This window comes from Netta rufina, assembly GCF_964035555.1.
Source record: "Netta rufina genome assembly, chromosome: 3".
In the NCBI taxonomy this organism is placed as follows: Eukaryota; Metazoa; Chordata; class Aves; order Anseriformes; family Anatidae; genus Netta; species Netta rufina.
Genome location: NC_140125.1, coordinates 81,390,414 through 81,534,592, shown reverse-complemented (window position 1 = coordinate 81,534,592; position 144,179 = coordinate 81,390,414). Strand labels below are relative to the sequence as shown.

General features: G+C 40.3%; 4 protein-coding genes across 4 annotated transcripts in view; 3 read left to right on the top strand and 1 right to left on the bottom strand.

Moving 5' to 3' along the window:
* The window catches only part of THEMIS (thymocyte selection associated), a gene marked incomplete at both ends in the record, with an annotated part of 84,994 nt that extends 63,521 nt beyond the window's left edge, over positions 1–21,473 (top strand). The window contains 2 exons of the mRNA XM_084283926.1: positions 12,441–12,594; positions 21,328–21,473. Coding sequence (XP_084140052.1) covers positions 12,441–12,594; positions 21,328–21,473 — 300 coding nt within the window. The remainder of the gene's footprint in view (positions 1–12,440; positions 12,595–21,327) is intronic.
* Positions 21,474–35,356: 13,883 nt separating this feature from the next.
* Positions 35,357–50,319, bottom strand: LOC311208032 (protein LEG1 homolog; the record flags this gene model as incomplete). The annotated part of the gene is made up of 6 exons (XM_084284449.1): positions 35,357–35,544; positions 38,828–39,066; positions 39,572–39,705; positions 40,823–41,007; positions 45,617–45,700; positions 49,992–50,319. 6 exons carry the CDS (start codon positions 50,317–50,319, stop codon positions 35,357–35,359), a joined length of 1,158 nt encoding a protein of 385 aa, XP_084140575.1.
* Positions 50,320–76,101: 25,782 nt separating this feature from the next.
* Positions 76,102–105,192, top strand: MTCL3 (MTCL family member 3; the record flags this gene model as incomplete). The annotated part of the gene is made up of 6 exons (XM_084284358.1): positions 76,102–77,025; positions 77,295–77,519; positions 80,951–81,109; positions 101,846–101,917; positions 102,545–103,720; positions 105,082–105,192. The coding sequence occupies 6 exons, from the start codon at positions 76,102–76,104 to the stop codon at positions 105,190–105,192; spliced, it is 2,667 nt and encodes an 888-aa protein (XP_084140484.1).
* Positions 105,193–117,974: 12,782 nt separating this feature from the next.
* Positions 117,975–125,848, top strand: KIAA0408 (the record flags this gene model as incomplete). The annotated part of the gene is made up of 5 exons (XM_084283797.1): positions 117,975–118,166; positions 120,478–120,819; positions 121,162–121,241; positions 122,375–123,734; positions 125,675–125,848. The coding sequence occupies exons 1-5, from the start codon at positions 118,032–118,034 to the stop codon at positions 125,846–125,848; spliced, it is 2,091 nt and encodes a 696-aa protein (XP_084139923.1). The 5' UTR covers positions 117,975–118,031.
* Positions 125,849–144,179: the final 18,331 nt, after the last annotated feature.

Genomic DNA, 144,179 nt, shown 5'->3' with positions numbered 1-144,179 from the left:
GAAAGATGTTGAGAAAGCCTTTTAAAAGGCCTGGTTTAGCACATCGAGGCTATATGCAAAATTCAATATTTCAAGAAGTTGGACATATACTGAATACAAATGAACGTGAACTTGGGAGAAACAACATCCACTTTCAAGGCTGTGTAATCACTAGTGTCATCTGCAGAATGGCGGAACTAACAACTCAGGCATTATTGGGGTATAATTAGTTTTTAAGACAAATGCACACTTTACATGGCTGAAGTTTCATGCTCTCCTTTTGAGCTAGTGCACTCAATGAACAAATGTGAGAAAAAGCTATTCAGTGAGATTAATGAAATCCTGATTCTCCTATTTTTAACCCAAGCATTATTATAGCTGAAGTGTCATTCTATAATGAAGGAATTGTCCCGTATCAGAATGAGAAAAGCAGTGAAAGGAGTTCTATTTGTCAAACATGCTGTACGACTGTGAAAAAAAAAAAATGTCTTAAAGTTCTAAAAATAACCTAAATATTTAAATACCTTACAAGATTTTATCATAGACCTTTCTATGTCCATAAACCAGATATGGACTCCTGTAAAAGCAGGATTCCCTTAATTATGCTTTCAATGCATATTTACTTAATGGACTGCCAATCTACCATAGCTGTGGTAAGAACAATGCCTTTTGTAGGTAGACTATAAAGAAGACAGCTGCTCAAGACAGATGTCTGGGAGCATGACTACACATGGAAAACAGTCTGTGGCAATGAGTTGGCTGAAATCTGTTTGATTTGAACACAGTTTTGTCAGCTTTGTGATCAGTGTTGGGAGAGCTCACGAGGAGACAAGGTGGATCCTGATAATGGCATGAACTGAGAATGTAAGCAATAGATTTCCCCAGGGACTGAGAATGAAAGAAAGATCTTTCGGTCCTTCCTGTAAGCTTTAAGATTGACTTTCCCCAAGGGCTGAGTGAGGACATTTCCAAGATCATCAAATACAGACTTTACATTCACCTGGACGTGATTCACCCAGGCCTTTTGTCTCAACTGTAAATACTTGCCTGTCTTGTATGATACATCCATAAAATCAGAGCAATGAAGATGAATTGCTTTTATCTTCAAGTCTGTCTAAAATCCTTGGTTGTGTGTGGGAGATGACCTGTATCATCTGAATGGTATGGGGTACACTTTCATCCCACCACTGTACATACTGTTTTGAGTCAGACAGTCTTGAAAGATCAAGTGATGCAGACTGAAAACTGGCTACATCTCAAAATCTTGGAGAGTTTGTTCTCTGTGCCACTACTGGGGGAGGGCATGTGGCATGTCTAACCAGACTCTACACTGTTTCCTTGACAGGCATAGTGTTTACTCATCATACAATACAAATATGTAGCATTCACAATGGGAAAGAGGGAGGAGGAGGAGAAGATGAACAGTTCAGAAGTCACTCTTCTGCTCCCTTAAACATTCAAGTCCAAATAAAGGGTAATATGTACATTTGGTTTCCACAAGAGCATTCGCTAAAATAACATACCATTTATTTCACAAAGTGAAATAACTTTGAGGAGTTTTGTTGAAAAACAAACTAAAAAACAAAAACAACAACAAAAAGAACTCTTAGCTTATTTAACTAACTTTCTACTCTCCCATATAGAGTTTCTCCATTGTTTTATGTGTTTTGCAGCTGTGGAAAAGTTCTAGATTTAAACTGTGTTTAATCCTTTCTCACCTGATTTAGTTCCAGTTTCAGTGTGAAAGACAGTTTAATTTTAAGAGGCAATACTTGGAAAATTTTAGTTCACCTGATCTGTAGCTGTAACTTAAGCCATAGCTCTGCAATACAGGCACAGGGTACATTTTTATTTCCATCTTTTTAATAGTATCCTAAATAAACAGAATACATTGAAAATGAGTAACTACTATCTCCAGAGTGGTTCCTTTAGGAGCATCAAAAGAGACTGTCAAGGACACAGTTACAATCACAAGGGAAGAAAATGCGTAATTGCCACATAACCATGAAGAAGAAAAGGGAAGTAAAACACAGTTGTGATGTGGTGGAAGTCAGTGATATGGCAAGTCCATCTATGTATTATGAACAGTTATGAACTAACCTGTTACATATGAACATGAACATGTGTTACAGGCTTTCCATGATATGTCATACAGTGACTGAATATGACACATTTTCTGCCATTAGACCTCTTAGTGTACAAGCAAAGTACTGCCGTCACTTTTTTCCATGACCCTTACTAGGACAGCTTTCCAGTTATTTTTCTGCAAGCCAATATTTAACATCGATGCAAGAAATAACAGGCTGGTGTTTGTCCAGATCCTCTCTGCTGACCTCTGGCTTTTTGGATGGGCTTAAAAGGCCTCAGAGGTGTAGCTCTGAAGATCACTGGAGTACCAGGTCTGTCCTATAACCCCATCCCTCTGGAGAGAACACAGAAACGGAACAGATGTAACAAAAACATTTGAAAACTGTTATGAGCACAAGAGAATATGTAATTCTTATCTCACAGCTTGGTACTGAGGCAGCTCATTGTTTGAACCCACAGCCTGGCTCTGAAGCCAGCTGGTGACCAAGGCCTGCTCTTTCCCATGGAGATAAGCTGAGAAGAGCTCTTGGACCAGCCAGCTCCAGTGCCCAGGAAGGAGGATGGTCTGTGGAGGGATGTGTGAAGCAGAAATGGGCATTTTGTGTTACTCAAAGTTTTATTTTGATACCAGAGACAACATACTCTTGAAGGTTTACTCTCCCCTTACATTCATTCCCCAGAGTGAAATGAGGAAATTCAAAATCCAAACTGGTAACAGCTCACTTTTTGCAGGAGTCTGAAATGTCTCCTTTTAATATATTTTATAAATACTCACAATTAGAAATGTCAGGATTCAAACTTTACTTTCTCATGAGAAGGAATCCAACTGCTCCTTAGTATGTTTTTCAATATTAACAATAAACCAAAACCCCAGTGACTTATCCAAATTTGGTAACCACTAGTGTGCAGTTTAACACAGCTGTGAGTGAATTCCATTTTGGAGCTCTGAAATTACATCAGATGACAAAGAGTAAATGAGGAAGTAAAAATGGGGCAGAATAGTTTCTTTCTGCCAAAACATTTTAGCTTCTAGTGGACAAGCTGAAACATTTATGTACTTATATCTCTATGTACATTTATATGTATGTAAGTATGTGAGAGGGTAAATTCTTGAAGGGATTTGAATGTTACAGAAATACCTGTTAGAATAGGAATGCATTTTACTAATAAAATAACCCATTTCTCCTGCACTCCTGCTGTTATATTCCCCACTGTGGCCTGGAAACCAGATGATTTTGAAAAACAAGAAGCCTGATTCTGAACTCACATATGAGTAAGTAAATCCAGGATAATGCTTCTGAGCTGCACGGAGTGACTCCAGATTTACACACAGACTCTGAGATCAGAATCTGCTCTGAAGTATTTAATTCCTACCAGTGCGATGCCCTGCTGCTTCACTGAGGCTGCTGTCTGCCACACACAGCATTTTCTGTCATTCAGTAAGAGGAAGCACAGTGTGAGCTCTGCAGCTGGACCTGCAGACTAATGCTAGGGAGGGCAGCACAGCAGCAAGAACTTGAAAACAATTTATTTTAAAACTCTTGCTCCCTCTCCCCAACTGTCTCGGCAGGGCCACAATTAGAGGAAATGGGGCAGGATGCATTCAGACCAAGGGGAGCCACAACAAGGCTGGAAGTGGATCAGGAGTTCAAGGGGAGACTAGACAAAAACTTAGAAGAGAGACCGTTTGAGGGTTACTAATAGACAAACCACATCAAACTCAGGAAATTCCCTGAGCTGAATATAGTTAGAGGCCGAGAGTGCGTTTGGAGGGAACAGATAGTCTGGCTCTGTCCTTGCTCTTCCGTTGTGTCTGTTTATGACAATGGTGAAGAAAAGATACTGAGATGTATTTTGACCTGGACTAGTGTGGTTATTATTATTACTATTTTATTTTTATTTTTTTATTTTTTTGGGGGGCAAAGAAGATCAGAGGATTGAGGGAGAGGCAGCCAGGAGAATGGTGCAGTGAGGGGTGTTTCATTTGAGATTCTCTGAGAGGAGTTACAGGATTTTTTTTTCTTCTTCTCATTTGGTTTCAGTTCAAATTTTCCCACATTAAATTGAACTTCTGTTCGCGTTGACTTCAGCACTCAGATTTCGTTCTGTTGAGTAGATTCCATCTGCAGTTTGGCAAACCTGCAGATAATTAGCTCTCCCTTGTAATTAAATTTCCAGTTAATGTCCCATTAAGATAAATGAGAAGAATTCGCATCTTCTGCTTAAGTGGTGATTTCACAACATACAACATTTCATAGTCTTTGAACAAACAAGCACTTCCATTTGCTGAGGTGAGATGTATTTGTGATACAGTAGCAGATCTTAATAATTTACACCTTCAGAAGATTTTTTTTTCCTCCCAAGAAGTTTACTGCTCAGTGGATGAGTTGGCCAGGGGAAGAGCAGAGCCTGCCTTGGGGCTAAGGCACCTGAACAAAAACAGGGTCCTGTTCTTGCTTCAGCTCACAGATGCCTTCTCATGCAGTGAGTGTCATGGAAACCGGAATTTTCACAGGTGGCTGCTAACTGCATTTCTTTGTCCAACCTCAGACAACCGAGGCCTCTTTTCTGTATCTGAGCACTCACTATTGTGGCTAAGATGAACAGGCAAGGTGGGCAGGCAGTGCCACCTGCACCAAAAGCATGGCAAGGAGGTGGGATGGGTGGAAAGGAGGCAGCTGGGTGGACATCACTAGTTCCAACTCAGTTTTTGAGGCTTTTGTGGACAAGAGCATGTTTCACTTTGCCAGCATATAAAATGTGGAAAATAATACTTGATTGCTAATGATGCTAAAGACTAATTGCTTGGAAAAAAAAGGCAGGCCTTGATGAGCAGGTGTATCTGCAAAAGCAAATGTAATGCAGACATCATATACATTACATAAAGATGAGAAAAGTCTGTTCTCTGCAGTGAGGCTCTGGGGAACAACTCCTTACCCCTTTATGTGTTTCATGAGAAGGGGATAATGAAGAGAGTTCTGTATTTTGCGTTTAAACTATTGCTAAAAAAAGATCTTAAAATACCCTTTATGATTTGCATTACTAATATCTGACAATGTAAGCCTGGTGATTTTGTGCTGACTAAATAAGACTGTTTCAACTCAGGCCAGTCAAGGATGCCCTGTATTATTATTATTATTATTATTATTATTATTATTATTATTATTATTATTATTATTGTTATTATTATTATTATTATTATTATTATTATTATTATTATTATTATTATTATTATTATTATTATTATTATTTTACACATGGAACCATGGAACAGCAGAAAAATGCCTGGGAATGAGACTGACAGTTCTAGTTGCCCACAGGCATAAAGGACCCTTTGGTAGCAAAGCTTCATTTCAAAATCTCTTGAGATATACTCTGTGCCAGTCTTGGACAGACTCTGGAAAAGAAAAAGATCTTAATCAGCAATAAATGGTTAAATAAGTATTGAGAACATTGAATGTGTGCGTGAAAGTCATTAGATTAAGAACAGAAATCTTGGGGTTCTGAAATTCTGGAGCAAGCAAAGAATTATAGTAGAATGTAATAGAGGTACACACTTGCAAGTTTTTTATTGATAACATAATACAATTTATTTTAGCTCAATTTTCTACCTGAAGTGTGGGAACTATCCATGAAGAGTAGCAGTATTTAATTACTTTCTCAAAGCCATCATGAGATTTCCTTGTAAAGCTTGTGCCGTGCACATACAACAGCCCTAATTTAAAAGTTATCCTGTTGTCTGGAACGCTTGTTTTTCCCCATTTTCTGCTCCCCCTAAATGATCAAACCTCAGTCTGTTTAGTTATCAGGTTTTAGCATTTCAATGCATAACACTACACAATAAATTATCAAATTAGATGAATATTTTCTTTCTGCCCAGCCCCAGATACAACTGCGAGATTTGTTTTGCTTTTGGTTTCAGATGGGGGTAAGCGGGTGGACCAGAAGGAGAAATCTTTCTCAGGCGAGAGGGGGTGTGCTAAGTTTTTACCTATTGTTTTACCGATGAAATGTAAACCCTTGCAAAGTTTGACGTGCCCAGGCTGGCATAAGGCAGGGAATACAGCCATCTAGCGGCTGCCGAGGCTCCTGTCCACCGCAAGCACCCTCCTCGCCTACCAGAAGAGAAGAGTTTGTTCTCGTCTTACAGAAATGTCTTTTCCTTCACTGTTTATTCTTTGTTAGTATGCCATCGCAACAGTCATGCAAGCTCAGCATGTTCTAGGTGCCATTGATTTCTGGAAGACCATTCAGTCTGATATGTTGGTTTTACTTATTTAGAAACGGATATAGCTAAAACATGACTTTCTGCTCTGTTTTGTTTTTGAAATCCAGACATTCTTATTCATGCTTTGAGCAAGGATAAACTAATTCTTTCCCTACTTTCATGAAAGTACTGCATTTCAAATACACATTTTGAACCCTAAGATTTTGCCTACAGCGGCATCTGCCTATGGTCTATCATGGCTTTATTATGTAACATCCTCATTGTAACCCTTGGGAAAACCTGGACTATTGACAATGAACATCAAATTAATTGCAATATTGTAAGCACATACAGAAAGTACCTGGTGAGGCAGAAACTAGTTAAGGCTCTGAACCCTGATCAAAACCCAGTAATTTAACCAGAGGTTCCATGTGCCTTTTAGGCAGAAAAGAGCTCACAAACTAATGTAATTTTGTTCCTACCTTTGAAATGATATAACCTTGACCCCTTCTTTGGCAAAAATAGTTCATCTGTAGTTTATAGTACCTTACGAGTTCTGGAGGCAAATAATAATTCTCCAAAGTGTTCCTGTCCTGTATGTTAATGAGGCTAAATGAGGATCCTCTTTATTGCCCATGGCCTTTCTCAAGCGTCTTCTAACTAGCTCTTCTCCTTTTCCACACTCCATTGGACTGTGGAAAATGAAGGTTTGATATCATGTATTGGAATCAGTGCAATGGGGAAGGCTGTTAAAATTCTTCACTACAAAATCATAGACCCTTGTCAGTACCCTTAACCACAGGTACACTGTGCCCTTGCAAAAATTACTTTGATCTGCAGGATAAGTTGTCTCACCAATAGATCATGTAAGAAGGCTACCTTGGGATACAAATGAGTAATAATCTAAAGGTAATTATTTCCTTTCAAGTGGAATAAATCAGTCCTCACTGTCTGACATAATAATGCAAATTTCTTAAGAGGTGTCAGCAGTTTCCATTTGTGTATTTCTATTATTTGATTTTGTGTTTCCCATCTGTTACATGGAAGTGCTCATTCCTTCTTCTATTTATATAGTTGGTGAAATTTTATTTATTTTGACTAATATTTGACTAATATGAAAATCTGGACTGAAAAATTTTAAAGAAATGTAGTTACTCCAGTTTATGGTCTTGTAAATTGAGAGAGAATTTTGGTCTCTGCCTCAGGATTGTCTATGGCTCTGATTATGATAGCATTTATCCTGGTTCTATATCAGTACAGTATGGGAATCAAAACCTGGGATTCTTCTCTGATTCACTGCAGTTCTTAATTGTTTCTACCGAAAATCATGCAGATATAAAAAAAGTTTATCTCTGTTGATTACCTCTATTGCTGTAGGTAGGTTTTCATTCTGTAGGTTGCTCTGAAACTCATGAAGTTTTCTCTATATAGCAGCAAGTTTTCTCTATATCAGCAACTACGACTACCCTGTTATACTTGTACTGATGTGTCTCTCTGTGCCTCCTTCTCATAATTTCTTTAAAATACTCTCCAAAATATTAAAAACTAAAGTATTTTTTGCCATGGTTTGGGCTTCCCCATGAATATTCTGCTGTCTGACTCTCTTGTAGAACGTTTGCTTGTAGGTTGTTCTGATAAATTGTCCTTTTGTCTGGAAAGAGTGCAATGTATTTTGACTGCAAAACCATTTATCACACTTTCTTTCTATATATGCAGGTTTTTTGCTTTGTTTTGTTTTACTGTTGGAAAGGTACGTGCAGCAATTAAGCATTTTACAAGTAAATATAACAGTGGAGGATATGCCAAAGCAAAGATATATGTCTAGAGCTTTGGCTTGAGTTTCTAAAGGCAGCAAGAGTGCCACTCCAAACTGTCTTTAAAGATTGCAGTAAAAGGTTTATGATCTGTATCTGCTAGCATGGGTGACTCACAATAAATGTACTCCAAAGGTGTAGTGCCATGTCCAGCACTGATTGCTCCAACAAATGAGTACTCCTCTTCACTAGAGTCATTTGTAATCATATAACAGCTTGACTTTCTGTCTGGAAAGGCATAGTTTTGTCAGACTGGTTTATGCCACTACATCTCTCACAGCATTTTCAGAGACTATGACAGCTGTTGGTTTCATATTTACTCCCACATTTTTCTGCACTTTAAACAAATGTTGCTTCTCCTTCTTTACTCTGAACGTTCTAGATACTGTTGAGGCTTTTTTTTTTTTTTTTTTCCCTTAAAAAAAAAAAAGCAACCAAAACAATAATGTGTATTATGAACACATGTATGATTTCCTTTCCTTATAAAGAGATTTAACAGCTTTTTCACCTTGTGTACTTTAAGAGCTTCACTTTCTTCTATTCTGTCTCAGTGGTTATAGTAGCTTTCCTGGATCTCTCCTAAAGAGTATTTTTCCTTGACTTACTGAGCAGTTGTGACCAAATAGTGCTGCCAGCAGTATATGCAGTATACTGAACTGCCTTCAGTAGTTTTTCAGGCTGCTATCTTGAAAAGAAGCAGAAATTTCAGGATCCATTGCATCATGGATTACAGTTTGGCTCCTTTAAGAGGAAAAATGCTATAGACTAGAGCTCCTCAGCCTGAGCAAGAGTGGACTCTGGAGAGAGGTTAAATATGTCTGTAAAAACCTGAATGTGGTGAGAAGGTAAACAGAGAGTGAATACAATGGCTGCATGAAATTATTTGGTAGGACTGTTTTTTAAAAAGGACAATTTACAAAATGCAGAAATGCAGAAGTAAACTTTCAAACTCATTGCCACATGATGTTGATATCAGAAACGTAAATGAGTTCAAAAACAATTACACATAGTAATGAAAGAAATATTTGCAGGGAGGCAACTATTTATAGCCTGATTTTCTGAAGACAGAGAATATACCTTGTAACTGTGAGAAGGAGATGCTAACATATGCTTAAATTTCAGGGGAAATTGACATTTTTGAAAGCTTTTTTTTTTTTTTTTTTTTTTTTGGTCAGGTGCTGTAGATGGGCAAAACATTGCTATTTCTTTGATGCTGTTCATAAGAACAAGAATGATGTCAGATGTCACTGCTTTTGGAGCAGGCAAGGGGAGGGAAACTTATATAATATGAGCTCATGCACATGCACACAAGCAGTAGTGTGTTAAGCTCTTCAGGTAATCAAGGGAAATTCATTCAAACTGTTTGCTCTGAAACTCAGTTTGCTACTTCAGTGTTTTCAGTTTATGTGTCTTGGTTAAACTCTGGACTCATTTACAGCTTCTGCAGAATGCTGCAACTTCTGTTCTTACTAGGATGATTCATCCCCAGATCTTTAGTTCTCACATGAGCCTCACACTTTGTTGTATCCTGTTTGAATTAACACCTCTTATTTCCTGAGAAGGACTGTGCAGTCTTACGCTACCTTACCTTTATGACTCCGTCTTCTGAGACAGTGTTCTTGGACAGTGAGTGAACCTAGAGATGTAATGGGCAATGCTTAGCTATTGAGGTAATTTGTTTTTAGTTCACACACTTGTAGTTGTTGAGATTTGGGATATCCTCTTGTGTAGCCTGTTAAAAGAAGTGACTGAAAAAATAAAGTTTTTAACTGATTCAGTGTTTCTTCTGGCAGTAACAGTACTGAAAACCAAGGCTGGTATCCTGATTTCTTTAAATCAGCAGAGCAATGACTCCAAGTAGATGAAAACCCTGTACTGTTAAGCCTGCCTAGTGTTTATTTGGAAGATGACTGTAAGACTTAGTAAGACTTTGCTCTGCCTTTTTTTTTTTTTTTTTTTAATTTGTTTGTGTGTGTGTGTGTGTGCGCGCGTGTAGTTTTAAAAAGCATCTTATCTCTATTTGTCTCTGGTATAACTGTTATCTATAGCTCCATTAAGAATGTTGAAGGGATATCAGATTTCAGCATATAATGAAGTGACAGTCCAGTTTCTGTTATCCTGTTTGTTCTTAAATGTTTGAGTTCTGCATATTTAAATTTATTTGCAGTGTGCCCCAGGTAACCATTGTATCACAGTGTGTGGTTTTGCTGATGACTGATAAGATTAGCACAACCTTCAGTTACATTCTTCCTAATGAGGGAATCTTTCCATTTTGATAGCATGGCTTGTTTTTAAGTTAGTTAAGGTAACACAAAACAAATAATCTGAACATACTCATTCCTGATATTGATTGCTAGGATTAATATAGTAAATAGGGAGTTGACTGGGGAAAAAAAAAAAAAAAAAAAAAAAAGAGAGAGAGAAATCGTGTTGAAAGCATTATTTTTTTTATTTCTAGTGCTTAAATTAAGGTCCCCCAGTTACCTGAAAACTGTCTTTTGAGTGAAAGCATTCTGTGTGGCCAGTATCCTCAATAACTTGAACACAGGAACAATCTGCCAATGAATAAAAATATCTCCCTGCCTCTTCCAAGACCTTTCATTTGTGACAAACAGATATGAATGATACAGAGGACAGTACAAATTCAGTGACACATTTGAAAAATTGTTATTTAAGCATGTATTTTCCTCAAGCAAAAGGTGGACATTTCTCATTAAGTACTTGTAAAATGTATTCATATTGCCAGGGTAGGCTGGCAACACATACGTGTGTTTAGGTGCAGATGGTCAGGAAAAGAACCAGAAATAAAACAAAGGCCACACTTTGCTGGTGGAAGAAAGACAAAGGTCCTGTAACTCCAGTGAAGCTGTTCTACAATACGCTGGAGTATCATCCTAGTTTGAACAGCATTTTTTCCATTGGGTTATTTTTCTTTTAAGAACTTCTTCTGACATTTCTGTCCTCTTTGCAAAATATTCCTCAGCTGTGTTTCTTTTTGTTCAAATCCCTGATGTTTCCATGAATTACATCACTACTTTAAGCTTTGCTTGGTATCAGAGGTTCTTCTGCAATCACGAAGAGTGCTAGCCAGCATTGTACAGCCTGTGCTGCACAAACTTGCATTGAATACTGCAACTCAGTCAGCCCCTGCAGATTGAGGTTTCAGTGTTTATTTCAGAAAATGGAGATAACTACCTTGGGTTCTTCTAACTGAAAAATGATGGTCTTCCAATTATGTCATGTCATGACTCACCTACCGAAGAAAATTGTCCATACATTTTTCAGATTTCATCCTGAGCTCTTCCACTTAATATGCTATCTCAAATTTTCTATTTCAATTACCAGAGACTTTCCTGTTGCTAGCTCATATCTTTTCAGAAGGGGCAGATTGTCATAAAAACTGAGTTCATGTTGTGCTTTCACAAACTGTGGGTTGATTCTGAAAAGATCAGACACTATTGCTGGGTCACTACTGTCAGTTTTACCAATGCAACCTTCTGTCTCTGAATAGAAATGATTTTATCATTGCTGAGGAAAATCTACATATGTTTTTGAATGAAAAATCTATGCTTATTATTTAAAACAAATGCAAACTTTCTAGTATAATGATTATAATTGGACTGTAAGAATGCTGCAGCTACGGTATAGCTTCAATGAAGATACACTTTTTGACACTTTTAATTGACACTTATTTGCACAGGTATTTTTTTTTTCCAGACTTAAAGAATTTATAACTAATAACTCACAATTAAAAAAACAGAATTATGAAAATATACGTATCAGGCATGAAATTCAAGGAGTAAAGTATTACTGCCACATAACTTACTTTCCACAATGTTATAATACTACAGTTAATTATGTCTTAATCATCTATTTCTATCATCTAACTATACTCACCATGCTATGAATGCCACTGTATAAATGTAATTGAAATGTCAGAGTTCATATGAACCTGTGATGCAATATATATCAGAACCCATCAAATGAAAGATCAATACAATAAAAGTAGTTAATCAGAAAGAAACCTGTGTCAACCAAAAGGCATAAGTAAATATACCTCCCTGTGTTTACATGAGTCCATACACACAAATAAAGAAAAGGCAGTCTTGAGATACGTTCTAAAGGTAATTTCTTCACCAAGAGTGTCTTCTAATCATGATATTTTGTGAAGTATTTGTCGTAAAGACAAGCTATATGGGAAATGTTATTAATGAATTGCTTTGACAATTTGTGGTTAAATTTCACAAAAGCAGCCCAAAGAATGTTGCTTTTATGAGTCACATCTCTGAAAGTATCCAGTTTGGAGCAACAATTTACATGTGAAGTCAATGTGTTCTTCTATGTAATTTCAGAATTTCTGTGTAGACACCACCAAGAAATCATGTGCAAATCAAGCTGCTGATGTTTCAGAATTACAAGTTAGTTGTCAAAATGATTTGGTGCATCATGACAATGTGAAGGACATGACTGGGAAACCTACATTAGTAGAAGCCGCTGTGATTAAAGGTCAGTTAAGATTTATGGTTTAAGTTATTAATACAACAAATCTTAACCCTAACCCCAATAAATAATTTGCACGCAGAATTATTTTGTGTGATTTCACTTGGAATCTGTGGATTTGTCAAAACCAATAAAAAGCAAACATTTCTGTTCTTCCTCCATAAATGCTATAAGGCAAATTTATCCAAGCTTTCAACAGCAGCATAGTGTTAAACTCTGTTTGACACTGTAACATGAATATTCAGTAGTTTATAGGAACAGAGTTGTGTGGAAAGATGCACTTTCCTTTTCCTTTGGGAAACTTTATATAATTTATGACAAAAAATGCTGATTCTATCAGGTATTAAGGATGAGGAAGCAGTTTACACTAAGTATATGAAGATGTCTTCAACTCATACTTTTGTATTTTGAAGAAAAAATAATGTTGAGAAAATTACTTGACCATTAATTGCTTTAAAATTTGCCATTTGCTTGGATTTCCCAAGACTATTTAATAACTGGTTAGGTTTTCTACTTATCTTTCAACTTTTTCCTTTTTTCAGAACATATTGAAGTTGAGAAGCTAGATGATATGAGGACAAGTACAAAATAGTTTGAAGTTAATACAAAAAAATCAGTTGATTTCACTGGTCTGTCAGTCATGGGTTATAACTGAAATATGAACACCTCACATTAATTACAACAGTGGAACATTTGGAAGATTAAGACACAAATACTCATTCCCACAGTATTTGTTAAATGATAATTGATATCATTGTAAGAATAATTCCCACAAAATTTCTCTTTATTGTCTTCTCATTCAGTGTGTGAGACTCCTAAAAAGGTCAACCTATCTAAACCTACGCAAATGCAACATAACTTTTATATTGAAAGATTACTGTAGCACGTTGAATATTCACTGATTTGTACTGCTGTGGAAGCTGATTATTTGGGGACCGTTTTTCTGAAGGTATTTAGGTATCTGGCTGTTTTGAAAGACAGTCACATATTTGTTATTCTGTGGCTTTGAAGAATCTCCCTGTAAGATCCATTTTGTTACTGTTTAATGATCTGATTAGATTTTATAGTGGTAAATAGTGAAGTTTTCACATTGGCAGTTGAAGAGAATGACATGCTCTGTTTAAGCTCTAGAACAAGGTTATTACCAGGATGGGTTAATGAGGTACTCTCTGATGTCAATGAAACTACCTGCACATCACTTCTGTCCATGCAGGGATCAGTTGGATCACTTGGATGGGTTGGTCTTGTGGGGTGAGTCAGACACAAGAAGTGGGGAGGGGCACATCTGAAGAAAACATGACAAAGGCGTCCTTACTGAAGTAAGCCAGACTTAAAGATTATGATGAGGACATCATAATGTGGGTCTCAGTGCTCATGAAGGTGCTTTACCTTGGTGGGTTTAGACTCCTAACAGACTGGAAAAGCCACAAAGGCTGAAGTCACATAATGCTTTTATAGTCAAGATTTTTCAGAGATTTTTCTGAACTCAGCAGCTCAGTTCCTGTAGCGAGGAGCAGTGTCATGCTGTTGTTTCCTGTGCCTCTTACAGGAACTATGCAGATGTTTCTAAACTGAGATACCCTGGCTGAGAAAAGAAGTTTGGAGTTACCATTGCTAAGGCTTTTGTCCAACAACAGCATTTGGAGGTGGCCATTTTCTTCCATTCTTTATGTTGGGACTAGCTTATGTTTCTGTATATTGCCATAAAACTGTCAGGTGTTGTGATCACTTCGTCTGCTGCCCAACTGGTTTGTCTTTCTGTACAGTGAGCAGATCTAAGTCAGGAGGGAGATGGCCCCAGACCAGATACCATCTGAGATCTCAATTCAAAATATTTAGAGATACATTTTTCTTTGAGGCTTGCGTATTGACTTTAAGATGTGCATGGTTAATGAGGTCCAGTTGCTCTCCTCATCCTCAGCAAGGAGGCTTCCCAGCCCATTTCCAAACAACTCTTGTTTAACTGCCTTAGAGTACCTCCCTTTTCAAACTACCTAAATTTGAGTATAGTGTGAGTTAAATGTTGGAGATAGGCAGATTTAATAACCTAGACCAAAGAATTGTGATGGATTGTACACTGACATACCCAGATCAAAGCTAAAGGTTTTTCTGAAAGCTGTGTGTTAGTATAGCCCTAATTACTGGGCTTAATTCAAAGATAACTGCAAAATTATACAGGAGATTGGATTAGATGATAAAGCAGTTCTTCCTGGCCAGTCAAGGGATCCCCAGGAGTCCACTGTTGCGTGCAGCAAGCTTGTCTGTTCCAGAGAGTATTCTCTGCTCTGCTAATTCACAGGATAATGGATTAGAAAATATGTCAAGACTAATAACACAGACACACTCCTGTGGATTTTGAGTGGGAGGAAATGCACCATTCACTGACTAATTTTTAAACTTCTACTAGTGAATGTTAAGCCACCCTCCAAAGCACCAACCTGCTTCAAATTCCTAATAAGGATAATGAATCTGTGCTTTCAAAAAAAAAAAATAAAAACATTTACAGGCACAATTACTACTTCTTACCATAGGCCAGATCTGAAAAGAAAAGGCAACGTTTTTCTTTCAGTTTTAAGGCCTCTACGGTGTTTTCTTGCAGAGTTCTTGTTAGTGAAGATAGGATTTGTTATCTTTGTTTCTAAGAAATAGAACTTTTTTTTTTTTTTTTCTCCTGTGTTGCAGTTAAACTTGAATTGGCCACTAAAGATATTATCTTATTTTCTTAGATTTGACTGAGTTTGAATTCATTAGAAATAGCAGCAGTTCTCCAGGATCATAACTCTCATCTGAAATCTGCTATATCAGTTTGTTTTGCTTTAACCTTGAAATTTATTCTAAGTGGCATCTTGAAAACATCACCTAATCTTCTTGTATATGCCTTAGCTTTCTGGAGTTGTTACATTCTGCAATAAAAAAAAAATATTTATGTTGATTTTGTTTATTGATGCCAAGATATTTTAGGGAAGCTATTTATGCTTTTCAGACTTTAGGCACTTGATTTCGGAAGGGGGCTTCTGATTGCAGTTCAGAGTACACATAAAATGTATACTAGCTTTGACGTGAAGATGGTTTAAGAAACTTCTGCCCCTGTGCTGTAGCTTGCTGTTCTATCATTTTATCATTTAGGACAATACATTTGGTTATGTGGCTATACTTTAAACCAAATAATACAATGAATTGAACTTAATATTTTCAAAAGCTTTAAGCAAAACATAGAATTCTGAATTATTTTGAAAACAAAACAAAATAATTAAAAACAAAAACAAAAACAAAACAAAACAAAACAAAAACTCTCACATTGTCTCAGGAAATCTACACTAGTGTTCTGAATTGATGTATAAGGATAAGCAATATGAATTAGGAATTCTATACTGTGTACATGTGTACAAGTATGACAATTCCCTCCAGCTTCTATACTTTAATTCTATATTTGATTAGGGCAAAACTGTTATTACATCCTTTGGCTCCACTATCTTTAGAAAAATAATTGTACTCTTTTCCCTGTTTTTTGAGCCATTATCAAAAAAACATATTCATTGCTGATGCATCTTCTGAGATAAGCCAAAAAAAAAGAAAAAGTAAGAAAACGACGTAAAATAAAGAGATTGCATCATTTAATAGGATGGTGAGTACACTTTGGTAGATTATGTATAAAGATTTTCAATCTGTTTTGTTCTTCACTAAAATCTAACATACAGCAGGGACAGAAAGTGCTCTGCATCCTTTTGTATTTCCCTCATTTATTAGATCTGACTGATTTTAATTGCAGTAATATGCAGAGGCTCCAGAAGCACGTAGAAGCAGTTACAAGGAGCTGTTGCAAGATTACATGCCAGGTGACCGGGGGGGGGGACTTTGCATGAGTCACTTCTCCCACTTTCTGCCTGTGCCATCCAGTTTTGTGGCATTTCTCCAGCTGCACCAGCCCTGGGAGGAAGCAGCTGTGCAGAGCAGCAGCTGAGAGCAGGTGGGGTGCATGGTGGGGCACTGAGACCTTCTCTGTACCCTCCTGCGCTGAGGTATGATGACACCCAAAACATGCTATTCATTAAAACCTGTGGCAAACATTTCTCATCGGTGAGAGTTCACAGAATCACAGAATTGAAGGGGTTGGAAGGGACCTCGAAAGATCGTCGGGTCCAACCCCCCTGCCAAAGTAGTTTCCTTAGAGCAGGCTGCCCAGGTAGTCATCCAGACAGGTCTTAAATATCTCCAGAGAAGGAGACTCCACAATCTCCCTGGGCAGCCTGTCCCATTGCTCTGTCACCCTCACCATGAAGAAATCTTTTGCAGGTTGGTGTGGAACTTCCTGTGCTCTATCTTGTGACCATTGCCCCTTGTCCTGTCCCTGCAAACCACTGAAAAGAGGTTGGCCAAATCTCTCTGTCTCCCACAACTCAGGTATTTATTGGTAAGATCCCCTCTCAGTCTTTTCTCCAGGCTGAACAGACCCAGGTCTCTCAGCTTTTCCTCATAAGGAAGATGTTCCAGGCCCTGTATCATCTTTGTGGCCCTCTGCTGGACTATTTCCAAAAGATCCCTGTCTTTTTTGTACCAGGGAGCCCAGAACTGGACACAGTACTCCAGGTGAGGCCTGACCAGGGCAGAGTAGAGGGGGAGCTTGACCTGCTGGCCACACTACTTTTAATGCACGCCAGGATCCCATTGGCCCTCTTGGCCACAAGAGCACACTGCTGGCTCATGGTCAACCTATTGTCCACGAGGACCCCCAGGTCCTTCTCCTCAGAGCTCCTCTCCAGCAGGTCATCCCCCAGCCTGTACTGATACATGTGGCTGTTCCTTCCCAGGTGTAGGAATCTACACTTGCTCTTATTAAACCTCATTTGGTTTCTTCCAATTCATCTCTCTAGCCTGTCCAGGTCTTATCTATTTATTTATTGATATATTGAGTTATTGATATACTGAGGGTTTATTTTACAAGAAAGAAGCAGTAATGGAATAGTGGACATCAGTGACTGTAAAGATTCAATAAATTCAGCATGGTAGACTAGAGAAGCAGTGGCAAAGAAGAATACTTGGAAATAAAGGACAGTGAAAGAAGTCAATATTTGTATCTTTCTGGAAGTTTTTTTTTTATTAAGAAACAAACTTTAAGATTTATCTTTTCCAAACAATGGCCTATTAAGTTCCAGACACAGATAAATATTAAATAATAAATATTAAATATAAATTAAATTTTAACCTTACAGTGCATATGAAATATTTTGATTCTTAACAGTTTTTAAAGACATGCTAAATCACCAAATGAAAGAATGACTGATGGATACCAGCCCAGGAAACAGTTCATTACTTTTATTGGCTCTGATTCTGCTATCACTCAATAGCTTTCAGTAGCACTCCCTAAGGAGTTAGCTCTCATTAACATCGAGGACCATCGGAACCAGGCCCACAGCAAATAAAGAACTACTGTTCATAAAAACTCTTTGGCTTATGCATATGCTCTTCACTTCTGTGTTTTTTCACTTAAGTGATGCTCAGAAATAAGGACATAGCTCCACCTTGTTTAATTCACAGTATTATTGTGTATAATTATTCAGAACTATTGTTTTCAGGTTAGAAATTCTGTGATTCTGTGTGATTCTGTGATAAGCATTACATGTTATTAATGTGGCTGAATGTTAATTTATGCAGCATAAATCATGGGCTGAGATATTTACCACAGCTATAAAACTGTGTTATGGTCATAGCAAGGCATATTTAGTTGTGCGGCCTTGTATGAACTTGTGTTTTTAGCACTGATTGCATTCTAGCAGTGGGGCTGATAGGTTAAGTTACTTCTGTTGCTTGCATTTTGGAAAAGGCCAGAATGGAGAGTTATAACAACTATTTGTGATCTTGAAGTCTGTGAAAGAATTGTAAGTATATTCAGATGAAAAAAAAAAAAAAAAAGAGAGAGAGAGAAAAAGAGAAAAAAGAAAAATCAACAAGAAAAAAAAAAACAAACACAAAACAAAACAAAACAACTACCCACTTGAGGATATGAGTGAGATAAATGGAAATTATTTGTCTACAGAGTACTCCCTTTCCACTATAAAGCCAAACATAATTATACAAATTGTTCCAGGAAGAGCAGAGTTAATGAAATTTGGTTTAATAAGGGTTCAGGTCTGCTGTCCCCCACTGCTCCTTTCCCTCATTCCCTGATAATAACCAAAACTCTCCTTATGGCACTCCTATCAAATGAAAAAGAGCAGGTCTGGAGCTATGTCTGTGTTGAGTGGCCAACCAATACGAACATGCTGATTTATCCTGCTGTCTGCTGCCAAGTGGAGTGTGTAACAGATGTGTTCTGCATGCCTTTCTTTCAATAGAGGAACTAATTCAACTCTCTTTGTTATAACCACGTTGTGACTTCTGCCCCCTTTTCAAATTTGACTGAAATTGGCAAAAAAAAAAAATACAAAATTTAAAAGTACTGAAAAGATTGATGGGTGGATAGACAGCATGATGACATAAACCTTGTTTTCTTAGCAGGCTAAGATGGCGTATCTGATTCAGTAATTCAGTGTTGAGGCTAATGGATTTTTTTCAAGCAGGGAAGCAAATTGCATTGATTTCACTGTTCAGAATCCCGTTGGGATCATTCAGCTTGTCCCATTCATTGCTTAATGCTTTATTGAAGTGTAAATATATACATTTCAGAAGGCATCCTACACTGATTTGGACTGGGGACAGCTGTGATTTAGTCTGGCCTGATGACATTAATTTCCTTTCTCCTTGAGATGTCTTGCTTAGAAGCATATCATTTTGATTGTGTATGTTTGGGAAAGAAGAAAGTCTAGCTATGCCATCCATGTGCAACCTGTACTTTATATCCGTATTAGCAAGTCTAAGTGCACAAACAATATTTCCCTTGCTGAATCACAAGGATTAGCTTATTCCTTCGGTGCCTGTTTTATTCATTAGTTTACTTTTACTGATATCAAACACAGCCAACCTGCAAATGAACGGCAAACCTGGAAATGTTTATTTATAAGAGAGTGGCCACATGTTTGAGTGAGATCTTCATTAAATTTGCATCACACGGTGGTGGTTGTTGGTTTTGTTTTTTTCTTCTCCCCCTTTTGATATCAAGATCTGGTAGCAGGGGTACTTGTGAGTAAACTGGTCCATGGTAAATTGTATACTTGATGAACTTAATGGTTATTTCTAGCCTTCAAATTTCTAAAAGGGAGTGGATCACAACTTCAGAAAAAGGAGTCATCACTCCTGCCCAGTTTTTCAGGGAGAGACACCTCGGCAATGGAGAGTTTTCGGACAAACACAAGTGGGAGCTGGAGATTGCTGAGAGAATGAATATCCAGGTATTTTCTTGGTGAAGGGGAGCACCATAGTCCCAAGAACAAGCTTGGGAGAATTCTTGTTTGAGAAACTCAGTGCCATACAGAAGGATATATTTGATAAACATGGCCTTGCTGAGACGTCAGATAGACTGTGAGGGCTTGACACATTTGCAGGTTGTTTCAGGTTATGTTGTAGCAAATTAACCAGACAGGAACAGCTGTTCCAGAAGCAGCCTTTCACACTGTTTTGCCACTTCACATGAAACTTCTTCCTTTTGAAAGAGTGTCCTCCCAGTTCCATTAAATGTGGACAAACCCAAAGTGCGGTCTGTTCTTGTCCTGCCCATCTCTTGTCTTGACCATGTTCTTATCCATGTTCTTGTCTTGACCCATCTCTTCCCCACCACAGCAAATGCCAAGAGACATGATGGGTCCAGAGAGGGGACATGGGGCACTCAATGACTGATCCTTGTAAGGTCTTTCTCTGTGTGATGAACAGTTCCATGTGTCCCGTGCCATTACCTTAAGTTTCAAGGGTGCAATAAGAGCACAAGGGCAAGGCAGGAGACCATGGGGACTTTTGGCAGCAGACTGTCAATCAATGTGAATGATAGCATCAAGCTGCTGTGATGCCACGAATCAGAGCAGAGCACACTCAGGAGCTGGAGCTGCAAACAGGCCTTCTGTGAGGGTCTCTGCCCTAGTGGGAAAAGACCACCACTTTTTGAAAGGTTTGTCCTCAGTTTTGCTGTAGGCACAAAGTGCTCAGTGGACACAAAGAAATGCACTTCAAATCTTTTCACTTCAACCTCACACCACTTCCAAGCCTGCATCTCTCTTTGTTTTATTGCCTTCTGAATAAGAAGAAATTAGGGATTTTAGTTCTAGAAAATCCCAAAATAACATCACAGTTTCCTAGCTACAGATTCTTCTCTTCAGGCAAAGAAACACATGAGCACAGAAGCAAGTCTGCAATAGGGTTGGTAGGTGCTGCATGAGATAGGTGGACTACTCATCTCTTTATATGATAAGACAGCTTTATATGTCTGCTTTTACACTCAGTGACTGGACTTTATAACCATTTTATTAAACCTTAGATTTGTCTGTGGACAGATAGCTATCAGAGAGTGGACAACAGATTATCTGTTTTGTCCACAGATTTTTCAAGCACAAGTATTTTGCAAAATCTGAAAGAGGAATTCTTAGAAGAGTGAAGACAATTTTCTAAAATGCTCATCTGGGTTTCATTCTTGATCTGGTACAAATGTTGTTTGGGAATCTGAGCAAGTCTCTTTAGATCTCTGTGAAAATGCGAAAAGTGAACACTGCTTCCTTTGTTTTTGACTTTTGTGGTTGAGTGTGTGAATTGTACATTTTTCTGGGCAAGGGCAGTATCTTCCATTTCCTTACAGTTATTTATTTGTTGATTACTCAGGTCTAACAAATAACCCACTTGGAAAGTGGGAGAGTGAAAAGGAACAGGAAGAAGAGCACAACTATGAGTATGTGGATGAAAACATAATTGAAAACATAAGAAAAGTATTTCAAGACACCACCACTAGAAATAAGGACATACTCTGAAGATAGAAGGTGAGTGAGCCTTATGATCATATATGGATGCAAACAAATGCATTCAGAGTGATTTTCAGACTTACCAGTAACCATCATACTTCACAATGAGGAAACGTTTTCCATGGGAGCCACCACTATTACCACGTATATTCTGTAAACAGTGTGCACCTCGGAGGTAGACACAACTATTGGTGACCCACTGTTGCTCTTAGCAATGTTGTCTTTTGTCAAAGTTAGACCTGTGGTTGTTCTGGTGATATAAGTGCATAGGCATGATCAGGTTTGCAGGTGGAGAAAAAATCTTAATTAGATCAACGTTTATAGTTGGAAAAAAAAAAAAAAAAAGCTTGTCATTTTTTCTGATTTGTGCCAGTTTGGTGCAGCAAATACTGATACAAATACAATCTTTCTCCTCTGTTAGAACTGGACACCCTGTAGTCCACAATTAAGGTATGTCTCTTGAAAAACTTCCAGGAAATTATTTCTGTTTCCACTAAGTTCTTGTTTTTCTGCTCTGTCAGTTTGCAGAAGACTTAAAGTGATGATGAAGAGGACTTTGTCTTCTAAAAAACTTCCAGAATCATTTCCAGCCAAACACAATTCCCCCAAAAAGTTTGAAATTTGTGTTAATGATTTAGAAAAACATTTTATTATCTTTTGTTTTTGTTTTATTTCAAAATATATTTCATTTTTATTTTAAAATGGCCTGCAACATTTCTACTGCATTTGAGTTGTGCAGTATACTGAATCTGAAATAAGATTTTATTTTATTTTATTTTGTTTTGTTTTGTTTTGTTTTGTTTTATTTTATGGGAAGTTCAAAACCCCCAGAACATGACAGAAAACATATATAATCAAGTGGAATTGTCTTGAAATATGACTCAAAAGCAAATAGAAGCCCTCAATTTCTCCATCCAGTATTCCCCAAAGAAGGTTTCTTACATTTTCTCTCAGTTATCCCACTGGTTCCTCACCCTCCCCCACAAAAATTGCCCTCTAAACTCAGCACAAATAGTGGCTTTTAATGAGGACTTGAGGCAGTGGAGTTTCTCCCGGGCTCTGCATGCATCAGTAGGAAGGAGGGTGAGCAGGAGATGTCTGCCCCCTCCTCCAGCACTGGCAGTGGTACATTGCAGCTAATTGTGATTTACCCAGTAACTTCCATGCCTTCCAGGGCAATTACCTTATCTGTGTGGCCAATTCTTCTCCTGCTCACTGCCAAAGAAGTTGAAAAGTTACAGGAAAGACTGAAAAATGAAACAAAGTAGGGTGCTTCACATACTTCCTCAGTCCACATACCACTGAGCATGTGAGCTTTGTCTGTAATGCAGAGAAAGAGAGAATGAAAGTTTTTGTCTAAAATAGTCCTATTGACTATAGAATGTCAGGACTTCTGCATGAAAGCAGAAGTACAGTTTCAAGAAGCAACGCCAGCCTATAAAATCAGCCTGTAATTATTCTACTTACTCTTGTTAAATCAGCTCCTTTAAGTCTTTATCCATCTGCCCTTTAAACTCACTATCAAGAGAGATGAGGCTTCACTTTATTAGTTGCTTTATTTGAGGGCTCTAGCAAAACATGAAAGAAAGGACCTTTGCTGCCTACGGGGGAGATCACTATCCGTCTTAGATTATGAAGCAGTCCCTTAAATTGTCGTCCTCAGTGGATGACAGAACTACCTACCTTCTGAAATCATTAGCTAGCCAAGAAGCACATAGCATCTCCAGCCTGCTGGTCTCTCACTGACCATCAGAAATCTTCCATTATGGCTTCCTCACCTGCACTTGTGAGCATTTTAAGAAATATGGATTTAACATAGGCATGTGAAATTTAGTGTGGGCAAAAGACTATAAAACTTCTAGCCAGGTAAAATGATTGATGATTAAAAATCAGCTTTTGAGCTGTGTGCTACACAGCTCTATGTAGGGTGCAATTAAAAAGATTTCTATGGGACTCACAGACAAATAATACAAAAAACTTAGTTGTGTCTTGCATCTCTGCCAAATGCCTAATATTTGAGCATGTTAGTTCTACTTCAAGAACTGAGCAGTAAGCCATTTCCCACCCATGGTCCCATTCTCTATCAGGACATTTATGCTACTTATTAATATCTTCTTTTAATGTATTTGGATATACGAGGTAACAAAATGAAATCTAGTGATCCAAATTACTACAGTATATAGTTATTAGGAAAAACAAACAAACAAACAAACAAAAAAGTGTTTTAATGAAATTCAAAAGCAATCTTCAACAGTTGGTAGTTCTGTGAGAAAATCAGTATTTTTTATTTGTAGTGTTTCATCAGTGCCAGAAAAAAGTTCTTCCACAGTCAGGGCCAAAGAATGCCAGAGTGGTACTAGTTAGAGCTAGTCCTCACCCTAAGCAAGCAGGAGAAAGAAAGAACAGGGATTTGCCTTGGGTCATTTCTATGTTAATTTTGATAGAATAAATGTGCCCAGAGGGTCAATGATGTTAACATGACCTCATCACTCCAGAGCAATATGCAATTAAGCAAGAGACTTGAGTACAGATGCCTTAGCTTGCTATAGCAACAGCCACCATTAACATATTTTGCCCTCTCATTAAAGATACAAGAGAAAGTAGGAAAACCCCGAAAAGAATTTTAAAAGTGTGGCTTTATTTTTAAGGACATGACAAGTTTTTTCCTTTTACTGCCATGGGTTTTTTGTTTGTTTGGTTGGTTTGGTTTTAATAAGGAAACTCCTCGGTTTGGCAGTCTTTTAGAAGGCATTAAAAATGTTAATAGCTGTTTTTGTTGGGTGTGAGAAAAAGAGAGAGAGAAGGTTCATTGAACTGAGCTGGAATAGCGCTGATGCTGCTATAATGTCTTATCCCATGTTCTTGGAAACAAAATCAGATGGAGGCATGGAGTAATGTAAAAGAATAGCAAAAAAAAGTGAAGGGAGCTTCTGCCTCCAGTGCTGATAGCTGCATGTAGTCTCGTGGCTGGGAAAGGACAGAAACAAAGTCCAGCCACCTGGAGAGCTGAAAATGTACACTGGCATCGGGCTATTTCGGGATGTTGCTTTCTGGACTTGAACATCACACGAGTGCTGCAAAAGGAATAGTCTCAGTTGACTAAACCTGAGTGCATTTTAAATGGGAGACAAAGAGTAGAAAAGAGAGAAATGCAGCAGGGAATGAAAAATCTACACAGCTGTGTTTTCCTTCTGCCACAAGCTGAACATTTAGGTGGCTTTGTTTGAACAAAGCTTCTTTATTATTATTTTAAATTTGGACTTACTTTATTTTTAAGCAGTTGTATGAAACAGATTGAGGTAGAGCTTTTTTCTGCATTGATTATGATAAGATGAAGGTTCCTGTATGGCAGAAGGTTAGAGTCAGTGCTAGAAATGAAAACCAACCTTTCTGACCCACTGCATCTTCATTAATCCTTTGGTACTGATTTTCTCTGACATGTATTTGGACTTTTCAAACCAGTGTTCTGCCAAGATAGCTGTTTCTTTCCTAGCATCCCTTGCTCTTAGCTGAGTGGCTGAGGCAAACTTTGCAGCACTGGGGACATTGAAATTTTAGGATGACAAATCCATAACTGGAGTAGTATGTTCTCAACACTTTTGAAAGTACTCCTACTCCTAAGTGATTTTCAATGCAGATTTAGGAGCATCACCTACTTTGACAGTTTTTGTTGTTTGGTAATTTCTCTCTGCTTGGTGTTTTCAGTTTTTCTTAATGTGTGAACCAAAGATTATTTTCCATGGCACAATCAATGCTGATTGCAGAAGGAAGAAGGAGCTGACAGTAAACAAACAGGGTGCTGCTCTGAGAGCTGCAATTCAAAGACAGCAGGACTTCAAGAAGCCCATCTCAAAGCAGTTGTAGGTTTAAAGACCCTAAGGGCAGGGGAGACCTAGCCACCTACCATGATTATCTAGATGTTTATCTAACACACACTGACCTTGCTATTCTTCCAGAGGACAGATTAAAATGTGCATTTTTGTGGTGTGGGAGAGCTGGGAATGGAGCCCACTGATGAAGCCTTAGCCCATTGGCATATTGCTGTTAAATGTTAACAATGGGTGTTAAACATTAACAGCGAAGTGGTGAGGCCCTTGCACAGGTTGCCCAGAGAAGCTGTGGATGCTCCATCCTTGGAGGTGTTCAGGGCCAGGCTGGATGGGGCTTTGGGCAACCTGGTCTGCTGGAAGGTGCCCCTGCCCATGGCAGGGGGTTGCAATTAGATGGTGTTTTAATGTCCATTCCAACCCTAACCTTTCTGTGATTCTGTGATTATACATGTATGATTCTGTGATGAAGTTATTAATTAACTTCCCTCCAGAGCTGTGGCTATGTTACCCCAGCCCAGAGCACAGCCTCTGGAGCCCTCACCAAGATGGTGGTGTCTCTACTCCAATGTCTCTTAAACCAGCAACACCACATGGGCTTCATGGGTGTAGTCATGTTGGAGACACACTGAAAAAAATCTTTGCTGGAGTCACAGCTTGTATTGACTAAATGAGCTATTTTACCCATATAGGTCAAATATTTCTCTAAATTGCATAAACTATGCTAGTAAAAGAAAAATTTACTGGTTTGAGTTTTGCACACTTAGGCTAAGTTGCTGGCATAGTTGTGTTAGAGTCATATATTAACTTTATTTTTGCTGCAGTCTTGGGATTACTGGTATAATTGCACTGACAAACCATTTTATGGCACAGATGAGCCCTAACTCACAGCCACTAATTTGACTCAAGAGCTCATTCACCTGCACTCCCTGTGTAATTTTTAAACCCAAATGTAAAGGTTTCCTGTTTCACCCTGTCATTTTGTTTTGTTTTTCAGAGACATCTGAAGCAAAATAATTCTGAAATTATCTGGAGACAAATAGGAAGCTGCATCCTTCACATAATAAAATCAACCGTGACTGTATGAAAAAGCTGCTCATGAAAGCGTCCTTGTCTCATGAAGAGCATATGAGGCTATAATTTAACTATAATAATCCCCTGAGAAACTAAACTGCTTACTCATCCTAAATAAGAAGTCAAACCAGATAATGTCTCATGACCCTTTGAAGGGACAAAGTTCTTCTTGTACATATTTATTCATGAATTTGGGTAATGATGCCAAGTCCAATCCTTCATTCTTATTGCACCTGAAATACCAGTTGATTTTCTGAACTACTGTAGGGCATATGCAAAAGGAAAATCCCTTACTGAAACAGCTGCACAGTTGTTTCGTTGTTTCCTTTTTAGGTAGAAAAGGGAATTAAGGGTTGTCTAAGGTGAATTTAAATTTCTTTAGGTGGTCACATATGCTGCATGTTAAGGCTCAAAACTACAAATGGCAAGATTTTTCCACTCTTTCAGATGATGAGCGATCCTTTATTGCACAAGTAGTAATGTTACACAAGTAATTCACCCTGGAAAGCAACGCCAGTCCTCCCAGGGGGGAAGTGTTACTCAGTAGGACTGGTACTCCCTAAACTAGGCAATACCACCGTCTCCATGGCTCCTTGCACAGCCATAGTTCTCTAAAATCACACTAGATCTGTAGATTTTGCTATTATGTTCAGCAATTTGCTGAAAACCTGGCCAGGAAGGAAGAACAGAAGCTGACACTGAAGGAGTAGTGCCCATGCCAGTGCTTGTAACCAAGAAAAAGGAAGACTCTGCCCTCTGAGAGGTCAGGGAAAAGCAATGCTGAAGAGCTTCTCCTGCTCCTTCTGGTACCTTGCATTCCCACAGAAGCACCTGGAAGCACCTGGAAGAAGAGACTTTGCTTTCAGGATAGCATTTTCTTTCAGCTTATACTTCTGAAAATGAAAAACAAGAGCCAAATGCTTACATGGTATCTGTAAAAAACCTCCTGAGCCCATAAGGAGGGAGCTTCCTGTGAGCCCCTTCCCTTCCCTGCGAATGCTGAGCAGCAGCAGTGAGGGCTTCTGCTTACATGGATGAGTATCTCCATGCACTTGGCAGAGAGCACATAACCAGTGCTGGTATTAGAGCTGTCATATTCCTGTCTGAGATCCCTGTGTGCAATCACCCCAAAGCTGCATGGGTACAGCATTAACATTTTTGTGTGGCATTGGACCTAATCCTCATGTTCTGGCAGAGAACAGGAGTGTAGTTGCCTGCAGACTGAATCTGATGCCCACCACCTATGGCATATAAAATAAGAACAGGGCAGCACATGCATAGTGAGTGCTGTGTATCTGTGTTAGATCTGGGGCAAACATATACACCTCTGGCAATGCTTTAACTCTCAAGGGAAAAAGTTACTGAGAACTGATGTGTAAATACACAGTTGATGTGCCAAGAGTTTCCAGACTCACAGCAGCTTGATCAGAGTGGCATATCCAGAAATGCCAGACAGCTGCACAGAATAGTCAAACTTCCCAGACAGTTTTAGGGTGGAGATTGGGAACATGTTTAGAAAGCCTAGACATACCATATTTTTCATCCCACTGATAAGTTAAAAAGCAAATGCTCACAAAAAAAAAAAAAAGCCTTAATATGCTTTAAAGAAGTCTTTTCAAGCAGACAGTACAGTATCTTCAGAATTTCCTATTAAAATTCTACTGAATGATTAATTTTCACTAATGCAAATTAATTTAGGATTTCTCAATATTGTCTTACATTAATTTATTCAAGATAAATGCTTGTGCTCATTAAAATCTGTTGCAATTTAAGTATTAATATCTCAGAGTGCTTTGATTCTATGCATATGTAGCATACAGCATTTTGAATATCACTTGCTATTACGGGGGCTTGCAGTTTTGTACAGATCTTGTAACTGGCTGACATATCAGTTGTGGGTTTTTGAAATACTTTTGAAGAATTTTGCACAAAAATCCATATTTCTTATTGTAGCAGCTCAAAACAACCATTTTTTATTTTTAATACCAGCAAACATAGTCTGGTATGTGAATAAAAAGCATTTATTGTGTACTTTACTGTGTGTTTTTTTTTTTTTTCTTTCTTTCTTTTTTCTCTTCTGAATGTGATGTCTCCTGCTGGATTTCTGAAAGACGTAATATATTACCATCACAATTTTCTTGCCCTGAAATATCAGAAGCCTGAGTTTTGTAGCTAGAAATGAAGAGAGAAAAGCCAACAGCCCCCTGGGCTGTACTAGGCACTGTGTCACCAGCAAGTCGAAGAAGGTGAACCTTCCCCTCTGTTGAGCACTGGTGAGACACCTGGAGTCCACTTCTGAGCTTCCCAGCACAAGAGAGACATGGGCACACAAGAGGGAGTCCAGCAAAGGATCATGAGGGTGATCAGGGGTTTGGATCACCTGACATACAAGAAAAGGCCGAGAGAGCCTAGGGAAAACAAAGAAACAAACAAAAAAAAACTCTCATTAGTTTTCCTAGGTGTTTGGATGAGTATGAATAAGGGGAGATGCAGCTACTTTACTGACGAACCGAAGATCTTTCAGACATTCTGTAACAGCATTTGGGACTTAGTTTGTGAAAACAAACCAACAACAAACCAAACCAAACCACAAACCAACAAAAAGAACCCCACAACTAAGACATATCAGCCCTTTTTTTGCAGCTTCTTTCTTTTAAAATGCTTCCAAAGAAATGATTTCTTTTCTTTGCATAGATTCTGTCACATAAGGAGTCTCATCCTGCCACCCCTGTCATATGCAACAATCCTGTCTTGCACATTCAACCTCGCTGAGCTCAATGAGTATTGTTCATGTGAGTTAAGGCGGTGGATTTCATGAACCTTGTAAATATGTTAGTAGCAGAGATGTCTCCAGTATCTCTTCCTCAGGCACATCAGTCAACTTCGTATCTTATCGCAGGAAAGAGAACAGGCCTGGCTGTTCCGTTCCCATAACACGGAGGGGCAGTGGCACTTGCATGAAGTTAGTGGTGTGGAAGAGAGGCTGTGCTGCTGTGCTGCGGGTAGAGGACACACTGTCTTGCTGGGCAAAATGCAGGGGAGGGAGGAGGCATGAGGCAAGACTGTCGTAGAAGGCTTGTGTTCAATGTTTAAGACTTGATAAGTGTTGAGATTCCCTTATGCTGTACAGATGACCACAGTGATTTCATGTTGTTTGCTATTACGTGTTTGACAAAGCTGTAATGTCACCGTGATCCATGAGGGACCTGGTTATCACTCCCAGATATTGCTGCTCAGGAAGACTGCGCTGAAGAGGGGAAAGCCATTTTCAGCTGAACACAGACCGTGTTCGCTATACCTGAAGAGAATACAAGTATATTTAAATAATAAGATATTTGCTTTGCAAAAGATTGGCATAAGCTTCTGCACAGACCTGTTAGCTTAAGGGCTTATCTCTTTTAATGCTAAGGAGTATTTCCACTGTGCTCTCACTGAAGGCCTACTCAGGAACAGCTGCTTCTGCAGCACTCCATGTGTTCATAAGCCCTTAGTGAGATGGTATTTTCTGTTTGGATGATCAACATGCACACTTTTTATGTATCCAGCCTTTGTGTCTGTTAAGATAAGAAGAATCTTCCCTCAGCATTCTTCTTCAAATGCCAAAAACCCTTTTGTTTAAATACAATGTGTCAAACAAATGCTTATCTACGACACTCTTCCCAATAAGCCGCTATATATTGTTGCTATCTCTTCACTTAACATATCTGGTACTTTTCCTACCTCTCCTAAGTCTACTCAAGTGTTTTCCTAACATTTTTCACCTTGGTGCCCCTGTACTGTGCTAATTTACAGCTTCTTGATGCCATATTAAAACTAGTAGTTCCAGAAGAGAAAAGAGTTTTCTCTCTTCTGCTTCACCTATTAGTGGCAGGTGGTTGCTTTCCTTGGGTTTCTGTATGCCCTAGGACACCCTTTGCAGATCAAGCTGAGGAAGCAGGAGGGGCTGATGCTCATGCTGGCTGGCAGCTGCTGGAGGCTGCGCAAGAGGGAGGATTGCTCATGATTTCCCTTTCTTTATCACTCTGCTCCAAATCCACTGTTACCACACCAGATAGGCCTTAGGTCTGTTACTACCTGGGGACCTAATGTTGCACAAAACGAGAGGTAGAAGCAGAATTTCTTTCTGAAATGAAGCTTTTCTCCAGTTGCCAAGACTGGCTTATATGGCCATTATCTGTCCAGCCGTACCTGATGTAGTCTTTTCCTGCAAACATTCACACAAATAGCTCCTGCAATTCTTCCACAGTCACAAATGGTTTGCAGATGGAAGGGGGAGACATCAAAGTTTTGCTTTCCTTGCAGTTTCAACCTGAAGACTTTGGCTAGGGATGAATTACAGAAAGAAAAAAAAAAAAAAAAGTTTTATTTTTTCTAGGTGAACATATTACAGAAATTCAGTCATTTTAAGTAGGTATAAATACCTTATGACCTTATGACTAATTTTGACATGGTTCTACCTTCTCTCCTTGCCCTCTGCACCCCATTTTGAGTGGCTGCCTGTGCTTCCCAGCTGGAGCATCCCTTTGTTGGTGCAGTGGGACAGCTCTGCAGCCCTTAGACTCTCCCAGGCATCCTCACCAGCCCGGCCCTCACACACAGAGTCATTCTCCAAACACCTCATGGCCCATCTCCTCTGTAGTACGGAAGAGAAGATTCATGAGTCCAGGTTCAGATCTACAAGCATATTCACACTGTGAAATCATATTGAAAACATCCTGTTGGGTGTGAGGAGCCAAAATGCCTTTGTGGATATGGACTGTAAGCACTGCAGACTTAAATAGAACAAAGCCCAGCAAGTGCTCTGATGGCCAGCATTACTGCAAAAATGAAATGGCAATGGGAGAGGTGGTATCAAGCCAGGATTTTTCTTTGTAAATTAAACTGAAGTAGATTTCAGAACTTTTACAGGTACCTGCTCTTTTCACTTCATATATGAAAGCTCAACATGAGATCAAAAAAAGGCAACATGTCATTCCTGGAGCCAGTGAGGCTAAGGTGAGAGAAATGTTGTAAAAATAGTGCATTGCCTTCAATTTCACCCCCTTTGGCAGCAGGAACTGAAGGTTCACAGCTGGCAATACCTTTGCAATGAGAGGAGTCAACACATCCTTGTCTGAAAAAGTAACTGAACAGTTTGCTTTGGGGAAATGCAGGTCTTTATGTTGTGCACCAGCAGTTAGAGTATTTATACTAGGTTCAGTTCTGTTTTCTGTCTGGCTGGGTCCAAATCGACCTCCTCTGCTTCCCAGCAGAGCCCAGTAGCCACCAGTTTAAAGGCTGCTCTGAGCAAGAACATTTTTGCTCTTACCACTCCACACCTAGCAAACAAAGAGGAGAGAGATTTCTCCCACTAGCAAAAAGCACTTAATTATGCATTAGCAAGCACAGGCTGGAAAGGAAGAGAGCCCAAATCATTCTGCACAGATTAGGGACCACAGGGAAAGGCAAAATCAAGAATCCAGTTCCTGCTTGAGACAAAAAATGTTTTTCTACATTTTTGGTTATGACTTCTTTGCACGTGAGCCCTGTAAGCTCTATGTCCTAATGACTAAGAAAGCTGAAGTGCCTGCTGGTGCCTGCTCACAGCTCTGTGAAGACAGAAGTACCTATCCTAAATAAAGAGAAGAGCCTTTCCCTTCATGAAATAAAAAAGGAGATCGTTGAAGAGGTCATCTCTTATATATGTCCATTATGTGATGACTCGGGACACTATTTCTTAAAGCACAGGTCTGTTATGTGGCTGGATTAATTGCACCAGCTATATTCCCAATTGCAACCACCTAGGTAAGGACAATAGCCTCATCTCTGACCTTTCCTCAGACATGCGGTCAGCCCTGTAAGAAAGGCAGTGGAAATGTCACGTACCTGGGAAATACAGAACTGATATGCCTAATGTGAGCCTGCATAGTGCAAGTGAGCAAAGCAGACTCCAGAGGAAAGTTTCCCACCAGCCCCGTGCAGCTGTGGGAGGGCAGGAGGGTTCAGCACCATTGACCAGGCTTTGAGAATGACAAGGCTCTTTCCTGGTGGATTTTTTTCCCTAAGTTCTTTCTTTAGCAGATATCCATTTCTAGCCTTTCCCTCCCTGCATCCCAAACGTTTTTTGTTTCAGTCCCCCGAGGCTCGTTATTTGCAAGTGTGTAAAGGAGCTGAACTTCCTGGCTTTCTGGAGCTGCAGCCAGATGTGTTTGCAGTTTTTTCTATTAGCACCTCTCTGAAACAGGGACTGGCCCTGCTTAATACCAAGCAGCCCTCAGCAAAGAGATTACATATGTGAAAAGCATGAGAATAGGGCTGAAAATGCCAGGTTAATGCTGAGCAAGAACACCTAAACTTTGCTAGTCTGCCTTGCTGGGCAAACCCTTGTTTGTTTTTGTTTTTTCTTTTTTTCTTGTTATTATTATTATTTTGGCAAACCCTGTCAGCCTTTGCCAGCCATAAGGAGTGAGCAGACTCTTCCAGTCCTCTCCTGTCCTCTTCCAGAGACATCTCACCACATCTGTACTGCCTTCTCTTGTTTTTCTCTCTCCCTACTTTCTGACACCTGTATGTTTTCTTACTAGGGTGCATCTGTTCTGTTTCAAGCTATCTGGATCTGCTCTCCTTGTAGAAACCCACTAACCTGTGCTTTGTCTAAACTTTTATGTGTGCTTCAATCTCTGAAACCCAATTGCTGCCCAGTTCCTAAGGACTTTATCTGACTGGTAGGCACAAAGTGTTTGAAATACATAAATGCCTGATGTTTCATTAAGTTGGTTCTTTTTCAAAACACTAAAATATTTCCCAGTGTTGTCATGAATTTAGGCAGTAAAATATTAGCTCTTTAAATACGTGTTTTACCAATATCCCCTCAAGTGCAGCAGTTAGCAAGTTTGCAAGTTTGTGAGTTTCTTTTCTCTATTTGTATTAATGGCTATTTTTGTTTTCTTAACAGTCACCTGAGGTTAAATCTAAGTTAACCACAGAAAAGATTGAAAATTGTTTTCAAACTTTTCTGGAGCACAATTAACCTAATATTTTAACAGCTGGCAGCTGCAGTAATTACTTTAAGATTATACCTAAAGTCTGTTGAAATCTAATTACTCTGATCTATGAACCAGGTAATTAAGGTAAAAACTCCTGCATTTTCTTAGACCTCATTAATTTATTTCCTTTGAAAATTGTTAGCTAATGATGGTACATTAAGAGTTTATCCATAAAATGACAATGAATAATTGAAACCTTTATCCTGGGACATTAAAGGACAGAACAGTGTTTAACCACTCAATGTCTTGATGATTATTTCTTAATTTACAGTGCAAATATCATGCAAGTTTGGGGAGAAAGAACTGATCAAACTGGGAAAGTGGCCTAGAAAGACACAAATATTTTCTTTCTCATTGACCCAGTATCCAGCAAATAATCCAGGACTGCCACTGTGGTGCAGAGACTCCCAGGAAATACCACAACCTGCTGTTTCTCAGGTGTTCTGGAGCTGCAGCGCAGGTGCAAAGAGACACTCGGGCTTGCGCCTGGAGGGAGCAGGGCGGGTGCCCATTTGATATGGAAATGCTGCGGTTTTAGTGTTGCTTCCAGGCCGCCTGGCACAGCTCCTGCAGCATGGGGACACGCTGCAGCAGGAGCCCTGGGGGCTGCTTCCTCATCCCAGAGATGCTTGCAAGCTCTGAGATGTCGTGTGCTGTGGCTCCACCTGCAGCATCCTCCTCTCTCCCCAGCGTACAGCTTGCGTCTCAGGTAAAGGATGAGCTTTTCTCTTTCCTGAGATCCGTGGAAAACTTCTGATTGCTGTGCCTGTGTCAGGAAGCTAAAGAGAGGGTGCTACGTGCATTTCTCACCCCAAGTCAGGGTGTATTGAGAGGCCAATGTTACTAACCAAGATGCTAGGTACTACCAAAAGAGTAAGGGCAGACCTAAATGGTGGCAAAGCAAAGCTGCTTTCCGTTATTTTGACATGATTCTAAGGCTTGTGTTATTTTGAACTATAATGTAGTTCAAGCTGTAACCTGAAAGGATGCAGCTGGCAGTGGCTGTGCCACCATCCTGTGCCCTCCGTCATTGAAAGGGATCTCCAACTATGCCTGTTCTTCTGATGAAGTTTCCTCAACCTCTCATACTAAGTTTTTATAATTAATTTTTCATATTCTGTTATCACCCAGAAGACTGGGAAAGCATCTGGGTCTGAGTGTGCTAGACATCAGGACAATGCATACTGCAAACTCAGTCCTTTTTTCTCAATAATCACATCTAATGCAGGAAAAGCAACCTGTGGCTACAGAAAGACTACATAATTACATAAATTGGTAGATAGATCAATGTTTTCTCGTGGTAAGTGTAACAAATCTAATAACAGAAATCTTTATTAGTCATGTAAGAACTTCTGCAGAATAAGCTATTGAATTCAGGACTTCTCAGGACTGGCTCCTGAGTACCAGGTAAGGCACTTATTTGTTACATAACATCATAGCAAGGAAATCCACTTGCATGTGTTTCAAGTGTTTAATCTGAAAAGCCTGATAGGTTCAAAGTTATTTGCAGCTGGTCTGTAAAATAACTTTGGTGAGAAACTGTCAAGGCATTGATCATAACTTCGAAGAAAAGTTTTGGGTGATCATCTGTTAGACCACAAAGGGCCTGAGTAATTACATATCTGGTGAGATCCCTGTATATAGGGAAAAATAATACTGCTAATAATAATAAAAAATAAAAATAATAATAAAAAAAAACAACAGTCAAACAGAATATAATTTGCCTTTATTTATTTTTTCTCCAATAATGATACATTATTTACGAAGTCAAAAAAGTAATAAAGTCAGATATTCTGTGAGGCATTTTATTTATAAGGAAACAAGTTAAGCAAATGAGCTAATTAGGAAAATTAAGGATAAAAATATTGATTCAATATGAGAGAGATCTGCACATGGCTACTCAGGAAATCCTGCTTTAAGAATACCAAGACCAGTTTACCAGACACATAGCTGCTAAAAGATTAAATCAATCAATGTTGGAACTGCTTTTTCTCAGGAAACTGTGTGTTGTCAAATCAACTCTTTTCAAATCATTATATATTCCCACTGCGTCATAATTCTGGCCAGAAGCCAAGTCTTCAATCAGTTTTCGGCCTATTTGTCTTCCTGCTTCAGTAGACATAGCCTTTTTCCAGAGCTTCAACAGCAGTCCTCCTTGGAAAGAAACACAACATGACATTGTCAAATTAACATGGAGCACACGCAGCTCACGGCACACAAGGGATAAAGTGCCTGTCTGGCAACAAACACCTACCACTCTCCTGTGGATAGTGAAATGTAGACAAAGCTGGAACATGCCAATGGGGTAATAATTGCCTACAGCTATGTAGGGAGACACAGGCCATTCATTCAGCTCAGGTTCCTTTGTATTGATAGACAACTTGGCTTGTTCCCTTGTCACCAGTGTTGCAAGTCAAAATGATTGAAGATGCATGTTAGGGTCTTGTTCTGCAATTGCACATAGCTTCATAGCTTATGAAACAATGGCCTGGTGGTTACAACCATGCTCATCACTGTTTTCACTCTAAATCTACCAAGATTTTGCCCTTCTGCCCAGCCAAGCCTCAAGCTAAAGAAGCAAATGACCCCAACATTTTCATTCAGGCAACAACTAGTTGTTCTCCATGAAGTGTGCCTGACCCATCCAGCATTAGCACCAGTATCTTTACGATGGAAACGGGCCAGAGGGGAAATCTAAGAGAAGGGGAAAAAAAAAAAAAAAAAAGTCTACAAGAAAACCATGAGGAGTTTAATTATTCTCCTTATTCACCTGCAAAACATGAAGAATTGGATTCCCACCATATTTTATCAGGGAAGTGGTGAGGTAAGAAGAGAAGGAAACAACCTGTCTGTCCTCCTGACTGTCCTGGCAGCCATGGAGATCCTGCCATACTCCAGGTAGTCTTGTGAGGAGAGCAGGAGAGGTCTCAGCTAACATGGCTGCTGACCATGCCTTCAGATATCCGTGAGGGGCAGAGCACGAACAGTAAAGCTTCTTCTGACTGTTAGCGGATAAACTTAACAGGCAGCTGTTCTGGGTTTACATGGCAAGGTCAGGGGTGGGGTTGGGTGGGGTGGGGGGGGGGGGGGGTGGAGCAGAAGGGTTGTCCTCTGAGAGCAGAGCCCAGCAGCTACCCCATGTTAGCTCAGAGCCAGCTCCAGACAGTTTGAAAAGGGACCTGCTGCTGGCCAGGCAGTGACACTTGTTGCATGTCAAGTAGAGCAGAAAGTGGAAACCTGCTGTGTAACAGCAGCTGGGAGAGAGAAGTTGGAAAATGTGAGAGAGTCAGCCCTGCAGACACCAAATGAGGAAGGAGGGCAGGAGGAGCTCCAGGCACCACATCAGCAGTTCCCCTGCTGCCCGTGGGGGACCCGTGCTAGAGCAGTTTGCTCCAGCAGAGAGTGACTGTGAAGGAGCAGAGGAGACGAAGTGTCAGGGACTGACCGCAGCCCCCATTACCTTGTGCTGTTTGGGAGGAAGTAACAGAAGAGGGAGGTGGATGGAGGGGGAAGTATTTTTAGTTTGCTTTTGGTTTCTCACTGCTCTAGTCTGTTATCAGTAGTCAATAAATTCCATTAATCTTCCTACTCTGAGTCTGTTTTACCTGTGACAATAATTGCTGAGTGATCTGCTTGTTCTTATCTCAACCTATGAGCTTTTTTTCATCATATTTTCTCCTCCTATCCTTTTGAGGAGGTGGAATGAGAGAGCAGCATGGTGGTGCTGAGCTGCCAATTCATATGAAATCACCATAGCAGCATCGCACTGTTTCCATATGGCTCCCTGCTAAACTGGGAGAGGCAGCTAAAGGGAAATAAAGGGTAACCAGACTGAATCAAGAAATCAAAACTCACTGTGTGCTGGACAGGGTCCTATCCTATGAATTACAGAAACCTTCTCTCTTGTGCTGAAGTTTGCAGCACCACAAGAGTACTCCACTTCTCACAGAACATATTTAAAAGTTTGAAGAATCTGTCTCTACGAAAACAACAGTATGTCACTTTTTGTCATCTGGGTGCTGTAGCAACAAGGTCTAGCTTTTCAGATCCCCTCTGAGACTGTGGATCCAGACCCACGTATAGTTAAATATAGTTTAGAGCTCCACTTCTGAGCTGCAAAGCTATCACCAGGTTGAGATAGCTTGCATTTAACTCTCAGATGAATCCAAAGCCCATTCCTTCAAGACAGTCAGGGAAATCTCCAGCCTGCAAAGCCAGTAACTCCAGATACTTTCCAGTTTATAGCTGCACCCACATGAAATATCTTAATCCCTCTCTTTCCTTCTCCCTACTGCCTTCAGCATCCATGCTTTTTATCCTCTCTCCCTCCAGTGCTGCCCTCATCTGCTCCACTGCCCTGGTTCTCTGCTCCCTGCTTCCTGCCCTGTTGGTCCTGCTTTTGCTTTCTGTGCTTTCCTCCCCTCCCACTGTGGGGACACGACCTAGAGGTAGGTAAAGAAACCCTGAACTATAACATAAGATACGAGGCACAGGACAGAGCTGTAAAGTTCCTTATTCAAACTACGAGGCAACCCTCACATTAAATGCAAGGCAAAACTCTGGGATGCTCTTTTGTAAGACTGAATAGCTTCATCAAACAGCCTTTCCCAGCTGAAAATACAGAGAGAGAGAAAATTTTCACTGAAGTGTATAGACAAAAGATCTCAAAAAAGTGCTATGGCTCTGGATACTAGCTTTACATTGTATTTTTATATGCTGTTTTCCTTTAAAGATTCAAAATAGCTTTCCTTCATAAAGGCCAAAAACCAAAACCAACCAACCAAACAACAAAACAAAACGAAACCATCCAGCCCAGCCGTCTCTACGAATGAATTGAAACCTCGGAAGAGTGTAATTCTATGTCTCACCGCTGGATGGTGATGCAGAATTTATTTTAGATGAAGCGATTGTCTAAGAATAACTGTTTCACTGGGGGAGGTATCTTCTGTTAGACAAAAGATTGAGAAGGAAAGCAAAATAAAACAAACAACAACAACAAAACAACAGAACACTTGCTGACACAAAACGTTGTTTGTGATATTTTCTCCATTTTTTGTAATGACTTCAACTGATCTAGTAAGTTCATTTACATTTTTAACGATTCCAAATTTAAATGATGAAATGCAAGCTAGTGTTTGTTTGTAAACTTTATGTGCAAATTAGAGAGAAAAAAAAGTAAGGTCATTTGCTCCAATATATGATGCCTTTGTCTCATGTGAAATCCTTACCACATACCATCAGTGCTATTCCATTGATGCATTTATTCTCTGGTGCATTGTTTACTTGTGGCTGTATTTTTAGCTGTACTGTTTTATCTCCAGGAAGTGATTATATTATATAGAAAATCACTGCATTCATGTGGAGGAAGCTATTGAAACAAAGAACAAGACAAAGTGCATATGGACTACAGACACCATGTGAGAGGTGGGGCTCTTACCTGTTAATTTATTTGCTTTGTGGAGTGCTCTCATTGAGAGCAGGACTCTGTTTTGCTGTGGACTGAAGCCACTGATGGATGGCAAGACATCCCCTTCAACAAGCATCCTCTGAGGCAAGAAAAGCTGGAAGTTGTTTGTGGTTTGTAAATCTGTACAGAAATGTGTGGCTGCAATGAAATCTACAGCATTAGCCCAGTCTTCACCAAAATTTGCTTCTGGATCAGGGAGATATCTTAAGCTGAAATAAATCAAAATAAAAATGTAACAGATAATTGAAATCCACCATAGAACACAGTAGTTTATCATTTATCCCAAACGTGTTTTGTTCATTATAAAATCCTGAGTGGTCTTGGTGTCACAGTGACTTAAAGTCTCTTTCAGAACTTTACACCTAATTTCTCTTGGCATCATTGCCTCTGGCCAGGTTAGACACTGCTTCTGGCTCAGGTCCTGGCTCCCAGAGAGGAATCACCATCTTTTTGTTAGCCCATAGCCTGCCTGCCCTTTGCAGCTTGAGGCACAGGGGCTTCATGTCTCAGTGGATATCCCACACTCCTACAGAGTGGATGAGCAGAGCCTAAAGGGCATCATCTCTCACCCATTATCTTGCGCACCAAGGGCATGGAAGGGTAGAGCCTAAAGAGTGGAAGCCCAAAACCTCATACAGTCTTTGTTCAGACATTATCCTTACAAACAGTCATGGGGGTGGGAAGGTCCCCTGGCCAGCTCTCTGATTCCCATACCTGTCCTGGAACTTGGGCAGTGCGTAGGCAATGGAGGCAACGTGTGCCTTCCACATGTAATGGAGAGCGTCATCCAGTATGAAAGAGGAGAACGTTTCAGGGCCCACAGCTTTTTGCTCTGTAAACCGCAGATACTACAACAGCAGGGAGGGGAAAAGGCAGAGAAATGAGAAGGTGATTCAAACCCAATAAATTTTTCAGATTTATGTACAGATCACACAAAAGAGTAAGTTCACAACATAAGGAAAACTGTTTTTGAGTAGTTAGCATGTGTTGCTTTTACTTTGTAAGTAATTGTAATATCTGACCTAGGAAGAAAAGGATGATTAATATAGATTTATAAAGTGAATTAATGTTCCCACTGAAGTTAAAGGGATTTGCTGTTCTTCAACTTCAATAGAGTGTTTTTCCCACATAATATAGGCATTCTGTCAGAATTCAGTGGACTTGTGTATCTGAGTCTATCTGACTTGTGTATCTGAAGCTTCCATGCTATTGGATTCCTTTAAAAACTGTTTGTACTCTTTCAGCTGCAACTGCTGCAGGTTTTCAAAAAAATAAGAATATGAGTATTAATGGTTATCATTATGGCTATTTGAGAAGTAGATTGTTTATAATGACCTCATAAACATACTGTTTACAATAAAGAATCTGAAGAAAACAAATCCAGTCTTGCTCTGAAAACCTCTCCCTCTGCTCACAGCTGTCAAGAGGAACTTACAGTTCTAAGTTTCTGATTGTTATCTACTACTTGACTACTAACAAAGACATTGAATAAAGAAGTCTATCTTTAAAAGTAGTTATTAAATCTATGAAATAAGAAATACTGATATCTTTGGGATTAGAGAGCAACTGAATAAGGAGGAAAAAGAGTACGTACTTGCATAAATAAATACACTACTCAGTGAAGTTTCAGAACTTCAGGTTTAGTTGTTCAGAAGAATAAATGAGCCTTACAAAACCAACACGAGGCCATTTCTCAAGGGTAATGTTCTATCTTGAATGCTAATGTTAGCAATTTAACATGCTAATATTAAGACTACAAGTATAACTGTTAATGAAACAGTCTCTGAGGACAGACACCAAAATAATTGTGTCACTCTATGTCATGCTTTTCCACTTCTTACTTTTTTATCAAGCTGTTATTGAAAGCAAATCAAGCTCCCTAAATCTTAATAATAATACTTCTAAAGTAATATTCTGATATCATCTCTTACAAAACATGAAAAGTAAAAAAGTAAAATTGTTTACTTCAAAATAGGCCTTCCACTTATCCATGAGTTCAGGAATGCGAGAACGGCAGTCAGCAACACTATAGCAGAAATCACCTCTTCGTTCCTCTGGTGGCAGTAATTCTATCTCATATGGTACCTCTCGAAAGAGGCCAGCTTCCACTGCCCCCAGAAAGGGTATGACGGCCAAGTAGTAATTCATACCTGTAATGATAATTAAAAATGCAGAGGCACTACCCACTAGCAATGAAAAGTTCCCACACAGAGAAATGGAATCTCTCCAGCACCAAATGTGGTCATTTCAAATTGCCATTGCTATGTTCAGCAGTGAGATAGAAGTTTGTGCTGAAATGCACTAGTGATAATATCTGTATTGATTCTGATATGATTTGCAATATTGATTTATATATTGCCCATTTATAGTCTTGCATGAGCTGACAGTGTGCTATACTTTGCAGAAATTGAAAAACTAAAGGTAAAATTAGATCTTTATAGGTTACCATGGATAGAACATTAAAAGCCTTTGAAATGCTAGTTGCAAACTGAGCAGAGAAAATGATGATCAGGGTGAAAGATGAAGAGATCCTCCAACATGGCATCACAAGTATTGCTTTCATAAAAAAAACTCTGTATACATCCTAAGAATATAAGAAAGGAAAAGGCAAGTCCTAGCAAAATTTTCCTGGAAACTGATTTTATTTTTAAAAGAGACATTTCATTCATTGAAAACTTATTGGAAATGACCTCAGTTGATTTGGTATGATTTATTTTAGGATGATGGCTTCCTGTGGTCTGATCTATAAGTTAGAGCAGTCAGTTCCAGTATGTAGAAAACCCAGATTCAGTTCCTGCCTGTGCTGGACCACATCTCCTGCGAGAGTGCCCATACGGATATTTGATGATCTTCATTTAGGAAGAAATTTTTAAATTCTTGCCTTAATTGCATCCTTCTCTGTAGAAATAAATTTTAATGACTTTCAGTGAAGAACAGGCTAAAGCCTGGATATCTTCCCTCCTGGGTGGGTAGCTCTGAGCCATTGAGCTGAGAAGTCATTTGCTCATGCTTAAGTAGCAGTGTGACAAGGACGGTCTCACACACCTTGGGGCATATTAAATACAGATTTCTGGTTTAAGCTCATTCCTGGCTTGGTATGACTATGCATGCCAGACAGGGTCACCCTGAAGGCCAACCAAAAACACGTACATCCTCAGAGCAATAAGAGGCATTTCTGTGCAGTCTAAAACACTTTTTGTGTGTTGCTGCTGCAATATGGTAAATCAAGACTGAGTTTATACATTTTCTGGAGGCAACAAAAGTGGTATCATGCAGAATTGCAGTGTTTAGAAGTAAGTTAAGAGCAGGAATGCGATTTTTGTTCCAGGAAGGTCCTCCACTTGTACAGGGCTATGCCATGACCCTTCATACTTGTCACTGTGTGGGACACCTTCCACCAGAGTACCTAGTCTGCCTCAGAGATGAGAAATTGAATTTAGCAGTTGGATTGAGTATCACAGTGAGCTTTGATTTTACTCTAAATTTATGTTTTACATTTACTCTGTGCTCATACTTTTGATCACATGAAGATACGTACATTTAATTGCTGGTTCACGAACAGAAGCTTCATTCAAAGAGCCTCTACAATAAAGCACTGGCATGGAGGGAAGGGGCAGAGCTTGCCTGCAGGTCTTGTGGAAAGGGGGACTTGTGGCAGGACAGCAGGAAAGCAGAGGGAGCAATGGACAGAAGTGATGGAGAGAAAATGTGTGAGATGAAAAGGAGGGGACAGCCTTCCCTTTCTAATGAAGGGAAAGAATATTCAAACTAGAAGCCTTTTATTTAAAAAAAAAAAAAAAAGTTTTACATAATTTTATTACATTTATTTATAATTACTGATTATAAGCTATAGGTCAGGCTTTTTCTTTTTTTCCTTCTGTCCTACCTGCCAGTTCAATTTCTGGAAAAAAAAAAAAAAAAAAAAAAAAAAAGTAGGTAGTCTTTCCAAAAGTCAGAGTTCCAGTCTCAGAAAAACAAAAACAACAGCAAAAATCAACAAACGAACAACAACAACAACAAAAAAAAAAAAAAAAAAAAAAAAACAGATCTTAAAATTATTGTCTTTGACTCAGATCAGATAAAAAGGAAATTTTATTATTTAAAATTATTAAAGAATGTGTTAATTCAGCTTTTCCATAATGGAAATAAAACCATCATTCTATTTAGACCATTTGGAATATATTAGATTGGGTGCAGGCAAGTTATTTAAATATTTCTGTTTTATCAAATGAGAAAATGTAATTGTTATTTATGTTGTTTTTTTGTTTTTTTTATGGGCTCATAAAAGTCCATACTCTGTGAAAATCTGTGTATGCATTTTTTGAGAACTCTATTTCCACATAGCACACTGGCTGTAAATAGAGCAGAGGGGAATAAACTACACATGTGGCCCCTTCTTGCAGATAATCAGTGATAGAACAAGAGAGAATGGACTCAAGTTGTACCAGGGGAGATTTAGGTTGGAAATTAGGAGAATTTTTTTCTCAGAAAGAGTAGTCAGGCATTAAAATGGGTTGCCCAGGGAGGTGGTGGAGTCACCGTCCCTGAGGGTGTTTTAAGGAAAGGTTGAATGTGATACTTAGGGACATGGTTTAGTGGGTGACATTGGTAATAGGAGGATGGTTTGACCACATGATCTCGAAGGTCTTTTCCAACATTAATGATTCTATGTGTACTTACAATCATAGAATGTTTTGCATTGGAAAAGACCTTAAACATGATCTAGCTCCAACCCCACTGGCAGGGGGCAGGAACAATTCCCACCAGACCAGGTTGCTCAGAGTCTCATCCAATCTGGCCTTGAACGTTTCCAGGGATGGGACATTCACAGCTTCTCTGGGCAACCTGTTCCAGTGCCTCACCAGCCTCTGAGTAAAGAATATCTACCTAATATCTAAGCTAAATCTTCCCTCTTTTACTTTAAAACCTTTACTCCTTGTCCTATCACCATGCTCAGTGACAAAGAATCCCTCCCCAGCTTTCCTGTAGGCCCCATTTAGGCACAGGAAGGCCACCATAAGGTCTTCCTGGAACCTTTTCTTCTCCAAGACAAACAACCCCAACTCCCTCAGCCTGTTTTCATCGAAGAGGTGCTCCAGCCCCTTGATCATCTTCACGGCCCTCCTCTGAACTTGCCCTAATAAGTCCATGTCCTTCTTGTGCTGGGGGCCCCAGGGCTGAATGCAGTGCTCCAGGCAGGGTCTCACGAGAGCAGAGTAGAGGGGGAGAATCACCTCCCTTGGCCTGCTGGCCATGCTTCAGTTGACGCAGCCCAGGGTATGGTTGGCTTTCTGGGCTGTAAGCACACATTACTGGCTCATATTGAGCTTCTCATCCACCAACACACCCAGATCCTTTTCCTCAGGGCTGCTCTCAATACTTGCACTTGAGACAAAGAACATTGTAGTATTAGAGTCTTTTCTATTGATGCTTAAAGTGTTACTCATTGGGCTGTCCTACAGAACAATAAATGGTTACCTTTGACTTACATGACACATTCCAGATCACATCCTTTTCTGTTCTGCAAAGTTCTTAGCTAGACATGAATACAACTATTCTTTCATTTCTGTTTAAATAACTGGTTACAGTTCGCTGTGCCACACACCATAATTTCTCCCATGATACTTTCAGAGGATGCAGTATACCTACCTTTACATCCCACATAAGAGTAAGGTGCTCTGCCACATCTACCAATAGAGGTGCCAATACCACTGATTTAGTGAGCACTTTGGCTGAGTTAGCTCACAGCTATTCCTTCAGTAACATTTGTTGCTTTGTTTTTTATTGGCATTGCCTTACACAAAGGTGTTTCCAAATATAATTTGATCTCACTATCACTGCTTCCTACTATTTCTAATATTTTCTTATGTGCAATGGAAAGACCCATTTTTAGTTACACCTATGGTAGACATTTTTACAAATCAAATTCTTGTGTGTCTCATGCTAAGAAAAAACCCACAGACTATCAAAAACAATTAGTTGATCTCCTCAGTTCAACCTATGAATTGACAGGGGCAACCTATGAATTAACAGAATTATCAGAACAACCCTGGGATTTTGGATGTTTGTTTTTTTTTTTTTTTTTTTTTTTAAATCTAGATGTACATTTTCAGACATGTTGAGGAAAACATTGAGAGTGTCAGTGACATTGATGTTGGAAAGTCAGATCTTTACATTTTCTCTCTCTGTCTTCAATTTGTTTCTACTTACTGGAATAACAAAATAATAATAATAATAATACGATTTAAGCCTACTAGAAGTCCAAAGCCAATATTAAAGTGAATAGAAATTATCCTGCAGCTTATGTATGCCAAATCAAAGTGATAACTGGTTTTGCTGGGTATTTCAGGGTCCACTGGAAAAAATGTTGTCACTGTGATGAAGGTAGCAAAGTTATTTGGACATTGTGGACAAAACATCTCCCTTTCTTTTATTCTCTATAGCCTACCAAACCACAAAGATTCCTGGTTGGCATTCTCACACTAAGTTTTAGTTTGAAGAATTAGCATTTAAACTGAAGAAATCTGCTCAGGAGTGATTGAAAAAGGTAATTTCTACAAGTGCCTACAAATACAGATACCCATCATGGTGTTTCCCACATTTTCACTCATATTTTGCTGCAAGTTTTCATTGAAGAACTGTGTAGCACTGCAATCACTTTGTAGTAGAGAAGTCCAAGAGGAAGAAAGACTCTGAATTGCCTTCTAGGACACTAATCATATTTTGAGTAACAGTGTAATAGCATACATGTATACTTACAGGACCACCAGCTTCTTACAGATATGCACAGGTCTCCATCTTCATAGCCACAGGAAGTCACACTGGAAGGATCTGCTAGTCTGCCTGAATAAAATGAAAGAATGCACCAAATATTTCTCATCCTTTTTTACATGAGAAATCCCACTGAGAGGGAAAAAAAAAAACCTGTACCAGTAAAGCGTGCAAAATTTTGCTCAGAGAGGCAGAACAATTACTGTTGTTCTGCTTTATAAAATACTGTTGGTACAGTATTTGAATTTCTCAGTCAATATTTCACAGAATGCCTAGTAATTTGACTATGTTTTACGTTTCACATTGTAAAATTCCCTGTAAATGTATTCTGAGAGTTTATGGAACTGTCTGAAACTAGGACATGATTTTTTATAGAGATATAAATATGAATGTGCATACAGACATAAATACACGCATAGCTGATGCATCATTTTCAGTAGCTGCAAGGCTGCTAGTGCAGGAGAGCTGTTTAATGAGGAGAATAGCACAAATTAAAAGTGCTAGTAATTGTGTCACCTAATTGGGTTGTGTGGTACAGAATTCCTTCCAGTTTAATGATGCATACAAACATTGCCTTCCTGTTAAGCTAAGCATGCAAACATTGTTGTATCTGATTAGCAGAGTTTTCAAGCATCTGTGCCATAACAAACATGCAAGACATTTCACAGTTTTCTGTGACAGCACGTAAGGTGTATTTTACTTTGAGCACATGACATAGAGGAATTCCTTAAAACACTTGGATATGTCCTTCATGTGCTGAGTAGTCAGGTAGGGAGTCAGGAAAATTGCTTTAAGTACATGACGTGAACTTGTCATGGTCAGCCTCAATGACTTGAGCAATTCCAGAAATTCTCAACCCCTATCCTGCAAAGCACTTACTTTCTGACAAGTCAGCTGAATACAGACATTGTCACTTCTGTCAGATCAGAAGTGAAGTTCATCGTATTCTTTAAAAGACAAAACAAATTTTCTTTTAGGTACCTGATGTGTTTTGCTCAAAGAGAAAATGGAATCATGAACCATCTGTATTAAGATTATCCTAATTATCCTCTCCATCTGACTGGACAGAGGGTGTGTGTTGGGGCATACTAGCAACTGAAGCCCATGCCTTTCAGTAGCAGAACATCAAGAGCAAGCAGGAACTTGCAATGGAGAAGAATACAATTCAATGTGATTATTTTTTTTAATTATTTTTTTTTTTTTAAGAGTTACAGAAAGACTTGATCTTTTGTTTCTTTATTTCTTTTGGGAGAGGCCATATTTCCACACAGGCAATCACTAGGCATCAGTAGTTCACTAGTGTGCAAAGAAGTTGAATGGAGAAAGACAAAGGTAAAGGAAAAAAATGTTTCAGAAGAATTATACATGAAATTTACCAAAGATCATTAATTAACCTGGGCATTTTGGGACAATAGAGTCCTGGAAAGTATTGGTGATAATTATGGGATATGTCTGAATTGCTTGCATCTTGAAGCACTAACTATACTTCCAGGTCTACACTCCAGGTTTGTCCTCTCCGTTCCCCCTTATTTCTTGTGTTTAACATGATTATTTCAGTCTTCATGTATATCCAAGCTATCCCAATCTTTCTTTGTATATTGACAGTACCTCCCAGCTGTACATCATTAGCAAGTTTGTGCATGATTTCTCATTAGCAGGATTTCCTTGCTATTTTTTTGTAACAAGATTGTTAACAGAAAAAAAATAAAGGAGAAGTTGTTCTCAAGAACGATAACTGAAGAACTCTGAGCGTATCCTTCACTTTGCTGTAAACGTCCCTTAGCAACACTTATCATTAAACTCTCCTTTAGGTGTTCCATTGTCAGATTTACAATTTCCTTTTTCTGTTTTATTTTGGAGAGTGTTACTAACAACTTTCATTCAATGTTTTGATTCTATAGAGGAAGGAAATGCATTTCTAGACTTGGGTGAAACATCAATTATATCATAAAAGAAAATACCCTGTTAGTCTAGAAGAATCCATTTTAGATTAGCATAAACTAATCTATCCATTTTTATATTTAGCTCCATGTCTTTTTAAAATTATTTTCATTATGTCTTTCCAATGTCTTACCTACTGTTAAGGTAAGAATAAGAATATTTGTGCTGTTTTTCCTTCTTCTTCAGTACAGGTAGTACTTTTCTCGCTCTTCAGACATTTTAGAACCTGAAACTTTCTTAAAATCCTTGCTCCTGGATTTGTACTTCAGTATGACAATTCCTTCAAGTGGGAGTACCCAATTTCCTCAGTTTGTGTAGGCAGGACTCTTTCAGTTTGTCTCCATCTCCAAAGTAATGATTTCTGTCTCCATAGTCTCATTCTTATCAGCTATTTTGGCTTGCCCATCAAGACATCCTGCCTTGCAAACACTGTCTCCCATAAACTTGGGCAAATTAACGATTTCATTTTATGCCCATGTATGGTCATTACAAATATTAGTACCACTCTTACTAAAGTAATAGCTTCACTTGTTCTTTAAGAATTATATAGAACCATATCCATTAAAAAATATTTTCTCAGCCATATAACCTTCATGACCAGGCAGAATAGTTAATGCAACATATTTCAGTGGCTCTTGCAGAAATCTGTTCTCCCACACCATGAATTTATTTCCTCCTTTTAATTGCCCAAGCTTGTTATGTTGATATACAAATCCTTCAGTCTTTCTTCACTAATCTCACCCAGCTGCCTATCTGGATTAGGCTTAAATATTTGGTAACTTTACTACTATTCACACCAAAATTTAAACCTTTAATTTCCCCTTATCTGTCTATACTTCTTACATTTCTTTCCATAAACCACTTTCTAGTTGTGTAATATTTCTCCTACTATTTTTTCCCTCCATTTGTTCATGTAATTTCAAAAATTTATCTCCTTGTCTATGGACTAATTATATGACAGTAAGTCTTTACCTGTCTGTGTAACCAGGTGCAAATCTTTCTCTCTCCCACCCTGTCCCTCATCTCTATTTGGGAACTGTCACTGCAACCAGGCACAGCTTCACTTTGCAGATGAGGCCACACTACATAACCAGATTGTTTCCAGCAGTTCCCCACTCAAGTGTAGATTCTGCATCCAGGCACCTTTGTCTCTGCCACTCATTGGATCAACTCTCCTGCTGCATCAGCCATCCTCTTCAACTTCTCTTTCTTTTCCTGCTTAAAATCCAACCAAATTCTCCTTGCTGCTCTCTGTTTTCCAGCTAGTTTCCTGCTCAGATTTTGTTTGCTCTACCTCTTTTTCCTCATTTTGACTTAGTAGTTAATTTTCCATTAAGTGCAATTAAATGCTGGCAGCCTTTCTTCACCACCAGCTACAATGCCTCTGTTTTCTTTCAGGTGAACATACACCTTCAGTAAAACCAGGACCTCAAGAAACTATAGAGCACAACCCATAAAACAAAAAAAAAAGATCAGGCATTTGCTTACACATGGCAAGAAAGAATTTACCACCAGGCACCAGTTTCTACAAACAACACTGCCTATTATTCCCTTCTTCCCACCTTTCCTAGTTGCTAGAACAAAGCAAGGCAACATCGGCTTTGTGTGGAAGGTTTCAGTGCATGCTGCTTGCCTGTGAAGCAACGTGGAAGAACAAGTTCACTAACAAAGCCTTTGATAAGATATTGCAGCTTAAGCCTCAAAGGACCTTTTACACATGTTTCTGTCTCTGCTTTCCCAGCATGGCCAACTAGAGAACAAGTATGATTGCCCAAAAAAACAACCTGCTTAAATAAATAAATAAATAAATTACTTTTTGGAAAAAAAAAATTATAATAAAAAAAATATTTATTTTAAAATGTATCAAGGCTGCTTCTAATCTGATCAAATAAGGCACAGAGGGAGAAAAATCTTGGTGGGAGAGGCAGGCTTTCAACAGTATGTATTAGAAATTAAACTCAAACCACCAGCAAAAGATCATAACATTAGCAGCCAAAGAAAGCCTATCAGTTAACAATTTATGAAGAGTACTGCAGAGCACGGACCCGAATATCTACCTGCAACAAGCTGGAAAGACTGGGAATATGTTTTCAAAGATTTTTGGATACCTGAAGTACTGCCCTCTTCATTTGAGATGCTAGTGTTTCTAAACCACAGTCCCTCTGGATTCTGATCAGTTCTATGTTTAATAATATCCTTTCTTATTAGAAAATCCAATAGATATTATAATAATAGATATTAAGGGTTGCTTTCATTGAGAATTTCTCCTTCAAACCACCAGCTTAGCACTGTATGTAAAAAATTACAATATGATGCTACAGGAGGCTTGCAAGGTAGAAACCTTGGGAAAAAACGACCCCCTCCCCAAAGTGGGTCTGGTAAACAGTTAGCTGTTCTAGCTACTTAAGGACACAGTTCATACCTGTACGGAATTGCCACCCATGCTGCAATGGTAGTCCCCAGAGAATATTGCCAAAATTTTGGGATCCAAAGTTGGTAAAATATTTGGCTGAAGAATTTAGCAAGCTCTTATACACTCCCAGTCGTTCCCGATAGTTCCAAGGATCAATGACAATTTTGTTGCCCTTAACTGGGTAATTCAGCAGGTTTTCAGGGACAATGTCCCACAGCGGGGGATAGACCTGTTCTCCAGTGGCATCTTTGTCATTCTGTGCTGCTGCAGCAGTTGCTGGATTCAGGGTAACAGTTGCTATGAGAAGAAGAGCACATATGCCACCATAGGTCTGCATTGTGGAGGTTTGTGACCCAGGTGTTTGTGGCTGCAGGGCTTTTATCATGAAAGGTGAGGGCTGGGCAAAAAGGATGACTCAGACTGCAGAGGTCTCCTGTCTCCCTTCCTTCTTTCCTGTGACCCTGACCTGGCATTTCCAGGTGAGCAAGCTGTGAGTAATGCTTCTGCCTCTGTCCTCTTGGTGAGGTGTGGGGTGCAAGAGCAGACATTTAAGGGGGATCAGCCTGACAAGAAATGTATGCCCACAGTTTATACCCACCCTTCTGAAAGACAGCCATGCTGCAGTACTGCTTTGCCCAGTAGTATTATGAAACTTTCTGTCCCTGTTATTTTTGCTAATTGCCATCTTCCCCTTTCTCTGCCTAGTTCCTCCAGGTAAAGCTCAGGCAGCAGTATCAAAGAGCTCACCCCTAAATCAGACATAGGGTTGAGTGACTCCAAATGAGGTGCTTTGAGGAGGGTCTGGGTGCCTACCAAGGAGCAGCAGTGGCATAAGCCAGGTGCTGCCTTTGATATCTTTATATTTTGGTCTTGGGACAACTTTCCATGGCCGATGTGAAATGCTGTAAGTTCCTAGCTGATGTCTAGCAACTGGCTACCTGTATTTTAGTGTCAGTTTGTTTTGTGTGAAAATGATCACCATAAAGACCTGAAGTCTCCTGTTAAATCTCCATGGTCTTGCAGACTCCAAACGCAATACAAAGGCCACCCCTCCACTGATAAAATTGGTATTTGAATTAGTTACACTTCAACATAAATGAAATTGTCAAGCTACCTTCACCTCATCTACTTCTAGGATTGTATAATATTCAGCTGCTTTTTCTCAGATAAGGAACTGTTGCAAAACAGTAGTCAGCAAACAAATGTATTTCTTATCTCTGTAGCCATACTTTCACATGAGAAAAATCGCAAATGCTTACTTTCTTTGAAGCAGTTCTGTGATTTGGTCAGTCACTGTGTGCTTAAAGTACCCTAAACATACAACATGGATGAGAGCAAGATGAAGTTGTCTGCAAATTTGAACAGTAGACTTGAAAGAAATGTATAAGTTCAGTTCAAACATTTTCCATCTTTTCTATGTATTATGGAGACTTCCTAGAAAACAGCGTAATTTTTTTCAATGGTCAATTTTTATTTGTGGCTCTACTAATGAGAAAAAAACAACAACAACAAACAATGAAAAATGACGTGTTCAACCAAACAGAGATCAGCATAAACTTGAGAACACTTTGCCTAATCATGGTCCCTTATAGAGATTTTAAATAACCAACTTTTCCTTTCATTAAATTCAAATGAATTGAATTTTTCTCAGCTAATTGTGAACATTTCAGGATTAATCTAACTATGCAGACTTCTTTGATGGCCAAAGCAGAGAATCAAGCATGTTCCAGAACATTACTCTTTTAAAATACATCACCAAGAGATGTATTATTCTTGGCTGACTGTAGAAGGAGTTGAAATTTAGGCTTAGCTTCACACATAAACAAATATATTAAATGAAATCAATATTGTTGTTACTTAATTTTCTGTAATAATTTCAGAAATGTTTTCAAATTTAGTTGTTTTTCTTAAAAAAAGGCAGTCTATAAAATAATCTTGAAGGTAAATGCCAAGAACTGCACTATCTCTCTCTCTCTCTATATATATGTATGGCTTTGACTGAGGTAATGAGCAGTGAATCTCACCTGAAAAGCAAGGATGCTGAAAGGCATTATCTGAAGTGCAAGATATATAAAGGAAACCTATGATTCTATGAAATAAAGGGGGTAAAGGCTATAATCATGCTAGGATAGAAATTTTGATTGGGAATATGAAAGACTGGTTAATGGTGGGGATTATTTTTACCATCACTACAAAAGTGCCTGATTTGGGAGTCTAAATTCTCTACGCCTTTATACAATCAAAGTAGAGAATTTGAGTTCTCCTAGTGAGAACTACACAAGTGATTTCAGTTTCATTGCTTACGGTAAAGAGATGTGAAAAAATGCCTTCAGTTTTCACAGAAATTCCATATATATATATCCCGATGGCAGATTTGCATGTAGCAAATTGACTTGTTCCATATTTGTATGAACATTTACTGTGGCACAAAGCCTGTCCTCCACTCTGTTATCTAGAAAGGCAGTCCCTGTTAACAGTATTCAGGGCAGAAATGCAAATATGAATTAATCTGGATGCAGACTTTAAGTTCTCAAAAGATTTAATATAGTAATGAAGAATTATATAAATAATAAATAATTAAGGTAAATCAATGACATAAATGACTGCCTTATGCCAATTTTAGAGCTAACGTATAAAGATTTGTGTTATAGACTACATGATATAAGTTGTAAAATACAAATTTGTCTAGTAACTTCTGCTGAATTCCTTCATCTTTTAAAGTCTGAACCTTTTGTCTTTTGCTAACAGGACTTCAACAATCCAATTGACCCTTAATGAGTTCAATTTAAAGAAAAAAAACCCTGCAAAATATTACAATTAATTTTATAGATCTTGCACTATTTTCCCACTTATTATCATGGGCAAATAAGTTGCAATAGTTTTTGTAATACTTTAAGGGCAACAGCTTGCCTTTGAGAAGTCTCCACACTGGCATTTCAAGCTTGGAATCCAGTCATGTTTGTTTACTGCCTTGAGCAGAGGAGAGGATTCACGTGGTGTCAACAGGACCTGAGTGGTGCCAGTGGCAGGTCTTGAGTCATAACCATTACTTTGGGTATGTCAGCATTTCAAATGAGTGGAATGTTAAGGAAGACTATTGGTAATGTCAGCATCACTGTTTTATTCACCATTGTTTTAATAACCACTCCACTAGTTACTCAGTATGGCTGTGCCCTTACAGATACTGCAATAGGAGAAAGACCTGGAAAGTCTTGTGGATAGTGGTATGCTGAACTGATGTGTAGTTGTTAGCAGGTTTTCAAGAGAAAACAACATACTTTTCAGCTGGGATGCAGAGTTTTATTCAAGATAACTGCAGAACTGCTGATAAGCATCAATACTAAAATAGATTAGTTGTGGTGATGTATTTACTGCACTATTTCTGTGTCAATGGAGAAAACCAAGCTGTTGAAAAGAAGCTTATAAAACAAGATACCATCATTTATGGTGGTATTTATCTTATCCTAATCTTAGTCACATAACAGCTAAGCATCATGTCTAAGTTGTATACGTTCCTTGTATAGTCAATGCAGAGAGACAAACACTTCCAGTAGGTAATGTATCCCATTTTGTTAAAGGTTCCTGAGATGTAACAAGAATCTCTTTCTGGATATGTCAACCTCTTTACATTCATTGCAGATAAAGTTTAAACAGTTACGTCTTTTTTTTTTTTTTAATTATTTTATTTTATTTTTACAAACAGTTAAAGTTAAGCAAATTGTCTCTTACTCTTAAAGAGTATGCTATTTGGACTATAACAGTACTTGGTGTGTGTATGTGTGTTTGTGTGTGTGTGTCAAACAGAAAAAAAACATGTATATGAAGGCTGTAAAATATCAAAATATCTTCAGTGAGTGCAAAGTAGAGCAGTCAGCAGGATTTTGTCCAGCAGTCTTTCTTCTGGGTATCTTCCAATGAAGTGGACTATAAGAAGAAATAATGGCCCATGTTTGGTCCCAATCCTTACTCCTGATGAGACACTGGGGAAGGAACTTGCAAGCCAGTAAAGAAGAGGCATCATTACCTTCATTCAAATGAACTCAGAACTGATGCAGAGCTTTGCAGGTGAGAAAATCTTTAGGTGAGCTGGGGATGTCACCATTCTTTAGTCACAGAAGACAGCACTGAAAGGTAGGATTAACTCACTCTCATTTAGGGCAAATATCCTAAGGGGAAGATGAATGAGTTTTATTCTAAATGGAATATCGGTAGGGAAAAGGCTTGCAGTCACCTGGCACACTTTGCCGTGGCACTTACACTAGCACCAGTGGTTATGAGTGCTTCCAAGGAAAAGAAGACCACACTTTAGTTGAAGTTATTCTTCATATATTTTATTGGGTAAACCTGTAGCAGTGAATATATTTAGACTGTTTACCAGTCTCACCAATCTCTGTTGCTATAGTCTGCAGTTACAGCTTTGAACAGATATTCTATTTCCTTTTGTCACACGCTTTTAATATTTGGCAAGGAGGATCTCTCTAGCTTCAGTGTCCTCCAGCAAAACCCCATGACAGGGCTAAAAAAAAGGGGGGATATTTAAATTGCTACTTCACTTCTCTTGGGTGTGGCTGCCAGGAAAGATTATCAGCCAAAGCCCATGGCCACATGGGTGGACTCCACCACTAATGCAGCAATACAAGTTGTGCTAAGAGTACCAGGAATCCCAGGGGAAGTTGCATCGTATGTGTGGTGGAGCAAACAGTAGGTGCTGTGCCTTCATATCATGGCTCCTCCATAAATCCTCCTTTGGAAAACATCATTCTTATGTTATCTATTTCTCCTGTTCTACCATCTGCAAAAGTCTTTTCATCTTACCTGCTGATCCTAGTTCAACAGAAGAATTAACCTGTACTGCAGATCCTGACAATTCAGGCTTTAAGTTGCTCTGATAATCTCTGCTGATGAAGTATTGGCATAATAAAATAATCACTTTTTTTTTTTTTTTTTTTTAAAGGAGCTATCTACTGAATTGATCACACAGTAACACACAAATACACAAATTAAAATTAAGTGAAAATAAACTTATAATGAATAATGCTCCCAATCTAAGCCAAACACTTCAATTCTAAAAAAAAATATATATACCAGATTCATAGCTATGGTGGGATATATGCCATACGTAGTTCGTCTTTTCCTGATGAAACTGTCATTTTTCCATGAGGCTGGCTAGGTAAACAGCTGGCTGGGTAAGTGTTTGCAAAAAATAGTGTAAATGAAATGTTTCCAGAGTTCTAATTGCTAATTTTAAAAGAAAGTGTAGTTCCAGCAAAGTAAAAATAATGATATGGGATCAAGCCTACATGCAAGGCCTGCTTGCAGGACCAATGTTAATATACATACATACATACATACATATATATATACACATATAACAACAAACAAACAGGAAAAGAGGAAAATTTGAATTAAGCTTCCTACTAACTTCAGGGTGAGTTTAAAGGCAATATAGTATATATCTACATTGTCCAGAGAGAGTTACTCAAATGCAGAGCTAAATCTGCTTATAAACTCAAGGAAATCTTTTGGCTGTTTGCTTGTATATCACTAGGGAAAAAGCAAACTGCAGAAAAAGTATCAGAATTACGTTCTGAATTGGCTTTATTTCAATCTTTCATTAATTATGCATCCATTTATAAGACAAATTAACTGAATCCTCACTTATATTTTTAGTATGGCATTTTAATTAGATGAAAATGAGAATAAGTGGGAATAACTAATTAGAAAAAATCAGCATAATGGCAAAGATTCATTAAAAGAAAAGCACAAACATCCAAAGCAGTAAATCTTTAGCTAAATGTTAGCACCCAGACTATCTGATGTGAAGTATGCAAAATGACAGAATCAATTAGAAACTTGGACCAAAGCCGGTTTTTATCTTTTTGCCAGTTGGAAGGAGTAAACAATTAATTCAGAAATTTAAATCAGGAGATATTTTCACCTCTTGAAACTCAGAGACTGCAGAGAAAATTTACAGAGGACTGTGATTCATCTTCTTCCAGCTGCAGCCATTTTCCTTAGGAAAAGAAAAAATGGAGGGGGAGGGGAGAAGCTTTCTTGCAAGAAAGGAAAGTAGAGCTAGCAAAAACATTTCTCAAAGAAATAATTTAGGTTTTACTGTGTAAGCAGGAAAAATAAATTTTGGTACAAGACAATTCTAAAGAAATGCAGTAAAATAACAGACATGATGTATAAATCATCCTTACTTTATTGCCTAATTCTACTTGTCTCATGTGAAAGAATAACGCTTTTGTTGTTTCTAATTGATATTCTGTGTTGGTATAGAACACAGTAATTTGGCTCTGCTGTTTCATTTGCAATGACAGAGGAAATAAGGCTGATTTTCAAGAAAAATAGATTTTAGACTTGTTCAGTGTCGTGGTTCCGCTCGAGTGGGCAGCCGAGCTCCACCACAGCCGCTCTCTCACTCCCCCTCCTCAAAGAGGAATGGGGAGAAAATATGTGAAAAGGGCTCAAGGATTAAGATAAGGACGAGAAAATCACGCAATAATTATTGTAACGGGCAAAACACACTCGGCATAAGGAGATAGTAAGATTTATTGCCTACAACTAACAAGCGAGAGAAGTGAGAAAACGAAGAAAAAAAAACCAAAAGCACCTTCCCCCCCCATCCACCCTCTTCCACCTCCTCCCCCCGAGCGGCGCAGGGGAACGGGGAATGGGGGTTATGGTCAGTCTACAGCACTTCTTCTCTGCCGCTCCTTCTCGGTCACTCTCGTCCCCTGTGCTGTGGGGTCCCACCCACGGGATGCAGTCCTTGATGAACTGATCCGGCGTGGGCTTCCCACAGGCAGCAGCTCTTCCAGAACTGCTCCAGATATGGGTCCGTACCACGGGGTCCATCCCTCAGGAGAAAACTGCTCCAACCTGGCTCCCCTACGGGCAGCAGCTCCTGCCAGATCACCTGCTCCTGCGTGGGCTCCTCTCCACGGGCTACAGGTCCGGCCCAGAATCTGCTCCGGCAGGGGTCTTCCACAGGCGGCAGCCTCCATCGGTGCAGGGCCACCTGCTCCACCGTGGTCTCCTCCACGGGCTGCAGCGTGGAACCCTGCTCCACCGTGGTACTCCATGGGCTGCAGGGGGACATCCTGCTTCACCATGGTCCTCACCACAGGCCGCAGGGGACTTCTGCTCCGGCGCCTGGAGCACCTCTCCCCCTCCTTCTACACTGACCTTGGCGCAAGGCTGTTCCTCGCTCCTCTCACTCTCCCGGCTGCTGTGTGGCGCAGCGTTTTTTCCCTGTCTTAAATATGCTCTCACAGAGGCGAAAAACAACATCGCTTATTGGCTCGGATCTGGAAAACAATGGGGCCCTTCCCAAACATGGGGCAGCTTCTAGATCTTTCTCACAGAAACCACCCCTATGGCTCCCTGCTACCAAAACCTTGCCACGTAAACCCACTACATTCCACCCCTCGCCTCTGTTAAAAGCATATTTAAGACTACTCACAACATACTCTTACTTTACAATTATCACAACAACCTTCACAAACTTCACTTACATCAAAAAGAAAAAGAATTCACCACACCAAAATAAACATAACATCATCACAGCACCGACAAGGTGGACATTTTACACACACACACCACCCCTCTTCCCTTCACCACACTAACATATCACAGTTACTGCTTTCTTAAATTCTTCACAACTTGTACATTCCTAACAATCATCCTGCACATATTTTTGCCCGTTACTTCTACTAACTATCATCCTTATCTCAAATTCCTCGAGCCCCACGTTGGGCGCCAAAAAAGACTGTCGTGGTTCCGCTCGAGTGGGCAGCCGAGCTCCACCACAGCCGCTCTCTCACTCCCCCTCCTCAAAGAGGAATGGGGAGAAAATATGTGAAAAGGGCTCAAGGATTAAGATAAGGACGAGAAAATCACGCAATAATTATTGTAACGGGCAAAACACACTCGGCATAAGGAGATAGTAAGATTTATTGCCTACAACTAACAAGCGAGAGAAGTGAGAAAACGAAGAAAAAAAAACCAAAAGCACCTTCCCCCCCCATCCACCCTCTTCCACCTCCTCCCCCCGAGCGGCGCAGGGGAACGGGGAATGGGGGTTATGGTCAGTCTACAGCACTTCTTCTCTGCCGCTCCTTCTCGGTCACTCTCGTCCCCTGTGCTGTGGGGTCCCACCCACGGGATGCAGTCCTTGATGAACTGATCCGGCGTGGGCTTCCCACAGGCAGCAGCTCTTCCAGAACTGCTCCAGATATGGGTCCGTACCACGGGGTCCATCCCTCAGGAGAAAACTGCTCCAACCTGGCTCCCCTACGGGCAGCAGCTCCTGCCAGATCACCTGCTCCTGCGTGGGCTCCTCTCCACGGGCTACAGGTCCGGCCCAGAATCTGCTCCGGCAGGGGTCTTCCACAGGCGGCAGCCTCCATCGGTGCAGGGCCACCTGCTCCACCGTGGTCTCCTCCACGGGCTGCAGCGTGGAACCCTGCTCCACCGTGGTACTCCATGGGCTGCAGGGGGACATCCTGCTTCACCATGGTCCTCACCACAGGCCGCAGGGGACTTCTGCTCCGGCGCCTGGAGCACCTCTCCCCCTCCTTCTACACTGACCTTGGCGCAAGGCTGTTCCTCGCTCCTCTCACTCTCCCGGCTGCTGTGTGGCGCAGCGTTTTTTCCCTGTCTTAAATATGCTCTCACAGAGGCGAAAAACAACATCGCTTATTGGCTCGGATCTGGAAAACAATGGGGCCCTTCCCAAACATGGGGCAGCTTCTAGATCTTTCTCACAGAAACCACCCCTATGGCTCCCTGCTACCAAAACCTTGCCACGTAAACCCACTACATTCAGAGAAGCATGAATAACTCACTAGAAACAAATTTGAAATCTGTTTAAATTAAGATGTGTATTTAATATATACTTCCTACATCAAATCAGTAATTTCTGAAACATTCTCATGTTATTATAATACCTAGAAAAGATGTGTAAGGAGCAAACATATACATGGAAAGATGTTAAAAGTGAGAAATTATAGGGTATGGAAAGATATTTGTACAACAGTACTAGTATTATCCTGAGATGAGACGAAATGATAGTATATGGAGTGATGTCACATCACCTAGTTGAAAGATGAGAGAACACACAATTTTAGAACCAGATGTTTCTCTGGAAAATATTATAATTATTTCTTTTCTCCATTCTTTTCATGCTTTTTTTTTTTTCACTTAAGTTCACTTTCATTTCTTTTTAGATCACTTCCCAAACTCCAATACCTGGATGCTCCCAAGAACTCTGCTTCTGAGATTCTTCATATGCCATGATTTCATATACACTGATAACAATTCCATAAAGCAGGTGTCTAGTGCTTAAAGATTCCTGTGAAATACAGGTAATATACTCATGTCTATGCTAGGTACCTGATACACATACCGCCCTGTGAGAACTAATGCCATGATATTTACTGTAGCTGGCTAGTATCTGCTTATATTACACGGGAAACATAAATGTAAGTGCCACAGAAGTCCCCATGCTTGGAACAATAATGAAAATGAATAAAAACACTGCGGAACACACACGGGCAACTGTCGTAGGACCTGACTTTCTAATCCACTGGCCCATATTTTGCCCAAGACCCCAAAATTGGGCCTTGGATTTTCTAAGCAACACAAGAGGAACAGATGTTGTGTTTTAAATTGATTTGAAAAGAATTAATTTTAGTCCCCAGAAAGTGCTATCAAACTAGAACCTCTGCGGACTTGCTCACTTCACAGGGAAAAGTGCCGAGCTTCCAAAATATCCTTGGCATCCCCTTAGAGCCATTTCCTGAAAGAAATGTGACACATGAACTTATTCAACTGGAGTCTCATTTAATTGTCATGTTTAGTTGTCATAATCTCTGTTAAAATAAAAGATTTGTCTCTCCTTCAGCCTCGCATACAGCTCTCTGTCCTCCTGCCACTGTGACTTGTGGTCCCAGCTGAGTTTGTTCTCTCCCTGCCTGCACCGTGGCCTTTGTGAGGAGCTACCTGGAGCTTACCCACAGTGAGTACCAGGCTGAGGGACACCATCTGGCAGCATCATACAGGAAGCCATGAGCCAAATTCCTCATGCCATCCAGGTAGTGAAGGGAGCTGCTGATCTCCTCAGCGACAGAGGCTGTGGCTCCTGGGGAATGACAATACCAGGCAGAGATGGCAAGGAGTGTCATTGACATAGTCATCAGGCCCAACGTGACCTCAATAGCCTAACTATCCTGCACCCTGGTGTATGTCTCACATTGTACCAAGATTTAAATGACAGACCAGGGCACTGGTTTTTGCCTTGGTATTTACCTCACTACAGGCTAACATGGATGGACATACTAACATAGCACACAGTCAAATGCAAACAATCATGAAACCTTGAAATCTTTATCATTTGAGAAGGAGGCAGAAGACAGTTGCAGAGCAGTGAATATAAAAAGTCTGCAACTCTTTCCTGGATTTATGTGGCTTTTTCTTCTAATTAATCTAATTGCAAAATCTCAGCCCTGGAGCCAGAAAACTTGCATTCCTCTCCTGGTTCTGTACCTTTAAACAAATAATTCAGTAATATTTTATTTTATGTTGTCAAAGCCAAGTGAGTACATTAGAATGAATATAGGCCCTGATCATGGGCTTTTACCATCCTTACACTAAAACCCCACACCAAAATTCTTTGGCTTAAGCTCATTTGCCAAACAAACAAACAAAAAATACCCGCTTGCAACAAGGTGTTTGATATCCTTGTTCTACAACTGTGAATGGTAACAATGTGAGCATGACACAGCTTCCAGCCTAATACTATATTTTTTTCTTACAATCCACAGGCTGACAGCTGCAAATAATGAATTTAACTTACATTTTCCTTTGTAGTTAGTACTGGTGCCAGATATTTTGAGTGAATGATAGTGGAATTGCAAGCTCCTGTACATTTACACATGTCCACTAGATGATGCTATATAACTTTTCCATCTCCATTATTTTCACAAGTAACTGAAAAAAAAAAAAAAAAGAAAAAAAAAGAAGACTGAAATAGAACTTGGTTTTAATACACGGGTAAACATCCACATAAGCAAAATCTTAGCATTTGAGTAAAAAATATCCTCATTCCACTCCCAGTTAGCGTTTGTTAACAGATGGATGCAATGAGAGGGTGCATCTGATTTTAGGGATCCTTGTGCCAGATCAGAAATATTGTAGCAATGTGATACATAACGATTTTTAACAAACATTTGACAGCAAAAGTTCTTTCAAAAATGTTAAAAAATTAAGTTTTCTCAGCATTTTTTTCCCCCCTCTGGATCAGGTATCAGCTCCTGCAGTCAGGAAAAAAAAATCCTTAAATTGGCATAAACATCGCGTGCTTCAACTAAGTCAGCTTGCTTTAGTCCAGATGCAACTTGTACTGCCAGGGGTAATATGATGGTGTACACTATCGGTATTAATAAATATTCTATTATTGCCAGAAAGGGACTAATGACCAAATTCACACTGCAACTTTTCTGTACTCTTGTCCTAAAGTGTGTCCCAAAGGCTCTATGCAGCCGCTGGTCTACAGCATGATTTGCACTTCCAGTTGAGCGCAACAGTGTATATAAAATATACAAATTTAATTATAAATATAAATATATTATATTATATATATTATATACATTGTATATAATATATATTATATACATTATATATAATATACATATAATATATATATTTATAACATATTATATATAAAATATATATTTTTATGTAATATATATAGAGAAATGTAAATATACATTTCTTTATAAATCAAGATAGGAGGATTTTGGCTACAGAAGAGGACAGAGAAACGTTGCAGGGTAGAAGGTATGTGTGGTGTCTTTGACACATTCCACATCTTTGAATCACCATTTAATCACTATCCAGCTACTGAATCTGAGTCTCAGGATGGTTATAGATAGAGATACAGACAAGTTCCTCTCCACCTGAGTCTTTCAGCATTTTCAGAAATGCTGAAAGGAACAATCCCCAGTTTTGCTGTCTGGGAACTGGACTAGCAGCTGTCCCTGCCTCAGGGAGGTATTGATCTATGCAATTTCCAGAAATCCCTGCTCAGGGGACATTGCCTGCACACTAATGTGTTCATCAGGCAGTCATAAAAATTACTCTGCCGTCATAGATGGGCTCATTTCACATCACTGGTGAAGGTCTCCATTATCTGAAAGTCCTGAATCAGACTAACTGAAAGGTTAATTGATGAGGGCACATGGACTTGAGCTATGATTTAGACTTGCTGGAAAAATATTTTGATTATTCTCCAATGCTTTGGTAGTTATTACAAGACATAGCTTTAAAAGGTTCTTCACCAAGATTTGCAAAATGCTTCCAAAAGACTTGGTGTCTGACCACATTATTTATTTATTTATTTATTTATTTATTTATTTGTTTGCTTGTGTGAGCACTACAGAAAAACAGTCTCATTTGCCTTCTAGACTTTTACCAGCCACTGCTCAAAAAAACTCCTTCCACTACATGGATGTACAACAAATTCATCATTTTCAGGAATGTGACTGAGCCAAACTTTATAAAGAACTTACTGAGTATTAGAGGTCTTGGGTGACCTTATTAGAGGTGACTTGCTCCATCATGTGTAAATATTTTTAGCCAATCTGCTCGTTTGCTTAAGGTTGAAAAACACTAATGCACTTGGATTACAGTTCCTTTGCTTGCATAACTTACCCAGTGAGTGCTCTCAAATGGCACCAAAAAACATGTCAAGGATAGCAGCATCCTTACACCCTGCTTGTCATGTGCTGTTTCCAGGATGACCTGCTCTATCTTCCTTCTCCTGCTCCTTTCAGACCACTCCTCAAAGGAGACAGGAGTGAGTCTGCTCTTGCCCAGATCCCTCTGCCTCTGTTCAGTGTTACTCCTTTGTGACAAAGATGACAATCTCCGTAATACCTCCTTTTTCCCTTGCTGTTTTTACCCCAGCAAGGAACAGAGGGAGGTTGAAGAAGAATTCAACTTCTAAATCCCCCGGCAAGAACTGAAGAAAACACACTTGGAGCAGGCAAGAGCTGTGCAGGGCTTTGCCAGCCCTTCTGCAAGGCTTGCATTTCTTTTCCTGTGCTCAGGCAGGCTCATCACCATGGCTCCAACCTTGCTGTGTAAGGTTTGTTCACCAAGGTGTTGGAGAGCTGGGTGACAATGGTTAGCTCTTGATTGGCAGAGCAAGGATGGATGGAGCAAATAACACAAGAGCCCTCCACTTCTAAACAACAATGGCATCTGACAGATGGCTTCATTCTTCTCTTGCTGTACCAAAGAAAACAATCATGCATTAATACTAATAACTAAAATATAATATTAATAAAAGTATTTGTTAACATAACTGGTATTTTACAGTTAAATGACAGAAAGTGTTTCCAATGTTTAGTCATTAAAACTGCAATATCTATATGCATTTTTCTGTTTCTTTACACGTAAGAAAATAGTTGTGCCAATACAAGAAATACTTTGCATATGATGAAAGTCTTATGGTATTTCATTAATTCAAGACCTAGTAATCACAGTGTTCTTTCACAGTTTTATGTCAGGTCTGATATGAGGAAATCAAAATATTCCGTATTTTTAACCAGACTCTAGCACCCTGTTCTGTCACATAAGCATCAGCCTATGGTGAATGGCTGCTGCTGTGCATTCATTACAAGAGCCCACAGAAATTCTTTTATTGTCCTCATACAAAGAGTGTACTTGTTCTTCCAGGATATCCAGGGAGAAAGGAGGAATTGTATGAGCTACTGATCTCTTTGGAAGTGGATTTGATATTGATTTAAAATGGTACTTGCTTGATTGTACACCAGACAGAACTTCTCATAGGCACTGCTGCTGTCAAATTTTTCACAAACATGAAAACATGTATTTTGTTCTCATCAACTTTCCAACTCTGCTGGTTCTTGCTGGCTATCTTCCCTTTCCACATCATGAATCTGCAAGTGCTCGCTCTGCTGTTTCCTCTTTTTGTTTGGGCTAGAGGAAGGTTTCTCTGTGAGACTCCTTGCTCAGGTTTTCCATGATCACCTGGATACCTGCTCAGTTTTTTTTTTTTTTTTTTGGTGTGAACTTCTTGGCTTTTAACAACTTTTGAGAAATTTCTCTTTTGCTTACCTGAGGTCATCATGGTTGCTAACTACTTCTAATGTGTTTAGTCACAAAATATGTAATGTCTTTAATTCAGGTGTGCATGTTTTTTGTATGTATAGAAGTGATAAATAAATAAATAAATAAATAAATAAAGGAAAGTGAACAAATGAGTTGTAAGCCTTAATCCTGAATTAAAATCAAGACAGAGATGAAATAAAGTAAATATTTTTAGTGTCTAAAAACCAATACTGGGTAGAGTTCAGCAGAACATAATGGAGCAATCTTGTTTGAGGTAATCACCTCAAAAGAAAAGATGCACATTCTGAGATTAGATACAGCAGAGCAGCTGGGAAGGATTCTGCTGTTGTTGTAAAGAGAAGAGGGATCTGTAGCAATAAGAGTACTTGAATTTTAGCATTATCACTACTAAAGCACAGGGTTTTGTAATGCTCTCCTTGAGCATGAGAGCAATACTGGTCTCTGTCAATTGAACCTGATCATAAATAAGATGGTAAGAGTGCAGCAGAGGAACAGAAGCTGTTACCTGTTGTGCAGATTGGAGAAGTTCTGATGTACGATGCCCTCACTGTCAGCAACACTTTTCTACCTGTGGTGTATTAAACTCATATTCTCATCAAGACTATTTTAATATACAGATGAACTTTTGCACTTAATCCCTCTACGCACCTTCAGCTTCACATAACAGGAAATACAGCTTCCCTGAACTTATGGCCATCATATTCTGTTTCTTCAGTATTACTTCAGTAGCAGTACACACCTGCCTTAGAGTTTTCTTTGTGTGCATTAAAGTGCTTTATGGAGAGATCAACACCCTCCTTTGTGCATGTGGGGAAACTATTATATTTTGCCAGTATGCCAAGAATGATGCTAGCAGGAACTTTCCTTACTCTGTGAAGTCATAAAATGAGGCTGCTCCATAACTCCTCAATTTCTCTTTTTTTGCCGGAGTGCAACATTGTTTTTGATATATCTCTGTTGCCTTAGACAGAGAGTACCCAATGTGCAAACAAATATAACTGCTTTATTATAGTTATGAAATTCTCACATATGCCCTAGAAAATGCAGACGAAAGGCTATAAAAATAAATGTAATCAAATTAGATTCATGCTTCAGTGCTTAGACTCCCAATGGCTCACAAAACATCCTACAATGAGAGAGACCATTGCTGTAGTGGTAGCTGAAGAAGCCAATTATCCTTGCTGAAAGAGGGAGATTCTGGGTTCAACAGAAGTTTCCATGTGTCTTTTTTTTTTTTTTGGGGGGGGGGGGGGGGGCGCTTTAATGATAGTGAAGCTTTCAGCACTAGAGTTTTCAGTATTTCAAGCTATTAAAAGTATGATAAACTGAAAGATAGTATTGTGCTTTGACTCAGGTAGCTTTTTTTTGTTGTTGGTATTATGGATTGGTGGGAAGTACATGTAAAAGAAAAGTGCGTAAAAATACTTTTAAAAACAAAAACAAACGAGCAAAAAAAATCAATTTAGTCAGAGAGCAAGGAATTAACTTCCCTAAATTAACCTGTTTTTCATAGGTCTTTCAAGGATTAGATCTCAAGGGTAGGAAGGAAAGAGATGGTAGCAAATATTATGATGACTTTAGGAGCCTGTGACACTCAAAGTTGTGTCATACACCCAGCAGGAGAGCAGAAGGCATTTCTCTGCTCTGTGCAAAAGCCTCAGCAGTCCCAAGTGAGTATGGAGGCCTCTTGTTTCCAGTAGCTATAGTATTTCATCTCTAAAAAAAATCTTCGTAATAAAATTTGGAACATCTGCTTTACCGTGTTGAGTGAGTTTTATTTTGCTTTTTTTTTTTTTGCTTTTTTTTTTCTGTCATACAAAAAATGCAAATATAGCAAAGACAATTGCTGCTTTAATAAAGTTTGTTTCTAAACATATTTTGGGAATTTATAGTACAATTCATTATTATGATTTGTAGAGTTTCCTAGGTTATATGAAGCATTTCAAGTGAACAGAATATTGCTTTTTTTTAAAGTCATGGGAGAAATAATCAGTGACATGAAAAGATGTATTAACTTTATGGCAGCTTATTTAGTTAAAAAAATATAAATAAAATCTGTTAATATTCAAATCATTGTGAACAAACCTGTGTCAGCTAACCAGAGACCTTAAGTAAAATGGCCAACGAAACCTAAAGTCTTGGCCTGGCCTTTTTAATGACAGTGTGAGATTTGCTATTGACCTCAGTGGACCCAGAATTTAATCCCAGAGGATTTTAAGGGAACGTCGAAGATCCTTGTAATACAAGGTTTGGTTGCTTCCTACACGTGCCTCTTTTACAATTACAGGGCAAACTGGAACATGGGGCTAGAGGGTGTGTTTGGAAAGAGCGCATTATAGGATCTGAGCAAGCATGAGTTTGCAGAAGCATAGGTTTCCGTGCTTTCCTTGGACATCAGCAATGGACCTTGGAGTTATTAATGGCTAAATTAATAATAAAATAAAATAAAATAATATTAATTAATTAATAACTTGTAGTTATTACTGGCTTTGTTAAGACAGATACCAACCTAAACCCCCCAGTTTCAGGCTTGGAGAGGGGGAGAGAAAGGTCCCCTCAGCATCCTTTTCAACCCATTGCCCAAGCATTGCCTTATCCTTAAGGGTATACTTTAATCATGGTCTCCAGTACCTTGGATCAATAAATGATTATCTCGGATCTGTCCCACAGTGCTGTGACTCCCTGTGGGCAGCTGTGCAGGTTTAGGCACCGCTGTGCCAATGTGACACAGAGCCTCGTGGCTAGGCGCCGATCTCACCTGCCCTTCCCCTATGCCACTGAACCGGGTTGCTAATTCTCCACTAAAAGAATTACACCAGAGTAAACGCGCTGCACTGAGTAACATCACCCTCTTGGGACTCAGAATAATAAATATCAGGCTACCGGTGCCTTGTCTCTCTGCACTTCTGCTACAGGGGGTAAAAGTGGAGAAGAAAAGCAGACCCCTGCAGCTTGTCCCATAGTGACAATCTCTCTCTTATTCCCATTTCCAGATCATCTGAGACTATCAAAGCACCTGCAAAGGTAATGCACTGACTGTGATTTCCCTGGCTGCTCTTTGGAAAGGCTCCTTCCTCGCTTCGTCCTCCTCTCCCTACCCCCACATGGGCGCAATCGCACTGAAAACATGCCAAAGGCTGTGGAAGAGGGGCTGCTGGATGGGTGACAAGCGGGTGAAGTCACCATAGAAACTGCGACTCTGGCCTCATTCACACATGAAACTGCTCTCCGGCAGCCCAGAGAGAGAGCAGAAGCCATTGTAGGCATGATCTATCCCTAGTTCAAAGCCTTGTGAAGCAATAATAGTGTACACGAGGAAGGATATTTGGGTCAAATTGTTTTCTCAATAGCCATTCTCACATGCAGTCCTTGAATCAAAAGTCATGCACCAATCTTCTTATATGTGCTTGTCGAAACACCCACAGAGCTTTTCCTATGCAGGCAGTGTTTATGTGTACCAGGTGGAGAACCTGATATCCTGATTTTACTGTTTTGATGTGTGCCAGCAGTTGTTCCATTTCTCAACAACCAACAGGGCATTATGTAAGAAGCTTGGATATGATCCAGGATGTAAATAACAACATAATACTCATGATAGAAGGTCCAATAAATTGGTAAACAAAGGAACTGATTCACTATTGACTTATTAATTTTTAGCTTGTGTAAGTACAGTGATTTTTCCCTAGCCTTTGCAAGTATAATTTAACTAATAAACTCTCCAGCTCTGTTCATCATATTCCAAAGCCGTTAAGACATAGGAATGAAAAACTTATTTTCAAAACAACTTATGCTAAGCTCTTAAAGGCATTTAGGAGCATAAAGAACACAAAAAAATTTGCCAACATTTTTCAAAAGTTCTAGTCCAAGAGTTATCTCCAAAAATGGCATTAAGCTCAAAAATGTCTTAGATACATGCAAAAAGCTATTGATCCTGAAATACAAGTTATAGTGAATAATTACCAGAGAGAATAAAGATGAAAGAAGAGACAGATTATCAGTCAGAAGATGACAATAAGGCAGAGAGCAATTCGGGAGGCACCAAAGGTGGAAGGGAAACAATCGTCTAAGACCAGATCTTGGTAAAACTGTGTCCAGTTTTGCACCTGGAAGCTTACATGTGTAGTAATGCGATGCCACCTGGAAATCAAAATAACAAGATACAGTTCCAGCCTGAATAATTATACACAATCATATGTAATCAAAATGAGCATTCTGAATAAACAAAATGGAGATAAAAAATATATTAACATTAAGTGATGAATAAATACAAAACAAAGCATAAACAAAATAACAAAATGCAGGCTGTTTCATCACCTGTTCCCTCACTTCAGCCTCTGTCTTCTCAAGGTCGGGGTCTAAGTCCCCTCATACTCGTAGGGAATTGGGCACCACAGCACCTTTAAGGTTGTGCAGCTTCATTTTACACCTATGTGACTGATGTAATGACTAACTACTGGAACAAAATAATGAAGAAAACTCACCCACCCATGGCACAATCCTGCTTCTTCCAAACTCTCTTTAGGCATAGAAGAAGGAGCCTGTAAATGCTCCTGGGTGCAGTAGCTGTTGTGGTTACTTTAAGCTGTAGAGCGTGATGGGGTAAGAAGCTGTGCAACCTGTTGGAGCACGTTGTTATGAGGACCTTAGGCATCAGGATGAGTAACAAAACCCTAACACTGAACATGGAGCAGCTCTATACGATGCACCCATTGTGGCTGGGTGTGCACAAGCAGGCAGACAGGTCCACACTGCCTCCCTCAGGGGATGAAGTGGGCAGACCCCAGAGCACAGTCTGCTCATGAGTTACTACTCTGTAACTGTAAACAGATGAGTACTCATCTGTTTAGCTCTAGAGAACAGCTCTGAGGTTGTCTTCAGTCGTTTGCCTTTATATTTGAAAGCTCTCTCTAGAAATGGCTACTTGAGCCTACTGGTAATATGTTCAAAAAAAAAAAAAAGTGTTTTTTTCTCTAGCAGTCACTGAGCATTTTATATATAATGCAATAAGACAAGGTGCAAGACTGATTAACTCAAAGAAATTCCATATTTTGTCTTTCTTTCCTACAGTTTTAGCTATAACATCTTCTGTACAGTTCCTCTCCTAGTAGCCTCATTAAGTAATCAATGAGTTTTAGGTAGGAATGTAATATATAGCCTATACAGATGCATGCATACATGGTAGGATTTATGTAATTTTGGGATAATCCTAGCCTCTGAATATGAAACAAAACAAAACAAAACAAAACAAAACAAACAAACAAACAAACAAACAAACAAAAAACACAAAAACAAACAAAAAAAGACCCATAGGAAAGTAACAGGAAACAGTGATACAGAAAGACTGTTATGTGTTTTGTTGTTGTTGTTGTTGTTTGCTTGTTTTTTTCCAGTATAAATAATATCTTAAGTTCCAAATTCACAAATTATTTTTCAAAAAAAATCATTCTGGTAGCAGAAAGTATAGCAAGTCCAGGAGAGGCAGAGGGAACCTGCAAGAGGTCATTTTTTCATTAGGAATGGTTGAGATGCCCTGGCCTTTTTCAAGGCATGCTCAGTTCTGTCATTATTTCCAAACAATAGGCACAATTGATTTCTGTAAGAATAAAAGGCAGGACATAAGATTTCCTGTGGCCTTCAGAAAGCCTGAATGAAATGTTGGACAACAAAAATAGAACTGAGCCTTTATTTTATGACTACAACTATTGAGTTCTAATAAGCAACAGACCTAATTTTACCCAGTTTTATTCCCCAGTGACAAAGCCAAAGAATCCTCTAATCTTAATTTCATTTTTTGTACCCGGTCACCCCTATGAGGCTAAGAAACTGCCCAGGTGTTGTGAAGAATCCTCTAATCTTAATTTCCTTTTCTGTACCTGGTCACCCCTGTGAGGCTGAGAAACTGCCCAGGTGTTTAAAGGCAAGGACTGAACAGACCAAGACCTCTATGACACAGCACATGACAAGCAGACTCCCTGACCTGGGAAATTAGAGATCCATTAGAATTGTGAAGGCTGAAGGCAGTGGATCAGATCCAAGAGTTTCATTTACATAGTGGCAAAAGCAGCACAACATCCTTTTCTCATTGGGGTGAAGTGTTGGGGAGGTGCAGAAGGCATCGCTGTCCCCATGTTGGGCTCTGTGGGTATGAGGATGTGGACGAACAGAAGGTGCAGCCTCAATGTGCCATGCTGTAGCAGCCTCTGGCTGAGGAGCAGTCACTACAGAGGAGGAAAAAAGAAGAGAGATGTGAAAACCAGGATCACCATTATCTTACAGAATAATATGGCCAATAGTGTATGCCAAAATAAATAACCCAGTTCGAACAAACTAGTTGGTGCTACCAGCACATTCCTATTTCATGAGTAGTATGAACTTAAATGTTATTTGTTTTTCAGTTTTACTTTTTTTTTCCCCAGTGTTATTCCTCTTTAACACAAAGCTTTTTATTATTTTTTTCTCCAGTATCATGATTTTATGCTGTGCAATTCTGCTATGCAATATATCTGGAAAGCTTTTCCATTTCCAAATAAATAGGAAAAGAGACCAGTGATAAAGTATTAATTGTTTATTCTCAAATTACTGCTTGATACAATAGACATCAGGGCCATTTAGTCAACATATTAGACATTGGTGAATTGAAGTCTCAAACCTTCAATTTTCCATGGAAAGAGAAAAAAGACTGTGGTCTGATGTATAATTAGTCATGTCCAGCACATCTCCTTGGGCAGGGAGACAAGCTGACAGCTGGGGCAGCACCACGCAGCTTGCACAGCACACTCCAGTAGCTCTTCTTTCTGCCCCCACATAGCCCAGGACCTTCCCAAGAGAGCAGATGAGGTGAGTATGTGTTGTGGCCTTAGTACAGCAGCTGAGTGCCACCCAGGGAGCCTCCTGGAAAAACATCCTCTCAAACCAGCTTCTGAAATCTGCTGGTAAAGTATTCTTTACTGAAAGATTGGAGGTCATGCTTTTAGGGTGTTATGTAAGGTGATTCTCATCTTCGCCCTAGAAAAAAACAAAACAAAACAAAACACTTATATTGCTTAGACTGAAAGTATGCTTGGAAATTCTGCGTCTCCTTTCTTCCTCTTCCCTTTTCAATCCAGTGCCTTTTCTTCTCTTGTACAACTACGTATAACTAACTACAGTTGCAGGCTGGATTTAGAAATCTCTCTGTATGTGAACAAGCAGTAATGGATACTAGAAAATAAAGTATTCACAGTTTTAATTTGGGGTCAAAATACTTTTAGCCATTAAAGGCAAAAAAAAAAAAAAAAAAAAATTATTGAAAAAGTCATACATTTGTTCTACAAGGGTGCAGCAGATTACCAAAGCTCTGCATGACAAGAAATCTGAGGCAAAACAGTGAAAAAGAAATGAAGAAAATAACAGAAGGATGAAAAGAGAGAAACAAAAGTAGAGAGTGATATATCTATACATAACAGTTTAATAATTTTCTTATGGAGTAAAACCAAAGACCTATTTAGCTCACTGGTAGGTGTCTGTCTGTGGCTGACAGTGGATGCTAGAGATGAACACAAAACAAGATAATATTATTACTCCCAGACAGTTTCCCAAATAAAAAAAAGTGGCATTGCAGAGGTTTTCTTGAACTATGTGTTTTGCCTTAGTTGCCTTCAGTTGATTTTCCTTCCTTGCCTTTGTTCGATCACTTTCCAAAGCCATGTAGACCATTAAATTCACATCACACCACGGCAGGGAGTTCCAGAGCTTAACCACAAGAACCATCTTCTTTATCATTTTGGAACTCATCATCTGCTTGTTTCTTTCATTTGGATTTGCATCTCATCCTTTATGGGAAGAGACTGTGAATAGCACAAAAAATAACACAAAATGAAGTAATGCTTTTTAGCCTCCTTACTAAGGGTAGCAGGGACCTGAGTCATATTTCTCCTCAGTCACCCCTCTTCTAGCCTGAAGTCATTCATTGCACAGAGCCACTTCAGAACCTGGTTGCCACTCTCTGCACCTTCTACCAGGGCTGTGATGAGCTGGGGGACCAGAACGACACTTGAAAATCAGAATGTATCTGTATCCTGGAATTATGACAGAGCAATAAAGATGTCTCCTGTTTTGTTCTGTCTCTTCCTAAGCAATTTCTAATATTTGACTTTCAGTGTTTTGCCTGACACTGACATTTGTGCTAATGTATTTCACCTCATGACACTGTTTCATTCCTGAAAGGTAGTAGTCACCTGAAAGCCCCTTGTTTTCTATGTAAAATTTAGATCTTTCTTTCTGTGTATTATTTCCATCCACAAGTCTTTAGAGAACCTGAAAAAATATGTATATATAAATTTAATTTTTATTGTATTAGCATTTCTGTAATAGTTTTTTCCAAGCTAGACTTATTCTTGAAAAGGACCTGCTGGTCATGTAAAAGGCCTACAGAATCTATCAGAAAATTTCCTAATGGAAATACACCTTTTATAAGCAAAAGTGTGTATTGCATGGATTACACCTGTGCTCCCCTTTCTCTTCCTCCCCCACTCAAATAAATTATATGAACAGAATCATTTTTGTACCCATGTCAATTTTTATAACTGTGTCAGCACTGAGGTTTCAGCTAAAATAGAAATTTTGAGAAGGAAGTCAACAATCCCAAATGAAACAGGCAATTTTTTTCTACCATAAGTCATAGTACCTTATCTTTACTATCAGATGAAGATAACCTGATGACCTGCTTTTCAGTTGGACACTAACATGAGACAATAAGGATCTCTATCTTTCCAACAGCACAATGCAACTTGTAGTAGGCAGCATGGGATGTTATAACCCCCCATTTTTGTTTTAATACAGAAAGTCTATCCAGACAATACAGAGGGAACAGAAAGGATGCTAAAGGATGTTCAGTGCTTACAGGTAGGAATTGCTACACTTTCCCTTATTGTGATGGCTTTATTGCCTTAATTCTGTATATTCGGGACACAAGGAGTCCACAACCTATCTTCTACCAGAATCTATCCACCACTTCCTTAGGAAAACTACAGCACATTGGGTGTATTTCTCAGCTCCAATTACAGAAATATTTTGTATTTTTATTCCTCATGTTTCAACCAATCACTCTGTTTAGTTGGTGTGACTGCAGTCAATATTTAGGATGAGTTTCAAAACCCGTATCCTTCAGCATTAATCTTTCATTTCTCATTTTCTGATTGTACTCAACTCATCACATTTTCCTATGTCCACTTCATTCAGTTCAGGACTGGAGGACGTGTAGACAGGGGAAGTATCTTCCCGCATCCATACAAATGTACATATATATACATATATATACACACAGGCATATCTTTATATTGAGACACGTGTGCCATACATGTGCATATGCACAAACATTTATGTACATATGTATGTGTAATGTCTTTGTGTATATATACTGTGCATTACGACGTATGGATGTATGAATAAGCACACGGGTGGGGCTGTGGGGTGGAAACACGCCCTGAGCGCCCGCGCTGCCCTGCTCGGAGGCAGGGGAAAGGAGGGAAAACCCCTTTGAAAGCCCCTTTTCTGTTCCTTTTTGTCATCGGGAAAGGTTTGCAGCTCGACAAGCCACCTAAGGTGCCCCAGAGCAAAGCCAAATTCAGCTGACGGTGCACCAAGCAGGTGGAGCTCCCCCAGGGTAATCAGGTGGCTGCCTCCGGGTTTTGCCCACGCCATGAATAAAGAGTCACTGGTAGGTTAGTCCAATATTCACGCGAAGAAATAACGCCCGGGGGTTATCTTCAATAGACCACCGTGCTTTGCCTTTGTTTCCACCTTTCCCGGCTCGTAGCAGGCTTTTGTCAAAGGGACGCGGTGCGGATCCGCTGCCCTGCGAGCGCAGATAAAGGCGGCGAACAAAGGAAAGCCTCTCTCTTATCGTCCTGCTGCTGATGCACAAGGCGCCCGGCATCCCGCCCGCTCCAAGCCGGCTCCCCTGGAGGAGCCGCTAAATAATTGATCAGGATCGATCGCCGGGGTGGATCGGGAAGGGAAGCCGGGCGCGTCCTTCCCCCATTTGCGCCGTAATCCGGTGGCACCATGTGCAGATAGATAAGGAAGGGGACGCAACTCAGCCTTCAGGCCTGGGCGGGGTCCTCGCCGTCTCATCTTTTCTTTTCTCTTCCCTCCGCTGCTCTCCTCCCTCTCCCCGGCCCTGGTGAGGTCAGCTCATGAATATTGCTTCATTTTCCTGAGCGGCTCCGGCAGCGCTGGGGACCTCGTGTGCGGTGCCCGGTTCCCCGTGCATGCATTTCGCCAGCCGGGCAGCAGGCAGGGCGGTGGTGAGTAACCCGGCTGCTTTACCCTCAAGCCTTTCTTCCTTTTTCTTTTTCTTTTTCTTTTTCTTTCTTTTTATTTTATTTTTTCTTTTTTAAAGGTGGGGGTAGGGGGGATGTTACTCCAGATTCAGATTCAACAAAAGCGCCGGGCGTGGAGGGGGAGCTGCGAGAAGCCTCCCACGCCTCTAAAACCCGGACAAAAGGCAGGCGTGCCCCGCCAGCTGCCACCCCCGGGAGGGACAGGGGTCGGGGGACAAGGGCCAGGGGCTGGGGACATCCCCACGCTGCCGGGTGGAGCCGCTGGACTCTCCCCTTTTGTTGCCGGCGGGTGTTTCTGCGCTTTTTCCACCTGCAGAGACGCAGCGTCCTGGCGCCACGTGGGCTTGCCACTGGAGGGGAGATGGGGTCGCGGAGTTTTGTGAGGGTTTTCGGAGGTTTCGGACCCGGGCTCAAAGGAGGCTTGCGTTGTGGGAAAAAAAAAATAAATCAGAAAAACAGTAGGGAAGAGTCAGAGTTAAGAGGAGGATGCAGGATCTAGGCTGAGCCCTGACTTCCTGCAATTTTTTTTAGGTTTCGGTTTAAAGAGTGGCATTTTGGACCTGTCCAGCTCTGAAAAGCAGCAGTTTGGGAATTGTATTTATGATTGCTAGAGAAGCAAAGCAAATCGGTGTTGTGGTGCAAGTATAAGTTTTGGTAGGCTTACACTCCCATGCTCGCTTTTTGCTTATTAATGCCTGGAAAAATCCTGCCAAATTATGTTCTTTTGAGCATTAATTTTCAATGGATTGGTTAAAATCAGGGTGATAATGACAGTGCATTTGAGAGGAAACCTTGTACCCCTGCCAGTGAGTGCAGAGTAAACACAGTGTCATTGTCTGGTGTGTTGCAGGGAATAAACCAATTGTCAGGGCAGGGCATAATGTCTACATTGACTTTGACCAGTTGGCTTTCTTTACTCTGTACTTTGCGGTGGGACAGTTGGGAATCACAAGGCCACGTTAGGAATGCTGTCATTTCAGTTTTGGCCCACATTTTCCCTTTAAGGATGGCTGAATAAAGGCTATGCGAAAACAGTTTATGGATCATAGCTATTATTTTTAGAATGCCTTACGGCACATCTTTGCAGCATGGTATGGCACCGAGCAGCCTATTTCAGTCATCTGCTGTGACCATGAAAACTCTACTAGGGTCAGGCCCTAGGGGGAAAATTGCCACCTGAGCACCCGCAGGTGAATACAGTGCCACATCTAGTGCTGGGCCAAGGTGCACTCCTTCCTTAATCCCTATGTTTTGGAAATGCGCTGGAGGGATTTTGCCCCGGTGCTGCTTCAGTGTAACGGGTAACAAGCCCGAATCGCTCCTTAGGTCTTGACAATGCTTCTGGGAGACAAACTGATGCAAAGACGGGTGTAGAAGTTGTTTCAGTGTCCCTTTTGCTCTCGATTTGTGCCTTGGAGGCCTCCCTTGAAGAGGCCCTGTCAAGGCTGAAGGGGGAGGCCCCGGGGGAAGCAGGTGCAGCAGCAGCGGGCACACGGCGGGGCAGGGCCGGGGCCCCCTCCCGGTCTCCCCCTGCCCCCCCGACCGTCCTCCCCGCTTCTCCTCCCGCAGCCGGCCGGCCGGAGGAGGCGGAGGACGCCGCCGGCGATGGACTCTCCCCGCAGATAGCCGCCGCCATGAGCCAGCCGCCCGCAGGGGGCGCCGCCGCCGAGCCTCGCCTGCACCCGGAGGGCAGCAGCGGCAGGAAGCAGCCGCGAGCCTCCTCCCCGGCCAGGGCCCGCGACGCCCCCCCACGACCCCCGCCCGCCGCCGCCCGCGCCCCGCCAGCCGCCGCCGCCGCCGCCGCGGCCGCCGCCTCCTCCTCCAAGGCCAGCTCCGGGGCTCCGCGGCCGCCGCCGGGACAGGCGGCGAGGGGCGGCCGGGGCCGCGCCGCCGAGCGGCCGGGGCGAGGCGCGGCGCCGCCGGGCGCTGTCCAGCCCGGAGCCGGTGCTGAAGCCTCGCCCGCCGCCGAGCCCGCCGAGGAGGCGCCCCCTGCGGGCGGCGGCGCGGGGGAGCGGGAGCGGGAGCGGGAGGGGGCGGCGGCGCCGCAGCCGCAGCCGCAGCCGCCGCCGCCGCCGCCGCCCAGGCAGTGGCGGGGGAAAGCGGGGCGGTCCCCGCTGAAGGGCGCGGGGGAGGCGGCCCCGGCGCCTCCATCTTCGTCGGGCGCCGCCAAGGGCCGCGGGGCGGCGGGCGGCGGCGGCGGGTTCTGGAGGGAGGGATGCCTGCAAAGTGAGCTCATCCAGTTCCACCTCAGGAAGGGGCTGGCGGCGGCCGCCCAGATGCAAACCAAGGGCAGCAACCACGGCAGCGGCGGCCCCGGCCCCGGCGCCGCCTCCGCCTCCGCCTCCCCGGCGGCCGCCGCCTCGGCCGAGCCTCCCCCGGCATCCTCCGCCTCCTCGCCCTCTGCCATGGCGGCGGCGGCCGGGGCCGAGGGGCTGCGGCAGGGCGAGGCGGGCGGCGGCGGCCGGAGCGGCACCCCCGAGGGCTCCCTGAGCCCGCAGCTGCAGGACGAGATGCAGGAGGAGATGGAGAAGCTGCGGGAGGAGAACGAGAGCCTCAAGGTGAGGGGCCGGGGGCTGCGGGCTGGGAGGTGGCGGGGGGTGGGAGGTGGGAGCTCCCGGTGGGGTCGCTGAGACCCTGGTGGGCTCGCAGCCGCGCTTCGCTGCTTCGTTGCGGTGCTCCTGATGAGCTCGGCAGCACTTAGGCGGTGTCCCCGCAGGGATGAGGGCCGGTCCCCACGCTCCGTGTTGGCCGGCTCCCCCCGTGCTTGCTGGCATTTGTGTTTTTGACCCACCTGTTGCGTCCCCACCCCTTCTCGCCCCGGTGCCAGAACGAGATAGATGAGCTGAGGACCGAGATGGACGAGATGAGGGACAGCTTCTTCGAGGAGGACGCTTGTCAGCTTCAAGAGATGCGCCACGAGCTGGAGCGAGCCAACAAGAACTGCCGGATCCTCCAGTACCGGCTGCGCAAGGCCGAGCGCAAGAGGCTCCGCTACGCGCAGACCGGCGAGATCGACGGCGAGCTCCTGCGCAGCATGGAGCAGGACCTCAAGGTACGGGCGTGAGCAGGTGTCAAGGAAAGAGGGAGCGCCAGGGACGGAGACACGGACGTGCTCTCAGTCCTCATGACTCAGGCGTTTCCATCCCTTCTGTTGTACAACGCGCACCCTACACAGCACGTAGGATTGCAGCGGCCAAGCCTACTGTAGTAATGTAAGCCCTTCAGTGAGTGGCCCAGTGGTGAGGCTTCGTGGGTAGGCTGTTCTCAGCTTTGGTCCAATCGTTTTTCGTGAAGGTAATGTGCAATAAGTGACTCAAATACAAATTGGGATCTAGAGTTTTGGATCTTTTTATGATGAACATAAACTGTGTCCTACCACTGCAAAATTAAACCAATCTCACTGAACGGTCCCACTGATTTTAAGGGCATTGCAGTACTCCTTCTTAACGATTTCAGAGGACTGTTATATTAAATACATGAAATCCTGACTTGGTGGGTGTCAGTGGAAAAACTCTTATCTTCAACAAAGCCTGGATTTTCCACATCCACCTGGAACCGTAGATGCAGCCCATCAGATTTCAGTGTGTCATCAGCTGTATTTAATCCATAGCATCTGAATGAACCACAGCCCATTGCAGAGGACAAGTTTCAGCCTTTGTTTAAAGACTGACATTAGTAAATAATGCATCATCTCCATTCTAGATTTCTCCAGTTACAGGGAAAAAAAAGTTTCTTGTGCTAGTTGGAATTTGTTTTATATTTGCTTCCATACTGTAGATTTTGTTAAGGCTGTTACTGAATCAGCACTTCTAAACCTTCTTCAGTTGATGGGTCTCCCAGTTATTTCTCATGGAAATGCAGACCTCTGCTATAGCAAATTGGACCTTGTTGACCACGCTACTGCCTGGGACTAGTTACGTATGTTGAATTCTGTGGACTGCAGTTGGAAATGATAATTCAATACATCTTTCTGATAAACACAATGGATTGAGAGTCTGTTATTCCCAGCCCTGTTTTTAGGAGTTGGATCACCTTTTCTGAAAAGTTTCCAGCTTATCATCATTCTTACTAAAACGTAGATACCAGGCCAAGGCATGTTCCAATAATTTTCTTGCTCATGCCATTAATAATGCTAATATCCTTCTTGGTACTTCTATTTAATAATCCTTTTCCGTGCACATTAAACAAACGCATCTGCTGTTTTGGCCATGACAATTCTGTAAGTAGCTGCTCACGTGGCTATAGACAAACTTGTGCCTTCCAGATCAGAAACAAAACTAGTGAAATGTTATTTTTGATGCACCCTACTAAGGGCTTAGGTAGAATTTCTAATCAAAACAAGGGGCATTTTGCATGCTCAAAATGATGTGAACAGTTGTGCTACACACCTTGCAGGCAGAATTTGAATGGGAACCTTCCTGTCCCAAGTGAACGTTGTGATTCCAGCTTCTAGAGTTGATTTATTTGTTGGCTCAATGCTACTTTGTATTTGCAAGTGATTTAAACAGAGGGCTGGGAGGGAAGTTGACTCTGTAGTTAGGTGCTCACCTGCCACATAGGAGGTACCAGCTAAGGCCTCAGGTTGAAGAAAGGACTCACTTCAGTTACGACTTCTCTTGTGTCTTTCCTAATAACCATGCAACTTACTACTTGGGAAAGAATAATGATTTTATGGAGCCTTCCCACATGATTGTGTCCTGCTTTGGGGTAGGGATGTTTGTCAAGTTCCATATTTCTGCCAAACTGAATTTCTGGTTCTTGCTAGCCATATTTGTAACTCCTGTGCAGTTCTTTGTAGTGATCCCAAATCTGCTTCTGAAGAATTTCTATCCAAAATAATGTTCTCCATTTTACAAGGGTGATACAAGAGGGGACGTGGTTCTTCAGAGGTACGGTCTTGCATACAGCTGTGTTAAAATGCATCTTGAATAAGTAAGCCCCTATTCCCAGGTGATCTTGAATACTCTGTAGGATTTACCTGCATTAATTACCTCTCCACTAAATTTTGTTACAAAACATCACTACCAGTAAGGATTTTGTTATTTCATTGTATTTACTGATTCAGAGTGTAACTGCGGGCTGCAGACAGATTCTGATAGGTTGCTGTTAAAAATATGTCCCCAATGATTTTCCATTTACTTTGGTTGGACAACTAGATGAGCAGTTTAATACTGACGATGGGAAAATCCATCAAAATACAGCCCTTTGGTGTGATTCTCAGCTCATTCTGCAGTCTCTTTGGAGTATGCTTATAATTGAAATTCCCCTCCACCCTCTCTTTCTGTTGGGCATTATGTGTCTTGAGTGTGTGTGCAGTGGGGGAGGTTATTGAATAGTCTTGTGCTACACTGCAGTGTTGTATCAGTAATTCACACACACTGTGTTTCTTGTCAGGGGAGGCTGACTCACTAGCTGCTGCTGTTTTCTGGTAGATCGGATTCTTCTAGACTGCTTGCTTACAATTATTACTTTTTCTTTAGAGCTTTAGTATGTCAAATAGAGTTCTTTGACATACCGTAGTGAATAACCCTGACGCGAGCTCTCTGAGCTCCCCTAAATAGTGTTAGGAAAGGTAAATTTTACTTTCTGATGTTTTAAAAAAGCATGAATTTGCCTTTTCAAATTATATGTCTAAATCACCATCATAGCAGGAATTAGTGTACATTTAAATATTTTAGTGTATGATTATAATTTCTGCTGGTTTCATCAAATAGAATGCAAATAGCTTGAATGGCAAAATTCTTTTTACCTTACCTAAGGAAAAGGAATTAGATATTGTCATGTTCCTTTTAGCTCTTCCTGTGAAAATGCAATTTAGAAACAAAAAAATCAAAAACAACTACAAAAAACCACCTCATGTTTATTTCAATTTAAAAATATTGGATTACATTTGGATAAATACAAGGTCAGTAAGGATGTTGCTTTTTCATATTTTACTCTTTAAATTAACCAGTAGCACTAAATGCCAAATAGTTAGATTATCTGTCCATGAAGGAGAGAGAAACTGAAAGGGTAGAAATAAAGGTTCATCCATTTGTGGTTCTATGCAATGGACAGGTACAGTAGGCCTGGAGAAGGTGGGCTCTGCTTTTAAACTGATGCTTCCACATGTCAAGTGTTTGAAGGGCATATCCCTTAGTGCATTGAAAAGCAGGGGGCTGGCAGTGGTAGAAAGAAAACAGATACTCCAGGAATAATGAAGATACGGTTTCATTTTGATGTAACAGAACCTAAGAAATGGTTACCAGTGGCTCCAGTGAAGTCCATAGGAAGAACATGCCAGCTTTTTGCAGGAATTGAATTTTGAATTGTTTAAAATTCTATCTGTGTATGCCATTGTCTACATGTTTCCTTACATGCTGCTCAAAACATCAGAATTGACCTGTAAATGGTTGCTTAGACACTAAGCACTTCAGCACTAATTCTTTTGTAATTCTTTTTTTTTTTTTTTTCTTCTTCTTTTTGAAATACCACTTCATTTAGGTTGCAAAAGATGTATCAGTGAGACTTCATCATGAGTTAGAAAACGTGGAAGAAAAACGTACAATAACAGAAGATGAAAATGAAAAATTAAGGCAGCAGCTTATAGAAGTTGAAACTGCAAAACAAGCACTACAGAATGAACTGGAAAAAATGAAAGAGGTTAGTGTTTCTATTTACTTCTACACAATGTATTTGAAGTTCTCAAATTCTTACTGTTAAACTTATTTTTCTTCCTGTAACTTGTTTTGGGGGCAAAAAATATGACAGACAAAAGTTGGAAGTAGCAAAGAGTGCTGAGATACAGATTGGTGACTGGCAAGCAGAGAATGAACTAAAATATTCAGTGATTTCTAGAAGAAATGGAAAGCAAACTGTGTCTTTGTTTTTCCCAGACTGGGAGGGAAATGTAGAACATAGCTGTAACTATGTAGCTATAATAAATGTAGAACATAGATGTAACAGAGTTCAGAAGCTTTGAGACTTGGTACTTAAGTTAAGACGTGTGGATAGAATGTTGAAAGGAGTCAGAGGCATCTGACTTTGCAAATGATGTTCCCCCCACGTTGTTACAAAGACCAGTATTTTCCCTTTGCAAGGGACTGGCAGGCACACTAAGACAGGGAATCGAGACACATCTCCATGTTGTTCAGGCATGCTCTTCTGGACTACTGGAGAGTGGGGGACTCCACCTGGCCTTTCAGTCTTAGCATAATTTTATTTTACATCTAATTCATCTACAAAATTACTCCATTTGCCATTATATAGATGCAAGATACCATCCCATTAAGTAAGCAGAAAATTGTATTACAGCGGTAATAGCCTGGCTGACAGAGATAATAAAGCATGTGGTAAAAGGAGAAACTGTTGAATAAGAATGAATTCTTGGAACAGATTTTAGAAACAATTCTCATGTTCAATGTTTAAAATTCAATGAATGACACTGATTTTCACATTTAGTAATATTCCCTAACAGAAATGCCAATATCTACTTTGATCTTACATGAAGCAGAAGAGATGTATTTGAGATGTTAAGAAAGAGAGGAGATTCTCAGTTGTATGATAAGTTACAGTATTTTTAAGAATTGCAAATGCTTACTCTAAGTGATGTAGTATTAAAAATATTCATATGTTTCCTTTACAGGAACTGAATTTCAACCATGTTAGTAGAGGATAAACAGGTGGTTATTTTTTGTCACCTTCTGCTGCTTTTCCAGATAATTGCAGATTTGAAAAGGACATGAAATCTGAGCCTTATTTAGCTTCCTCTCCTCTCTGAGATTTCCTTTTTCTGTTTTTACTCTGGTCTATGCCGTAAAATACCACTCAGTTTCTGGGACCATCTTCTTTATGACAGCATGGACTTTCTGTAATTGTCCTTACAAGTTGTTGTTAAGGTTGACTTTACTCCAAGTTTTCAATGTTTGTTGTCCTTCAGACTCTACTTTCCTGTATATTCCTATTTCTGAATCCTTTCCTCCTGCCCTGTGATGGGTTGTTCCACAGGTAGCTAGTTTGCTTTTTCCTTGTTTCTTCTTATGGGTCTTTGCACTACAGTGAAACGTGGTGGCAATTTAATACCTTGCATTCTTTGGGAGCTTTGTAGCTGCAGGACATTAACCCAATAATTAGGCTTCCTCATCTCTTTCATCAGTGGTCTTTTTCTCCTTATCCTGTCTCTTCCCTCTGGCCCACTAGGCTGAACTGTGGCTCTTCTGTTCTCATATTCCACTTCTTTTTTAGCTTAGGTATTTGCGTCTTTATGTCTTTGCTCTTGGAAGCCATCAAAGGAAGGATACTTCAGGCTCCAGAACAAAAAATGTATTTAAGTTAGGGGCTCTTCTACATGATACTATTTTCCTGAAGCTGAAGCAGATGAATGATTCCCTTTGGCACAGAATGGGGGCACTGAGCCAGAGCTGAGAAATGCATTAAGACTCTACACCAGAGTAGAGATGGAGCTGATGAAGAGTCAGAAATACATCCTTATACTGAGCTGGGGAGAGCTGCCATGCCCAGTTATTATGTGTGTCATCAGAATTATGCAGGAGTTTTCATTTATATATTTCACACAGACTGCTGAGTTTCAGTGAGCAGAGGAGGCTACTTGTCAGGCTAAGACTTCCAGCACAGGGTGGGAGATACTGGAGAACGGTTGAGGAGATGCAAGTCAGAGAAAAGCAAGTTTGAAGCAAAGGCAAATTATTATGCACTTTACAAACATGCCATGTCTTTGGGAACCAACGGAAGAAGGCAGATGAAGAACACTAATGCTTAACAATTTGAAATTTAGAATCTGTGAAAAAGCTATGAAAATGTTAACATGAAACAACCGTGAGGACAACCCATAGTAGTCCAAAGTGAATTAGATTTTTTTCTGTGACAAAAGCTTTTTCTTATTCTTCAGCAATTGGAGCTTTTGTATGTCACTGTCAGATAGTCACAACATTAATCTGTTTGCATGTGGGTTACTTCCTGTGGTTTCACAGTATTACAACCCACTCTTATTTCGGTACACCTATTATAACCAATGAAATCGTGTCAAGTAAGTTCTAATCAGCATAAATAGGAATGCAGAGTCAAGGCCTTTTGTCTGGATTGTGTTCTTCACTTTACTGTGCTTTGAATTAATGACAGAAGTAACTCTAAAGTCAATGAAGCTTTTTGATTTTACAGCATAGTAGCAGTGCTCAGAGTATATATATCTGATTTCTATACTTTTATGTTACCTAGCGTACTGCAGAAACACAGACCTAATTTTGTGCACCAGCTGATAAAGCTTCCCAGTCTTCTCAAAATCTATTTATTTATAACTGCCATGGGAAATTTGTTCTCCTTTTATGATGAATGGTGTGAGGTAGCAAAGAAAGGTTAAAAGACTTAATAGAAAATGTTGGAGGCAGAAACAGCATTTTTTGTCAGTTGGTCTCCAGAGTGTGACCAGAGTCAAAGTTTCCTGTGTAGATTCTATATTGTTTTAATACACAAGACTTGACCACAAACATGTCTATAATATAAATGCTAGCAGATGTGTTTGTGTAGACAAAGCTAGGGTGTAGAGACAGATCCAGAGTTCTCCACTGAACATTTTGGGGTGAATATAGACTTGTGAATGTATTTTTACAGAGAGATAGGAAATAGTTGCAATTTCCTTTCCTGGTTTGGAGCTTTTGGAAATATATATATATATGCATATAATATATATATATCATGACAAACAGAAGTTGATGACTGACTGCAGCAGAAGCTTGCAAGCATCCAAGGTTTGGAAGGTGCTCCAGTAAGGCATATGTTTTCTATCAGTTACTCTTACTTGCAGACCCCAGCCTGCAGGTATTTCATTTTGCAGTGTTATTCCTGCATGCATCCACATGGAAACACAAGATTTTTAATCTAGGTTGTCAATTTTCATAATTTATTTCTGGGAACCGCTGTTGATTTCCTCTTTGTTGTTTGATATTAATAATTCTAATGCTTTTTATTTATTTATTTTTTTTGAAGCTAAGAACAAACTAGAGACATAAAATGTTTCCTGAAATAAAGAGAAAGCAACTGTAGCTAGACGCAATTTTTAAATGTAAAAAAAAAAAGCTAATGGCTTGCATTCCTTAGCATATTCATTAATTTGTTTTTAGTTCTTACACTCATTTTAGATATGCAGTAAGAAAAGTAAGTAGTATTCAAATTGGCAACGATACTCTACTGACAGAAGCTTAATAATTCAAAGTATGGTAAGCATTTGTTGAAGCCTAATTAACACTTACAGACCTTTTAATGGTGAAATATGAACACAAAATAAGAATTCATTCCTTTGCTATAGCTATATAGGAAATGCCCAGTTAGCCATGTTTTAGAAGGTTTGTCATGAGAGAAACAAAGTAGGGGGAGAGTATGACAGATGTACTGGACCCTGGGCTTCATAAATCCTCATTGCAATGCAGATATGTAATTGCAGAAGGCACAGTGTTTTTTTCAGAGACATATGTCTTTATGGATAGAAATAGATTATTATGGATAGAAATAGATGCTCCAAGCTGGGCAGATGCAAGATAGCTCAGTTCTTACAGCCACGTTACAGTAATGTCATCAAGCTGACAATTTCTTCTTCTGAGCTCTGGTTATTAGCTCAGGTAGCGAGCTTGCAATAACCATTGCTACGTGGCATGAACCAGAGACATCTTGTGCCCAGTCAATTCAGAATGCAGGCAGAGGAGTTTGCATCTCTCTGCATGGATCTGTGTTTTCCTGGAGTGGTGCCTGTCTTATCAGTCTGTTTCGTATGTTGCATGAAGATGGAAGACAGCAGCGTGATCTAGGGAGCTGGGTACAGGGCTTGCAAGGAGGAATTTGAATTCTGTTCCTGATTTTGATACAAACCGCCTGTGGGACCACAGGAAAGTAGTTATACCTTTCTGCTTACTCTTGCAACATTTGTTCTGCCCTGTTTATGTAACCTGTGGGCACAGATTAGATCTCCATACATCACTGAGTGCTCAGGCTGAGCAGAAATCAGGACAGTAGCTGGAGACTTCACAACAAAAGCTGCTGTCAATGAAAGAAAGAAGGGAAAAACAAAAACAAACAAACAAGAAAACAACAACCCACCACTACAAAAAACAAAACTGGAGAGCTGTGAATAGAACTAGTAAGGGATATTCTTGTCCCAGTACCTTTGATCACTAATATCAGCCACTATGTCTCCTTGATAAAAATCTCTCATTTTTTTTCCTCTCTAAGTCTCTTCTTCTGTCATCTAACAACAACCACGGATTTCTTTTAACTCTTCACTTTTGCATCTGGATTGAGGGCAGTGGAAGATCATTCACTCTACTGTGAAACACAACTGTATCAATTATATCAGCAACTATGAGCACAAGAGAAAATGTTTCTGGTTGTAATGCCTGACTTCAGCCTTTCTTAGACCAATATGGAGCAATAGTAGCAGGAGTAATTAGGCATTGTCTTCTGGAGTTGGAACATAATCTGTCAGCTTGAGTAAATGTACAGATTGACAGCTAGGGAGGGGAGAGTATGTGATAGTTTATAAATACAGATTTTTCTGCAGTTTAAACTGGTAAACTCCAAGAAATAATTACCTGGTGATCTATGGGAATGGAAGATTTTAGAAGGGATACTATTGGGTCAGTCATGATTGGATGAATTGCAAAAGCACAAAGTGTGTATTATATATTGACACAAAAACATTCCAGAACAGAGGCATACAGGAACCCCTCAAAAGAACAGTTGCTAGAATAACTTAATACAAGCAAACCAGGATATTCTGTTCTTGGAGAGAGTATCACTTTGCTGAAGTGTTCTAAAATACTACCGGTGTTAATGTCTTCAACACATTGCAGAAATCACGTCTTCTAGTTTTGTAAAAAAGCTTTCATCTATTTCATCTTATTCATCAGATGGTCTGTAGGAGATACCCAAAAAGATGTTACCCATGCTTCTCTGTCCTTTGATCCTTACCCATAGCTTGTAGTTAGCCCATCACCCATAACAGTGCAATGCATTTGAACTTTGCATAAAGTAGAACCCTTTTCCCTCAGCATTCAAGATCATGTCAATCTATGGCAGCACTCCAGGCATGTGAGCTATCCTGTCCTGTCTCCCATGTTATCTGAGCAAGGTCATAGCTCTGTAACTGGGTGTGGATTTCTAGCTTGTGTTTCTTTCCCATGCTGCATGCGTACAAGTCACAGGAGATAGTAACCTGGTTGTGCTGCTTTGACAGGGAATGTTTGAGTATTCTGTATCATGTTGCCCTCCAGTAACCTCCTAATTGCACCCCCATGCTTCCATTTCAACTTTGATGTCTTTTCAAACAGCTACAATGGAGGGAGCAGGGACAAGGTAGAGAGAGAGAGATGAGATGCGATGTTATTACACCTGCTGACGGAGCTGATCAGCTGCATAGGATCACTGTAGTAAACCAGTATTCTTCAAAGAGTAATTTACTTGCTCCTGGCACCAGATGGCAGCAGGGTAGGATTTAATAAGTCTTTCACAAGCCCAGTTCCTCCCTGGGTTTTTTGGAGGACCCAAATGTCAGGTCTCGGCAGCACTGCTACTAGAGGTCCCTTTAAGCAGAGTGCTTTAGTGATCTGGAATCTGTTTGTTGCCTCATGAAAATTCAAGTTGCTTTGGTGAACAGCAGCATGATTATGAGATTTCTTTAAAAAAAAAAAAAAAAAAAAAAAAAGATTAGAAACAAATCTCTGCTTTGGTTTATGCATGAAAAAGCAAACAAAATCCTGTCTCCAAACCTGGCTCAGTTATTCTCTTAAGTGTCACATCCCTGCAGATGCAGAATCCCCGTTTACTTTAGTCAGACTTGCTTATGATTTGCTTCTATTACATTTGGTATCCTGCCTAAATATTTGTTCCTTTACAAACTGTACTCAGCAGGGAATGCTATTCATAATCTGTGAGGGTGTGATTCTGACTTCTTTGCTCAGAGCACACTGTGATCAGTTCCACTGATTTCACAGTGAGCAGTATAAGCAGAGTTTACTGCAGTTTAGTTTTCTGAGCATGTGAAAAGAATAATAATGAAGAAATACATTAATTTCTGTTACAAAATCTGTATTAATAATTCTCTAAAAATGTCATGCCATAAGGGGAAAAGAAAAAAAAAAGTATATTTGCAAAGCAGTTTACACTCAGACCTCATAAAATTACATTTTAATTATGTGCTAGCCATCAGCAATTCATGAGAAGTGTGCTTATCAGAACTGAAAATAAGCAGCCTGATTGTCAATAATAATAAACTTCAAAACATATATAATAAATAGTGGAAGATTTCAAAAGAGTAAAGCTGGAAAGATATCTCATTGTGAAGAGGTTTTGTGAGGAAAGATGCCTAGAAGGGTTTTTTTTTGGAGAGTCATTGAAGCTAATGTGCTGCTTTGTGGATTCTTACTAAATCAGCATAAAGCTTGCAAGGACATGCAAAAGGAGTGGGTGATTTGCTTGCTAATGGGAAAGCATTAATAAAAGTGGCATCTGTAGTCAAAAAGAATATATATAGCATATGTATAAAACAGAAAAGAATTTAGCCATCACAAAATGAAGTTAAGTTTGAGCAACATTTTTGAATCTGTAAACATGTTACTATTGCTCTGCCTTCATGGAGGCAAGGGAGTTCCATCCTTTTGGCAGGATATTACTTCATTTGCCTTTTTTCTCTGTGATGGATATGAGCAGCCTTAGATTTGCAAGTTCTCCAGTCAAAAATGTTATTATTGATGTTACAGGTAAAATCAGTGTCCCTCTTTATTAAGCTCTAATAAAATAAAATAAAATAAAATAAAATAAAATAAAATAAAATAAAATAAAATAAAATAAAATAAAATAGGTAATAAATGTGTGGTGACTGTGGCTTGGGTAACTGGTTATGAGAGAAAATGGTTTGTGAGCATGAACTCACAAAGGTGAAGGCTGGAAAAGATACATCTCTGTTACTTACAGATCTTAGGGCATGACTTTCTTGAGATCTGAAGGGGAGGAAAGGGCTTTTTTATCTCTACCTCAGTAGGCAATGTTGCTAATGACTCTAGAAAGGTCCTCAAAGTACCATACTATGTTAACAAATGAAGGAAGGTTTGGGAAATCCAGTATTCCTTGGTTTACCTTCAGTCATTTTGTAATCTCATGCTGGCACTGTGCTGCTTGTAAGCTTGAGAAGTTTACTTATTTTCTAGGAAAAGACATAAAGTTTTATGGGACTTTGCAATGGTCCTCAATTACAAATGACAAGTTTTTAGTTTTGCATTTCCCAGTTTCTTTTTTTTTTTTTTTTTAACTTAGGTGGACAATTAAATGTCCAAATATATAATTTAAACATAAAGGTAGCAACTTGACTGCTCGAATGAAAGATGCTCGATAACTTAAAGTCCAAGTGTAAAAATGAGCTCCCTGCTCTAGCTGGCATGTCAATAACCGTCATACTACCTTCCACAGTTGTATCCATAGTTGTGTGCACAGACAGTACATAATTCATGCTGGTTCTTTTGTTGTTAATTGCTTATTTTTAAAAAAGGTTATTATGCTTTTTAAATTCCAACTGCAATTGTATTTTTATCTGTTGTCTTTTTGGCAGGTGTCTGGATTTATTTATTTATTTTTAATTGTAAGACACTATGTGCGATTTGCTCAGTTTATTAAGGAAAGAAATTGGGTAATAGAGAGGCCAAATTCAACCTCTTTATAATGCTACAGAAGCATGAAGGGGACTATAGAGGTAGACCAGGATTCTCTAGATTAGGAGGAAATCCAGATGACTTTGCAAAAGTACTTTCTATCAGCTGGAATGGAGGCAGAACAGAGACATTTTTGAGTGCCAAACCAGAGGTCTAGAGGCATGTTGTAGTACAGAATCAATATAGACCAAGTATCATAGTCTTACTGGAAGTCTCACCAAAGCTTTGATGAATAACAGTAATAAATAATTTCTGCCTTTTATACCACTGTGTTCAGTCCACTGCTTAAGTGCACTAGTCCCTTCAAGAAACACCTGGTAAAACAGAGCATTTGCACTGTGTTAATAAAGGTCAAAGCTGAGGTTGCTTCAGACTGAAGGGAATATTACAATGGCTCTGTTTTTGTTCAACACATGTACTCACTGCTGTCTTCAGGGCTTTTTTTCCTCGTGGTCTTAAATTGAGTTCCTCAGCCACCCCACATTAAACAATTTTCCGTGTTACGTTCTTTGGTGCCAATGGCAAGTCATTTCTCCCTGCCTTAGGAAAGTAAGCAGAAAGTAGCACTGTGGAGGTAAGCACTGCTCTGTGTTTTGGCTGAACTCAGCTGCCAGCGTGAGGAATAAGAACCTTGTCATGTCATAATACAGATGGCTGTTGTGAAGCGTGTCATGGGCCCTCAGGGAGTAATATCAGTGCAGTTTCCAGTGTAAAAACAGGTGAAGGAGACTGGCAAGCCCTCAAATGGGAAAATGGACAAAAGAGCCATATGCAGCAAAACTCTCACAGATATTGCAGAATTTACTATTCAATATGTTGCTCATTACTTTTTCAAAATGGTGGTTCTGTGATGGTTCAAATGTCACTTCTGTCTTCTAGAAGGACAAGAAGGAGAATGTGGGGAAATACAGGCTGGCCAGCCTCACCTGGATCCCTGGGAAGGCAATGGAGAAATAATTCTGGAAGCTATTTCCAGACATACTAAAGGCAAGAAGGTGACTGGGAATAGTCAGCATGGATTTACAAAGAGGGAATCATGCTTGACAAAACTGATAGCTATCTATGAAGAGATGACTGGCTCAGTGGATGAGGGTGGAGCACTGAATGTTGTTTATCTGAAATTCAGTAAGGCTTTCAACAGTCTTTCATAATGTTCTAGACAAGCTGAGGAAGCATGAGCTAGATAACTGGACAGTGAGGTTGATTGCAAACTGGCTGATGAACTACTAGGCTCAAACAGTTGTAATCAGCAGCTCAAAGTCCATCTGGAAGCTGGTGCATAGTGGCATACCTCTAACAGCAAGGGCCAACTGCTCTCAATGACTGGGAGCCAGGAAACAAATGCAATAACAAAGCTGGCAGGGCAGGAGCCCCACCACCCAGTGACCACTTCAACAGTGCCTGAGCATGGAGAGAAGAACAGGCCTGAGGAAAGCAGCTGTCATCAGCTGAGGCCAGATCATCTGTCAAGTTTGTGGTGACAAGGAAAGTCTGAAATTAGTTGGGGAAGTCAATCCACACATCGGCATCAGGTCCAGTGATGAAGAAAGAGCAAGGTCAACCTATAAATTCAGGCCACAGGTCAAGGTTAAGATCGACAGGGTCTGCAACTGAGCAGAGTGACAAAGCTGCAGATGAGTACAGCTATCACATAGCTCAGGCAGGGTTGTGAGGCACAGGTCTGAGCTTAGGTGGAGCTCCTGGACCCATGCGGTGTGGATGGAAGCCCCATGTGAAGCTCATCAGGGTAATCAAGGTTATTAACATGCTCAGGCCTCTAGCAGTACCCCAGGGGACGGGATCAATAGGATCCATGGCTGGGCACAACTGTGGTGAGCTGGAAGCAAGTGATCCTCTGACACTGCTCAAGAAGGGACTGAAGCCCTTGGGCTGAACTGAAATGGGGCCCATGGGCAGAGTGCATGAGTGAAGGTGGTCAGAGCCACTAAGGCAGACCTTTGGGTGCCATGAGGGCCCTGGATGGAGAAGAATAATGGGGTGTGTGCATGCATATGAATCATATCAATATATATAAATACCTAATGGGAGGGTAGGAAAAAAGTGGAGTCAGATTACCTTAACTATTTTGTGATTCTTTGATTTTTTTTCTCACATCTGTTGTCTGTAATTGGCAATAACAAGCATAATCTAACATCTCATTTTGCAGCAGAGCGTACAGGGGTAGAAAAGGTCAGTTCTGGAAGAGAGGAGAGGAAATGGTTTCCAGGTTACTTCTGTTAAACAGGGATACTTGGGAGTCTGTAAAATTGTCTTCTCAGGCAGAACACAGCCAGTGAACAGGAGATCAGATGCAGGTACATCAAGGGCATTTTCCCTGCTGCTCTGATGTGCCCACAGAGCAACTAGTTTGTTCTGTGCAATATAGCACTGTGTGTGTGTGCAGAGTATTAAACCTTCCATCAGACAGATACCTCACATGCATTAAGGGAAGTGATGTATGACAAATGAAGTATAACAAAGAAAGTACCAGCAGTGGGGAATACTGCCCAATGAATAGCTGCTGTGGCTGGGCTGTACAACAGTAAAGACTGTGATTGTGCAATGTGATTCTTCATTGATTACCAGTGTGCTAGTTGTGCTCTGTCTCTTAAGTCCTGTAAATGTACTACAGTTAGAAGAGCAGAACGGCATGTTTTGAGCCACCTTCTATTAGGCTCTTACATTTGCATATGTTTATAACAATGGTTTGTGGTGTATAGAGGCGAGTCACTTAACAGGAAGAGCATCCAGGTATAGGGTGTGCTGGGCGCTGTGATCTGCCACACTGCCCTTCTGAAGTGTACTAGACAGGAACAAGAACACCAAGCTTATGATATTTGTTCACTGCAACCTGGAGGTTTATTCTTACTGCAGTGTTTGTAAGATCAAGAAATGCAACCCTCTGGCATTTTAAGATCCAGGTCTTGATAATGCTCCACAGTTATGATTTGCAAACATTGCATTTATTAATCTGAAGTAAAGGGCAGTGGATTAAGCTTTGATAGGTGCAGGTAATTTTTTTGAAGTGTTTGTTTCTGCTGAGATGTTTTGGCATATTATATATTTTTTCTTCCTATTGCTCACATTAACAATAGCACATTGAGATGTGTAGGGTGAGTGGATATCAATTCTGTTTTGCTTTGTCTAATCCTAGTTGTATGATTGTGTTAATTGAATTTGACTGTCTCAGCCGTGAGTTCAGGTTAGGATAATAACCAAGCTCTTTGCTTAGGTCACAGATGAATACTTGCACTTACGGTATATTTGCCATGCATCTGTTTCCATCAGTGTTGTGTATAATGAGAGGCTTCTATGTCCCTGTAAAGCATGACTGATGATGACATCAAAGTGGCCTAATTACCAAGAGTGTTTTATATTACAGGCTTGGCTGAATTATTTCAATTTTTACAGATGCTTGCAGTTTAGAGCTTTGATTAAGTGACTAATTAGAAGCACCAGTAACAGTGCCCCTGAAACAGTTTTGAACTGGAATGTTGCCTTGATGATACACAGACACAAATACACTCAGAAGGTTCATTTTCCTTGTGGCGTGCTTCTCCAAGTAGTGTTGCTGAGTTCCCAGACTTTGGTAGAGTTTCATACAGTCGAAGTTGAGGCCAGAACTGTGTAATATGATCAGCCAGTCTGGCCTCTTCAATACCATGGGTCACAGAATATCTCAAGACATTTTATTTAAACAATAGCTACTTTTCAGAAAAAGTTGCTGGTCTTCTGTGAACATTGACAGCTACAAACAGCCTACCACAACTCTTCCTGAACTGTTCTAATAATGGGTAAAACTTTGCACCTCTCTTCTCATCTGAACTAGCTGAAGGCCAGTTACCAGCCTGCTACTGTGCTACATTCCAGCATGAGAATGATGAGTCTAGCATCAATGCTGTGTTTGTTCATTTTAATCTGCATGCTTAGGGTTGATATCATGTAGGCATCTAAAAATAAAGCTGTTAACCTAAGATAGGAATTTGGCCTCCATCGAAGAAGAAAGATGGGCACTGCTTGAAAGTGGTTCATTGCACTGGTCTGAGGGTGGCACAACTGTGGAAAGGAACATCCGTCTCTAGAGACTTCACAGGGAACCTCAGTTTTGACATCTACTTCCTAGGACTAATTAAGCCATTTGGTCACCATGGTGGTTTCACTGCCCTCTCACACTCCCTCAAAAGAACAGGAGGAGAAAACATGATGAAAAAGGCTCATGGGTTGAGATAAGGACAGGGAGATCACTCACCAGTTACTGTCACAGGCAAAATAAAACTCAGCATAATGGAATTAATGTAATTTATTGCCTGTTGATAACAGACTAGAGCAGTGAGAAATAAAAACACCTCCCCCCATCCACCCTCTTCTACCTCCTCTTGCCCCAAGCGGCCCAGGGAACAGGGAATGGGGGCTGTGGTCAGTCCCTAACGCTTCATCTCTGCTGCTCCTTCGTGGTCCCTCTCTGCCCCTGCTCTCCATGGGGTCCCTCCCATGGATGCTGTCCTTCCTGAACTGAGCCTGCAGGGGCTGCTCACAGGCAGCAGCTCTTCAAGCACTGCTCCCACACGGCTCCATACCATGGGGTCCATCCCCCAGGAGCAAACTGCTCCAGCACGGGTCCCCCATGGGTGGGCGGCAGCTCCCCCCAAACCCCCTGCTCCTGCGGGGGCTCCTCTCTACAGGCTGCAGCATGGAGATCTGCTCCACATGGGACCCATGGTTTGCAGGGGGACAGCCTGCTCCACCAGGGGCTCCTCCACAGGCCGCAGGGGAACTGTTGGTGTGGTGCCTGGAGCACCTCCTGCCCTCCTGCTGCACTCACCTTGGGCTCTGCAGGGCTGCTTCTCTCACATTTTTCTCACTGCTTTCTCCCAGCTGCTGTTGCACAGCCTTTTTATTATAATTTTTATTTTTATTTTTTCCCCTTCCTTAAATCTGCTCTCCCAGAGGCCCACCCAGTGACACTCCCTGGCTCAGCTCTGGCCAGCAGCAGGTCTCTTTTGTATCCGTCTGGAGCTGGCTCTGATCTGACATGGGGCAACTACTAGGCTCTCTCTCAGCCCCCCTGCTACAAAAACCTTGATTTATAAGCTTTATACAGTCACAAAAGTACACTTGAACATCACTTCAGCTGATTATCCTCTTTGACCCTGTAGTCTTTTTCAGAGATGTAGCTTTTCAGGTTCCTTCTGTATTGTCTAGGCTGTTTTCCTATTGTCTTAGCATAGCTTTCATTCTGTTTTCACATGTGTATTATCACACTTAGTCATGTTTAAACATAAGTTATTTCATTGCACCTAGGTAGTATGAGTGACTCTCCTTTTTAACATTTTTCCAACCTTCATCTGCAGTTTAAATCCACGATTATTTTATGTTTTTCCCAGGCAGGAGTGAAAAATGTTAATTAGCGTAGGACCAAGAATTGATTCCTGTGAGACCCCATTAGGACTGCTGTGGTGTTAATTTGCAGGTGATTTGCTGGCTCAGTGACATTTATGATAAATGCAGAAGAGTGGATGTTTGCTCATGACGGCTAGTTAAAAATGCATCCCAGTGATCAAATATTTATAATGAGCTGAAGACTTCATTTTAGAATGAAATTTCCTCATTCCTGGCAAAGGGAACCTTTAAATAAGAATCTTACAGCACATCTACATGCAGATTTTACGTCAGCCTATGATCTACAGCCCCTTCCCTTTCTGGGAATGAGCATCTTTAAAAATCTAAGCAAGTCACTGGTCCCCTGCTCTAGCCAATGCTGCAGTAATCTATTTCTCTCATCTCCATCTTTGTCTGGTAGAAATACTGGGAAAAGCACTGGGTGCAGGCTTGTGAGTGTAATATACCAGACAGAGAGCATAAGATACGAGATAGAGTGAGAAAAGTGGGTGAGAGGATGTCCAAACTGCAAAAAAGTCTTCCCTCCATTTTAAACTCTAGACTCCTTGGTTCATTTTTGTGATGTGTGTTCTTGACATGAGTTGCTCAACAAAACATAGATTTAATTTGTGGCAGTGATACACTGGCATAACTTCAGAGCACTGCAGTCCGGTCCTCAGTTTTCAATCATCTAAATTCCTAAACACCTTTAAAACTTCCCCTCATGTCATATTATATACAGAAAATATTTCTCAGCCAATTTGCAGAATGTACTATAAAACTTCCCCAAGGAAATAAAGACAAAAAAGAGATGAAGAGAAAAAGAAGACCCCTCTTTCTAGTGAGAAGATAGAGTGGTGATTGCTGACATGTGAGAAATGGATTTCTTTCCTCTGTTAACAGAAAATCTCCTTCTCACTGTGAAGACCTCTAGACCAAGTGTAGATTTCGGAATTTTTCCTAACTGAATCCATCTCAAATTTTTGCATCCTCTCTACTGTAATTTTTTTTTTTTTTTTTTTTTTTTTTTTTTTTTTGTGAGTTGTTCCTGTGACCAGAAGTGCTGTCTCTGGTGCACAGACTTGTAGGGAGAGCTGCAAAGCTCCTTTCTTTGTTGTGTGCCTAGAAACCTAAATGAGTTCGTATACATGTGCATGTTGTTGATGCCACCATTCCTTGTGAATCCATCTGAGTGACTTTAAGAGCTGACTGTGCATGCTCTTCAGTATAAAATGAACTTGAAACCACTGTACACCTGTGGTCAGCCCCCAGCTTTGCAGAGCTAGCTTCTGTATACATCTCTAGTGAGCAGTGTATGTAAAACTTTATTTTGATTTGGTAAAATCTGAGATGTATTTTACTGATAACTTCCACGTCCATGTCTGTGATTTATGATTATTGCTGTTGTTGTATGTTGGTTTTTTGAGCTGTGTTGGTATACTGTCTGTCATACTGGCAGTCCCAGATAACAGCTGGGGTGCATTGTACTGGGCACTGTGCAAACCCTGACAAAAAGACTGACTCTTTTCTCTCAGAAAACATAAATAATGAAGCTGACAAATAAACAGCAATTTAGACAAGCACTAGTAAACAGATTTAACTAGCATCACTCTGCAACAAAATACCTTATTCCAGCGTTTTCACTTCAGAGGATTCATGTTCTGAGATTTACTCTTGCATTTCAGGATTAGGGAGCTGAGTGTTAGCTGACGCTGATTTCTGCATCCATAATGAAGCCTAGTTGGATAGCGCTGGGGAACTAAGCATGTCTAGCTCATTCATCATTTAAAAGGTTCAAATGGCAGGAGGCATCTTCCTCTTCAGGAATTTTCTTTCACTCTTTTCAGATATACTGGTAGATGAGGGAGTGTACGATCACAGAAAAATGAAGTATCAGAATCAGTTGGCTATTTGACCTGGTCATATGGAGAGCTTTGAAAAGGCAGCTTTCATCTTCTACTGCTCAGGATTTTTTTCAAATAGGAAAACAGAGGAAGCAGGTGTCATGGAAGCAAATGTGCTGCTTTGTTTTATTCATTGCAAAGAATGTTTTTATCTGGTTGCATCACAGAGTTATCATTATTATAGGAAGAAGTTTTAGTATAATTGTATTATAATGTAATTACATTATAGGAAGAAGTTCTTTATTATGAGTGTGGTGAGGCCCTGGCACAGGTTGCCCAGAGAAGCTGTGGATGCCCCATCCCTAGAGGTGTTCAAGGCCAGGCTGGATGGGGCTTTGGGCAACCTGGTCTGGTGGGAGGTATCCCTGCCCATGGCAGCAGGGTTGTAATTAGATGGTCTTTAAGGTCGCTTCCAATCCAAACCATTCTATTATTCTATGATTATTTACTGTAGTAATGTGTTTTTCATACAAAATGTAAAGGATTTCTCTAGGTAAAATTCAAGCGTGTGTCTTTTTCCCTCTTTATATTTTTTCTTTTTTCTTTTAATTTACAAACGAATAATGGCAAATGATCTGAAAATGATAACTGAAGTAATTCATAAATGAAAATGAAATAATTCAAACATTGCAGAATAGCTGTTCTCTTCTAAAATATGAAGATATTCAAAAAACTACATAATATATATTTTTCTCTCATTGATCTCATTTCATATTGTTCTTCAGCAGTGTTTTCAAATACACCAGTTTTAATATGAAGAGAACATTTTTAGAGCTATTAGGGGTATGCTTAGAACCACAGCTCGGTGTTTGGTTCATGGAGTTGGGTGCTGTGCTTCTTTGCATTTCCCATATCCTCTGCATTTTCTTTCTTGCCTTAATTTTGCAGGCAAGTAATACTTGGGGCTGCTGCCCTTGAAACAGTGTGGAAGGAGTAGAGGGTGTGTGTGATTCTACATACTGGTACCAATGACAGACAAAGCCAGTGTCTTGAGTTTGTTACTGGTTAACAGCCACCGATTGGCTGGCATTTTAAGGAGTCCGTATGTGAAAAAGGTTGATAGAGTTGCAGAATAAAGGAGACATTTTAAAAAACAAAGATTGCTTTCAGGAGACAGCGTATTTTCAGTTTGACAGCATGGAGAGTGTCCAGTTATTTTTTACTACATAATCTGATATGTTGAATTAGACTCAGTGGCAGTAAACTGAAAAATCTGTCTTGTGTCTGCTTTGATCCAGATCCATGAGCTAACCGACCATACTTGCCTGAAGGGAAAGTACAGTGAGAGTCTTAGGGCAAATTTCCATTTCCCTGATCACGGTCACTCAGTACCAGCGGCAAGTTTGTGCTGCCCCAAAGTTGTTCAATATTCAGTGACTTTTCATAGAATCACATAATGATTTGGGTTGGAAGGGACCTTAAAGACCATCCAGTTCCAACCCCCTGCCATGGGTAGGGACACCTCCCACCAGATGAGGCAGATCAAAGGCTGTAAAGATGTTGCTTCAGGACTATAAAGACGGTGTTAGGTTTGCTCTGATTTTTGAAAGCTTTGTTGATCTGTCACAGCAGTTAGGAGGCAGCTAACTGTGAGTGTGTACAGTGCAACTGTGTGGGAATGAGAAAGGCCAGTTGCAGCTGTGGAGGTTCAGACGCTGTACATCCTTTGCCTTGTCCTGCTCTGTGAGGAGGGATAAGGGCTGGTTGGGGAGCCCTGTGCACCCATATAACCCTTTATGTGTTGGGAATTCCTCCTGTGGTTGTATATATTGATTTTTAGATCATTTACCCTCGGATCAGGCTTGAAATAATCAACCTAAGTGTCTTGAAATCTTGTATGTTTTATTCAGGGCTTCTTTATAAATTGCAGGGAGATTTACTGTAGTCTAGAGTTAGGCAGTGATAACTGAGTTCATTTTACAGCTTTGCTACTTGGAGTGTGATGCTGTTATTTCATTGCATTGTATTTTTATAGAGTAGATTTCAGGTCTTTTTGTATCCGTGAAGCACTCAGCATCGCAGGTGGTTAGGATTGCACATTTGGATTGCAGCTTAAGGCTGGCAAGAGAAGGATTTTGCCATCTGGTCTTGAGAAGTGCTTAGCATCTCCAGCAAGACATTGGAATAACTCCAGTGAGGGGTCACTGGAGAACTGGTGCTGCTGAACATCACAACAGAATTGCCCGTTGCATGTGATCCGGTGTGCATATAATGCAGACATTGTCTGTGGGCTTATCTAGGCTGTGGCAATTCCTCAGCGTTGCCAGGACACTGATGCAGCCTTATGTGTGCTCACAACAGCGAATGCTGGGATAGTCAGCTCAAACCTGGGTGTACCTCCTTCCTCCAGAGGTAAGCAGAGCTTGTACAATACAGGCATATATGCCCTACTTGCAGCTCTTATTATCCCTAGCACTGTTGAAATATTTCAATACTACTCGAGCAGTTTAGCAAACTCCCCATTGTAGATATCACAGTATGATAGGCATTTTTTGCTTATTCTTTTCTCCTGCAAATGGGTAGCTTGGTTCGAGGTTATTAAAACCATAAAGCTGTCTGGCTAGCATACTGATCAGATAGTACAAAGGCAGTCTTGTGTTTGTTACTTTTATTTTTCTCTTTTTAAAATTCATCATCATTAAATAGACTGAACTGAATGTAATTTAAAAAAAATGGAAGAAAAATTTTCTGAGCCCTGAAATTACCCTTTGCAACAAATTCTCAAAACCAGTTCTAGAATTTGAGGGTGTTTTTTTTTTTTTTTTTCTTTAGTTGAGAAACAGTAGAGGTGACCTCTAAGGGTAATTACAATATGCTTTGCGGTACACTGTGACATGGGAAAAGGCTCAGCAAGTGGAGAGTTATATTAAAAGAGAATCAAACACAAAGCTTTTTGAACAAACAACTTTTGAACTCTGAATAAATCTCTCAATATTGATTATTTATAGCAGGATATACTGCTTGATATGTGGCATTCTTCATTCAGTATGGGTATTGCCTCAGTGTCCTAACATGATGTTTACGGGGCACTGTGATTTTGAAGATGCCATCTGTCAGCTGCAGTGTGTAAATGAGATCTTAACCTCTGGTGAACAGAAATTGTGTCCTGGTGTTTTTCACAAGAAAAGAGATTATATAAATTCCTGCTGGGTCTAACCTACTTACCCAAATCATCCGGCCCATTGAATTGTGTATGTTCTTCATTGCTTTCTGCTATGAAATTATGTTAATACACACCATAATTTCATTGGTGAATATTATAAGCTTTGTGCATGGTTTATTGTAATTCAAGTAGAGCAGAGTAGAAAGTCATGCCTAGTCATTAAATAGCCACAACTATTGTTGTAGTTAAAATGGAACTATCCTGACTATATCAAAAGGGACTTTAACATAAAAAAAAATAACAAAATAACAAAACAAAACAAAACAAAAAAAACCAAACAAAAAACATAAAAGAGAGAAAGGAGAAACACAAGTTTTTAGTTTTATGTCAAGTCCATAAAAATACTTTTGGCCTCTAGGATTATTTTTTTTTTTTTGGTCATCTGAAACTTTTGAAACTTTTTCATATATCTCATATCTTCCAAAAAGTTGTAGGGTACACAAGAAGATGTAGTTCAGCATTTCAGAACCTCATTATGTGTGGAGAGATGCTGAGCTTGGCAAGAAGGAATTTATGTAATCAAGGAGAAATATAGCTTAACTATCCCTTAGTTACTTTATCAGTGGGTGGCATTGGCAAGAATCTGGTGCAAGCCAAAGTTTGCAGTGATAACTGTTCTGGAAAGGGGCTTTTTATAGTGGTATAACTAATGGCAATGCACAGGAGGAAGATGTATCTCTGAAAGTTTAACTCTTTATAGATTTGCAATTCAGAAAGAAAAACAACAAAAAGCCTTCCACATGCACATATCAGTTCTGTAATAGGATAACTACTGGGTGACCCTGGAGAAGAATCATTTGTAGACTCAATCCCTAAGTAGTTAGCTTTATTTTTAAAGGAAGGGGTGAATTAATGTAACTATTCTTGTGTCTTTTCTAGATTCTTCTAGAATCCTGTGATTAGTATCTCAGCTAGATACCTATGCATCATCTTTGGCTTTATTGTCTTATCTGCTGAGAGCACTCAGCATTTCTTCAAGAGACTAAAAAATTTTGATTCTGATTCTTAGTGAATCCATCTGTGAATTTTAGTTCTTCTAAATCTGAGCTTATTTTAATTCTTGCATAACTCTATAGGGATTTTGAGCAAAAAGCCTTATAGGAAACTACCTCTTAAGGTTGCTTAGATTTACATTTGAGTCACTTCTATGGCATTGACTTTTCCTTTGGAGTGAGCAGTCCATGGAGCTTAACATTCATTAGGAAAGTGATCTGTAGAAGAAGGAGAACAATTGGTACCAGCAGGCGAATACAGTAAAGGATTGTAATGTACAGCATACTTGCCCATTGTACTCTGTTCCTTGAGGATTATGAACAGATTTGAATTCCCACCATATAGAACTGGATGGCTTTTAGACACAGCTGCTTTCTCCCTGGCTGGTGCAGGGAAATGCATGTTTCTCGATTCCTGGTGGCACAAAGGGTCCTTTTATCAGAGAATAATCTCGGAGGGAGTTGGTGACAGTTTATTCCTGTCCTGCTGCAGGGCCTACATTTTACCTGGGGAGAATAAAAACTGGGAACAGCTGCAAGTGGGATGTTATGTATTAACATATTTTCTCAGGCACTTTCCTCTCTCCTGCTGTTTTCTTGATGATCTGTATTGAGTGTTGACAGTGGGATGGTTGCAGTTGTTTTCCACTGCTACCGCTTGCCTGCTAATGAACTTTTTATTGTTAGCAATTATGAGATTTTTTTTCCAGTAGGTTTTGAACCCAGTGCATCCTGCTATAAAAGCAGGAATTTCTTTCCTGTTCACTTTGGCTACATAGCACAGGTGAAGATACCATAGGAACATGTTCATATGGTGGTACACAGATGTGTTTGTGTGGTGCTGGTCACAAGCTAATTCACTTTGTGTAAGACTTTGTAGTCTGAGCAGCTTTAAGTCACATTTATTGAATACATTCAGAGAACAGAACGACCCCAGTGACCAGATCTATGTGTTTGTCTGCACAGAGTTTGTCTACAGTGTATGCCTGTGAGATGAGTGATGGTAGTCCACTGCAAGCTTGAAGTCTGTGGGTGGGACACAGAGAAAGATATGCTTGTAGATACATGCCCAGGTCAGCTGGTGGGATGTCACTGACGTTGATTATGTGGTTTGGCTGTGTGGTTTGCATCGTCTCAAGGACTAAAAGAAATTACTGCTTTTATGTTTGCACTTGTCTCACTGTTTAAAAAAAATGACTAAATTATATACATCTTCAGTGAAATATTCAGTGCCTCTCATTTTGTTGTTGCAGCAATCACTGAAAAGAAGAGGGAGCAAAGACCTACAAAAATCAGAAAAAAAGTCACAGCAGACACCAACAGAGGTATGTTAAAATATCAGTACTCTGGATCCTCATGTTTAGGCTTCAGGGACACTCTAGAAATGATGTATATGATGTATAAGCACTTCAGCTGCTTGCTTTCTCTGGTGTTTTCTTTATATGTATATATGCTGCCAAATGGCGAACTTTTACCCCATACCTACAGTCATCTGGCATGGTGTCAGGGACCACCTAAATGAACCACTGGTGCTGCAACAGAACCCACCAGCTTACATGTGCTCTGTATACTTTAGGCAAAATAAGTAAACAGACCACCATTGGAACAAGATTATAGGCTCTTTGTACACAAAGTTCAGGATTTTTGAGTGGTGTAAAGTCTGTTGCAGCATTGCAAGTCTCGAAAATACAAGGTGCCCCCAATTGTATTTTCTGGAGACCATGCAGATTTTCATTGCAAGTAAAATAGGCTTTCTCCCTCTTTTAAATTTAAATATTTATTTCTCCTTCTTTTGCCAAATCAATGAAAAACAATGATCATGGGAAATCCTTTGTTTATAAAGCCATGTACCTGTGATTGGTGATCTTGTAATTTAAGACCATCCACTGGAGGTCTCCTCTTTTACATCAAATTTCTTCAAATATTTTTTTTCCTTTTTTTTTTTTCCTAAGGAGGACAATGAAGACCTGAAATGCCAGCTACAGTTTGTCAAAGAAGAAGCAGCTTTGATGAGGAAGAAAATGGCCAAGATTGATAAGGAGAAGGACAGATTTGAACATGAGCTGCAAAAATACAGATCATTTTATGGGGATTTGGACAGTCCCTTGCCAAAAGGTGAAGCAGGTGGGCCACCTACCACAAGAGAAGCTGAACTTAAGCTTCGATTGAGACTTGTGGAAGAGGAAGCTAACATTCTTGGGAGGAAAATAGTGGAGCTAGAAGTAGAAAATAGAGGACTGAAAGCAGAGCTTGATGATTTAAGAGGAGACGATTTCTCAGGGACCTCTAATCCACTCCTGGGAGAACAGAGTGAATCTCTGTCAGAATTGCGACAGCATTTGCAGCTAGTAGAAGATGAAACAGAATTGCTGAGGAGAAATTTAGCTGATGTGGAAGAACAAAACAAGCGCATAACCGCTGAGTTGAACAAATACAAGTACAAGTCTGGAGCCCATGAGAGCTCCAGGCACCATGATAATGCTAAGACAGAAGCACTGCAGGAGGAGCTAAAAGCTGCACGAATGCAGATCAATGAGCTGAGTGGCAAAGTCATGCAACTCCAGTATGAGAACAGAGTTCTCATGTCCAACATGCAGCGCTATGATTTAGCCTCTCATCTTGGCATCCGTGGCAGCCCCAGAGACAGTGATGCAGAAAGTGATGCAGGAAAAAAGGAGAGCGATGATGATTCCCGCCCCCCTCACCGCAAAAGGGAAGGGCCCATTGGTGGGGAAAGTGACTCTGAAGAAGTACGAAACATCCGATGCCTGACACCCACGAGGTCTTTTTATCCAACACCATCTGGATGGCAGAAAAGCTTCACTGATAGGCAGCAGATGAAGGACATTCGCTGTGAAGCTGAGCGACTGGGCAAGACAATAGATCGCTTAATTTCTGACACAAGCACCATCATAACAGAGGCAAGAATTTATGTAGCTAATGGGGACCTGTTTGGACTGATGGATGAGGAAGACGATGGCAGCAGAATACGTGAGCATGAGCTTCTCTACCGGATCAATGCGCAGATGAAGGCGTTCAGGAAAGAGCTCCAGACTTTCATCGACAGACTTGAAGTTCCAAAGTCTTCAGATGATCGAAGTGCAGACGAACCTTTGTCAGTGAGTCAGGTAGACTTTTACTTATTACGGCCTACAGGTAAAAAGGCTTGGCCAAACGAATTAAGCCTAAAATTTGATGTATGGCATATTAAAATTTTTACACTAAACTGTGGACAAAAGTCTCTATTTCTTAAATTACTTAAAATCCTCATTTGGCCATATGAAACCTTGTTCTACCAAGGGGCCTACTCATGAACAGTGAATAAATCATGTCTGCATGAATTTAAAAGAATTATACTCTAGGTATAATAGAGAATATATTGTACTGTAGGAGGTGAAAGATTTTACTCCTTCTTCTGGCTTTGCAGCTGCATTTGCCAGAGTTGTGCCTTCTAAAGCAGCGTATGATAGCATTTTTGGCACATAAATGAGCATGGTTATTTTCTTGGTGGTTGGGTCCCTGTTAAATTAATAAAAACAAAATGTATTAATTTTAAACAGGAGGAAGCATACAGTTTCCAAAATTATAAAGACTATGACAAACCACGGAGAAAAATAAACCATGAAAAATTATAAAGTCACAGAGCCGCACAGTAGCGTGTAAATATTGGAATTGCTGTAACTGGTTGTATCTTTTGTTGAAAGGCTGTGGGTCACTGCTTACATGAAACAGTGACTAGCGTCTTTTCTGCAGTTCTTTTTTATTCTTCTCTCATCCTCTAAGGAAAGAGCCAACGAGCATCCTGCATGTGATGTGCAGAGTTGTTCCAAAGAGGTTTTGGGGAGCAAATTCCTTGCTGACTCAAGATCTTCTGCCATGAAAAATGAAAATTACCTACCCTTATCTTATATTGCAATCCTATAGTTGGCAAATGCTGTTATTGCTCACGGTATTATCCAGATGTTTTAGTAAGTCTCTTGCTATGTTAATTTACTTGTGTTGTCCTGCTAGTTTACAGTCAAAGTAGTTACCAGGTGAAGCTGAAAGCTATTATTTCTTATCCCTATGCTGACTAATTAGTCTTTTGTTTCCTTGTATCAGAAAGTCACAGACGCAGTGAGTTTGAAGCTAATCATTTACTATACATGTACTGCATGAAATCAAACAGAAAAGACATTTGGCATGCTCACTTTCTGATCTAGCAATACCTCTGAGCTTGTAGAGCTCCCATTAACTTAGAGGCAGAGCACTGCATGGGTTCATACAAATTTAAAGCAATCTAATTGGTATTTTCTCTGAACAAATAACAGTAATAATTAAATTTGGCATTTCAACGTTAGACCATGCAGAACTCCTACTGATGTCAATGGGAGATGGGCACTTGGTCCCTCCACAAGCATAGTCTGATTCACTATTTATTTTGTTAAAACTTTGGACTTGCTATTCCATTAATTGACTGTTCTCTTTGTCTTTGTATTTACTTTCCCAGATGTTCCAGCCTATCATTTTACTTATTCTCATCCTTGTATTATTTTCATCCCTTTCATACACAACAATATTTAAACTTGTCTTCCTTTTTACACTGTTTTTTGTACTGTAAGCCATTCATCATTTACTGTTCATTGTAGTATTATTTTCAGTTTGTTTATTTTGTCCACCCTCCAAGATAAGACGTGCAAGAGACATAGTTTCTGTAATAACCACTGCTGTAAAAACACTGAAGACTACTTGTTTGCCAAATCTAAACCAAACCCCCAAAAAACTGAAAAAAGCACCCTGAAAATCACCCAGTTGAATAGAAAGACTGCTCATCACAGTGTTCCAGGTAAGCAAACATAAAAGAATATTTTTCACTTTGCCTACTTTTTATCATTTTTGAATAAAATATTCTTGAGTGTCTGGAACCAATTTAATATTCATTAATTTGTACCAAATCAGAAGCAAAATAGAAATATGCAGAGTGGGTGTGAAGAGTCTGTTCCTTTTGTCTTCCCACTCTCAGAAAAAGAATTTGTATTCTAGCCACCTATGAATAGTGAAAACACATTTGATGTGTGTTCTGAAATTGTATTTCACAGTCTGTATATATTTTGCCTGGTTTTGATGATAATACTTTTCAGCACCGTATTAAGTGTATTAGACACCATGGAGGGACAAAATGAGAATGGAGATAGGACACTCTGATGTGGAAATGTGACAAGGAGCTGGAACCCTGAGAATGAGATACAAAAGGAGGAGGTATCAGAGCAGGCAAGGATTCTTCTGAGAGATGTAGGCTGGCTGCATTCTCTGCTCTAGAAAGGTGGTCACAATACAGTCTGAACTAAAGATGGTGAAGTCACCTTCTCTGATGCCAATTATCTTTTCCTAGCAACCTACTGCATTAGATAACATTTTCTTGTGTGCTCTGTAGCTACCAGGGCCCTGGGTTCTCTCCCTCCAGTTTGGGCATGAAGGAACATTGTAACTCTTGGCCCGCTGAGTGATCCTTGTTTAACCACGTGGATGGTGGTGAGCAATCATAGATCAGGGAGGCATGTGTGCATCATCAGCCACTGAATATTTCTGTCTTGCCTACAAGAGGCTGCACAGAGAGCAGAGGCCACACATGATCTTCCTATAACACTGAACATAGGCAGTTACTACAAACACAAGATCTTCCACTGTGAAAACCTCATTTGAAGTGCCCCAATGGAGCTCAGTTTTATCTGTTTTTTTCAACCTGTGTTGAAACCAGAGTCACACAATTTTGAATTCTCCAAAAGTGATCATTTACAAGTGAGTGTATTAATGAAAGTCTCGTGCAGATGCCATGATAAAGGATCTAGTGAATAAAGCAGCTGCTTTTACAGCTGACAATAAGGACTTCCTTTCCATGCCAGCACTCTGTTCACTTAATGTGCTCCTGTGTGAGAAGAGTTCACCTCCATGCCTCTCTCCAACTAATCAGAATCCTGCCAAGGGCTGTATCCCACTACCTGAAATAGCAGAGACAATGTCTTTAGAGAAACCCCTTATAGGTAAGCTGAGGTTGGACAATAGAATTTATTTTAGAAGAACAAAAAAGATAGTAAACTTACTACTTTCAGTATTAAACAAAACTCTTAGTGTTCTCTGTATTTGTCTAGCTCTACTGTGTACTCTATGCGTGTGTAGTAACACTGATCAGTTAAATCACTTAACCTTAATATAATACAAATACTTACTCCTATCAGGGGATATTGTTGTTTGTATTTATTTTGTAGTTATCAAGATATGGGTAAAAGAAATGATAGTCAACATATAAGTAGAGATTAATTGATCTGGTGTCCTGTTTAAAGAGAAAGTCAGGCCCAGGAGAGTTTGAAACTTTGAAGAGTTTCTAAGATGCTCTAATTTATGCTCAGTTGCCTAAAAGTTAAGTTACATATATTAGAAACTATTACAAGATATGGTCAGTCACAACTTACCTTCACAGTGAATTTCTGTAACCTTAAAGATAGTTCTCAAATCACTGAGCAAAGGCCTTTTTGCTGCTTTTGTCACAGTCAGATTTTGCAGCAACTGTTTGAAAAATTCTGTGTTGTTTTTTTTTTGTTGTTGTTGTTTTGTTTGTTTGTTTTTGTTTTTTTTTTTTTTCCTCATGGCTTTGCTATTTGGATATTAAAATATAATAGTTCTAGGCTTCAACTTGTCATATTAAATCTTAGAGCAAGACTGACTTTTTGAGTTTCTTTTTGTTTTACTGTTGCCCTCGGGAGAGGAAAAGATTTATTTTTTTCTTAAATGTTAGAGGCTCAGTTCCATAAAGGATGACAAATCATGCTCAAACCTGATCTGAAGTTCTGGGCTTTCAGGTTTTAACCTACACTTGTTTATGCCTTTCTCAGCCTTATATGTAGTCAAGATGATTAGAGAGAGCTTGCTTTACACTGAGTGGATCAGTAAGGATACTACTGTAAAGTAGTAGGAAAGGTTAATACACTGAATTTATACATTGGATATGTCTTGGAAATAACTTGGAAAAGATTTGTGTCTTTCTCGGAAATCAGAAAAGTAACCATGAATCTATTGAGTCAAGAGGCCAAGAAGTCCTCTGCACAGAACTGGCAATTATATCTCCACTGATTAGTCATGGTGATTTTTGTTTCATGTAGTTTTAGATTTCCTTTATGTGAGTTGGACTCCTCATCCTAATTATGTCAAGCATCAAGAAAGCCAGTCAACGTTGAGACTTCTGGGGGCATTTAGGGAGCTGTTGTACAGGCTACAATCTGAAATTAAAGGATCCTGAAGCATCCAAAATCATTTTAGAAGGTCCCCACAGTCTTTGAATCTGTGATGAGCAAGAACAGTGAGGACCTCCGCAAACCTCAGTGCAGAGAAGGAACTACAGAGAAGGAGCTGGGGTTATTTAGCCTAGAGAAAAGGAGGCTCAAGGAGACCTTATCCTGCTCTACAACTACCTCAGACAAGGTTGTAGTGGGGTGGACGTTAGTCTCTCTTCCCAAGCAGCAAGTGATAGGACAAGAGGAAATGGCCTTAAGTTGTGCCAGGGGAGGTTTAGGTTGGATATTAGGAAAAAAAAAGTCCACTGGAAGGGTTGTGGAACAGGCAGCCCAGGGAAGTGGTTGTGTCACCATCCCTGGAGATTTTCAAAAGACATGTAAGATGTGTTGCTTAGGGACATGGTTTAATGGTAGACTTGTCAGTGCTAGGTTAACAGTTAGACTTGGTGATCTTGGAGGTCTTTTCCAACCCAAATAATTCTATAATTCTATGAAATAAAAGGCATCCTTCATGTGCTGCATTCAGCTTGAAGGGAGTGATCAGAGCTGCTTAACTTTCACACTGGGTATTGCAGAGAAATTCACAGACCTCCATTTTTCACTATTTCAGAAGCCTCTGAGAAAGCTGATAAAATGAGTACAGACCCATAGCCAGAAGATAACATCTAGCCAATAAAATAAGAGTTCTGTATTTTGCTAAATGGAAATAGCTTGGTCTCACGAAGAAATGTGACAGTTATACTTGCCAAGAAAGGCTGCAGATTTTCTCCTCTCAGTTATTGGCCTGGTGGGCAAAGTTCACCTCAGAGGTGAGCGGATAAATGCAGCTGAACACGTTTGCATCCTCTAGCAGGAGTGCGTGGGAGTCAGACAGAGAAGAGCCAGACAGCACACTGCTGATTCATTAACTTGTCTGCCGCACAGCATCTCATTCTGAAGAGCAGTAATAAGAAGAATATAAGATTTCGCTTTTATGTGGCAACAAGCCAGATATGCCACATTACCTATCAGTTCAAATCTGTTATACCTATAGAGATTCACAAATCCCCTTCTGTAAGCAAAGTGCTTCTTAGAACATGCTGCAATAGCAGAACATGGTGGGTATCGCAGACTAAAGAAATGTTTATTGTTGCTCTCTAAAACCCATGATGAGAGAAGGTTAAATTAACCCAAATTTATACGTTTCTTCAAGTGAAAGGAAGGTGCTTCCACAATAAAATGCATAGATTCTCCATAAGTAGGATTAATATTTTGAAGTCTTCTTTTATAGCATAAAACTCAGATGTTAAGGAAGTGAACATGCATCATAAAGCTAACCAACCTTTTTATGAAGTATGTTTCCTCTCACAGATCACCACTGCAGTTACCCTGTGCAAGTCACCCCAAGTCGTTTTATCAGCTGATGAAATGCAGTTCCTCTGAAGCACAATGTAGGAGTTGCACAAGTATGCAGTCCTATAAAACTGTGAGATACAATATCTACTGCTGCTAATAGGGCTATTAAAACAAATTTGGTAATGCATTATGCTAGGGTGTAAATGTTGGAAATCTGATTTAAAAGTGCACGAAGAAGCTGTACAACATTTTACTGAAGGGGATGAAATTAAGCAACATGTTTTAAATGGGCACTGGAGTTTTATTCTGTGGATAGAACTAATGCAAAGCTGAATTTCGGCTGGATGCTGGGATTAATATTCTATTCTTGCAAAACACTTAACTAAATTTCAGCCTCAGGATTGCCTTATTTCTGCATTTCTCTGAAATATTAAATTTCTGTATCCTGCATTCCCAGGGAATTCATTCCACATTCTTTCAGAAAGAAGAGATCTTGCATATGTAGATCTAATTCTGATATTTTAACATTTGTATAAATTGGAAGTAAATCAGATGACTTTCTGTGTCACTTAGAATATAGATGCATTTTTTACTTCACTGCAAACAGCAAAATACAATTAATTTTCTTTCCTATTGAGAGTCAGCTCTGGATACCCTGAGAAAATACCTCTATAAATATTTTCTTTATTCTTACTGCAGAATTCCCATGATACTAGAAAGATCGTCTTCTCCAGGATCAGTGATATTTCTTTCAACCAAAAATATCTGTGCCTGAAGCTCCAGTTAGAGAGAGAATAAGTGTCTGCTGACACATGTCACCAGTGCTTCAGAATCAAAACCAGAAGAGAGCAGGTGCTATAGTGCAGAAATATGCCTGGCAGTCGGAAAAAAAGAAAATTGCCAAAAACATGGCTGTCTAAATATGTGTTATAAAAAGAGATGAACTGCACATGAACTTTGGGTGTTGTTTACAAAAACAAGCAGAGCTTTAGGATATTAGATGTCCTTCCCCTTAATCACCCCAGAATTTGATAGGTGAGTAGGAGACTTCTAAAGGCATCAGTATCAGGGGCCCAGCTCTCATTGGCTTACATTTCTGTCTCTGATTTAATGCCGAGGGAAGTGATATTCAAACCCAACTTTTGCCATTACACATGCGGTTGCCTATGGGGAAAATTACAGTGGCTCTATTTAAAGTAAACATCTAAAGTATCTGCCACCGATTTCCAATGTACCCTTGGAGAACTGGCATGACATAACACTTTGTTGGCTCTGTTTCTCCGTTAAGACAGATGCGATTGCAGAAGCGCACAATGGTTAGAGGAGGCAGAATTTGTGCTGCTTTCTGCCTGTTTCCTGAGATATATCCACAGCTGAGACGTATTTGCCAAAATTATTGAGGTGTAAATTGTAATGTTCCAGGGATCTGGTGTAGTGATTGGGTTGACTGCAGTGGCAGCAGTGCTGTTCTTTCCTCCTCTTACCCACTTGATGCTGACAGAACAACATGGGTGCGCTGTCACCAAGCTAGTACTAAAGGTGCTCTGAAATGGTCTTGGGCACAGGCTGTTATCCACAGCACACACTACCCGAGTATGTAATCAGATTATAGCCCATGCTGAACTTGCACTCCTTTGTCTTCAGCCTTGTACAATGCAGAGAAATTTAGCAGAGGAGCTAATTAAAATGCCCTTGCACTTGTTCTGTTGAAGTGCTAACTTCTAACACAAGCTGAGCTGATACCAGGCATGGACAAAGTGCACTTTGCCTATGGAAGGCATGTGTCAGAATTAATCAACCTAAAATTTCCTTCCTGCTTATTTTGCCTGTACCAGAGCCCAGAAAGCCACATTTGCCACTTTTTCTGGTGATATTGAAGGATGGACAGTTTGTGTTGGATGACTTTTCCCCCAGAGCAAAAGCCATCACTGCTACACTTAGGGTTGTGAGGAGCGCTGAGCCCAGGTTTTAATAGCTCACTTTTTTGTTGTTGTTGTTGTTGTTGTTTTTTTTTTTTATCCCAACTTTGCTCTTCTTTTCCCATATTAGAAGTTTAACATGGCCATTTGACCCATGCACAGAAACATTTAGTTTTCCCTACCCAGCCTCGAGCTGTTTCTGAACTGTCCTTCCAGTGTGATGTGTAGGTCAGGAAATTTTCTTTCTCCAAATATCATCCTGCAAAATAGTGTGAGTGAAATAGAGTTTGTGGCTATCCAGGACAGCAGTAATGCCTGGCTTCCATGGGGGTTTAACTTCAGGGAGCCCAGGATATGAGGGAGCAGAGCTCCTTCATGGTCCTCATGAATGAAGCCCTCTGTCTTCTTAGTGAAAGCCAAGCACCTACACCCTCACGCAGATCCCACCATCTCAGCAAAGGTTGGATGTGAAGCTGCAGTGTCACCTGGAGAGCCCCATTCAACTGAGTGGGGTCCAGCTCTACATGAGCCCCTCAGTCTCACACATTTCTAATTCCTCTCACTGTCAGAAATGCAGGATTTTGCCTGAGTGAAAACTCAAGGCTGTGATTTGGTCCATTGTTTCCTTTGCTTTTGCTGTTCTGTATTTCCAGGACTTGTCATAGCAAGATAAGGGACGTTGAGTTAGCAATATTAAATACACAAGGATAATAGCCAATACTGATGGGAAATATACAGAAAAAAAAGAGAAAAAAAAAAAAAAAAAGGGGGGGGGGAAAAAATCCCTTCATATTGTCTCTATTTGCAGGGGTGCAGCTGTGCTGGCTGCAGGGAGGAGCAGCACTGTGGCACCCAGCCTCCAGCTGTGTGCTCCGTTCTGCCCCCAGGCATTCGGCGTTGCTGCCAGCCATGGCAGCTGGCCTGCTTGGAAATAACCTCCCCAAACAAGTCACACTTTTGCCTTATGAACGGGAAAACTGCAATTCCTCAGCAGTTGGAGGCTGAGGATTTTCTTCAGGAACATTCAGTCTCATACTTGGGGATCTTTGTTTGGTTTTAGATTGTCTGTAAAATTTTCACAAATGGCCCAAGTCCCATTATTTATGTTACATGGGGACAGAATAAGCACCCAAGTAATGTGTTTTCTGAGACTTACAGCTAGACCATATAAGGAGACAAAATGTGTTTTCACTGAAACCTGCTTTGGTATTTACTCTAAAATGCACCCAGAGCTAAAATCTGTATGTTGTGTGTAGATTTTATCACACGTGCATCTTATTGTCCTGAGGAGGAAGGTGCTGACTAAGCAAGGAGGTGAGAATCATATCATGTCCTCTGTCTCCCAGATCCTCCTGTCATCAGCTGCCCTGCCCACAAAAATATACATCACCCCTGCTTGGTGCATTTGAAGACAAACATCTGATGGGTCAGTTTGCCCAGAGTTTTATGCTCCCTTAGTCAGGTACGTGGTAGCACCTTTCAGGGCCCACATGGGAACAAATGGTCCCTGAAATGTGAGTTTTCTGGCTGTGGCTGTTCCCAATCACTGCCCACAGACATGAGTACCCGGTGGGTCAGCAGTACGTGTGCACAGCCCTGCCTGGGGTCTCCCTGGCTGTGCCACAGGAGAGCAGTGTGACACACACATCATGTGGCACAGCCTTGCTGCCTGCACGAGGCATGGTGGTGAGCAGAGATGCAAGGAGCCAGCCAGAGCTCCTCGTGCTCAGAGTGGCTTCAGGGTCTCCTGCAAACTCTCACTTGCTGGGTCATTTCTGTCACACTCCCCTTCCCCTTCCCATGTCCCTTCCTGTGCTGACAATTGCTGTGGGCACTCCCAGTGCTTTACATCCAGGCTGAGGTGCTTTTGGACCATCCTTGCTAGCCTTATGCCAGGGATGAATTTCCCTGTGCAAAGGAGATTCCGTTGGCTTTCAAGCACTTTGCTGAAATAAAAAGTATCCTAACAGACCAGGGAATCTGATCCAGAAAGCTTATAAAGTAGCAGGAATATTTGGGCATATCCCAAAGAAACCATTGTCACCATTCCCAGAATGCGGGACAGTAGGATTACACAATGCCCAGTAATTCTGCACTTTGTAAGTGATAGTATATGAACGCAGAAAAAGATTTTAGGGAGGAGTCTTTTGCTTTTAGCTCTTTAAGATAGCTATTAGACAGCTAAACTGCTTCTTTAAACAAACTCCCTTTACAAAGCACTTTATGAGGGTCAAGTTGCAAAGCTCAAAATGATTGCACTAAAAAATATAACCCTGGAAACTGGGTCTGGGAGACAGAAGAATCTTCCTTCACAACATGGACGCTAATAAAAGAAACCTAAAATTGCCTATTGTCATAGCTGTAATGTTAGCACTGGCTGCTTTGGCAAGCTTTAAAGACTGGACTGCACTATAAAACCTAAAAATGTCCTGGACTTGGAGTTGTTTACACAAAATATGAGGAGATATAAAGTTACAGAGCTGGGGGTTGGAAGAGATGGCTTTAAAGCCATCCTCCGTGCGCTGACGTCACGTGGAAGCCAGCTGCTGGGATGATGCTGAGCGGAACTGTTTTTCAGTTTGCAAAAGTTGTGGAGTTATTCAAAGAGAGTTGCAAATGCTGTCCCAAGTGAAAGGTTAGCTTAGCTTTCTTGTTTCTTTTCAAGATCAAGATCTGCAGAACTGGATCTCAGCTAGCTACGCGCTTCATTGCTTTCACTGCTGTTTAGAAATGGACTGAAAAACTTCTGAAGGATTTCTTATTCCATGAAAGGTATGGTTATGATTTATTTGAAATCAGTAGGTTTGAACGGCTTTGAACAGTTAATATAATTTTAAAAAATGCAAATTGCTAATGTAACAAACAGTTATTTAAACATCTCTCTGATGTTTCTATTTATATGTTATATGGTGTTTTATGTATGGTGCACATGTTTTTTATTCTTAGATAAAGACTCGGCGTTAGTTTAGTCGGTTTCTTTAGTGCAAACACAGATATATCAACAGAACAGGGATGACAGGTATCATATGAGCACTGGAGTTTCTTTTTCCTTCTTTCTCTTTTTCTTTTTCTGTTTTCTCATTTTCTTTCTCCTCCTTCCTTCTCCTTGCCCCTTTCTCCCTCTCTCTCTTTCTCTCTCTCAAATGTAGTTTCTTTCCAAGTATAAAGTGCACAGTATCATGGCACCTGACTCACTTTTATAATTGAACAAATAAATTACTTTATAGTTTCTTTAGTCATCCAAAATATCAAAATATAGTACCTTGTAGGAAATATCTTTTTTTTTTTTTTTTTTTTGGAAAATCAGTGGAAGTTTTGTGTATCTGAATGGTCATGAACATCCAGTTAATCTCTGTTGAAAAATAACGTCTCCTCAGCTGATGTCACTGCAGATTATTTTAAGAAGTTAGTAAAATTTGATTTCAAACTGTTGTGCATCTTTAACTGGTAGATAAAAAAGACACAGATAGTAACAGTAATGCCAAATAATAACTTAAAACATTTTTTTTTTGTTTGAAAGGAGGGAGGGCTAAAGGAAAAGTTAAGAGAAAACACAGATGATGCAGACAAAATTGATTATTTGTTTGAAGCTGATTGCTGCAATGAGCTTCTGACCTTGTCTAGGACATGCAGAATGTGCCAATACTGCAACAGCACAGATACTGCTCTGATCCACACAGCAGATGAGAAAGTGTAATTTTTCATCCCTTTATGTTGCTTAAGCCGTATGCAATATCCCTCGGGACATCTGGGTACACCATACAGAGAGAGAGTATACTACCTGAACTACACATGGGTTTCTATTGCTAGTAGGGAGTAAAACAAACAAACAAACAAACAAAACAAAACAAACAAACAAACAATAAAAACCAAGAAAAACAAACAAACAAACAAAAAATAAAAACAACAACAAAAAAAAACAGGAATAGAGCCACAGAAACAGGAGTTAAAACTCTCAGAGGAAATTACAATAGCAGTAAAATAGCAGTTTTCTTCTCAGAGTTTATGTCAAGAGGATATCAGAGAAACATAAGCAATACAAGGTTTTTGTGGATCTTAGAGCTACAAGTAACGATCTGTAACTTTTGTTACTAGCCTCTTCACCTCTTCCAAGACTTGATTGCATTTTGATCATCTCAGGTTCTTTTTATAATTACAGTCTCATATGAAACAGCTTGTAAATTGTTAAGATGAATGCAAACATAACAAAAGTAGTTCCCAGCACAAAGAAACCACCAGGGGCTTTTTTGATGATATATGCATGCTTGAAAGGAGTACATATGTATTCTTATATATATATATATATATATATGATGTATAGTCTTGTGTTTCTTACTACTAATATGCTGCCAATTGAAGCATGGCCATTGCTACTTACAGTACACTGACAAAATCACCACTTCTGCAAGTTATAGACAGATTCTTTCTGCCTCTCTAGTTCATGACTTTACAGTGCTTGCACATTTCTGTTTCTTCCTGACACATATTTAACGGGCTCCAGCGGAGCAGAGTAAGTAGAGAGGTGACTTTTGTTTATTTCTCTGAGGTGTCTTGAGAAATAAAGGCATAAATGTAGCAAAATAAATAAATAAATAAAATCTACTAAAAATTATGACCTTTGAAGTAACGAAGTGAGGAAGAATTGAAACAGTTGTAAAGTTATTTAGAAATAAGTGCTTAGATTGCAACAGATCTTAAGGTTTTTTTGTAAGTTGTTTTAAGATTTTTTTTTTGTTGCTTTGTTATTGTAAGTTTTTTTTTTGTAAATTGTTTTTGGTCAACACTTAGTGAAGTTTGGCACAAAGCTTTGGCCTGGAGAGCTGCAGTCTCTATAGCCTGGCCACCTTCCCTAAGGAGCCACAACCAAGCCAGTGCTTGACCTCTTTCATGATGAGAATGCTGTGTTGTCTTTGAGCAGCTCTTAATTTCAGGAAGTTTTATGTGTTTGTAAAACTGCCCCACACATTTTTAGGCAGGTGGAAGAAGAAGGGCCTGAAATCTGTTCATAAATAGTTGAGGGACAGATTGCCATTTCAGAGCTCCTAGTCAGGGGTGGGCCAAAGACTGAAAGAGTAAGCTCCAGTACCAGGTTATGTGGTGGCATGGTTACACTGCTATGAAACAGACTAGCAGAGATGTTTGGAGAATAGCTAGCTTACTCTCTCAGTCCTCAGTCCCAACCTGTTTGAGGGTTAATGGTTCTATAACCCCGAGGTTAGGTTTGGGCCCAAGATGGCCTGGTCTGGTGGAAGATGCTGTAGGAGGCCTTCCTGTGACACAAAACAAATGGGGCTCAGTGGAGCTCTCTGCTCACTTGCTAATGAAAGAAGCTGACTCCAAGTTTGGCATCAGCTTACCAGTCAGCTGAAATAATGCAGACACTGGTAAGCACTGATTATATAGTAGCCACAGCTGAATCAACAAGACTTGCCCAATAAAATACAGGATGAAGAAGAACTGTGTGAAGCTTGAGGGTGAATTTTCACTACATCAAAGAAAATGTGGGTGGTAAAATGGGCTGTTCCTGTGAGCTGAGAGTCACTGACTGTCAGTCAGGGAAATGAACAAATTCCAGTAACATAAACTGGGGCTTACCTCTAGTTAACTCTCTGATAAGCCATTTGCCTGCCTGTACACTTGGTTTCTGGTTGGAGACCAAGGCAATGCACAGGCATTTTGTGATTAAAGTCACAAAAAACTCCAGGTCCACCTAAATAACACAACAGCATGCCTTGAGAGCCAAAGTTAACAACTGAAGCATCAGTGTGCATGTACCAGCCATTACGCCACAGAATTCACTGTAACTGAATGAATGAGCATTACTTTGGCCTAGCTGGCATAGTAAGTGTGCTGACAGTAGTGGAGTTTCTACTGTAAGCCTAACAAAGCACGAGGAATATCAGGCCCAGAAAATCTGTAACTGTTTTGCTCCAATGTCAAATGAGAAGATCCAAAATATTTCCTTTAAAATATGTGTTTGGTAGTTCTATTAATATTTTTTCATTCACACATACAAGGAAACCAAAGAGTTCTGAAGAGGATTTAGAAACTGAATCACAAATGAGTGAAATATTCTGAGCAAGGTTTTGAAATAAATTTGAGTTAGTGCTCTCAGAGAACAGTTTCCAGTTTTCTTTGTGCTAGTCCTAAAACTAACACTTATAGATGTAGATTTGTGAATCCAAAATACGTGAAATCTTTATAGATTAATGCTTTATGCTATGTGTGTTTGTTACCTGCTACTTGCTTTTCTCTTGACTTTTTCTTTGTGTGTTCTAAAGCATTCATATAGCCATGAGAACTTTCTTCTCATGTCTCGTTTACAGTCTTAACTCCTAAAAGAATGTCATAGTCTTTTCCATGCTAAATGCATGTGTAAAAGGAGTGAGACAGCAAACATGATACCTTCACACCTGCAGTTGTCTTTTGAACAAATGTAAATATAGCTTTCACCCTCAAGGGCAGACCTCACAGGATCCCAAGGTCCTGAAGTGCCGTTCAGTATCACATAGACTCGAATTTCTTTGAAAGCATGTTTATAGTGAGTAATAACATCAAAGATGTGAATTGGCCGTGGGGAGACACTGGTGAATCTTGTGATGCTGGCTGTGCATCCCTCCTCAGACTGGACCTGTCTACCCCTAGGTTAGTGTCCTGTAACGCTTAGTTTTTCATCTTCCAGTCATACTGCAGATATATATAATGCAATCTTGTACTGCTCTCTCCTGCAAGCTCATTTCCATTAATTATTTGGTTGTGGAATTTTTGCTCTTTTTTTTTTTCTTTTTTTTTTTTTTTTTTTTTCTGGAAGCTAGACTCAAAGACAAATAAGACTTATTCTGATAAACTTTCAGGAAACATTCAGGGAAGAAAGAAAAAAGCAGAGCTATCTTGTTGCTGTTACACAGACTGTAACCATGGACCTGCGTAAACAACTGGAGAATACAGAGAGGAACTGGAATAAGGAGAAGATGGAGCTGCTGGAGAGATTTGACAATGAAAGGAAGGAATGGGAATGTCAATGGAAGGTCATGCAGAAGAAAATTGAAGAGGTACTTCTAAACAAAACTCTGAGCACTGGCATTTTTTCTTGAGTCTTTTCAGTGACTAGAGGTCACTTTGATTTATTTTTCTCTGAGTTATATCCTATCTCCTATCTGTCACTGGGATTTTGTTATAGCTGATGGTAGGATACAGAGCCTGGTGTTAATCAGCATTTGCCATTGTTCGTTTAATATTCACAAATACGATGTAGGAGGTTAAATGTAACTCTGTCAAGTTTGCTGTATTGTTGGCTATATATACCGCTGCCAGTTCTGGCCATGAGCCACAGTGCTCATTTTATACATGTTCAGACACGCTGAACAGATCTGCACGTATGGGGTTTAGGAAAATGCATATTTAGTAACAAAAAAATCTAGGTATTGTAATTCTCTGGCAAAAAAAAAAAGGGGGGGGGGGAAGGGAGTTACATGGCACAAGTCTGTTAGAATACATGGTAATGTTAAAAAAGTAAGTCATACATCAAACGCCGTACGATGCAGAACTTTTCTGGCTAGAACCTGCTCCATTTATGGACAGCATTTAGTAGAGAAAACGGCTACAATAAATAGTATGAAAGCCCTGACACCACTTGTGTTTACACATACTAACAAATACTCGCTCTGTGCCATTTGTAAGGCATCTCCTTCCAGAAATAGTTTAGGTAATTTTTTGTTACTCTTTTATCTCCAAATTGTCACTTCAACAGAACCCTCTGACACACTGAAATGCATAAATGGAATCTGCTTTAGCAACATACAGAGACAAGTTTTTTCATCACTGAGCTTTCCACATTTTTCATGCTAATATACGCATGGAGTAGTTTTGCTTGCTCTCTGCCAACACCTCCCTGTGGCTGAGCAGCACAGGAATGTATGGCAGAGACTGCTTACAAGGAAGTATGAGAAGGAAAACGAATTGCAGCCATATACTGCCCTCAGCATACAACATAACTCCATAATGTCAGCTCTCCCATATATTACCTACAGTTTTTACATACCTTGGTGTGACAGTCTCTGCTGCATTTTGTCCTTTGTGTTAAGACATTTCTTTGCTGTCTTACCTGATTTTACCACCAAAGTGAGGGGGCTACAAAAGTTAGTTGTGTGATCCGTGTATATTGAAAATAAGCTTGTTAGGTTTATGAGTGGTTTTCAAATCACAGTAATGTGTTGTGAAAAGGTATTCTGATTATTAGTAGTCCTGACAATGTCAGTGAAGGCCATGTTTGTTCAATGTTTTTTGGATTATAAAAGTATGACATATGGATTATAAAAAAATGCATATGGATTATAAAAGTATGACAGAGAAAAAGAGAGAGAGAATGGAATGGAGCTGAAGGGAATGGATGAGGCAAATAGCTGAGTATTACAGGACCAGACAAAACTAGAGATGATACCCCAAGTTTATTGGTATCCAAAGGTCCCTTCTTAAGCTATGTCTGTAACTAGCTACCCTTGATTTCAGTTGCCTGGTGTTTCTTCACTAAAAGCCACAAGGGTGGAGAAAAGGGGAGATGCCTTTTAAATGCCATCGTCTGTAGAGGGTTTTCCTCAACAAAACTTGTGCTACCTTATCAACTTGTAATTTCATTTGGTAGTTTTCTCTAGCCCACTAAATACTAACTTGGTTCATGGATTCCTCCAGGAAGACCTATGTGATTTAGGAGATGATATTGCTAAGTTACGAGGTAGTATCCTTCCTTCTTATTGCTGTGCTGAACCCATATGGAGCCCTCATTTCTAGGAAATTACAAAGTTTAGTCCTCAGGTTTCATGAGCAGCTGGGCTTTGTTAGTGAGTTTGAGAGTTTAGGATGAGGTCAAGTGTCAAGTCTCTGAACATGAGAATACTTCAGATCCACAGCACTAACCATGAAATGTCCACATGTTCTTCACGTTGTCATTCTTTTTCACCGTCTTTCCAAAAGCCGTTGGGTTGGCCTTATACACTGTGAAAGAGCAGGCAGATGGCTGTCCAGAGGTGCTTGCTTTGTGCTTTCTTCATAAAAGCAAGTTAAGAATGAATGTTTATAAAGAGCCATGGGATACTTGGCACAAGAAGTGATACTGTAAGCAGAAGAGGTTTTTATGATGTTGCTATTTTTTCTACTTTATAATTTGTCAAAGTTCCCTGATTTTGATGTGCTGGGTAACAGGAACTAACACCTTTTCATTTACTAATAAAGCTACTGGGTCTTAGCAGACAGTGTGAAAGAAAATAAAGGGGTGACAGCATTTGCCAAATATGCCATTCTGGACTTATCACTGAGTCATAGAGAAGAGCGCTGTGATTTAATAGAAAGTTGTATTGTTTTTTTCAGCTTTACCAGGAGGTAAAACTTAGAAGGGAGAACAACATGAACGTCCATGATAATAAGGCCATTCAGAGCAAGATGCTGCAGCTGTCCATGCATTCCCCTACTTCAGAAGAGAGTGACACAGTGGAGCTGAACTATCAACACAATGTGGTAAATGACAGGATGGAAAAAGGGAGGTTGCTCAGTAAAACAGGACCCGAAGGTAAAGAAGCCAGAGCCAAGAGCAAAAACAATATTCTGCTAATGGACAATTTGGCCTTTGAGAACCATGAGGAACCTGAAGACAGTATCAGCATCAGAACTTCCAAGAAAAATGCCAAGAATTATATTGGTGATCTCAATGTAGTAAGTAAAGCCTACCATGTTTCAATTATAAGGGTGAGGAAAATACTGAGAGCTTTGGCCTGCCAGGGTTAACCTGAAGAACTGATCTTCCAGATTTTATTTTTGCAGACATTTTATTTCCTCTACTTCCTCCTCAGTTTGCCATTGTTGTGTGTCTTACCACTGTTTAAATGTGCTAACAGCATGCACTTTGCATCAATTCCGAACCGGGGGGCATATATCTTTCGCTTTGCTAATTCCCTTTGCTGTGAATCTTAAATTCAAATCACCACAAGTTTCAAAATAATTCCGGAGATACCATTTAAAGGCTTATGTTAAAAGACTATTCTTATATTTACAAAGGCTCTTAAAGAACTTGCCAGAGTTAGTGAAGAATTATGCAGCTATCAAGAGGAAATTCGAAAGAAGTCTAACCACAGAAGGTAAAAACATACTTGGACTCTTTATCTTAGAGGAAGAAAATTAATAATAAAGTTGTGTTCCTGTTCACTTTGAAGGGAGGTTTGCTCTTGAATTTATTAGCAGCTGAGCAGTTTCTATCCTCTCAGTCTCTCAGTGCATAAAACTTTCAAATTAAATTTGCTGAAATATAATAAAAGACCATGTTTTACTAGAAGAATTTAGTTTATCTATAAAACCTACAAAACGAGATAAGTACTTGTATGAGATGACATTGTACGTGTTTTTCTAATGGATTTATAGAGGTTTGGGAAAATGAACAGATATTTCTCTTTGCCCTGGTGCTATTTCCATGCAATTCTGTACAACGTTGTATGGGTATGGTTGGGAGGTTTCTTAAACACAGATTTAGCCTTAAATATTGAAGATATGTCAGGGAATTATAATCCAAGACTGCAAAGAAAGCAAGAGAAGGAAGAACGATCATACTTTTGTATGAATGGAAAGATAGTAAACCACACCCTGAAAAGTACAGTAAATAAATATTCCACCATCTATTAAAAATTCAATGCTCATGGTCTCTTTTAGCAAGCTAAACACCAGACTTTCTCTTGAATAGTGCATAAATGCTCAGAAGGTAAGACTGTACCCATGATCTGACATGGTGTGACACATCATGAAAGAGATGGAGATGGGCTATGTCTAATCTATGACTAATCTATGACTGCTGAGCTCCCTAGGAAATCTGCACATGGCAAGCTCACATGCACCCAAAGATGAGAGGGACTCCTTACACTCTCCTATGCAACCATACAGTCAATGTGCTGCCTGTCACTAAGTTTTTATTGCCACTATCCTTGCTATAGGACAGTTAAGGGAACAACTAGTCATCTGACTATCTATCACTAAAAACTCTGAAAAATAATTTTAGTGTCAAGAGAAAGGAACACAAAATTCCCTGGGTTGAGCTTTCTTCAAATTCTTCATGTATTTTTCAAATATGTTGTATGTATCAGCTGCAGCAAAACCACTCCCAAATCCTTTTAAGTAGCCAGCATTAAAACACCTGCTCTCAGAGAGAATGGATCCATGCTGAGGTCCCCTGGGGGAAAACCCTTATTGCTCATCCCTAAAATACCTCTTCTTTTATGTCCAGAATGAAGTCACTTCCTTTCCTGGGGGAATTTGAAGAAACCCAAAACACAGTTATTCTGCCTGAGATGAACCATGTGGCCAGCAGTGAATCACAGACTTCAGCTGCTTTTGAAACAGAGGAGCATAATAATAGGAAGAATCTGATGAGCTCCAGCAAGGGTTTGAAGGACATGTCCTATGGTGGTCTTATTGGTGATGGAGGAGCAGACTTCAGACCTTGGCAAAAGAAAGAAGCTCCACCAGTTCCTCCACGGAGCACTTCTCGACACCTAGCAAATTCACTTTCTGCAGTAGTACAGCTTTCTGAAGCACCCATGAGAGATCCAGGCATCAAAAGCACTTGCAAAGTTCAGGACTGTAGGAGTGGAAGGAAACTGATGAATCCATTGCCTATAAAACAAAATGAAACTGCAGTGACAAATGAAGGGCAGACTGTGAAAGGTCCTGTGGTGGTAACTGCTGCAATACCTGTAACCAAAAATGAGTGCAATGTACCAACAAGTTTCTGCCACAACACGTGGGCATATGATGCTGGCAAAGACAGTAAAAGTGAGTCCTCCCCACTGTCATCCCAGAAAAGTTGCTCAGATGGAAATATGGCCCAAAGCAACAAGATGCACCAGAAACAAAATCCCAAATCTCATAGCAGTCTTTTTTACAGTAATGACTTTTATGCCCCTGCTACCCTGCACAGTGATCTTTTGGGAGACTGTAGGTATACTTTGGGAAAGGCCCCAAGAAATGAAACTTTAGCAGCAAAGATTGATGAGTTTAACCGGACTGTATTCCACACAGATAAACGTAGCAATGCTTTGCAAGAAAACCTGGTGATTCAAACAGCGTCAGAAGATCACAAACCCTGCAGCCCACCTTGTGACTCTGCTATTAGCAGGACAGAAACTGTAGATACATCTTGTGTTTCAAATCCTGAATTGTCTGCACAAAAGGAAAAAGAAACCAGCAACCCCAGCAAAGCTGTCAGATCAGCAGGGCAACGAAAGCAAGTAAATGGACTTCCAAGTACTAGCAGTTATAGACACATGCTTCATGAGCATGACTGGAGACCAAGTAATTTATCCGGTCGCCCGCGTTCAGCTGACTCAAGGTCAAACTATGGTGTTGTTGAAAAGCTTTTGAAAAACTATGAAAAATCCACAGTGACTTCTCCATGTAATGAAAAACACTGCAAAGATAAGTGGACACGGGCAAACACTGAATCCACCGATGGGGGTTGTGAGATGTTGAGTCAGTATTTAGAAATGCTTCAGATTGAGCAAGGAAAGCAAGAATTTCCGAGGAATTCAGCCAGGCATATTGGGCAGCAACTCAAGCAAGGAAAGGAGAGACAGAAGTTACCAGAGGTAAGGTTCATAAGAATGGCAAGAGCAAAATAGTTCAGTTTCGTACCGAGCTTCAGATTCTAATGTGAGGCAAGCTAACCTGGCAGTGTAAATAATTACATAAAAATAGATTATTTAGGCCAGGATCTGGATAAATCAGAAGGATTTTCATTGAAGATAATAGAGTTTTAGGCAGAAGCATTTAAGCAAGCATGACCAGTGAAGATGTGTGCCAGATTCTCCTCTCTGCTGCTGCTGCGTAAAACTAGATTTTAACTGCAGTACAGTTATTCAAGGACTGAACTAATGAAAATTGCAATCAGATTTTAACTCACTCCCCTTTTCCTTTAGCTGGCTAGATATTTCATAAGACTTTCCAAAAGTCTTAAGCACACAGTAATGTCAAAATTCTAGAGGAGACAGGATTCTTCTGTCCTGGGTGCTGCTTGTTTCAGGATTTTCTTGTAACTGCCTTTGAAAATGGGTGCTGTAGCTTCCTTAAAGCTTCCAGTAATAAAGTGACCTCCTCTTACTCATGTCTCAGTTCCAGGCTTGTCCTATATATTCAAGAATAGGCTCACAGGAACAGAAGAGTATGGCATAACTAATTAATTTATATTTGGCAGAAATGTATTTGCAAAAGTTTAGAAGTATCGCCTTTGCCAACATTCTTTCTTAATGAGAAAAGAAACAGATGTGTTTGTGTTGATTTTTTAAAATTTTTTTATTTTTTTTAAATATACTATAAGTTACAGGTTTTATAAAAGGCCACAAAGAAAGAAAAATCAGTTTTTCTGAAGAGCTCCTTGGCCAAAGAACACAAATAGACATGCCCCTTAGCATCTCAGAAAAGAGAAGGCAAATGTGTTCAGAGCCGAGAAACTTAAATGGGTTTAGACTGTCAGCTGGTATGCCTTAAACTGTCACAAATTCACAGACTTCAGTGGAGCCATGTGAATTTAAACAGCTGAGAATCTGACCATATAGATTTTCTACTGCTTGTCTTTATGTCAGCCTCTTGCAGCATCTTCTTTAGCAGAAACACCTTTGCTACAGCATAGAGGAAAACCTCTGATTTCTTTTTTATCCAGTGAAAGTTTGATAGGAAAATGAAATTTCATCAATAAGTATGTAGGGAAGAAATAATGGCTGAATTTATGTTGATATCAGCCAAGAATAACTTTACTAAGCCAATTGGATCATTTTATCTACTCACTTTACGTTGCTCACACTTTATATGCCTGTTTATGTTGTATAAAGTGTAGGATACTGCCTGATTAGGGGGTACCATTCTAAGTCCAGCAGCATTCATGCCACAGAGGTGTAAGGAACTACACATGGCATGAGGCACGGAGGAATTTGGTTTATTTTCATTATTTCAGATTTACATCACTGTAGCTAATATCAAAGTCTGTTGTTTTTCTGGTGTATATAAGGCTCTGCGTGCAGACATGACACTGCATTAATAAATAAGCATTCTGAATTATTTACCAAGAGTAAACAGCTTCATGCTGTGCTAATGGAAAAAGAGTTCTCAGCAAGATGTGACTGCTGAAAAAGGATTTATCAGAAAGTGCTTGAAAGTCCATAGACCACACTCCAGTAATGTAAGATGGCATTCTGACTTCTATGTGTAGAACAGTATACAGAGTTCATTCACAAATCTTCTAAAAAGGAAAAGAAGTAAACAGGGAATGTTCAGTTCTATCTTGCATTAACATTTTGTCCCTTTCCTTGCATCTGACACTTGTCTCCACATTTTTTAAACTGCCATTGATGCAAGAAGCCCTATACATAGAAGTAGCTGTTCTTTTGCATTCTGTTCATTGCTGCATTCCTTTAATAGCTTCAGACCACCTGCTCTGCGGTCACCCTAAATGTCTTCCTACATTCCTATTGCATTCCACAAAAGACTTTTGTGCCGTAACGTGTTAAAGCAAGGAGCTGCCTTTGTGTTCCAGATATCTGTGCCAGCTAAATGTTCAAGTGGGAAGGGTTTCTCCCGACCAGCCCGACCAGCAAATCGACGTTTACCTTCCAGATGGGCATCGAGATCACCGTCAGCACCACCTGCTATGAGAAGGACGGCATACAACTGCTCTGTCTCCGTTCGTTCAGAGACTTCAGTAGTCTGAACCCAGAGATGGGTTGGGTGGTGTTGCGAAAGCTCTGCACCTCATTGTAACTGTGTTTGACATGTTACAGTGACCAGTTCTACCCTATCCTATCTTGTCCAAGAATGACCCCATCACATGCCGGACAAAACATTTTGAATCTTAGGTCGTCATCATGGTCTTCAGTGTTTTTATTAAGATGGAACAACTATATCCCTGGTTTTCTCTTTTTTTATTATTTTTTTTTTTTTAGTACTAGCTCACAAAGAATTTATTTTGAGTGGCATCTTCCTTAATTTGCCAATCAATTTTGAGTTGGAACAATGTATAGTGCTGTATATTCTGACTCTTCTGCAAACAGCAGAACGTCAAGCTGTATGCATGATCATGTGTTTGTAGGTGCATGTGTTGGACTAGGAAGTATACAGGTCTGTATTTAGAAGAGAAAAACTGTGCTAGTGTTGACATTGAAACTACAACCTATATGCCGACATATATATATATATACTTTGTGTTTATTTTAAAAAGTTTGAAATATACAGTCCTGATGACATTTATATTTTGTATATCTTTTACATAGGTTCACAGGTGTAGTATTTAATGTACAAAAACTAAATATGCATTTTTGTGACTGATTGCAGCGATAATGCCTTGCAAAATATGTATCTGAAGCAGACTAGCTCGACTGATTTGTCAGTCATGCTTCATGGCATCCTCGTTCAGTTTCCTAACCCTTATGATACTAGGTCAAAATACCCAGACATATTTTTTCTGAATTAAAATATTATATGATTTGTAATACATTAACCTTTTTCAGCACCAGAGACATTCCTGAAATGACCGAATCCCTTTAAAAAGCTTAAATGCGCCATTATATATATAGCATACTGTAAACACTTCGGTAGTTTCAACTAGCGTAACATACAATTTATGAAGGGAAGATAAGGGTTGTATATGCTCAATTCTGTGAAACTTATTTTTCGTTCTAGTGCTATACTTTGAGGTTTGGCAAAGTCACAGAACAATGGACTTGTTTACTCTCACTCAAGGCAGGAGAACAAGGACCGTTGTTGTTCCCAGTGCTGCAGGCACACTCCTTTTTTACTCTCCTCCTAGACTAGAGTGCCTGAGCCACTTGCTAATGTACCGCTCCCTGACTGACTCGTGGCAGTCAGTTACAAAGTTTACGTGCACTCTGGCAACAAGCTGCATCTAGTACGGAAATACTGCATCAAGATATCATCACAGTGGTGCCAGAAATCCCAGGCAAATGGCATTGGAAGTGTGTTTTTGCTATCACCTGACTCGGCATTATGGGCCATTGCGATGATGTGTACAGAGCCTGGCTTGTTCCTCCGCACAGTGTGAAAGAAACACAGATACTACCCAGACTCTTGCTGAAAAGACAGTGTCCCTCATCCTGGAATTTTTGCACCCTTTTCAAGGCTGTTGCTGGATGCGTAATGTGGTAAAGATGATAAATGTCGCCTTTAAACAACATGTCTAGGTTAAAAGGAGTAAAGAGGTGCTTCAACATCAGCCTAATCTTGTCTTGCAACTTTTCTTCTTCTCCTGGAGAAACACAGTGTGTTCAAAGGAATTTCAGAAACCATCCCAGGATCCATTAATGTGCACATTTCATATGTGAATGTAAAAAGGATTTCAGAGAGGGTATAGGCTTTTGTCCTAGTGAATTGTTTGTGTGGCAATATAGGGAAAATTAGTTGTGCTTAATTTGATAGTGATATATTGTCTTACTCCAATCATGATAAGAATCCACACCTTTTTGCTTCCTTTTAGGGCCTTATTCTTCTTTCCTCTGCATGACTGTAGTTTTGCAGAGAGAGAAAGCAGAGGACAGCTTGTTCTGAGCAATATACCCTCCAAGGTAGTATCAATAACGTTTTGGGCAAGCCAGTGTTGGATTGAGCAAGTATTAGAGCCATAAATCCAACCTTAGCCATGCTGTCATGGCTGCCTGCTTGGCAAAAGCATGCTCAGAATAATTTGCCCAGTCTTAACTTCCTGGTACTTTCTATGTGTGAGTGGCAGGAAATCCCATAACAATTTGTGAAGGCTTCAAACGGATCAACAATTCATCAAAATTCACTTGGACATTATTGCAAAGTAATTACTGGAAATTGTATAAGGACAGAGAATCTTGAAGAAAATATACAATTCGGACAGACACAAAAATCCATGTGCTCGAGTGAAAAATCAAGAGTATTATAAATGTTCTTGTTTGACCTAATTTAGAGATTGCACTCCATTAGCTTCCTTAGAACTAGAAAAATTACAAATGATTTATAGTGAATTGGGAACATTGCTTAAAAGTTTCTCTAACTGTGGAAACCGGCAAACTGAAATGCCTTGCAAATTGACCTTTTAAATGCCTAAGTAGCTGAGCAGCTTTAAATGCCTAAAGCTGAGGAAAGGGTAATGTGAGAGAACTGTAAAAATATAGTTCTTAATTTCAGAGTGCTGACTGCAATCAAACTTCCTTCAGTTACCTTTATGGTAATGTTAAGCAGTTTTGTTCTGAAAAATGGTGGTGCACTTTTGTTTGACGAATGTAACTATGAAAGAGTTTCCCTTAATTAATCAGTGAAGGTGTTTCTTTAGCTCACTTAATTTTATTTATTTATTTTTTGGTTGCTTTGGACATATATCACATTGTTGAATAACAGAGAAAGGATCAAATACTTACAACATTCCCTGATGTATGTAAGTTTAATGAACAGAAGGTTTTTGAAATAAAGAATAAGTCCATTTTGTCAAGATTTTCTGTGTCCATCTAATTATAGACATGATTCTGATGCCTGAAAGTATCAAAACTGGTGATTTAGGTCTGTAGGTGGCTAGATGAATATACCAATTTTAGAAACTTGCTGCTGAAGCTATTTAAATATCCTTTTCAGTCATACCCATGACAGGGCCAGTGCAGTGCACTGCTGTGAGTTTTTTAGTTCCCAGAACTGTGATTACAGAACCTTAATACTGGCTTCATTACACTTGCTGTAGGAGGAAAGAGCTCCAGATTCCCCCATATGACAGGAAAATGTAGTTATTTTGGAAGCTCTTGGGCAAAAGAGGCTCTATACACATGCACACAGATACACTAGTAAAAGAACCATAAATAGCCTAGGTAGAATCAACTCTACTTATTACATAATGCTGGTGTCGCCTATGGAAGCTGATTGTTTTCTAAGCCATTTTTTAAAATAAGTTTTTATTATTCTTCTATATGCCACCTCAAGTCTTAATGTCGATACAGAGTCTTCTTACCTGTGCTCTGAACAAGCCTGGGATCTTGTGAGTGTATGCTTAGGGGCACTGAAATAAATGCAGCAGAGAATTTTCAAAGTGTAAAAACCTTAAACCAAGTAACAGGGCAGGCACATTAAAGGGCACCCTCTTGCACACGAGAAATCAGCTGCCCACTGAAATATTTATAAGCTGATGGAGACATTATCTTTCCCTCAAACCCTTTTAGGGAGGACCACGGTGTGGAGGAAACACACAGGGAAGAGAGGGTCAGGCCTTGGCTCCATATACAACATAGCAGGCCACCCGAGTGCTGCAAAACCTCTGGATATTGTTCCTCAAAGACAGAATATATTTCCCCTAAATGTTTTATCTTTACAGTTTTAGTGATAGACTTCTTATATATCTTTAAAACGTTGCTGAAGGGATGAACTTTGCTTGTTCTCCATCAACAATGCAATTCTCTTTGACTGTTACTGTAAAGGAGTTAACTGTTATGTATAGCAAAGAACTGGCAATCAATGTAATATAACTCTCCAGAGCACTCAGAGCACTAGTTTATTGCTCCAGTTGTCTACTTAAGAACTTGTACCTGTAAATAAGAATTTTTTATCCAAATGTCTTCAACAGCATTTTAGCGAGCTCCACAGCAGCCCAGCAGGTAGGCCATTTCCCTCAGAGTTTTGTTGTTTCTGGACCGAGCCTAAATTTCCTAGCATGAGAGAACTTATGCAATTCTCACAGTGCTGCTATGCAAAGAATTCCTTTGGCTTTGAGACCTGCGGTGTACAGCTATAGCAATTATACTGCTGATATTCTCTATTGAATGGATCTGTAGTGGACTCTTTGATTGTGTACATGCTTTTTAAACTGGAAGGCAGAATGCATTTCCTCTCGGTGCACTAAATCAAAGCCCCTTGTTGCCTCTGGCCTTTCCATCCCTCCTTGATTCCTGGTGGATGTATATTTTTAGGTTGTTTATTGCCACTGCTCTTTATGTATATGCCATACCACAGGACTTTCTATTTGTACCACCAACAAAATATTTTTTGACAGCCTGTTCTTAAAAATGCTGTTATAATTATTGCCATTCACAAATATATTAGAACTTGTTGGTTCGCTTTACTGAAAATGCAATTTCTTCATCAACTGTTAATGGCATCGGTATATAAAACGTGTTGCTCATGCTTTCTGAAACGATGATTGATCTGCTTGTGAGGCTTGCTTCTACCCCTTAACCAACATTTCTTTTCTGTTTTGCAAAGTGCTTGTGTCGGCAGATATGTGTTCCTGACGTGAACAGTTCGTTCATTGGCTGTGTGGCTATGGGAGCTCATACCTAAGGGTGCCTTGCAAACTGTGTTACTCTACAGAGAACTGTATTGGCTTTTCGGGTGTCTAAGGAGACTTGAACCCTCAATAAGATCAAAGTGAAAGTGTGCAAATAAAAGCCAGAAAGGAAACAGATCAATCAAATAGGAGGCTGTAACACTTGTAGTGATTATTGTGGCTAGTTCTTTGCTTCTGATGGAAGATGTCTGTGTGCTGCCTGCTTCATACCGCCTGAAACTTCCCGTAATGTGCTGTCTTCTCTCAATTAGCATCCTTGTATGTACCCTTTTCCCATTTTGTGAGCCGATAATAGCAAGAGATACTGAAATGGATGTCAGATTAATACCAATCCTTCCTTTTCCCATATCTGATGGTGTGGTGGTTATTGAGGAATGCCTTTTTCATTTGTTAATCCTTTCATTGGCAGCAGTTGGTTTTACCACCAGGAACATGATAGTGCTCATGGCATGAACATTACTGAATGCACAGCAGATTGTATCTTCTACCCACGCAGGATTCCCAACAAGGGGGCACTCTGTCACACTGTTGAAATGTGGAGATTCCTGAAACATAAATGTAAATCAGCTTTTTGCCTTAGTACAACAAGAGCCGGGCTGTACCTCAGCTCCGTGGGTCATGCCAGGCAGCCTGACAAGAGTACAAGCAACGTCAGTCCTCTGTACAGGATGTTTTTCACCAGACTGGGACAAAAATTATAGTCTTACGGTCTTTTCTGTGGGGATGCCCTTCTCTAAGGACATCTGGGGATTGAAGGAGAAGTAGCACCTGTCCTGGGACAGAGCATCTCATGAATTTGGATCAGATCCATTTCATGTAGTCTAAAATCTCTTACTACTCCCTGGGTAAAAGAGCAGTGAAAAAAATATGCAACTACTAGTTAGTGTTTATTCTTATAGGAACTAATTTTCCTGTACCTATCCAGAGGCTGCTGATTTAAGCCTTTTCTTCAGTAATCTCAGTCTACAGTGCTTCTGTTGAAAGTTCCAGAGATTGATTCCTCCCAGTGATGCATGTTTGTGTGGGTCAACAATCACCATGGCCAATAATCACTGAAAAAATGACTTCGTAGGGAAAAATCCCTACATCTTACTTTTATGTCATTTCATCTAATGTGTGAGCCCTAAATATCTGGGCTGTGTTGCATGAGATAATGTTTCCCTTTACTAGGGAGTAGATGTGATACCAATATGAAATGGAGGGAAGAGCACAAGCACTGCACAGCTGTGTAATACAGGTAAGCAAGTTTAATGGCTGATAATAACAAGTGAGCTCAAGCCTCTTGACGAGTCACCCCAGTAATGGCGAAGGTTCTTTAATATTTGGACTCCGTGGATGCATGGACTTCTAACTTGGTAGCATGTCACAGGGATGTAGCAGATGTGCCTGCATAGTCTTTTGTCAATGCCCCTTAGATTTCCCTAAAGCAGTTTACTGCAACTGGAAGAACTTGTAGCATCAAGAAATCATGCTTGTGAAGAGAGAAAAGAACTAAAGAAAAGGACTTTAAAGAAAATTGCACTCATACATGTATGTGCACTTTGGATGGTGACACAGAAAATCATACTGGGTTTTGCTTCTACATCATGAGATATCTGCAGCAGTTCAACAATTCTGGAACCATATATGTTGTAGGGCTGCTTAAGATATTATTGATGGAAATGCACCACAGACAAATACATGTGTACATATGGACTGCTTGTTTCTTTGCAGAATCCTTGTAGTTTCCATAAAGGCATGCTGATTGGGAGTTTAAGATTCATTTTTCAAAATCACCCGAAGGCAGATGAACAACCTGAGCTACTCCTGGTAAGAAGTCCCATGGGGAATTCTTCTGAAACCAAAATGCCTGCTCAGAGAAGTAGCCTGCTACCAAAGGAGGTAAGATGATCACAAGCTGGCTCTTATCCTGTCACATCTCCTGTGTATATATATGTCACAGTGCTTGATCTTCTGGGTCAGATGATATTTTCCAAACTGACATGCTAACAATTTTCCCTCCGGAAAGTCTGACGGTGTCCAGTGTAGCTGTTTTGGCTCTAGGATGCCATTTTGTGTATAGATGGGTACCACGGTCAGACTCATATTAAACATTGGCAAATTATCTCCAATATTGTAAGTAAACGGACTCCTCCCAAAAAATGGTACTGAAATGCTTTACACATTAAAACCAGCGTGTCAGTTAATGGGATCCAGCCATTTCTGAAAGCTCATTTTCTTTTAAGTAAGTAAATGCAGTCAAATATTTTAATGAGAAAAATGTGCTTATACATACCACCTTTTCCTTCCAAATACTGTAAGCCTACTGTACAAGCTCTGATCCTAATTTTGCCTCTTTTACTGGAGGGTAGGGGGAGGAGGTGGAAGGTGAGTGGTAATAGAGAGAGTTAGAAAAATCCTCTAGCTTAGGCACTGCAAAAGGACATTGCATGGTTTGGAGACTTTTGTAGTGTTTTGGCAGTTTAAAATTAAACAAATAAAGTCACATTCTTGTCCATGCAGAGAAGTTGAACCTCCATTTCCCCCCTCCATAGTTTTACTCCTTCCCTGCCTCTCCTTCCATTGGGAGGTAAAGATTCAACCACCCAAGCTGAAGAGAAAAGGGATTGGTAAAAATAGCTACCTAGGAGCTTCTCCTAACCTTTCAGCTCCTCTTCTGAAGGCCTCCAGACCTGCAAAATACAAGAGGTTTCCATGGCCTGTCTCTGAGAAGCCAGAGAAAGGTCCCATTTGTGGTCCTCCTGCAACAAGCTCTAAAGCAGCCAGTTTGGGGCTGAATTTTGTTGTTGGTGGTGGTAGTGGTTGGTTGTTTTTTTTTGTACTGGGGAGAAAGCTTTTGTTTTCTGCTCTTCTGTCTCTCTCAACCACCTCTTGGATGGGTTTCTGCAATTTTAATTCTTTTTATAGCAAAACTTTACAACAGTTTGGACAGAAAGTGAAGAATTCCTCATTCTCTATTGAAAGGTAGCCAAAAACTGAACAAGATGTATAAAGGGCCAAGAAGAATTTAAAGCTGTTTAAAAACCTCCAGCCAGTGATCTGCTGCCAGCCCACCAAGGTTTTTAGAATTAACTTGTCCCTTTACTCTTGTCTCTGGGAAATAAACCAACTTGTTTCTGTCGTAATGAGTGGAAAGTGGACAATGAGAGTAATTTGCAATATTCGGGAATGAAGATAACAGTGGTCTTGTGATTTAAGCATCACTATGCTGCCTGTACAACCTCCTAAGAGTAGTTATGTGTTAGACATTGTGTTTTTCCTAGGAGGTGCCATTCAGTGCCAGACCATATGTCTTTTGGTCTTGGCTGTTGTGTTTCATAGGAGCTATACATTTAAATATGTTTGGGAGAAGCAGGATGATGTAATGCTGGATACACCACCTCTGGGGCTCTATAGTGTTTGTGAAAAATCAAAGCTCACCAGTTCTGAGTGCTTGGTTCGCTTTTATATGTATACACATACACATGTGTACACAGAACACGTACACAACATGTGCATATACACATTGATCTATTTTTTATTGCTTCTTCCTTGCTTTGCTCACTGTATGGAAACAGCAACAGTGGGGCCCATACACAGTTAGAATCAGTGTTAGCTAAACTGAAACAAACAGTGGCATTACACTGGACTGGGGATCCCAACCAACACCCCAGTGAAAGGAAATGTTGAGACATTTTAGGGTAGGGAGTTGGACCAAGCCATGTATTACTCATTTCAGCTAAAGCAGTCCTAATACTTTCTCGTGATATCTTGTTCAAACACTATAGGTTTGCTGCTGTATCTATGGGGCCAGTTTGAGTAAGCTTATATTTTTCCCAACCTACATTTTCCTGTGATTTGGAGAAAGGCTGTAGAAAAAAGACTTGGAATAAAATTGAAGATTTCCCCAACTCAGGATGATTTGGGGAAATTCTGTTCATTCACTTGGCACACAGAGGTCAAATGTGTCCAAACTGAATTCATCCAAAATTGGACAGATTCAGAACCCTGGTTTAGTCCAATTTGTTCAGTTTGTCTTTTTTACTTTTTTTTTTTTTTTTTCCCAGACTAGTCTAATTTGCATAGTCTAGTGATGGTGTCATTGATGTCATCTCACACCTAGCTGGTTTTGCATTCAGAAGAGTGCTCCAGTCCGACAATGTTATCGTGCCATTATGAACATATGAACTAGGTCAGAGCTATGTTATATTAACTATAGATCTCACTGAAGACTGAGGAGGTAGCATTTGTTCTGCTCAGACTCCGTTCACTAGTAACTCTAGAGAGCAACTCATTGGGTACAGCCTTTACATGCTTTCACAGATTAGCAAGGTATGATGAGTTATTTAGAAATTTGATCACTATCTCAAGTAATCTGATAACTGTGTCAAGCTTATTCTAGCCAGTGAGCTGTGTAACATTGGGTAAGTTATTCTGTAAATCTATATTTACACTTTGAAGAGTCTCTTTTTAAAATCTACGTGCATTCTGCAGAGCCTCATCCTTGTACTTACATTTCAGGACTAATCACTGCATGTTTACTATTAGATTTCTGGTTTGTTCATCTTAATCCAAGAAAAGAAACAGCATCAAGATAGAGCATGGGACTGGGACTGTGGGGGTCTATGCTCAGGTTTCTTGTACCAACAGACAATTTGGCTAATCTCACTCAAACCACTGGGTCAGGTTACCAAAGAGGGACCCAGTGCTCGTTTCTGCAGGAGTGAGTGAGGCACTTGCATAGTTTTGCAGGTCTGGACTTTCATTCCCCTTCTTCAAAATAATGGTTATAATAATACTTTCTTTGGCTGACTTGTCTGTTTAGATTATGTTAGTCACTCTGCAGACATAGCAGAGAGACAACACGAACTCCCTATTTCAGGGTAAAACAAAGAGCAACAAATCCAAAATCCACTGAAATCATTAGAAGTCTTTTCTGTCTTGAATCATGCCCAGTATGTTTAAGATCAGTTTTCACCTAATATTTCCTATCCTTGAATTTGTGAGAGTAATCTGGAAAGGAGCCATGGAAGAAAGACATGAAAAGATGCAAAGAGAATTCCTTTCTTCGATTAACATGTATCTCCACATTACACTTTGGCAAAATTTGCTGAGTTTTGGTCCTAGTTCTGGAAAACTGTTGTGGGCATCCCTAAGACCAGCGCACAAGTCTCACAGAGTGTCATCAGAGTAACTTCCTATTATCAACCTAGTGGATAAAATTATTAAAATGTTGCTGAACCTTCCATATAAGGCATATTGGATTCAAAACCGAGCTGGTCTGTGCCTGTCAGCGTTGAGTTAACAGATTCCAGGCAGTATGCTCCAAGTCTGCAATACTTTATTCTCCTGCCCCTGATTAAGGTCTTGGATCCATACAGCTCTCACATTTAATTGCACTCTTGTCAGTTAAAAGCACATCTTTAATCAAGCAGTGGGCAGCTGCAGTTAGCGCAATCAGATGTCCTAATGAAAGAAAGAAGCTGTAGGTATTGCCAGCAGAGCTCACACAAACCATGCTGAAAAGAAAGGCAAGCTGATGGCTGGAAAAGTTTCTGTCTTTTCTCTTCTCTTTAGCCACCCCTCCCCTCTCCCGCTGACATTTTCTAACTCAGTAGAAGCTGCCAAATTGCAGATGGTTGCGGGGCCTGCATGAACCAGAATAAAGCACGGAAGCCAGTATCTGCAGGAGAGGTTGGAAAAGGAACAAATGCGACTGACCCGATTATTCAAGCATGGCCAGATATAATGCCAAGGTCCATCTTCTGATATTTGTTATGTGCTTTATATACCAATTCTGTGTAGAATGCAGTCAAAAAGTGCTGCATAGCTGTTTTTCTTCCTCTCGTGTAGTTGTAGTAGCGGTGGGGTGCTTTGAACCTGCTGCCTTCCAAACTTTGCTGTATCATACACCTCAAATGCAGGTTCCTGGGGGCAGAAATACCAAATCCAAAAAAAAAAAAAAAAGCTTTTCCCCAAACAGTAATAAGTGCAGATATTTTGTTACCAAGATGTTTAATCCCTATGCAGCTAATATTCTGTTTCAATGAAGATGTGGTATTGCATGCTGGGTCTTGTAGTTTCAGCACAGTACCTGTGTATGGAAGAGGAGTAAAGGTTCATCCCAGAGTTGCCAGCAGTTGGTTCCAAGGTTCACGCTGAGTTCGCTTTTGCTTTTCATCACATTCATTGATGCTTTGTCATCAAAGTTGCATGCTGGAGCAAAGGCATGGATACAACCTCAGTCACTGAAAACTTAAGGCAGAAAGGGGAGAGGGACGCTGAGTCACAGGCAGGACTCATCAAGCACTGCTATTGCTCTCCTGGCTCTGTGGCATCAGAATATCCCCCTCCAAGAGCAGGACCACTGCTGCCATACTAGCCTAGCCTGACCTCCTCAGAGGTCAGCAATATCGTGTACTTTGGGACAAGGAGAAAAAAGCAAACAAGCAAAAAATCCCACAGAATTAGGAATATTAATTAATTCTGAAGATAATGTTTCTCATATCCCTGGTCCCAGGAATATGGATCTGTTCACTTCTTAAGCCTTGACAGATTGGCCCTTCTGTGTTTTTTGGATGGAGTGCAATGCCATTGTTTGCACTCTGTAGCTGGAGAGCAGAGGCACAGAGAGACCCATGTTTTAAAGGCACTGACATGTGTTGTTCTCATGGGACTTTGGTTTCCAAACCACGTTTAAGCATCTGGCCCTCTATTGTCTTTCCTTCCTCCCCACCAAACTGAGATTGCAGGGTAGGGAAGGAAATTGAACCCATATCTCTCACAGTCACCATTACAGCCACATCCAAGACCATCCCCACCAGCTAAGATTAGGATTTGGACCCTGCAGACTAGTACTGTTATAGCTCTTGAAATTGCTTTCAGCTGTAAGCAAACCTAACCTGCCTTTCTGTCCTTAAGGGTGCCTGCTTTAATAAGAACACAGGCTGTCTATGCACATGGTGAAAATGTACATTTTTTAACTCCTTTTCTTTCATTCCTCCCCATGCTCTTATGAAAGAAAGAATAAATGTAACTTCCTCATTCACTTTCTTGATTGGGTCATTTTACGTGCTTTTAGTCTTGTTCCTTTTTACAAAACCTTTTTTGACTCAGTCCACAGAAACTGTCCCAAACTTCTCAAGCATCCTTTATGGGGAATTTTGCCATGCCTCTAATTATGCTTCGGATTTGCCTCTAATGCCATCCAGTCCTCACAAAATAGGCAGAAGCAAACTGTGTTTTGAATAAGAAACTCTCCCTGTATTATCACATGACCCAGAGCGTATTTCATACTGTTTTCCACCCCCCTTCTTTTTGCATTCTGACATACATTAGTTATTTTCACCACTACTGCAAAGCAGGCAGAGGATTTCTGTGGCTGTCTATGCCAACACCAAGTTAATTCCTAACAGGGATGCCCTGGGGCATGTCCACACAACAACAGTGGAGCTGGGGCAAGCACTGACCTGAGAGCTGCTAAGCCACTGAACGTTACTTAGTGGTTATCTCTGAGTCACTAAGTAGTGCTTGTATATGGAGTTAGCAGCAGGGTCACAGCTAACGAGACCTGCAGGTTCACTTGGTGGCTCTGAAAAATGATCTTCTAGAAGCTGCAGACATTCACATGCAGGCAATGAAATTACCATGACTATTTATTACTCATGTCGTTAGAAAACATGCATACGGAAGACTCATCTTTCTTTTTAGAAACTGGTCATTTTGTTTTGTATAGCAGTGGGCAGCAAATGCTAATGAAAGACCAAAAGCCATCACACAGACTAAATGACATGTCTCTTTCTGCAGCCAAATTTAACTTGCATTGAAGTCCACGGGAGTTTTGCCAATGACTAGTAGAAATACTAGACGTTCCTCGGGGACAGACAAGCAGTAAAACTGTGTAGGGAAAAATCCAACTGAAGGCTGCACTTCAAATATATTTGTAAAAAATTAGTCCTGCTCACAAGAAATTCACAGGCTGCCACCTGCCATGGGGCAAGTGATAGTTAAAAGGAGCCTAAGCTCAGGCTGTCTGCACAAGTAGGGATGCAAGTTCAACACAGGTACAAAGCGGATTAGCCCCCACTCTGGAACATGCTGTTATGAAATCTTTGTGATACAGTCTCACTCAAAGCCGCTAGTTTTCTCATTTGGTAAAACACAGGCCTTTCCTCCTTTAAAGAACACGGTAACTTAGCTAATACATGTAAATGCAGTGCACAAAGGCCTGTTGCTTAGCACTGGCCAGTGCTCGTGATCCCTGGCTTGATTTAAAAAGTGTTTAAATAGATAATTTTGTTTCAGTAAAAGTGAACTATTCTCTTAGACTGCAAGAGAGTGCTTAGTGTTCAGCCAAATCTAGGTTCAGAAAAAGATATCCTTTAAAATAGGGTAGACACAATAAAGCAAGGGGTAATGATATACTGGGAAATTGTGTAAAAACATCATCATAATAATAGGCGTATTTTAATGTGGAAAAAAAACAAATCTAGTGGTGTACCTTTTAGAGGCAACAGGCCTTGATAGTGCCAGACACATTCAAAAACATTGATCAGAACTCATGGGCATGAATAATATACAACAAATACGAGAGATGGAGGGACCAAAAAAGACAACAAAGTGTCCTTGTGCTGAAAGTTCACGCTGTAGGCAGAATCAGATGGAAACTATCTCTGGAAATGTTATAGGCAAAATATGTGTTACAATTGCATCTCCAAATACTCTAGTCTAATTTACCACATCAAGAGGTATCCTAAACCCCACATTTCTTATAAATGTGCAGACAAATATTAAGAGATTCTTTACTGCAGAATGAGATAAATCTTCCAAATGAGCCCAGAGGCTCAACAAGTTTCAAGAGATCAGCAGTAACTCATTTCTGAGTGCCTAGGTCATGGCAGAGGTACTAACTATAGCCTGGTATTGAAAGTATCGAGCATGACCTCCTCCTAACATTGTATGTGTCTACATATTTACCCTGGTGATGCTATTTACACGGCTGTGGTCATTCGGTCCCTATGGGCCTCAGTACTGCCTGTGAAACTGGATAGTGTTGCCAATAACAGAGGAGGAGGATGTCACCAACTGACCATGGTAACTTAGCACACGCGATGCTTATGCGGCATGTTAGATCCCTGGAGCCTTGGGAAGTAGTGAGTTGGCAACATAAATTCACATTTTGTGTCAGAATAAACATCGGACATCCCTAGTACAAGTGAGACATGGTACCTATGCTACTTGAGTGCTATTGAGACTTTCCAAATTGGGGGAGAAATGACATTTTGCTTATTAATAATTGATGGATAAGAATGTCCATCCCAATAATGTCCAGTTTCTTTGGAAGTCAGGATGCTGACATTAGCAGCTCCCAAGGATGCCGTCACATCCCATAACCTCAAAAGTTCAGAGGTGTAGACTAACAGAAAGTAAACTTCATATTTCTCAAAGGCAAAGCTATTTTGGGATCTAGCCTTCCAATGATGTTCTAATAGATATTTTCAGTCCTAGCTTCCAACTTTTGTAACTCACTGACAGCAGTGGGCTTCCTCTCTCTAGATCATAACAGCTTCTGAGAGACAAATAAATCTGGTTTATCTTTGACACCACCATGTATGTTGGTCTTTATTGCTACCTATTTCTGTCTCTTTCCATTTTTCTGTCCTTGCCTGGCAGCTGAAAAAAAAAAAAAAAAAAAAAAAAAAAGCACAAGAAATGTCTTCAGATTTGCCACTTTAAGGAGACAGAAATGATCTTTATAGTATCAGTTGCCATTGGCAACCTCCGCACAGATACAAATGCTCTACTGTGTGTCTGCCTCCCTGCTTTTCAGCTCCCAAGTCATCTTCACAAGATGTCAGAAGGTATTAAGTAGGAACGTAATTGCTGCTGTGTAAAATAGATATATGAAATTGTAATAATTACCATTGTACTAGCTGTCATAATGCAGTATGTGATCGAAGGTTTTTCCTACAGCATTAGCCAAGCTTTAAATCTGGTCAGTTCTCACAGAAACCTCCCATGGAGCCTGCCTGCTAACAAACCTTGTCACATATACCCAATACACAAAGAAAGATAAAACATGCCACTTTTCTCACTGCTAAGTATTTCCATCACTTTCTTTTTGATGAGGGAAAATGGCTGAAAGTTGAAGTTATGTGCTTGTCATAGGCCCAGTTCTCATTAGGTGTTACCACACTTAACGAGTATTCAGATTTAATTTACCTGTGTTCTGAGCATTTGAAGTCTGCAGGTTGATCATGTTCAAGTGAAGCATTTCCTCAGGCTCATATGGGCACGTGAGGTCTCTGCCACGTGAACTGTTGACTGACTGCCATGTGTCAGCTAAGACCTGGGTACCACAGACTTCTGCTGTGTTCCCACGTCTAGTCTGCCATATGTAGGTGCAAGGTAAGGCAATAGAGCTCAGACCTATGTGAAAAAAAAAAAAAAACTGATGTCTAGAAGACTGCAGGTAGATCTAACAATGCAGGAGTTACGAGATGTGTTATTTTTCCTCTCTGTGGCTCTCATCTGCTGTGCAACTTTGGGCAGATTGCTTTGGCCTGTCATGTTCCTCTCTTGCCTTGTACTTTTTCCTCTCTCCTGTTTACTGTTGTTAAAAAATTTTGAAGGATCATATGCACTTGGGGTCTGTAGAGTTCCCTATACAAAGAGTTCTTACATCTCTTGGGGTTTGCATCCAGCAAGGACATGAATCGTATGGTTCAACGAGCTTAGAGAGCGCCCTTGTGAAGACAACCATGTGTGCAGGTAATGCAAGCTCAGAGAAAGGACATCCATGTTGACTGAAACAAGACCTGTGAACTGGACAGTGGCTGAGTGAAGGAAACGATGGCCATTAGTCTGAAATATTCCTAATTGAATCTGACTCCTAACTAAAGCACTGCTGTGAGTCACACCAGTGCTTCAGTGTAAATACTTCTCTCAATCAGACACAATAAAATATAATTGGAGTCAGCCTGTTGTTATTGATTAGAACATAATGTGTTAGAGACCATCCTCTTTTAATACACTCTATTTATAGTGTCTGCATCATGGAACAGTCATTAAAGCTTTTCCATCCTTATTGCTCAATCATGAACAAAGCACTTAACATGCATTCCTGTTAGCACACTAATTCATGCCTGTATAAAATGACAGAGACTAAAGCCAGCTTGAGAATGTAGCATTTAAGGAGCATTTCTGTGAGAATCTGTCCAAGCAGAGTGAAATCCAGAGGAAGAGGGGTGTGATTTATCAAGGGATGTTAATTTTCTCTACGTGGGAAGTGTTACACACTGGGGACATGGTATGTATGTTTGCACTGCCAAAAGCATTTACAGGGCAGATGGTACTACATGAGTCTTCTCTCCCTGCAAAAGTGGCTCTGTGCCTGGCTCTGCAGCTTTCCCTCTAGTCGCTCCACGAACCTGCAGTCCCAGGAGAAGCCTCTCTCGAATGGGCTTGCAGTGGAAAACAAAGTTTGTGTTCTGCCAGATTCACTTTACCTTAAGCTGTAGTGCAAAAATAGAGAAACAGATATCTATTGAATGAGGTATATATTAATGGGCACGTGAGCAGGAAAGTGCCTTCAGGCTGATGCAGTGCAAGTCCACACACAATTAGAGAGAAACTTGTGTGCCGACAGCATACTCTTCCTACCCCTTGCTGTGAATGCCATGGAGGGTTTAATTTTGTGTCCGCTGTCTCCAGTGCTGTTGCTGCAAGGTGGTGACAGTGCAGTGTCACACGAAACCGCTGATTTAGAGCCTGCTTTCTGCAGAGGACACACAAGGTTGCCCTCTCAAGAATGAGGCACACATTGGCCAAGACAGACAGTGATGGCACCGTGTGTTCCCAGGGGAAACAGCAACTTGCAATGCTCTTGAACAAGTATGTTTGGGCCAGTGTTTGAAGTAACCTCACAGGGCCTGAGGTGAGGTCTGCAGATGGTGTAATACAGGACTCTCCTTAATAGTATGAAGCAGGTAGTTAATAACAGGGCCAAAATTCAGCAAAGCACATAAGCCACGATTAACTGCTTGAAGCTGAACATGTGCTCAAACATTTCACTGAACTGGAGCCAAAGGTGAAAAAAAAAAAAAAAAAAAAAAAAAGACAATAGCAAAGGAACATCTGAAAATGGGAAAAAAAATATAGTACTGGAAACACTCGTGACAATTCTTTTAGTTTGCTATGTGCAGATATATTCTTCTTTATTTTTTCCCCTGTTTGCACCCTAGCATAGCTATACAGAGCTCAGCTGGAGACATTCACCTTGAAGGGGTCTGCATTTCAGTGGAGATTAGGAGTGTGGTTTATTCTGACAATTAGTAGTAATCTACTTTTCTGGCAGGGAAAGTGAGTAGCATTTAAAAGTGAGAGGCAAACAGCAGCGGAAGACCTACAGCAAACTCTGTTATTACTAGCCATGGGCAAATACATCTTGCTCCAGATTGTGCATCCGTCTGCTACAGCCCCAGACCTCAGAGCACCACGGAGTAATGCACACCTGCTATAAATAGTCACCAAGGGCTGTTTGAGAGTGTTCTGTAGGTACTAAATATTTTTTGCAAGACTAGACCCTTCATTTGTCCTTCATGGTATGACACAACATGAAATTATATCGATATGATACATTAACTGGGATATATTGGGGCCTGGCTCTCATTTACAGTAGAATAGGCAATAAAGACACCAAATGACTTGATACAGACTTCGCTTCAAGGGCTTTTACACTTCCTGCACTGTGTGAAAGGCCCATGGTGCCAGTGAACCAGTCCCCTGGTGCCAAAGGCAGACACACTCAGCGATGTGCTTGAACTCCTCTTTGCTGCCTGCAGCCTCAGTGGTGCCCGTGGGCAGGACCACAGGACAGGGCTCCTGCCTCTTCTCTGCAGGAACCTCCAAGGACCGTGGTTCACCATGAGTTCCTGACTGTTAAAGTGTCTCCAGGGTGAAAGCAGAGTATATAACCAGAGGACAGAAAGCATGCCATTCCCAGTGCAGAGTTCAAAGTGCAGGAGGGAGTGCAGGAGGGGAAGAGCCCAGCTGGATCATTTCATGTCAGGCTCCTGTGGATCCCAGGAGAGCACGTGATGTGGTCCCACTCCTTGCTACGTGTGGTCTGTGAGGTTGTGCCGTGCAGTCTGCAGACTGATGTGAGAGAATAGCATCTTTCTTAAGCCTTCCCAGGGAACATATTGATGCTAGCAGTATCTTGAGGTCTGTGAAAAGTTAGGCCACATCCTTCGGTCCACATGGTGTGGGATACCAGCTTGATCTTACACACTATGTGGTATAAAGAGGTGGCTGATAGCAGCTTGAGAGAGTGCTGGAGAGCACACCAAACTGTTGTATAGCAAGGGTAGGATCGGTACAAATGTGCAAACTTTCACATGGACACAAGCCAAAGGACGTATATCATCTGCAAGGGGCAACAGGAGATCTCATTGTTTCTTACAGGCCGGATCCGGGCTGACTGCATGGCTGTTAACTCAGACAAGCCAAAGCTGTCAAACCCAGGAGCTCCTGCTGGCCCAGTGCTCGACGGAGAGGACACTGTCCAGCAGGAGCTGAACTGCTCACAGGCTGCTCCTCGTGAGCCTTCCTGTAGTGCCCATACCAATGTGGGAAGGGCAGGTACATGCTTGGAGGATTTCTGTCCTGCTGCTGCTTCCCTGGCACCTGGCAGACCGACAGGCCTTGGAGCATGCAGCAGTTGAACAAAAGAGAAGGTCACCACAGAAGGAAGCCAAAA